The 109197-nt window shown below is 45.7% G+C and overlaps 1 protein-coding gene across 4 annotated transcripts; it reads right to left on the bottom strand.

The window, feature by feature from the left end:
* Positions 1–14092: 14092 nt before the first annotated feature.
* On the bottom strand, positions 14093–88787 carry CAMSAP1 (calmodulin regulated spectrin associated protein 1). Of its 4 annotated transcripts, XR_010022101.1 has the most exons (19): positions 88588–88787; positions 67117–67379; positions 65800–65961; positions 54370–54450; positions 53231–53263; positions 50405–50546; positions 43315–43454; positions 43127–43223; positions 32967–33144; positions 30313–30404; positions 29722–29806; positions 26633–29063; positions 25550–25686; positions 24870–25078; positions 24373–24475; positions 22600–22715; positions 21788–21906; positions 21541–21672; positions 17079–17169 (listed from the first exon to the last, which is right to left on the bottom strand). XR_010022101.1 is itself a non-coding variant. In XM_063081544.1 (18 exons), exons 1-18 carry the CDS (start codon positions 88700–88702, stop codon positions 16867–16869), a joined length of 4806 nt encoding a protein of 1601 aa, XP_062937614.1. In that variant the 5' UTR covers positions 88703–88787; the 3' UTR covers positions 14093–16866. The 4 variants fall into 4 exon arrangements, 3 of the variants coding, with proteins under 3 accessions (XP_062937614.1, XP_062937616.1, XP_062937615.1); XM_063081544.1 differs by lacking the exon at positions 21541–21672 and having other exon boundaries at positions 14093–17169; XM_063081546.1 differs by lacking the exon at positions 21541–21672 and having other exon boundaries at positions 14093–17169; positions 33000–33144.
* Between the last annotated feature and the right edge of the window lie 20410 nt (positions 88788–109197).

Raw genomic sequence — 109197 nt, 5'->3', positions numbered from 1 at the left:
TTTCCTGGCAGCCATGCCCAGCTCCCTGAGGGAAGAAGGGCTGCACAGCCACCTGCAGGAAGCGGGAGGGTAGAGGAAACCCTGCCCAGTTGCGGGGATCAGAGGGACGGGAGAGCCACCTTTGGCTCCATCTGGGTGGGACCACAGCCCTGTGAGCCCCACACTGAGAAGAGGTGGCATCTCTGGGAGGCATGTTGGGAGAAATCACCTGACTTATGTTTGGGATTGACTTGGGACATGGGCGGCATTCCCGGACTCCTTTAGGATAGCTCCAGTGCTGAGATGCTGGGGGGCTGTCTAGCATTTGAGCCTCACTGAGGGTGAGAGGAATCCTGCAGGGAGGTCCAGGGAATCACTACCCAGGAAGGGCCGGGTGGGCACCTTTGGGTCCCTGAACAGCAGAGTTCTGCTCTGTCCTGCACATCTGCAGCATTTTCATGAACTCTGGCAGTGAAGAGGGAGGGACAGGCACCTCCTCCTGCAGGCCGGAGGCAACCACATCAGGTCCAGCTCTGGACACTGAAGGAGGCAGCGAGCATCCTATAGACCTTCACTAACCACCGCAGATGCGGAGCCCCAGAATGCTATGGGTGCATCTGGCGCCCAGTGGCTCATGAATCATCCCAAGGGCAAGGCTCGGGACTAGGAGTCTGGAACCAAGCAGGTCTATGTACCATGAGATGTCAGTCGCCAACCCAAGAACAACTGCCTGCAGCACCAGACCCTTCTGTGCTCCACCTCTGCCTTCATCTCCAGGCTTAGGGGTGCCTGGGGGTGCCTCTCTGGTTGTCCTGGCTCCATTTACCAACACCACTGGCTTGCACAGATGTGGCACCGAGGTGGGCCCCTGCTCCCCTGTCCTCTTATCCTGCTGCCCCAAAAGGCTCCCAGCAGATGCTCTCAACAAGTGCTAAGTGAAGGAGGATCTGAGCAGGGGTTGCAGAACTGAATGCCAGAAGTTATCACTGCCCAGAATGAGCTAAAGAATTTTTAAATGCTTTGCAGAATTTTTGAAGCACATAAAATTAGTGAGAAACCTTTTATTTTCCTTATTCCTAATTGTTCTAACAGAAATTATTTGCTCAGAATAACAATTTCTACAGTGTTTGGGTGACTGACAGCGATGCTGTTGGTGTAGGCAGGAGGAGCTGGGAGTCTTTGGTTGGGAGCCACCTACATAACCCAGCATTATCTGCAAGTGGGCTTTGTTATAAGTGTATACTGCAAACTCTAGGGCAATCACTAAAATAATATAAAGAAGTAAAATAGCTATGCTGAGAGAGGGAAGGATGTGGAATCATAAAATGCAGAATTAAGTCCAGGGAAGACAGAAAAAGGGGAAGATATGAATAGAAAAGTCACAGGTATGATAGATGTTAATCCAAGTAAACCAATAATCACATTAAATGTAAATGGTCTAAATACAGCTATTAAAAGACAGAGACTAACAGTGGATTAAAAAAAACAAGACCCAAAACTATCAAGAGTTAATGACTGCACACAGCCCCCAGCCCCAGCAGCAGTAAGTAGCTCCATCCTGCTCCATCCCCACCCCATCACGCCCAATGTGTGTCAGGCTGAAGGGTTTTTAGCATATCCCAAATGGCATGTGATTTTATATCAAGCCCCCCAGTTGGCCTCTACCAGAAAAAACAAGGAACACACCATCCCACACCACCCCCAGACATTCATTGACTTTTAACCCCAGCCATGGTTCAGGTCTCAGTGACCGCAAAGGAAACTTTTTCCTTTCAAGGTTCAAATTCAAGTCAGATTCTCAGAAGCTGCACACATTGCAGTGGGTGGTTACATCTTAAAAGAAGAGTCTTATCGTTTTCTTTTTAAATTGGTGATGTCCTGGGGGAAGGAAGCTGCCACAGGCCTGGGCAGGGGTCTGACAGGTGCAGTTGGGACAGCACACTGAGGTCCAAAGCTGCAGGCCTGAATTGCTCCAAGTCCAGGACCTGGCCCCCGCCCACCCTGTAGGGAGCTTGCCATACAGGGTCTGGGACATGGGGGGGGCTTGGCTGAGCCTCCAAAGCAGGGGCTGGGGGGAGCACCTCCCCATATGTTCCCAGGTCTCCTGTGTGGGCAGCCTGAATTCAGAGCCAAAGGCCCTGGGGGGCTGGCCAGAACCACTTTCATCCCTGGTGACATCAGCAGGAACCTTGGGTACCCCAGGCTTTGGGGTTGCAGGGGTAGTCTCAAGAGACTCAAGGACACTCCACCTGCAGATGGGGGCTGGACATCTATCCCGCAGCCTGTCTTCCTGACCTGCAGCTCCATCTCTCACACATGAGCCTATGATGTGTCTGGTGTCCTTACCTTGCCCTAGTTGTAAAGCCCTGAGCTGGGAATGGCAATATCTGTCAGCCCCAGCCCTGGCCCAGAGCCCAGGGGTCCTTGGGGGAGAGTAGCCATCCATGCCCATGGGGCACTTTGTGGGCACCTCTGGGTACCCCCAAGTGGCAGCTTGCAAGTGGGCCTCTGGGGTCTCCTGGTCACTGCCACCTTGACATCTGATCATAAAACAAGGCAGTCGTCCTTGGCATGGCAAGGGTGTCCCCTCCCTAGTGGACACAGGGACCCTATCAAAGGACTACAGGGCAGGCGTGCACTTCTTCAGTGAGGAAACTAAGGCACCTGCCCACCATCAGAGTTCAGACCAGAAAGGCCCCAGCCCCATCTTCCAAGGGGTTCTCCAGCTTCGCACAAGATTAGAGTAAGAGGAAGGGGCACCCTTCCCCCACCCCCAGGCCGGGACCCTCCGCAGGATGCGCCTTGGAGCTCTCTGAGTGGTGAGGCTGGGCAAAGGGCCCCGGGAAGGCATTGCACAGGACATGGCCAGGCAGCGTTCCTCCAGGTGGGCACCCACTTGAAGGTGCCGGCAGCAGGTGGGCAATTCAGCTGCCTGGGAGCATGTGTCCCTCATTCAGTAGAGAAACTGAGGTACAGCCCCCCAGAGCCATGCCTCTGCCCTGCAGCCACTGAGACAGCTGTGTCCGAGGCCTGGGCTCCGAAGGCCACCACCTTGTGCAGGCAGAGGATGGAGAGCAGGTGGGCTGGGAAGGCGCGGGGTCCTCGAGATCATGGAGGCGTTGCCACCACTGGGCAAGAGATTCCCTGCCGTCGAGGAAACCGGGCAGGACCGAGGAGCTGCGTGCCAGCCCAGTCCCTCCACCTGCCTGAGCCTGGCTGTTCTTACTCACCGCAGGCTGGGCGCTGCCAAGGACAGACAGCAGAGGGGCCACGGGACATGGAGCAGAGTCATGCTGAGCCCCCGATTCATGCACTCTGTTCACTGCCCCGCAATTTGCAGCCCACCCCAGAAGACAGCATCTCTGAGGGGCCAAAACCCAGGGGACCTGATAGCAGCTTGACCTCCCAGGCACCGCCCAAACCTCAGCCCCGCCCCCAGAGTTCTGCACCCACCCTGGGATTGGAGCACCCGCCCAGCCCTTCCCTGGACCCAGAGGACTCACCCTCACCCTTGGCTCATCCCCCACACCGAGTCCCTCCCCTCGGTGCCTCCTCCCCACCTGGATTCCCTGTCTCTGTCTTTCTCTCAGTTCTCGCCCCTCCACATGCTCTATTCACCACCACCCCACTCCCCTGGCCCCATCCTGCCATTATCCTAGGTGACCTGACATCCATTAGATTTGCCCTTGGTAGCTCCTTGACCCCTGACATTCCCCCTCTGCTCCACCGCCTCCTGCCGGGCTGGCCTCTGCAGTTCTTCTCCTGCCACCTCCTACACTCCCTGCCCTGTGGCTGTGCACTTGTGCCTGCCTGGTTGGACATCCCCTGCTTGCCAAGGGCCAGGCATGTCCAGGAGCGAGTCCAGATGGCCCTGCAGTGTTCCCCAATCCTGCTGCTTCCCCTCCTCCCCAACTGTCCTTCCCCACCTGCCCATGACTGCTGCCCAGCCCCAGTCCCCCACATTCCCTAGACCCTGCCCTTCCGTCTCCTCTGCTGGGCTGAGCTTCTCCCACCTTCCACCTGTGCCCCCCTCCCCAAAGTGTCCCCATCAGGCTGATTCCCAGCCGCTGTGCCCATGGGACACTGCTGGTTCTCACTTCACTCCCCACCACTGGCCACCCCCACCCTCAAGAGTCCACACCAGCCTCGCTGGTTCTCCCCCATAAAACCCCCCAATGTCGAAGTTTCCAGGGTGCTGTCCCCCATCAACCCTCCAGAAGCCCACCCCTGCCCAGGTCTGGGCACCCACCTGCCCGCTCCATGTGGCTGCCATGTGGGCTCCTCGGATGCCGCACGTCCAGGCTGATCTGTCCCCACCCCCAGCCTGGGGCACCCGGACTCCTCTGCCTCTCACAGCAGCACTGGCAGGGGCACTCTGTGCTCCACCCCACCCGGCCTCCTCCCTGGGTCTGCCCGGCTCAGTCGTTCTGTGTCCAGAGCTGACCCTGTCTCGCCTCCTCTGATCCCTGCCACGGCTCACAATGCCACTGCCTCCCCACGCCTCCCACAGCTTTTCTGGTCCCCTCCAAGCACTGCATTCTCCCCTTGCCACTGTCCCATCCCCCTACCCCCACTCTGGTGGCCACAATGCCAAGGAGGCTGAAGAGCTCAAGGGGCTGCTCCTGCCTGACCCTGGGCAGCCCCAGAACAGCAGCACCCTCCAGAAACTTCCTCTAGCGCCTTGCCACACAGAGCCCCCGTTCTACCTGCTTGCCTGGCCAACTCCCCCACCTCGTGGCTCAGAGGCCCCTGCTTGGCCTTTCTAGGCCTCACCAGGGTAGGGAAGGGTCTTCCTGCCCTAACTTCATTATAAATTAGATGTTGTAACTTACAATCACATATATCAAAGTAAAAACCATAAACACTCAAATCCCTCACTTGGTGATTTTATGACATGGCCACTGCCCATGCTCCTGGGTCCTTTCTGTTGCATCTGCAGGGTGGCATGTGAGGGAACTGTCCCTAATGCTGTGCTCCTGCCACACTGAAACTGCCTGTGGAGGGGTGTTTACAAACGGCACCACACCTGACAGGTAGCACTTCAGCCCCGCATGTCATATTGCCCCGGGGTGTAAAACCCAGGGCAGCTGCCTCCTGGAGTCGCTCAGCTACAGTGCAAGTGGGGGAGACAAAGATGAAACTCCATCCTCCTCAGGCAGCTTTCCCAAGTACTGGGGGACTGGCTTGCAGTGAATCCAGGCTCCTTCTGTGCCTCGCTGTCTCTCTGTAAGGGGTGAACCTGCTTCAGGTAACTTGTACGTGGAGCGTTCTGTCTCCCCAGACTCAGACTAGCTGGTAAGCGGTCCATCTCGAACCAGCTTTGCAACCCCGTTCTACAGATGAGCACACTGAGGTGCAAACAGATCCAAGTTACACACTTAGACATGATCAGGAGAAACTCAAACCTACCAAGTTACGTGGACTTAGCGAGTGACAGACAAAAGTCCTTTATGAGATGAGGGAAATGGACTGGATCTTTGTGAATCCTTCTATCTCTAGAAGCCTGTGATAAAATGGTATTTCTTAAGGTGAGTGTTAGATCATGGTTATTCATTTTATTACTTTGTTTCATATCTAATACATGCTACTCTATTCCTTGGGCAGTTTCAAATACTTTATAATACAAAAATGGGAAGAAATCACGCAAGGTCAGTCTGCCTTTGGAAACGTCGACTCTCCAAGTAGAAGAAATTTGACACACGCACCACATCTGTTATGGGATGAACTGCGTCCCCCCAAAACTCATATGTAGAAGCCCTGACCCCCAGGACCTCAGAGTGTGACTGTCTTTGAAGATAGGACCTTCACAGAATTAATTAAGGGAAAATGAGGTCCTAATCCCATCTGACTGGTGTCCTTTATAAGAAATAGAGATCAGAACACAGACACACAGCAGGAAGACAGCGTGAGGACTCAGGGAGAAGACGCCGCCTGCAAGCCAAGGAGAGGGGCCTCAGAAGGAACCAGCCCTGACAACACCTTGATCTCGGGCTTCCAGCCTCCGGACTATGAGAAAATCAAGCCACCAATGTGTGTTGCTTTGTTATAGCAACCCTAGAAAATTAGCAAACTAATACAGAATCCCTAGTGAATTCTATCATAAATCCAGGAACAAATAATTCTGAACTGGCACAAATTCTTCTAGAGAAGAGAAAAAGGTGGCATACTTTCCAAATTATTTTGTGTTGCTGTCATAATTTTGATCCAAAGCCTGAAAAGAACTGTATTCAAGAAAAATATTATAAGGCACGACATCTCATGACAAATACTAGTAAAACATCAGGAGACTAAATCCAACATATATAAAAAGGACCATCCATCGTGACCAAGTTGGGTTTGTCCCAGGAATACAGGTTAGTCTAACATCAGAAAATCAACGAGTTCACTACATTAATAGAATAAAGAAGAAAAAAACAGATATGATCATTTCAAAGATACATTAAAAAATTTGTTAAAATTCAACATAACTTTTAGCATACCGAGAAAAGAAGGGAATCTCCTTAATCTGATAAAAACACAAAGCAAACATCCTCCTTCACAGTAAAATGCCACCAGCGCTCCCGGGACTGGGAACGAGAGAAGGAAGCCCCAGCACCGCTGCTGCTGGGCAGTCTGGGCTCGACCGGACACCTCGCCAATGGACCGACAGAAATAAACAAAAGGCTTAATGATCACAAACAAGGGACAAAATCATCTCTTCACAGAATGTTAACATAAAGTCTAAATGATGAATCTACAGGCAAACTGCTAGAATTAGAGTTCAGCAAGATTGCTGCATACACATTTGGCAAAAATCATTTGCATCTTTCTATATGCCAGCTGCAAACAATCAGAATATGAAATTAAAGAGAACGTATTATTCACAGTAACATAAAAAACACAAACTACCTGGCAATAAATCTCACAGTAGAGTGTTAGACCTCTACTGAGACAACTACAAAATGTTTTGTGAACTTTGAGAGTTCAGTAACTGGAGTTACACCATGTTTGTGGATCAAAGACCCAATATTATGAAGATGTCAAATCTCTCTAAATTCAACTATAGATTCAGCGCAATCCCAAACAAAGTCTCAACTGCTGGAGGGCAGGTAGTTGGGTAGAACCTGATACGCCAGGGACCAAAAACGTCCAAGACATTCGTGATGGAAGCAGCTGGTCTACCAGTTGTCAAATCTTACTGTCAAGCTATAGGACTTAAGACTGTGTCCTGGTGTTGCACAGACAGACAAGGTGACTGACTAGTAGTTTCCCATTGCTGCTGTGACGAATTGCCACAAACTTAGTGGCTTCAAACACTATACATTTTTTATAGTTCTGTAGATCAGATGTCCAACACAGATGTCACTGGGCTGAGATGGAGGTGTTGGCAGGGCTCACACCTTTCTGGAGACTCTTTCCTGCCTCCTTCAGCTTCTAGGGGTGCCTGCATCCCTTGGCTCGGGGCTCGTCCTTCCGTCTTCAAAGCTGGCAGCCATGTCTCTCTGAGCCTTTCCTGTGTCTTTCTCTGACTCTCTCCTGTATCCCTCTTATACTTTTAAGGACATTGTGATTACATCAGGCTCAGGTGGATAATCTGGGCTAACCTATGTCACCTGATTAGCCACCTTAATTCCATCTTCAAACTTAATTCCCCTTTGCCACATAACCAAACATCTGGAGATTAGGACACAGTCATCTCAGGGGGACGGGGAGAGCATTACTCTGCCCTCCTGAGGCCAATAAACTAGAATTGAAGTACAGAGACACAGTCACAGCAGAGATGGCACTGCTGAACAGCAGGGAAAGAACAGTATATCCAAAAAATGGCTCTGGGATCACTGAATCGCCATAGAGAAAAAACTCGGTGTGAACTTGTACCTAACACACCAGCCACAAAAGCTAACTCCAGGTGCATGACAGACCAACACACGAAAGCAAAACGAGAAAGGCTTAGAAGTTAATTTCAAAAATACCTTCGTGACCTTGCGGTAGAGAAGGTTTCTTAAACTCTAATAATAAGAACATTGATAATTTGGCCATATAAATCTTAAAAACTTCTGTTTATCACAAGACTACATAAAGAGAGTAAAAAGCTACAGAATGGGACAAGATGTTTATATTTTCTGTATCTTACTTTTCAAAAATTTATCTTCTGTATATTAATTAGAAAAGACAGACACCTCAGGGCCGGCCCATGGCTCACTCGGGAGAGTGTGGTGCTGAGAACAACAAGGCCACAGGTTCGGATCCTATATAGGGATGGCCGGTTGGCTCACTGGGTGAGCGTGGTGCTGACAACACCAAGCCAACGGTTGAGATCCCCTTACCGGTCACAAAAAGGACAAAAAAAAAAAAAAAAAAAAAAAAAAGACAACAGCAAAAAAACAGACAAAACACTGCACACACATTTACAGAAGACCAACAGAGAGAAGGAAATATGCTCAACTCCATTTTTAATCGGCAGCATGCCAATCAAAAAGCACAAAGAGATGTGTGTTGTATTTCAAACACCAAAAATGACAGTTTTAAAAAGCCACAACTTGGCTTATCCGCTGCTCACATAATGAAAAAAATCACGTCTAGATTATTTAAAGAATTTCTATGAGTCAATAAGACAAAGATCCACCCAGTTAAAGCAACCCAATTAGAAACGGGCCAGGAAATGAACTGGAATCTCACAGAAAAAGAAGCATGTCGGGTCCACAAACATTAAAAAAGATACACTCTGGTTTCTCTTCAGATCGTATAAATCTTTCGCCTTTTGCTAAAAAAGACTGCAACCTCCATGGCAGCCAGGAAACACAGGGAAACCACGGACAGTGCATGTCACACCCGCCAGGCCCACAGAAGTTCCAAGCCTGTATCCCTGAGAACCCCACTCAAGCCCCCTGTGCACCAGCACATGGCCAGCAGCCCAAGACCGGGCCCTGTGCTGGAGACAGACTCGCACAGTGGGGCAGGAATGTGGCGTGCTGCCAGCCAAACCCTACTGCCACCTGCTCTGAGACTCGAGAGCTCACAGGCTTGCTTTCCTGCATCCCACCGCAGGGAGGACCCAGCCCAGGACGGCGGTGCCTCACTCCTCTCTGCTGTCTTCTCCAGCAGCCCCGTGTGCTTGCCTTGATCTGAAACATGCCCCACCCCGCCCCCCGCATTTTAACATCTTGAGAATCAGAACATCTTGAGATGAATGGCATGGCATTCATTGGCAGCATTTCTCTTTCTTAATTTTCCTTTCTTGGTGGCACAAAAGATGGTGTGTGAAAAAATTACGGACACCTTAGGCTCAGTGAAATACGATGTTACCGTCTGATGCCGGTATCCTTATATCTCTGCACAAGCCAACCATGGGCACCATGAGGGCAGGGTTTGTGCTTGTGAACCGCAGCCAGGCGCTCGGCCACATGCCCGGTGGGATGCTCGCTCCCGCTTCATCTCCTCTGTGTGGGGCACGTAAACGCTCGGGAGAGCCTGGAGATGTGAACTGCTGTCCTTACGGCAGGGTAGCCTTCCATCCTCACACCTACACTTCTAATCTGTTTGCACATCTGATACTTTCAATGAATACTATTTTTTAAATAAACAAAATAAATAAGTGAAGCTTAACTGTCTGCAAGGCAGGGGCCATTCATTCAATTGATCCAGTTCCAGTACAGGGCAAGGAAAATAACTCCAGAGTGGAAAGCACCACCGAGTTTCCTGAAGGGCACTGCAGTGAGATGAGAGCCCACCTACCCTTGGGGGAGACCCTCCTTGTCCCCTCCTTCCCATTTCACAGCGAGGCCTGTCCTTTGTGCCCTAGCCCCATGAGGCAGATACACTACCTCTACGGGGCTTCTACACAAGACCTACATTACCAGTTTTCATCGGAAAGCATAAAAGTCAGGACTGCGGCTTCTCAGTAAATGAAGGGAAAACTGTTTGCTTATGAATTCTCAAAGAGCAGATTTATCTTTAAAAAAAACACCGAAACCTCAAGCACCCGCTGTCCAGATTTTTGCACACGTAAGTGTACAGACATTAGCAGATGAGGATCAGTCCACTAAACGTCTCTAAAGGACTCCACAGGGGCAGGGGTTTTCCTGGCGTTGTCTCTAAAGGAGAGTGCCGCAGGAGATGAAGACGTGGGGAGGTGGCCCTCGGCCTAACAGAGAAGGGCCTACTGTCACTGACTGGTGAAGTCCATGCACACTGACAACACAGGCTCCATTCATGACAGACCTCCTGGGGATGTCAGAGGTCCAGACCCATGAATGTTTTTAGAGGAGGTACCAGTGGTGTGACTGCTGTCTACAGAAAATGCCACCCCCGTGTATTATCTGATGCTCCCTGTGTCCTTGGCCATCCACCCCCACAGCGTCATCTCTCCCCACCCCAAGTCTTCACCTGCACATTCTACTTGGTGTAAGGTTCAGCAGAATCAACCCCTACTATTCACTGAACACTGCTCACATGCCTGGTGCAGGGACCGGCCCTCGTGGGCCTCCTCCCAAGTAGGTCAGCGCGAGGCTGACCAGGGCAGGCCTCAATCATGTGCCCAGCCCAGAGCTGCACTCTCAACCAGACAAGGCCCAGGAGCTCCCCACAACCTGCACACCACTGAGGCCTCCACAAGGCCCCAGTCACCCCCTGTGTGCTCAGAACACGGACATCTCCCGGGTGGCCCTTCCACTCCTTGAAGGTGGGGTCTGAGGCCTTGGGCTTAGCAGGATAGACCCTGCAGACGGGCCCTGTCCACCACTCAGGGGCCTTGAATGCTTACAGCTTAGTTTAAAAAACCCATCTGTTACCAAAATAATTATACATAAACTGTGGTTCTCTTCCCCGTCCCCAACAGATGGTACCCACAGTTCTTACATGACAAGGACTGACCGTGACTACTCTAAGCCTACTCCTCCCCCGAGAGATACACTCCACCTTCCTTGGGAATATACCTGGCACTTTTTTTTAAAAAAAGATGACCGGTAAGGGGATCTTAACCGTTGACTTGATGTTGTCAACACCACACTCTCCCAAGTGAACTAACCGGCCATCCCTATATAGAGATCTGAACCTAGGGCCTTGGTGTTATCAGCACCACACTCTCCCGAGTGAGCTACGGGCCGGCCCTATACCTGGCACTTTTACAGCAAAAAAAGATTCCGGTTAAAGAGAGCCTCCTCCAAGGGCGTGAGCACGCGGAACAGCCCTCCCCGCCCCAGCGCTGACACAGGACAGGTGGCTCTGCTCAGGCCCTGCCCCGACCTTCACCAGTCTCCAGTCAAGGTCATGAAGCACCACTGCTCTGCGACCCCACCACGGCACTCGGTGTGGTCGTTCTCCTCCACTTCACCTCCCCCAAGCACCAGCCAACGCTAGGTAGGTGGAGTCGGGTTCTGACATACACAGCTTTGTCACAAACGTTTTAAATCTGAGTGCAAGAGCAAGGGCTTGGTGTCCTCGACCTTGACCCAACAGAAAATTTAACCAACCTTTACTGAGCATGCACCTGGCACTCAGTAACAACGGTCTGAGGGCTACAAACAAATGACAAAGGGAAATGTGCCCCCACTGTCCTCCCCAGAAGAGAATTTGTGTCTGTCCCTGCATCCCCCTTCCCTGGCTGTTCATCACTCTGGCTCTAGTGCTTCCCACTCTGCCCTTCGAACCCCAGGCTTAACATTCGCACATAAGTGATCAACAGCAGCCAGCATCCTCCTCACCGAAACAAACACTTAATGCCAACCCACAACGTCCACCCTCAGCCAGGACTTGTCCACACAGCCAGTCGGTCATGGTTAATGTCTCCCAGTAATTACAAAGTCTGCGTCCTACCAAGTTATGTCTTCCAGGGATAAGGACACTTCTACCCATGAAACACGGGCTGCTTGTGAGCTGAGTAGGAATCTGATCTGTAGAAATGTATGTGAGACAATGCAATTCCAAAACGGCGGTGCCCAGCACCTCCTCCAACACTGCAGACGGTCCCACACACGTTGCCTTCCCCCACCTCGGAGGCCACAATGGCTGTGCGGCTAATCCACTTGCACCAGCAGTCAGATGTCCACTGAAACTGCAGAAAATATTTATTAATAAATGTAATTGAGAAGCCAAACACAGTCACAAGTCACGTAATGATGGGGATCCATCCTGAGAAGCATGTTGTTAGGTGTCACTGCGTGAGCATCAGAATGTGCTTACACAGACCCAGGCTGCGTGGCATCGCCATTATTATCTCGTGGGACCGTGTCGTGTATGCAGCCCGTCACCAACCAGAACACATCATGATGGGGAGCTTTGGTGACGAACACTGGGAATCACTAATTTAAAAATCAGGACAAGTATTTGTGAACATTTATCAAGCTATAGACTTAGGATTTGTGTCCTTTTCTGTAGGTAGGTTCTACTTCAATTTAAAACAGAATAAGGATTATATTGTGAGGAAAACAAAAGCCACCTGGAATAAAAAGACAAAAAATAAATGTTTCTTGAAAAGATGGAGATTAGAGAGCTTTGTCAGTTCAACTAGAAATGACTGCCTGAGAAGACGCAGCACTTTCACTCCACATCCCGAGGCGTCCCCAGCCCGTGCTGCGCCACTGCACTCTCCAGATGGGCACGGGGCACGGAGGCAGCCATAGCAGCTGTGCCTGGCAAGCAAAGGTGAAGCACCTTCTCCTTCTCTGAGCCCACGTTCAATGGCTGGTACTTCTAGCAGGATGCCAACTGCAGAGGATTCTCTACTTGTCAATTTAACCACTCGTATTAAAGATAATTTCAAACTATAAATGTAACTTACTCTTCATGATGGCAGGAAGCAACGAGAAAGAAGTTTCTGTATCATTCTTTCCAGAACAACAGAGAAATGACACATCATTTCCAGACCACGAGGAGGCAAACTCAATATTGCATGGAAGTTTCTCAACCTGGTCCTGTGGTGGCAGTGTCAATCCTGACAACACTGCTGCCTGTACCCACAGCGTGGCACTTGTGTAGCCCCAAACAGCATGTCCTGGGCAGGCCACACTAGGGCAGTACCTCTGGGCCTGCGCAGGCCGCTGTGTGCAGACCAGCCAGCACGCTGTAATCAGCTGCCAGGCAGGCTGCACCTGAGCCCGGCTCTCAGAGCCAAAGCATTTCAGAGTCTCCAGCTCAAGACTAACATTTACCAGATAAAAAGAGAGAGCGCCAGAGAAGTGACTCCCAGGCCGAGTCTGTTAGTTGCTGATCTTCAAAATAATACTAGCCTGGGCTTCATTTTTATAGGAGACATGGTTTTTACACTGTTGCTGCTTTTTGCACCAGAGGCAACCCAAATTTTTCATTGCAAAGAAATGTTTGACCCTGAAACAAATCATTCACAAATTACATGCCTGGGCTTGACTACGTGGAATTCAGGCCGCTAATTTTTATGACATTTCTCTACCCTGTTATTCATGCCCACTATATGCAGCTTTGGCAAATGTCCCCCTTGCTACTTAGGCAGCAATTGAGAACATTTCACTAGCTCTTTCCAAAGGAGTGAGAGTGGGACGAGATGTCTGCAAAGAGCTTTGACGATGGTCGACCCCTTCCAGACAGCGGAAAGATGAGGGCATTGATTTCCACAGCTGAGACTTACTTTCCCAGTTCATGGTCCTGAGAGAGGAAGAAGAGGAAGACCGAGAAGGGAACGTGTCATCCATGCAGTAACATACTCCAGGGAGCCTGAGTTTCTCATCAGGGTAGGCGCTGCCCTCTGAAATCTCCAAGGCCCACAGCTCGGGCCTCCACGTGTGCTAAATCACAGCTACCAGAGACGGCGAATGACAGAATATGCAACAGGGCTCCACTGGCAACACCAGTCCCCCGGACTGCCCTGGAAAATACACTTCCACCAGAAAAGGTCTCTGGACCCACTCAATTCCTCTAAGAAATGGCATGGTTTGAAAGTCAGAGAGACACAATCCTGACTGTGTCTCCGTCCCCCCTGATGCCGACAGACTTGGCCATGACAATGAGGAGGAAATAAAGCTACTGTCCTTTCCCAAACACTGACAGAATGACCGTGAAATGAAAACGTGAAGTGAAACTGTTTTCAAGATGCCCATTCTCACCTTTCACAGGTCAAACCCCACTTCGCAAAATAAATCAGAATTGTAAAAGGTTATCCAAGTTGATTAATTCTTAACAAAATTTTATTTCAATAAATACTGTTTCCTCCAAATAACAACTACAGTTTCAGGGAATAAATGTACAATCTAGAAGAATCTTTAGAATTATTCCACTTTTCAGTTTTGCCTGAGTGAAGAATATAGTTTGGGGCTGAAAAATCTGATTAGAGACTGTGCTGCAGTAGCATGCTTAGAAAGTCAAGTCAAAAGGACACATTGACAACAGTCCACCTTCGACGTGCACGCACACACACGCCTGCACACTCGTGTGGGGATAAGAGACTGCACACACATGTGTGGGGATATCTGCATGTATATTTGTAGAATAATGGGACTCACTTGAGTTTCACTTATCTTAAATATCCGCTCTTCTGGGCTCTCAGAATTCTGCCATCACCAAGGATTTACACATAATTGCGTCATATATTGAATCATTTGGTTGACATTTGCTTTACAAAGTTATATCCCAAACGGGCAGCTTGTCTTAAATAACACTGTCAGCCTGAGAGACCATGAAAGATGTACAGCCTCTCCTCCACAAGAAACCTGCAACACAACACATCCTATTGCAGCTGCTGTGGAAAATACACACCATTTATAGCAGAGCAACAACTGAACATTACAAACTAAAAAGTAATAATGATTCTACCACTGTCCAAGCCAGAAAGGACTAAAGTCGCCGACACAGAAACAAATTCTGTGTCTGCAACTTTTCATAATAAATAAGAGGTTGCTAGGCCAATGTCAAGCAGCAGGGAGTGCTTCTGTCCGTCAGCAAGCAAACGTGGCCTAGGGATGCAGGACACCAGCAACGTCAGCTGTACGTCAGTGCTAACCACAGACCAGACATGAAAAATCTTGCACATGAAAAAACAATTTTCAGGATGTTCCAAATATTGACTAAATACATCCAGAAAATCCAGAATTTACTCAGAAGTTCAGCAGAAATGCAATTTTCCAGCTCTGTGCCAAAAATACCTCTAACCATTAAAAATAATTAAATTCCACTTACTTCCATAGGACTATGTTAAATAAAAACATGAATCTAACTCCTTCAAAGCAAGCGGTCAAGTGACAATGAGTAAGATAAGCCATGACAACCTCACACACGTGATTAATATAAAGCAGTTTGTTACTTTATTACATTTTAGTGCTTTCTTAAAATGAATATGGTAACATAGTATCTAACACACAGAAGGAAAGCACACGTGTGCAAGCGTGGAAACCACGTTCACTTGGGACGGCTACACTCAGCACTTGAGAAGCCCCACGGCCTGGATCACTTACTCACAGTACAGAGCAGCTGCCTCTAGCACAATATATACAAAATCCCAACAGACTACACCTGTCTTCAAAGGACTGAGGAAACCGAGATCAGACCTACAACTCTTCTAGTGCTTCTGTACTGTCCCCTCCTTCTGCCCGTACACACGTTGACCCTTTCTATCTAAAACTATGTAACAGTTACACTCGTCTAACTTTTTCTCTCTATTGATCTTGACTTTCTCTGCAGTTCAAGATAGATTCAAGTAACACTCCCAAGAAAACATGTGCAAAACTAACATAAGTGGCGTGAGGATCTTCCAGCAGCTGGCCAGCCCCACAGGGGTCTCAGCAGCCGTGTCCTGTGCTACAACTGGGCCAGAACACACCTGCTCCCCGGGAATGTCTGCTCTGTAGAAGGTCAACCACCATTGGGACCGACAAGGAAAAAACCAAAGCCATTCCACTTGGAATTCTAGATAATTGTAAATAACCACTTAATTGTTTTTAAATAGGCAACAAAACAAAATTATCAATCCAAATTGAGAACCACTCTCCTCTTAGAGCATGCTGCTCTTCCAGAAGCAAGGATCAAGACAGGACAAGTCATGATATAATAAAACCACTAAAGGAACTGTCAGCTTAAGTGCATCATCTTTAGGAGAAACATGCTCAGAGTGAAAAATATTCTACTTTACCAAAATCTGTCTTTATTAAAGTGAACAAATCATTAAAGCACTATCCAAACCTTGATTAACGATGGCTGTAGTGGCTCAGCTTGCCTACTTTAAATGAGGCAATGCCAGCTGACAGAACCATTCGCCATCCGCATGATTGCGTGTCAGAAGTAATCCCCATATGTGTAAACGTTATTTTAGCAGAAGACAGACTTTGCAGATTTCAGTGCTTTTAGTGAACTGATATTTTCAGTAAACTTTTTCTGAGCAGCAAGGAACAAGAATTTTTTTCAAAAACCTTAGAATTGGATATAAATGTTGGCAGTAGACACAATCAATAAATATCATACAATTTCTCAAATGAAAAAGATTTCCCATTATAAGTCCCTTTACTCAAGACATTCGAGTGTCCCGACTGAGATCGCGTCTCAGCCTGTAATCACAGGAACTTATAGTGGCCAGCACACAGGTGCCAGGTAACGTGCAAAGGGGGCAAGTGAGAGGCAAAAGGGCCAAATCGATGGCGCTGGATTTATGCTGAAGGAGACCTTCGAGCAAGGAGATCTGCAGCCCAGGGATCTCGCTCCACGACATCCCTCGTCCAAGAGCCTCGGTGGCAAGCAGTGACCACAGCAGCCTCGAGCCTCTGAAAACACATCTTCCGCTCTCGCTCCGCCTGGCATCCTGTGTGTATTGGGAGATAAGGGAGGGGTTTCCTTTTGTTGTCTAGAAGTCTCTTTGAAAAAGGTCTGTGATTTACACACTTCGTACCCAAATGGATGGAAGTAATAAATAAGGATCCTGTGGCACACCTTTCAGACTCGGCCGCGGAGGCATCATTTACGAGTCTGGGTCTTCTTTGGCACTGAGGGCCGCTTGGGCTGCCACAGGTGGTTGTGAATCGTGAGTGCATCCACACTGACAGACATGGTTTTGGCTGGGATCAAGTTAAACTGTTTTCGGTCTGAGCTATATTTGTACAGTTTATCAATCATTTTCTTGGTGATGCTCTTTGGCCCCGTGCCAGTGAGTTTGTAGATTTCTTCGGTGTCAGGATAGTAGCAGTAAAGCGCCCTGAACTGGCAGCCAGCGTCACGAAACAGTATGATGTAGTGATTGGCGTCACACTTCTCCAGCTCCTGCGTCGAGGGAGGAAAAGAGACAAGAAACCCTTCAGAGCTGCTCCAACCACCTCAGGCTCCCACAGCAGCTCAGCAGGCCCTCCACCAGAAGGGGCTGGAAGCTAGGCAGCCAGCCGCTCCTGAGAGCTTGCTCACATGTCAACTACAGCCATCCTATTCATAAAAATCACGATTTACCCATTTAATGGAGCATCGTATGCCACTGAAATTTTACTTAAGAAATCCAGGCAAGCAAGGGAAAGATGCTTTTAAGATTAAATGAAGAATCACATGAAAAGACACTCAACATCATTAGCTTCCAGATACATGCAAATCAAGACCACAGTGAGAGACACCTCACACCCACAGGCTGCTGGGACACAAAGATCGACAATGATGGGGGTGGGGGGGACAGACACGCACTGCTGGTGGGACGCAAAGTGGTACAGCGACATGGCAGCAGCCGGGCAGCTCTTCAGACCACCACACAGCAGGAGCACATGGCCCAGCACTTCCTCTGTGCGCACACACTCGAGAGATGAAAACACACATCCACACGAACCGTCATACACAGAAGTTCACAGCAGCACTACCCATAACAATGAAAAAGCAGAAACAACTCAAACGTCTATACACTGGTAACTGGATAAATGGAACCCAGCCTGTCCACATGGTGGAATATGGGCAACAAGGAGGAATGAAGCTCTGAAACACATGACAACACTGATAAACATCAAAAATATGACGCTGAGTAAAAGAGCCACACCCAAAAGCCACATGTCGTGTGATACCATTTACACAAAATGTCCAAAACAGGCAAATCCAGCGACAGAAAATAGAGCTGGGGGGAGGGGAGCAGTGTGGGGCTTCTTTTTGGGGGATGAAAATGTTCTGGAATTAGACAGTTGTGACAGCTGTACTCTTCTACGAATACACTAAAGTCCATGGAACTATATACTTTTAAAAGGGTGAATTTTATGGTATGTGAACTATATCTTAATAAAGTTACCAAAAAGGGGGGGGGGGTTCTGAAGCAGATATGACAGATTTGTTACTTGTTAGTGTCTGTTCTAGTGTTTAAAGTGTGAAACATTTTTAAATGTTTTACTAATTTCAAAAAAATAGATCTTCCTTATGCTTGAAAATATGAGCACATTTATCTAGCTTAACCTTCCACCCCAGCAGTTCTCAAAGTGTGGTCCAGGGATTCCTGAAGCCTAGTAAGACTCAGATGCTGTCTGCCTTCCCGCTCTCATCTCTCATGAGCACGCAGTGGAGCTTCCCAGAGGCCACAGACGCATGGCATCCCACAGACTGCGTGCAGGAGCACCCAAGACTCCAGCTCTCTTCTACAAAGCCAGGAAGGAAAAAGATTCGTAAAAATGTAGAACAGTGCCACTCTACTATGTATTTTTGTTTTAGGAAAGTTATTTTTCATAAATATATATTGTTTTTGTCAGCATACAACAGGTTTATTTTAAGTAAATTTTTTTTTAAAAAAAGATCAAGTGGAAAAAGCAGAATCCAAAACCACATATACAATCTGAGTTCAACGACATGAACACTGCTTAAATATGAACAGAATCCCATGCCAGTAAGGAAGACACTATTAATTTGGAGGGACAGGAGTACCATGGGGAGAAGACTTTGTCTTACTTTATGACTGTGTTGCCTGTGCAATAAGGAAGGGAACGTGGTCCCTGTGGCAAGTGGTACAACGCAGAAGCTGGCATCACAGGAGGGCCTGTGAGGCGTTCCAGTCACAGCTGACTGACAGGAGGGTCCCCTGTGCCTGAACTGCTGGTCTTCACTCTGGCCCTGCCTTCCTTTCACAAGTCTAGAGCTCTAGTACGTGCTACACAGAGAAGGTGCCTTGTGACTAGCCCCCAGTAAAAGCTCTGGGTGCTGAGTCTCTAATGGGCTTCCCTGGCAGAAACACGGTCCACGGGCTGCTGCCCTTCTGCTGCTGGGGCAAGCATGTGCTCCACGTGACACTCAGGAGAGGCGGAGCACGCAGAGGCTCCAGACCCACCTGCGTTGTCTTCTCCCTTAGTGCTGGGCTGCATGTCCCCACCACACAGCCCTGAGCGCGACTACACACTGAGGCCCAGAGTCCTTCTAGCACCTCCTGAATGTGGTGGCGTGATCCTAGGGACCGCTGAGACCCACGTGGCAAACGAGTTTGTCTGTACGGAAATCTACACAGGAAGAACTAACATGAGCACAGGCTGCTTTTGCACCCAGCCAAATGAAAAACGTGACTTTGGGGGTAAACATTCTCAGTCTAGACGATCTGCACTGTCAAGAAAAGGATGCATCTGTTCTGAAGTGGGTCACAAATTCCACATGCCATCTTAATTTTTACAACTAAAGATAACTAATAAGGACCAGAGGTTGGTCTTAACTATTAAGAAGCAGAACTCTGGACAGAAGATAGGCTGTTGCATAATTTTCATTCATTCCTTTGGAAGCCCTTGAGCCATGTGGCTGGCCACCAAAGGCCCCTCACAAATGAGGCAAGGCTCTGCGTCCTCTTCCCTCGAAGTCCACTCCTGCCAGGCTAAAGAACTGTGAACTGCAGATTCCCATTTCCAAACGCCTCCCTGGCTCCATGGCAGGCATGCTCAGCTGGGCCGCAGGCATCTCCCTCCTTTCAGCCACTCAAGCCCAAATCCGGGGTCAACTTTATGTCCAGTCTTACCACCCACTATAAAACTAGCAACCCCAGAGGCTTTGCCTTCCACATGCATCCAGCAGCCGGTCACTCCCTTCCCTGCTGCTCTGGCCCTGGCTCCCATCCTCACACACTCCCAGTGGCCTCCCTCACTCTCCTGCAGTCTGTTCTGACCCCATTTGTAAGTCGGGGCAGTTCCTGGCCCTCCCCTGCCTGCACCTACATCTGCCATTCCACCCAGAGTAAAGCTGAAGTCCTGCTGCGGTCCACAGAAGCCCTGTGTGACCTGTCCCATGACCTCTGACCCTGCTCCCCCCAGTAGCCCCCCCAGGTGTTCTTCCAGCAACGGGCTCACTCCCACCAGTGGGCCTTGGCACATCTTAATCCCGCCTGCCTGGGACATTCCTCCCCCAAATCTGCACACTCCTTCCCTCCCCTCCTCAAGTCTCTGTCAAATGTCCCCTCCTCATTAAGACCAGCAGTGACCTGACTACTGAGCACTGCAGTGGCTCCGTGGGGCCTCCAAGCCCAGAACTCCTGATGCTGCTCTCCTTTAACTTTTCCAAAGTACCTATCCCTTCCCTTTCCAACGTATGGCTCTCGGGCCTCTGCATGGCCTGTACCACAGCGATGAAGACCACAGAGCTGTGAGCACTCACCGTCTGGCCCTTTCCAGGTGTCGTTTGCAACTCCTCTACTGGATGATGACCCCCTTAACGCAGCTGTTCCTGTTGGGGCCCAGACTTTGGGTTTCTTCACCAATTTATCCCAAGGGCCTGGAACAGCACCCAGTACAGGGCAGGCATGCCAGAAATACTCATTAAATGAATGAGGGATCCCCACACTCCTTTACCTCCAGACTGAAAGCCTCTAGCTGATAAGGGCATATGAAGTCACGACCTTCACCCTCAATTTCCAACTGCCTTCCAGACCTTTCCTCCTGGTGAGGCCACCATCATCTCACCTTTAAAATGACGGAAGCTGGCTCTCATTCCACAGCAGACGTGGCAGTGCCACCCTCAGGGAGATAACAGTCCACAAAACAAAGGCAACTAGCATTTTACCCCAAGATAAATTTCCCATGTCTCCAGTGATCCAGACTCAAACCAGGAGTGGCTCCGAGCCCTGTCACCCTCTCTCAGCTCCTCCTCCCTGCGACAATCCCGTGGCCTTCCATGGCTGTCCTCACGAGCGTAATACAACTCCCTCCACTCTGCCTCCATCACATGCCTCAACTACCAAGCCAGCTCCACTATCTTTCTCACTTTAAAAAGAATATTTAATCCAAGTTTCCCACTCCCTGCCCAGCCCTGAAAGACCTGGGGCCCCTGCCCCTCCTGTAACTGCCCCCCACTCAGCCTCACCCCACTAGACAGGAGAGTCTCCCACCAGCCGCCAGACCCTGCCTCAAGGTCCCAACTCTGTCCCACGTGGGACGTCCACTCGAGTTCCTGTTCACCTGAGTCCTACCTTACTGTCAAAATTCTGCTCTTCCTGAAGGCCAACCCAGCTCCTACAGCCCCGGGAATTCTGTGTACCATAACCTAGGATACGACCATGTATCCCTGCAATCACTGAGAGAAAGGTCTAGCTGCTATTCAACAGTAGAGTAATTCAAAATACAGGTTGAGTATCCCTTATCCGAAACTCTTGGCACCAAAAGTATTTTGAATCCCAGATTGTTCTGGACTTTGGAAAATCTGCATTATACTTACTGGTTGAGCATCCCTAATATGAAAACCCCAAATCCAAAATGCTCCGATGACCATTTCCTTGGAGTGTCATATTGGTACTCAGAAAATTCTGGATTTTGGAGCATGTTGCAGTTTGGATTAGGAATGTTCAATCTGTAATAGAGATAACTCTCTTCTGTAAATAATTACAGGTGTTTAATTGAGAACCCTCAGTTTATAAATACTTTGTATTTTACATAAAGACTTGCTGGAGAAATTTGATACTTGCCTCCAATATTGAATTCTTGTGAGGTTCATTCACTTTCCCAGCCAGGCAGCAATGGGAGATAGCATTATGAATAATTGGTTTGTTCGACTTGCTGCTTGGCTCCTTGAAGAGTTTGGGACCTAAGAAAATCAGGCCAACATTTGCAAAGTTAGTATTCTAAGGCATGAACATACACCCACCACAAAACCAAGAATTTCTCAGAACCAAGCAATACACGGGCTGAATCACAGATATTTATGATTTTTTTGAAAATGGAAAATAAGAATCACTTCAAATCTATTTGAAAAAATTCTGAGTTATAAATTTTTTAAAAAACTAAATAAAAGACTAAAGTAATTAATAACTTATCCCTTTTCTAGTTTTAGTTTCTTCACTATCAAAAAGTCAAGGCAGACAGCAGGGGACAAGTCAGGAGGGGAGTCAGGCTTGGGAGCTTCTACAGCCAAACAGTACACCCATTTCAAACACCAAACAATGAAAAACAGCTCTCTTTCACTGAATAAAAACATTTTATTAGAAAAACACCTTTCAGGGGCCGACCCTGTGGCTCACTCGGGAGAGTGTGGCGCTGGGAGCGCCGAGGCCTCGGGTTCGGATCCTATATAGCGATAGCCAGTGCACTCACTGGCTGAGTGCGGTGCGGACAACACCAAGCCAAAGGTTCCGGTTCCCTTGCCGGTCACAAAAAAAAAAAAAAGAAAGAAAGAAAAACACCTTTCAGACCACACTAAAGAGCAGATATTTTACAGTGCGCCACACACAGGTATGAGGCTATATGCACAGTGACCTCTGAGGAGGGCGCTGGCCATCACCTGTGTACTCGGCCACCGAGGCCAGGGAAGAAGCTGCCGATGCAGTTTCCCAGTCCCGGTCTGTGCTCCTGCTTGGGTTGCGGCTCAGTATGGGCAAGGCTTCCATCGATTCAACTCTGCAGACAGAAAAGCCAGAGGACAAGGAAGTTACAGCCACGGGCCACACCTCCTCTCACCAGCACTAGCCAGTGGCTGCCACCTCTGGGTTGTCCTGGCGTGGCCCACTGCAAGCCAGGGCAAGCCTAGCAGCAGCGCTGGAGCCTCCGGTGACCATGGAGGAGCTCCCATCAGCATGTGCTCCCTCCCAATACACACTCTGGGCAAAATACAAAAGCAAATACTTCGGGCACTACAGAGTGACAAAAGCTGCCCCTTCCCCAAGAAGGTCTGCTTTCATGCAGCTTGTGTCCGATGGCACTGCCCCAGCCTCAGTGCTGCTGGCTCAGGAGGCCAGAGGACATGTTCAGACACCTGAACTGCTGCTGAAGGAAGGGCCACGGTGACCTGAGTCTGAAACCTGCACCTCGGTGCCTCTCCAATCCCTGGTGGGCCTGAGCTGCACCCTGCATGGAAACCTCCACTGGGCAGAGCAGAAGCACATGCCAGAAGGTTGGACACAGCTGCTCAGAGACATCAGCAGCTGCTGTTGACAGGGAGGCAAACAGGCTTGGAGTTTGGATCCAGCCAGGGTAAATGACCACCGGAACAAAAACCCAAACAGAATCCCCAGTCCCTTAGAAGTATGATCCACACAGCCGAGAAGAGAATGAAAAGCAACAAGACACTTAGAGAGGCAGGAAAATACGACCCACAGTCACCAGAGCCATGGCAATGCACACACACACATACATAAATAGAGGGCCATACAGGTGGAGGGAGAGCCCTCGCTGCCGCAGGCAGCCACCAACTCCAGCAGAGGAAGCAGGAACAAGGAGACCAGCAGAGGTCACTGAAGCCCTCGAGCAAAAGTTAAGTGATGTCCTGATGGGTCCCAGTACCTCCTCAAAAATTACTTTTTAATCGCAAAGGAAAAATTTTAACAACCACTAGAAAAACATAGCAAATGCCACCTTAAAAGATCCACGTAGACATGACCAGTTTTGGCAACTGCTTAGGTAGAAAACACCTCACTTCTGTGCTGCTCTAGGCAAACACGCACCTAATCATGGGGAAGCCCAAACTGGCAGGCAGCCTACAAAATAACTACAAAACAACTTATCACACATGTCAAGGGCAGAAAAGACAAAGAAAGGCTAAGCAACAGCTCCGGGCTGAGGGAGACCAAAGAGACGCAGCATTTCAATGTGATGTGTGGTGCCAACCGGGATCCTGGACTGAGGAACAAACACTCAGTTGTCAGGGATGCTATTGGGACAACTGGTGGCCCCTGAGCGTGGACTGCAGGTCACATCAAGTGCTGGTTTGATAACCGTGGTCCTTGTTCTGGGAAATATACATGCAAGCATTTATGGATACAGGGCTGGACGTCTTCACCTGACTCAGATGAGTAAAGACCGCACATGCATGCACAGGACAGGAGGGTACAGGGGGAGAGAGGGTGACGGAGCAAATGTCATGAAATTACCCAACTGGTAAACTCAGTGAGGGCACTTAGGCGTTCCTTGAGAAATTACTGCAACTGTTCTGTAAATGTGATAGCATATCAAAATTAAGGTCACAAAAGCATCTAACAGTTTTGAAAGCTGGAAGTTCCATTCTCCCCTTCTGAATATGACCCGGCCCACAACTGGCAGTCATCTCAGGCCCCCTTACCGCTGAGAAGGTGTGCCTCCCGAGTGAACGCTCTCGGGCTCTGTCGTTGCTGCCGAGGCCAAGGACAGGCTGGAGCCAGACTGAGTCTGGCTCAAGTTATCAGCTGCCAGAGACAAGAAACAGACGGTCCGTGAAAACTTCCAGCAGACACATATTTGTTCCCTAAACACATGGATGTCCTGCCCTAGGATGCAGGAGAGAGGAGCAGGCAGCAGCCCAGCCTCCTGGCCATCAGACATCTGCAGCTGCGTCACCCCCTCACCCCCGGCCCAGGGAAGCCTCCCTGCATCCGGAAGCATCCCAGCAGACCGAGCCTGAGCACTGGTCTCAACTTTCTCATCTCTCAGACAGAGACAATCATCCCCACCCTTCCCACCTCGCACAGCTCTTGAGAACACCCAACAGGGACGGAGAACAGGAGCCCGCCCTACAAAGCAACAAAGCCTTTGCACGCGTGAGGGACGACACGGGAGGAGCCACGTGGCGAGGCTGCTTACGGGTGGAGGAGCACTTGGTTGCTGAGTCGCCACACGACTCTTCTCGGTGGACTGACTTTGGCCGTGGCTTCTTGGGCTTGGATTTGGGCTTGCCGAGGCCTTGCTCTTCTAACATCTGCTGCTGCTTCCTTCTCAAGTACTCCTGCTTGATGAGCTCTCGCCGCGCCTTCTCCTCCTCTTTCCGTACCCGATCTTCTTCAGCTTTGCGCCTAAGAGAAAAACACATCCAAAATAATCCTGAGTTAAAAGGGACCCTTCTGTAGAATAAATCTACCAGACGCCACCTCCAACAGCCAACACACAACTCGCCCAGCACTCGACCCGGCACTTTCCTTGGATTCCCCCTGATGGTCACTGGGACTGAGGGTGGGCCAGTTTCTACAGGAGAGGAGCAGGCCCTGGAGTCGATCCACCCGTGTTAATAAAACTCAGCCTTGCTGAGGAGCGCTGTGACCACAGGCAACCCACTTCCCAAACTGCGCAGCAGCGCCTGAGTGCTGCAACAGGACGCAGCACATACAGCCCACGGGGCTCGTATGAACATGAGACCATCATGCAAAGTGCTTAAACCAAGTGATGGGGACACAAGACCCCTCGATGCGCACTCCTGTGGACCGCGCATGATGGGGAGGACACTGGATATGAGGGCTGACTGGGGGCCACACGGGAGAACGGGCTACCGGGTTTCGTCCCGCTTGAGCTCAACTTCGGCTTCCAGCTGCTGCTTCCGCATGCGCGCCTCCTCAGCCTTGCGCTGCTGCTTCAGGAGGAAGGCCGCCCGCTTCTTGGCGAGTTCATCTTCTGCTTTCTGTTCATCCTGCAACACAGACACCCCATGCGCCATCACGGGAAACACCCTGCACAAGCCAATACAGGACTTGTTTCACCGAGCAGCAGAGTTTAATATTCGCTTAGAAAATTTTCATGCACAGACCAAAGATATTTTTAGTCTTTTTTAAACTGATGAACAGACATTACTTTGTAGACTCTAAAATACAAATGCAAAAAAAACATGCCATTCAAAAGGCATTCATTGTCGGCCAAACTTCCAACTGTCTCACACAGAATTCAGTTTGCCTTAAAAACCACACATTTATTTCCAAAATATGAGCTGATACTAAAGTTGATTATTAATTTGTTTACATTTTAAAAGTACAAACACCAAATAAAGCAAGCATCTGTTGATAAGATAAATGTGGTGGTTCTGTGTCACACCGTCCACTTTCATAACAGCCAGGAAGAAAAGCAGATGCTATTAAAATGAAAGAAGTCCTCACAGTTCATGTTTCTCTTCATTTCTAAGAAGATTGTAAGAATAGCAAGATAGAGAGGAGCAAAAATGTTTGTTCGAGTTTCTGTACCTGTCCAGGCTCTGTGCCAGTGTCGGCAACCTCAGCACACGGGCCACAGCTGTCTGCCACCGCCAGTGTTTGTAGGGCCTTTAAGCTATCAACATTTTTTACATTTTTAAATGGTTGAAAAACCATCAAAAGAAAAATATTTTGGGATATATGAAAATGACATGAAATTCAAATTACAGAGACCACAAAAAAGTGCTTCACCAGCACACAGCCATGCTCATTCCCGTGCATACGTACTGTGGCGGCTGTGCCTGGCAGAGCTGAGTCCTGGTGAGAGACTCCCATGGCCTCCACAGCCACGCCCATTTCCTCCCTGCTCTGACCTTCAGCCCTTTGTAATGCCCTCACAATGGAGATGGAGGGAGAGACCCCACCTCAAACAAGTGCTGCCAATTCCTTTACCTTGAAGAAGAAGCCAACCCCAGGCTTCTGGTCCCCTTCACTGGTAAGATCCGTCGAGCCATCGAGGCTCGCCATCTCTCCATCCTCTTCGGAGGCCTTCAGGTCTGCAAGGTCCACTTCAATGAGGCTGGCCTTGCTCCGGAGTGGTTCTTCCACATGGACATTCTCTTTTCCTGGGGTATCCGCGGAGCTCAGCCCTGCCTCTCTCCCACTGGTATCCAGAGCTTCTTGGAAGCTCATTTGTTCTGATATGATGTTTGCATCTTTGGAAGAAGACAGAACGAACGTCCGCTGGTTGCTTTCATCATGGAGCCTGTAACTGTCGAAGAGACACCTTTCATGAGGGTCACTGCCAGGGTCTGCAGCATTCTCCACGCCTGGGCTGGAGGGCGTCCGAGCGTGGTTACTCGGGGGGAAGGACCTCAAATGCGGGAGAGTCTCTATACTGGGTGTTGGGGTTTTACTTCGAGAAGAGCCCTGCTGCCTGTCTTTTGGGACCTTCAGCTCAGCTGGTCTTCCCGAGCGAGAATTCCGACCCTGACCAAGACGAGGGGGTTTGCGGTGACCAGACACTCCAGTTGGAGAGAGCGGCTCGACAAAGTGGATTGATGCCTTCACTTTTTGGTCCTGTGAGCTATTTTTAGAACATGGAGTTGGTACTGTAGGAGATTTCATAAGAAGTTGTTCTTGCTGCTGAGAGATCTTTAAGATAGCCTGCTGCAGTGTGCTAATGGTTTCATTAAGTTTCTCAATGGAAAGGTCACATTCATTCATATCTACAACCTCACCAATGTTATCTTCCAGGAGAACAGCAGAAATCACCTTATTTTTCTCCATATCATGTACAGCAGCAGGGTCTTTTGGTTTATGCTGCTGAACAAAAGCCAGGCCTTCTCTGTCCACACCTTGAGATTCACTGAGTAGACCTTCCTGCTCTCCCCTCATGAGCAGCTCCTCAGCTTTAGAAGCCCCATCCTCAAAGCCCTCTCCGTCGTGTTGAGAACACCCCCGTGCGAAGTGCTCTGGTTTAAGTGGCTGAGCGACAGTGCCAGCCTTGCCCTTCTTCACCACATGCAGAAACGCAGCCTTGCCCAGCGTCAGGCGCTGCCGTGCCGACAGTGCCTCCATCTTCTTTTTCTGGGCCTCGATGGCCCTGCGCTTCTCCTCCAGCTGCATGTGCAGCTGCACCAGCTCAGATGCCAGCAGGCTGGCGGGGTCTCTGCCGGGCCTGCCCGGGCTCTGCTCTCTCTTTTGTCTCCATGTCGTCAGAGGCGCTGGGCCGCTCTCTGACGCATCTGGCGTGGTCTTCTGGGAGCTGCTGGTGCTGGACTTGGTCTCGCAGCTGTTGAGTCTCTGGAGCTTCCTTTCCGCGAAGCTGGTCATCTTCACACTTCCGCTCGCCATGGAGACGCTGCTGATCTGAGAGGCTGTGCTCAGACACGGGCTGGAGCGGCCACTGGCATCATCCTTGTCCTCGTGCTCCTTCACCTTCATGTCCTCCTGCAGTTTGGCTGATTCTTCCTCACCAATGCATGCAGTGATGACCACTGGACGGTCCTCGCCAAGAAAGTCATGCCCAGCCTCCTCTACGTCCACAATGTCAGAGTCAGAATCCTGCCTCAAGACAGTCCATGGCTCTGAATCGTGGCAGTTGGGGCTTTTTGAGCAACTAACATATAACCCTCCCTCTGAGTCTTCGTCGGCCCTGCCCACATGAAGGAAGAAGCCATCAGCAGACTGCCCCTGAGATAGGGGATCTAATCCACCAATGGCCAGAGGCCCACCATGAGCTTCTCCTACAGCTTCTGCTGCCTGCAGCCCTGCCTGCAAGGGGTCGACGCCTGTAGGAAATTCTGAGCAAGGAATTGGGGTGAAAGTCCTATTCAAGTCGCGACCACTGTGACTGCTGGTCACTTTCTTTCGTACCAAGGGTGGGTGGCCCTCGCTGGACCTCTTGGATGTGATGCTCTTAGGTCTCCCTTCTCCGAGTTCATCTTCCTTAGTAATAATCTGCTTCTCTTTTGCTGGCTTAAGCACTGCCGGCATCAAGGGCTCCAAGAAAAAACTGTCAGGCTTGCTTTCTAAGATGTCCACCTGCCTCTGTGGAGACCTGGCACCTGCCATCAGGCATAAGGCCCGAGGCGAGGCCCTTGGGACGTCCGGGTCCCCACGGTGGGGAGCCATCTCTGTTCTAATTATGGCCACAAGTTCTTCCTCCTCGTCCTCAATACTGACATTGTTCAGAAGGCTCTTCCCATTGGTCTTTATGACTGCAGGGTGTGGCTGGTTCTGTGGGGTTAGGTTCACGATGTTGGATGCCAAGCTGTCCTTGCTGATGGAGCGGGCCAAGCTGACAGTGTCACCGGAGCTGGGATCCATGTCGCAACTCACAGCATGATGGAGCACAAAGGGCGTTGGCTGGGACACAGGCCTGAAACACAGGGAAAGAAACCCACTGGATATACCACACTCAACACAGACTGAGTGACCAGAATACCAATGAAAAGAGAACATGAAGCTCACATTCGGAGACTTAAACAAACCCTCACCCAGAGGAAAAGAAAATCTGAGGTAATTTTAACTTAGTGATTCTCAAACATTTTGGTCCCAGGATCCCTTTACACCCTCAAAAATTACTGAGGACCCCAAAGAGCTTTTATTCATTATATTTATCAATATTAATCTCTCCTTATCATACTAGAAGTTAAAGCTCACACATTTTTAAAACATTGATTTAAAATCACAGTAATAAGTCCACCACATGAAAATGACTATATTTCCTAAAACACAAAAGCATATACTGTAAAGAGCGGCACCACTTTACACATTTGTAACCTCTGATATCTGGCTGGACCCTCATATCTGATTCTACCTGTTGCAATACCAAATGTCACACAGCCTCTGGAAAATTCCACGGTATGCTCACAAGAGAATGAGGGTGGGAAAAGGCATTTAACATTTTAGCGTTGTTATGAAAATAATTTTGACCTCATTAACTCCCTAAAAGGGTCTCGGTGCTCCTGAGGCATCCCTGGACCACTTCTTGAGAATGCTGCTAGAAGCATCTTTGACACATAGGGAGTGATCACCTGGTTTTCTTTTCTGGCCACGCTACGGCTGCACCTCGTGGCTGACCATCGACACGGGTTAAAGAATGAGATCGATGTCGCTGATCTGCAGCAGAGGAAGTAATAAATGTGCTCAGTGTTAAGTAACCAACTTTACACCATTTGAAATTCTTTCAGCACAATAATCATTTCTCCAGAAAATTAACCATAATTCCATATACCAAAGCTGCTCAAGGAGAGCAGACAATCAACAGTATTTGATTGGTTCTCAGTAATTCCAAGGATAAGTAATGTGTGACTCAACAGTAATCAGTCCAAACATGAAGTAAGGTAACTTGAGTACAAGTGAACTTCAATATACATACATCCTTGCTCAGGTACAATGAAGCAATTTTGTGTATACTACACATAATTTGACTTCGGTGATATTTTCACCACAAGACTATAAATTCTAAAGTAAATCAATGCACATTGAAATTTATTCCACTACAGTCTTCTTAACTGACATCATTACATCAGAATAGATTACTGAATTCTCAGAAGCATTATCTTACTAAACCACAGGGAGCGGAAATTAGAGAAAGGGACGATGAGAGGAAAATGACGTCTCACCAGGCGTGTCCTCTCCCGGTGCCATTTTTTGCTGTTTCTGTCTCAGGGGTAACAGAGGATGGGACGGGCTAAAAGCAGAAGTTCCTTTCCCACTAGATGGACAAAAAATTCAAGAGAAAACAGTTTATCACACTTGAAGTTGAAAAGCAAATGCAAAAGAAACTACAAAGACCATCATAAATCCACACCAATGTGTGAGAAACTCACAGATTCGTTGAGAAAAATTAATTACTATAAAAATGAACCAAAACAGTACAAGAACATCATATATTTGGTATAAATATCCAAAAACTGCATTAGAGGACATAGCGACTCCTGTTTCTGGTCTGTAATACAACCAGTTTAAAATTTTAACAGCAAAATTCCGGTAAGCAATTAGGATTATCTGTTGAGATAAGCAAAAGGAGAAACAGGAAAAGTGATCATTTGAAAACACGATTTTCAAAAATGCATACTACTGGTTCACAAAAAACCAGAGAACTTCAAACACAAAGGAGACCATAATGGTAATCGCAAAGATAATCCCCACTGTATTAAACCACAACTCTGACATGGTGATGAGAACTTGAACATGAACCCACCATAGAGAAGCAGGAACGCTCCCACACAGCTGGTGAGAGTGTAAAAACGTAAATTGTTAGAGACCGATATGGCAACGTCTGTGAAAAGCTCTGAGTTATTCATGTCTTTTCTCTTTCTTGGATCAGGGCTTAAGAAACAGAATGACCAGAGGCACAAAGAGCGCACAGGTGTGAAGACACTTGGTCCTGGTGAAGAGTGTGCAGAGAAGGTGCTGCTCGCACGCACAAAGCTGGGTGCTGTTTTAACACGTTGATACACATGGAACAAGTACCGGGCAGCACCTGCCACCCTGCTGGCACCAGTGCTCCACCCCCACCCCAGAAAACATTGCAATGGCAGTGATTCTGGCTGTTTCATTTTGGGGAGAATTTGGCAAAGGGACAACTCACAAAGGTGAGGGTCGGGTGGAGGGAACTGCAGGGGACAGCTCAACACCCTGGGTTGTAGCTACCATGCCTGGGCCTAAAGAGGCAGACACAGGGAGAGGTCACCCAGAGCCCAAAGAGAAAGATACCACAGAGACAGAATGAAAGAAAGCCAATGAATGAAAGCACCATGGGGAGAGACAGTCAAGGATGCAGGAGCCCAGAGAAGCCAGGCAGGAGGGTGGGGGCATAACAGTGCATGGCTCTGTATACGGGCAAAAGCCATAAACCTCCAGCCTACACGCTGGCAGAACAGTGATTTGCAGCAGAAGAATTTTCAACAAATGGGAGAATCTTCACCACATATTGTCAGGTGAAAAAAGCAGGAACAGAATGTACACAACACCAATTTTGTTTAAAACTCAACTTCCTGTGTACACATACACATTGCGTATTTTGGATCTGACGATGGAGAAGCAAAGAGGAGAAAGGAGGCTGAGTGTCCACACTGGGCACCCACACGTGCAGCACTGGCCTCAAGTGTCTCGCCCTGCTCAGTGGCTACCTGTGCCCACAGGCCTCAGAGGCACAGCTTTCCCCTCTGCTTTGAGCGCTGGGTCTTAAAGCTCCTGCATACAGAATGTGTCCAAACCCCTCCCTCAGCTCCCCCCACCCTCAGGCCTGTGCCCCCTCCAAAAGGCCAGCGCCTCAGCAATGAGCACTGCCTGCACTGCTTCTCACGCCCAAGACCCAGAGCCTCAGCGACTCCTCCCTCCCCTCTTATCGCTGGCCAAACAACCTGAAACACAGAGTTTGGTTTATGCCACACTGTCTCACTGAACCACTCACTTACGTGGATTATTTTCAATTACTTTTGAATACTGTTTGAATCTTAAATCCCAATTCAATCTCCACATTTTAAAAATGGCTTTTCATTTTAAAAATATCTTCTGCCCATGCAGGTCCTTGGGGACACTGACTTGCTCTAGGCTGGAACAAGCCACCGGCCCTTTGGCTCCTACGCACGAAGGTCACACTGACTCCAAGTGAAGATCCCTTCATCCTCTCCCCAAATTTTGGGAGCGGTCAACCCACCCTGGATATGGTTATCCAAATTAGGTCTTAATGATAAAAATTCATTTTCAAAAAAACACTTTTTAAACAACTCGATTTTTATACCAGCCATTAAATAGGTCTATTTACTTTTTCAGGAGAACCAAGTTAACTGTTCACTGAAGTTAACGAAGCAAATTGATACTCTTTATGATCAATCACAAAGAGTGAAGAACTCACATTACTTGAAATGCAGAACACTTCCTTGTTTATATTCCATCAGACTATGATACGAAGCAGATTTAAACTACTCAATTTTTCTAATCTTTAGATCATTTTTAAAACAGTAAAATATATTACAGAAAAGAGAACAGAGAAATATCTTTTCCATAAACAGTGTTAGAATCGGATGCATAACCTTTACGGAATTTCAAGCTAGCGGACATAAGAGGCTAGCATCATTCCTGGCCTCTGGGGAGGGGACTAAGTGGGCAGAGGGGCAGGGTGGGAGGACAATCCCACCTTTTATAAGCTACTCTTTTGTACTTTTTGCATTATCTATTAAAAAAAGATAACTTCAATTAATATTTCAAACTAACACAAAAAGGGAAACAAAATGGTGAATTAATTCTGAAAGGAGAAAGACAGACTTACAGATATTCAGATTCTTCGGGGTGTAGGTAGTACCTGTGACAGCCTTCAGCCGGCAGCTGGGCGGGGGGCTGCAGGTCGGCTGGGCTCACTACAGCAGGGCTGCCCATGAAACTGCGTTTGGTTGCATTGGAGATAGGTACAGGAGGCCGACTGCTTTTTTGGTGTAACACTGTTTTAGCTGCAGAAATAGCAATTTTACAGAAATACTCATATTACAGTTGCAATACTAACAAGCATAGAGAAAAAACCCTGCAGCTTTTATAGGCACTCAAATAACTTTTACTTGAAACCAAACTTCTCAGGGAAAAAAATGGTTTCAGGTTTAACAAATGTACTCTGTAATAACAAGCACTACAAATATTATACCGAAATAAATACCAAAGTTAGAGGATTCGACACAGATCAGAACAAGAAGAACTGACAAAGAACATAGCCAGCTGCTGGGTCCTATCTTGTAACCAGCATCCAGCATCTGCCCTGCAACTCCTCCACCAGAGCTGCTTCAAACCCATGCTCCACCTACCATCCCACTTGGTGTTGGATATGATGCCATGCTGCCCCGTCCTCCTCAAGGAAGACCTGCTGCTGCAGCTGCAAAGGCCACCTGGCTCGGCTCAGCTCATGACGAGCCAAGGCAGGTCAGAGAGGCCCCTCTTGGGGACCAGTGTGTGAGCGGTTGCTTTGGCAGGTCCCTTCAGCCCCAGCCCCTGTGGGGCCAGTTGAGGTGCTCGGCCTAGCTTGCAGCTCCACTCCCACCAGCCCACACCTGCTTGTCCACCTCCCTCCCAGAGGCTCAGCCCTTAACAGTGACTGTTCCCAAGGCTGCTTCCCAGAGAACTCACCTGCAGCAGGTGGTGTCAGGAGCAGCTCAAGGTGAGAGACAGGCTTTGGAGCTGGGTACCCTCCCTGCCCAGATGGCAATGAGGACCCACCAGTGGGGACCCATGGGAGGGAACACACTAGCTGACATGGGGACAATGGGGTGAATGCTGCACCAAGCTCCACCAAAGCTCCATGAAAAAGATAAGGAAGGTTGTGAGACTGCAACAGGAAACCAAAAGCTAGGAATGAAAGCTGACGGTACAAAGCTACACTCTACTGCAGCCAGGAACCAGGCCCAGGACTGAATGGCTCCCTAGGAGGCCAAACCCCCAACCTATGAAGGCTGCTATACCAAGGTCAGGCCCTGGATGGGAAGGAATGAGACTATGACACACGGGATATGGACTTCTGGGCCTTCAAATTCTCAGATTCCCTGGAACTCTCTGAGCCTGCAGAAGAGGGCACTCCTCTCTGTTAAGAGCCACCTGCCCTGTGCTTTGGGACAATGCAGAGAACCCTCTCTCAAGATGACATATGCCCCCCCCCAAGACACTTATAATCAAATTGTCAAAAGTCAAACACAAAGAGAATTTTGAAAGCAGCAAGAGAAAAGTTACTCATCCCATACAAGGGAACCCCCATTGGACTATCAGTAGATTTCTCAACAGAAACCTGAGGGCCAGAAGAAGGGCCTGAAAGTGCTGAAAGAAAAAAAAAAGTCAACCAAGAATACTATACCCAGCAAAGCCATCCTTCAAAAATGAAGGGGAGATAGGACTTTCTCAGACAAACCAAAGCTGAGGGAATTCATCACCACTAGACCTGCCTTACAAAAAATGCTAGAGGGAATTCTTCAAGTTGAAACTTGAAACAGGAGGACACTAAACAGCAACACAAAGATGTAGAAAGTATGAAACCCATTGGTAAAAGCAAATATATATACAAAAACAGAATACTGTATTACTACAACAGTGGTGGGTAAATTGCTTTTAATCCAATTATAAAAGTTAGAAGACAAAAGCATGAAAAATAATTACTATAAGTGTACTTTGTTAATGATTACATAATATAAATAGTTGTAAATTGTGACATCAATAGTACATAATATGAAGGGGGGGAATGTAAAAGCTGATTGTTCTTGCATGCAAGTGAAGGTAAGTTGCTATCAGCTTAAAACAGACTGCTACAAGATATCTTATGTAAGCCCCAATAAACACAAAGAAAATACCTATATAGAAGTTCCATAAGAGAAAAAAGAGAAAGAAAACAAAGAATATCGATACAAAAAACAAGAAAACACAATTGAAGCCAACAAGAGAAAAAGAGGAACAAAATAACACAAAAAACAGGAAACAGTTAACAAAGTAGCAATAGCAAATAGTTCTCTATCAATAATTACTTCAAATTTAAATATAAATACCAATCAAAAGATATAGAGTGGCTGAATGTATTAAAAACCAAAACCCAACTAACACTGTCTATAAAGAAACTCACTGTAGACTGAAGGACACACGTAATGCTGAAAGTGAAGAGATGGAAAAACATATTTCATGTTGTTCAAATGGAAACCAAAAGAAAGCAAGAATGGCTATACTTACATCAGACAAAAAATAGACTTTAGGTCAAAAACTCTCTAGAGACAAAGAAGGTCATTATGTAATGATAAAAGGGCCAATTCAAATAGGAAGGTACGGGCCGAGCCCGTGGCGCACTCGGGAGAGTGCGGCGCTGGGAGCGCAGCGACGCTCCCACCGCGGGTTCGGATCCTATATAGGAATGGCCGGTACACTCACTGGCTGAGTGCCGGTCACGAAAAAGACAAAAAAAAAAAAAAAAAAAAAGCAAATAGGAAGGTACAACAATTGTAAAAATATATGCATCCAACATCAGACCTAATTATATAAAGCAATATTGACAGATCTGAAAGGAGAAATAGACAGTGGTGAAGTTTGGATGTGTTGTCCCCTCCAAAACTCATGTGGGAATTTGATCGCCAATGTGGCAGTGTTGGAAACTGATTGAGTCATGGGGGCAGATCCCTCATGAACAAATTAATGCTCTCCCTGGGGGAGGAGGGGTAGTGAGTTCTCGCTCTATTAGTTCCTGTGAGACTTGATTGTTTAAAGGACCCTGGCACCTTCTCTCTCTCTCTTGCTTCCTCTCACCATGTGATCTGCTTGTACCCGCTGGCTCCCTGCCACTCTCCAGCATGAGTAGAAGCAGCCTGAGGCCCATGCCAGATGCAGCTGTCCCAGAATCATAATCCAAATAAACCTCTCTTCTTTATAAATCACCCAGTCTCGGGTATTCTGTCATAGCAACACAAAATGGACTAAAACAACATTCTTCTTATGTACACATAGACCATTCTCCAAGAGAGGTTATGTGTTAGGCCATAAAACAGGTCTAAAATTTAAGAAGATTAAAATCATACCAAGTTGGAGGAAAATGAAGGAGAACACCTGTTAAAGATGGAGGCACTCTTGCTCTCCAGGATTCAGACTGTCAGCAGAAATGCAAAAAGAGACTAGGTCAGCAAAAATTCGCAAAGCTTAACCACAAACCACAGACTTCCTCTTGAGTTACGTAGGAGACGGGAAGGTATGGGAGGGGTTTACAGCTGGCTAAAACATATATAAGACATGCCTTTACCCAGTAAAGTTGCTTAGTGTGTGCGCTAAGCCCCAGAACTTTGTGTCTGGTCTCTGGTTGACCACCTCCCCAGGCGGCAGCTCCTAGCTCAAGGTACGCTCCTTGAGCAACTCACCTTGCTGCACTCTCTTGGCAGGGCTTTGTGCGGCACTGCTCCCTGAGGGACTCCTGGCAGAGACTAAGTGTCCTGCCTCCTGAGACCCCCAGGACCAAGAGAAAAGTGCACCAAGTATGTTTTCTGACCACAATGGAACAAAACTAGAGAACAGTAATAGCAAGAAAACAGAAAAATTCACAAATATGTGGAAACTAAAGAACACACTCTCAAATAACCACAGAGTCAAAACGGAAATCAAAAGGGAATTTTTTAAAAATCTCAAGACGAACAAAAATGAAAACGCAACATATCAACACTTCTGGGATACAGCAAAAGCAGTAATTACTGAGAGGGAGGTCTACAGTGATAAGCACCTACATTAACAAAGAAGAGAGACTTCAAATCAACAAACTAACTTTACACCTCAAAGAACAAAAAAAGAAAGAACAAACTAAGGTCAAAGTTAGCAAAGGAAGGAAATAATAAAAATAAGAGCAGAAATAGATTAAATAGGGAATAGAAAAACAATAGAAAAAAATCAACGAAACTAAGCTAGTTTTTTGAAGAGATAAAATTAACAAAACTTTAGCTAGACTTAACCAAGGACAAAAGAGAGAAGACTTAAATAAGTAAAATTAGAGGTGTACATTTCAGATGCCTCAGAAATAAAAGTGATCATAAGGAACTACTATTATGAACACTTATATGCCAACAAATTGGATAACTCAGAAGAAATGGGTAAACTCCTGGAAACATGCAACTATGCAACCTACCAAGACTGAATGAAGAAGAAATAGAAAGCCTACACAGACCAATAACAAATAAGGAGACTGAAGTAGTAATCAAAATTTTCCCAATAAAGAAAAGCTTTGGAACAGCTAGCTTCATGGGTAAATTCTAACAAACATTTGAAGAATTAATAACAATCCTTCTTAAACTCTTCCAAAAAATAAAAGAGGGGATGCTTCGAAACTTACTTTATGAAGGCAGCATCACACTGATACCAAAGCAAGAAAAAGACACAAAAAATAAAACCATCCAATATTTCTGATGAACATAGATGCAAAAATCCTCGATAAAATACTAGCAAACCAAATTCAACAGTACATCAAAAAGATTCTGCACAATGATCATGTGAGACTCATCCCTGGTTCAACACATGCAAATCACTGTGGAATACGACATCAATAGAATAAAAGATAAAAACCACATGATCTTCTCAAAAGTATGCAGAAAAAGTACTCGATAAAGTTCTACATCCACACATGATTTTAAAAACTCTACATAAAATAGGTACAGAAGGAACTTACCTCAAAACAATAAAGGCCATTTATAAAAAGACCACTGCTAACATCATAATCACTGGTAAAAAACTGTAAGCTTTTCCTCTAAGATCTGGTACAAGGCAAAGATGCCCATTCTCACCACTTTTACTCAACATAGTACTGGAAGTTCTGGTCAATTAGGACAATTAGGTAAGAAAAAGAAAAAAAAAAGGCATCCAAATTGGAAAGGAAGAAGTAAAATTATCGCTACAGATGTATGGTCCTATACATAGTAAACCCAAAGACTCCATTTAAAAAATATATTAGAATTAATAAATTCAAAAAGGTTGCAGAATACAAAATCAATATATAAAAATAAGCAGCATTTCTATACATTAACAGTCAACTAAATGAAAAAGAAATCAAGAAAACCATCCCATTTATGATTGCACCAAAAAGAACAAAATATTTAAGAATGAATTTAACCAAGGGTGTGAACTATCTATACATTGAAAAAGATAGAACATTTATGAAAGAAATTAAAGAGGACACAAGAAAATGGAAACACATCCCATGTTCACAGAGTGGAAGGATTAATATTGTTAAAATGATCATACTATCCAAAGCAATCTACAAAGTCACTGTAAATCTCTATCAAAATTCTAATGTCATTTCTCACACAAATAGAAAAAAAAACAATCCTAAAATTTGTATGGAAACACAAAAGACCCCAAATAGCCAAAGCAATCTTGAGAGAAAGAAGAACAAAGCTGAAGGCATCACACTTCCCGATTTGAAATTATACTACAAAGCTATAGTAATTAAAACAGCATGGTACTGACATTAAAATAAGACACACAGACCAATGGATCAGAATAGGGAGCCCAGGAAAAACCTCACACATATATAGTCAACTAATCTTTGACAAAGGCGCCAAGAACACACTGGGGAAAGGACAGTCTCTTCAGCAGTGCTGAGAAAACCGGATATCCGCATGCGGAAGAATGAAACCGAACCTGTATCTCACATTATATACAAAAATCAACTCAAAATGGATTGAAGACTAAAACGTAAGACCTGGAACCATAAAACTCTTTGGAGAAAACATAAGGAACAAGCTCCTTGACATTGGTCTTGGCAATGATTTTTTGATTACCACACCAAAAGCTCAGGTAACAGAAGCAAAAATAAGCAGGTGAGACTACATCAAACCAAAAAGCTGCTGCACAGCAAAGGAATGATCAACAAAATGAAAAGGCAGCCCATGGATTGGGAGAGAACACTTGTGAACCATGTATGTATGAGAAACTCATGCAACTCAATAGCAAAAGAGCAAACAACCTGACTGAAAAATGAGCAATGGTCTTAAACAGACATTCTTCCAAAGAAGACATACGGACGGTCAATAGGCACATGAAAAGTTGCTCAACATCACTAATTATCAGGGAAATGCACATCAAAACCACAATGAGATACCACTTCACACCTGCCAGGATAGCTATTATAAAAGAGATAAGAGATAACAAGTGTTGGCAAGGATGTGAAGAAAAGGGAACCATTACACACTGTTGGTGGGGATATAAATTAATATAGCTGTGATGGAAAAGAGCACAGAGGTTTCTCAAAAAGTTAAAAATAGAATTACCATATAACCCTTCTATAACTCTTCTAATACAAACCCAAAGGAAATGAAATCAGTATCTCCAAGAGATACCTGCACTCCCATGTTCACTGCAGCATTATTCACAATAGCCAAGATATGGAAGCAACCTAAGTGTCCACTGATGGACAGCTGGATAAAGAAATTGTGATATACACATCATGGAATATAACCCAGCCTTAGAAAAGAAAAAGAAAAAGAAAACTGTATCATTCTCAACAACATAGATGAACCTGGAAGACATTATGCTAAGTGAAATAAGCCAGATACAGAAAGAAAAATACTGCTTGATCACACTTTATATGTGGAATCTAAGAAAGTAGAACTCATAGAAGCAGAGAGCAGAATGGAAGCTGCCAGGGGCTGGAGGGTGGGGGAAAAGGAGATGTTGGTCAAAGGGTACAAAGGGTCAGTTACAAGATGAGTAAGTTCTTGGGATCTGAGAAACGGCATGGGGACTATAGTTAACAACATATCATAGACATGAAATTTGCTGAGTGTACCTTGAATACTCTGAACACACACACACACACACACACACACACACACACACAAACACAAAGGTACCCACAGGAACAGACAATGTTAATTAGCTCCACTGTGTTATCAGTTCACTATGGAAATTAAAACATCACATGGGACACCTTAAATATAAACAATTTTAATTTAAAAGAATTTTTAAAGGCTATGATGTGCCCCTGCAGGACCTGAAGCCCCCCCACCTCCATGCCAGCTGCCACATGGCAACCAGCAGCCCACTCGGCTGCTCTCTACAGCTGCACAGGGGATCCCTGATGACCAGAGATGAAAAAGGAAAAAGCCCAAGCTTGGTTAACAGATGGATTGATCCAGAATGCAGACAGACTCTGCTCTCAGCCACTCCCACACAAGGACAATGAGCACACACGGGGCCAGAGGCAGGGACGGTGACAAAAGGCACAACTCCCACCTGCCAATGCTGCTGCAAGGACCAATGCTGAGCCCCTAACATGGCACCAGTCCTTGAGGAGACCAACAAACTCCCTGCTGGCAAGCTGATTACATTGGGCAACTTCCAGCCTGGAAGGCCAGTGATTCACCTGGACAAGAGCAGACATTCTGTGTGTGAGTGTTTGCCTTTCCCGGTCGCAGGGCTTCAGCTGGACCAGTATCCAATGGCTAACAGTATGATCCAGGGCACAGGCTCCCACATAAACCATAGCAGACCAGAGACACACCTCCGAGCAAGGGAGGTGCAAAGCAGGCCCAGGACCATGAGGCCTGCTGACCGCGTCACATCCACAGGCAACCATAAGCTACAGCTGCTCCCTGGCACTCCCAACTCCTCATTCCCAAGGACCAGCAGGACAGAAGAGGGGCCGCCATTAAGACACCTCAGGCTTTGGCAGATTTGCAGGTGCCATTCCCTCCCCAAGTCCTGCAGCCTCCCAGTCTCCCTGTCCACTTTGCCTGAAAAGAGAACGCTTGCCCTTGGGAGGTCAACCCTCCTCGCAGACCCACTACCTCCTGGCCATCCGCCTCCACGGCACACAACACCGCTTCACAGCTACGTTAACCAAACTGCGTTTCACATTTGCACATACAGCCAGCCCACCGCAGCACCTCACACCCAGTGGCTGCTGCGTGAATCCACGTAACAGAGCGAGTCAGAGGACCCGCAAGAACCGCAGATGGACGTCTGTAGCATGACCTCCAAGAGCCCCACAGAAGGAGAGCATACCAGCCAGGACTTGTGATGGGCCTATTGGAAGAGACCTTTTCCACTGGGCACAACAGGCCGAACCACCTCTTAAGCAATGGGAGGTCTCACAGGTTCTAGAGCTAGGGAGAATCATGACAAAGGTAGAAAGGAGAGGCCAGAGTAGACAGAGCTGTGAGGAGGCCACGGCATTAATGAAGGCATACAACAATGAAAGCATATTCTATCACAAAAGCAGGAAGACTGCAAATGAGTGTAAAAACAGTAGTTAGCAATAGCCCCGACTAGAGCTAACCTGAACTAAAATGAAGGAAATGGGGTTGATAGTGACTACAGTATTTCTGGCTAGAAGATGGAATAGGTGTCCATGGAAGACGAGCTAGGACGGAAAGTTAAGTCTGGGGATGAAAAATCAGTTCAAGGCCATCTGTGAGGAGCTGAGGTGATCTGTCTGAGAAAATTTAAATGCAAGGTAAACTGACAGTCTTCTGAATTTTTTGTCTATCTCCTTACTGTAAAACACAATATATACATAGAAATCACAAAAAACATATGTAGACCTTAACACCGTAGAGTTCGGCGTGCTTTTCAGCTTTATATGAATAAACTCATCCTGTACATGTTATTTTGGATCTTCACTACTACGAGATTGTTCCCTGTAGCTGTAGCTCACACACTTCCAGTGTTGTATAGCATGCCACCGTAAGACACCACAATCTACCCTCCTGGCTGTAGGTGCACATTCGGGAGCTTCCTTTCAGCTACTTGCTACAAGCACAGATGCTCTGCACATTTCTTCCCTGTCCCCTGAGGCACAAGTGCCAACGCTCCCCGGGGCACACACAATAGGTTCGGGTGTGCTAGGCCACAGGGCAGGCAAACCACAACACGGGGTAACACCAAACACTTCCCACCAAGGTCACTCCAGTGTATACTCTCGCCAGCAGTGATGAGAGTCCCACTGCCCATCACCTTCCCTAACACCTGAGACTGACCAGTTGCTTTGCTAAGCTGGTGGGCGTATATATGTGTATCACTTATTCTAATTTGCCCCTGAATACTAAGGCTGAGCATCTTTTCCTAAGTTTACTGGGCTTCTGGAGTCCCACTTTCATAAAGTAACCTATTCAGTTTTTTGCTCATTTTTCTATTGATTTTTCTTTTCTAACTGATATGAATAACCTCTTTATATATTCTGGATACTAGTTATTTATCTGTTGTATATGCTGCAAGTATCTTTCATGGGGGGGGAGAAAGTCTTAATTTTATTTTATTTATTTTGTGGGGAGTGGCAGCAAGCAGGTACAGGGATTCGAACCCTTGACCATGGTGTCATCAGCACTGCACTCTCCCAGTCTTAATTTTAATGCAGCTGAATTATCAATCTCTTCCTTTGTGGCTAATATTTTTGTATTCTTTATAAGAATATCATTTCCTAACCCATGGTCATAAAGACATTCTCCTACATTATCTTCTTAAAGCCTCCCTGATTGTCAATGCTGGCAGATTATTTTACTCTGTGGTAAACAGATTTTTTTCTCCCTTACTTTAAGATTTTTTCTCCCTTACTTTAAGGGGAAAAAGTAATAAATTTGGAACATGAGAATAGCCACCATGGAATAGAGTTATACTTCCCAACCAGCATCACCTGGAAGCTTTTCTCCAAATTACTCAGGCCTGTCCCTTGGATTCTGAGTCTGCAGGGGAAGGCGGGCCCAGGGCCGCACAGTCTGAAAGATCTCTTCCAGTAACTCTGATGTGGACCGCGATGGAAAGTATCAATACGACAAACGAATGTAATGACACAGGTCTCTGCTTTTCCAAAAGAAACTATTTAACTATAAAAACCACTGTTATACCAAAAATGAGGAACCAATTGGTTATTCAGAAAGGACACTTTCTGGATACTGTACTTGGAATCTCTCAAAGAAATCACTATCAATGCATGTAAAGTTTGTCACTTACCATCTTTCAGCTCCTGAACATCCCTTGGCTGAACAAAATCTGGTTTGACATTTTCAAACCACCAAAAGAGCTCAGCAATAAAAACCATAACATTCGGCTGAAAGAAAAAACAAAAACAAAAAACAAGGACAATAACTAGCTTATTAATACACAGTTTTAGAAGGGTGTGTTTAATAATCCATTATTACCTTTAACACTAAGGGAGCATACAGCATATCTTCCAAGGTGAGATAAAAACACTTATTAAGATATTCGTTGGAGAATTCTCTCAGAAGCCGAATATTATACAGACTGTCGGCCATTGATGTTACCTCCTTCAAGCATATATCTAATAGATAAAAAGAAAAATTATAATTTATTATAATGGTATTCTGCCTCATAAGAGGGAGAAAGAGTGTAATTCTGAACTATAAAAACATTTTATATGAAGGTAGTGGTAATATTTAAGGTAAAAGCATTAAGAGATTTAAAGATTACAGTATTAAAAGTAACATTAAATACAGAAGGAAAACACTCAGGAAAAAGCTGGAGAAATCTCCAGGATCTGAATTTAATGGCTAACATTTAAAAAGCATAACAGAAATTACCTGAAATTTGGAAGACTTTTAGTTTATAAAACAGCCTTGCTGCATGCAGCTAGTAAATGTTTGACCAAGTTTCTTTTACCAACTGGAAACTTTCTGAATGAGGTTATTTCCATGTTTACAAAGTGGAGGCGAGGGAAGAGCATAAAATGTTAAATGTCAGACTTATCCAAGTCCACTCAGTGGTAATACAAGAATGTCACCAATCACAAAACTCAGGTGACTATACAGAGCACACAAGCAGCTGGCTGTTGGCTATGAGCATCTGGGGTAAGACAGTCTTCCACCTGATGTTGTTTAGCAGGACATTAGACCCTCAATCAGTAAATGCCAGTGCAGGCAACAAGTCACTGTGGCCACTGAAAATGCCACCTCCTGGTATGGGGCGGGGGATGGCCTTCAGACTAGAGCTGCTAGGACAGCAGGACACAGCTCAAGACTGCATTAAAAGTAGCTGATTGAGTTAACTTTGTTTTGCCTATAAATACTTACATATTAAAACAAAGGAATTTGAAAAATAAGTTATTTTTAAGTACATTTTATTCCTAAGCGGAAAAAAACATTTTGAAGTGTTTAGAAGTCTATACAAAGTAGATTGACAGCATCCAGATTCATTAATGAATTCTGTCCTACACAGTCCCCTAAGCAGTATTAAATTCTCAAGAGAAATCTGTTAAAAGCTGAGTAACTGTGCACATTTATATCGCCAAGAAATGTTTCCTTTCTTAAAAATTCTGATTATGGGGGCCGGCCCGTGGCTCACTCGGGAGAGTGCGGTGCTGATAGCACCAAGGCCCCGGGTTCGGATCCCATATACGGATGGCCGGTTCGCTCACTGGCTGAGTGTGGTGCTGCCAACACCAAGTCAAGGGTTAAGATCCCCTTACCGGTCATCTTTAAAAAAAAAAAAAAAAAAAAAAAAAAAAAAAAAATTCTGATTATGGAATATTACAAATACAAAGATCAGATCCCCATACACCTTCTTCCCAGATGGAACAAACATTAACATACCTCATCTGTGTCAGACACTGTTTTAGAAATAACACACCAAAGATACTGTTGCAGCCCACCTCCCTCTCCAGAGACGCTGCTCCTCAAGCCGCCCCAATTCCCTCTTGTTCCTGCTGGAGTATTTTGTCGCATATGGTCTGTACCTGTGAGCCATGTATCAACAAACAACAGTGTTGTCCTGGCTTTGTTTTATTTACATTAATGATATCAAACTGTGCCTATCATTTTTGCAGCCTGTTTTTCCCAAAACTCAATATTATGTTTCCAAATAGATCTATGTTGATATAGGCAGATTTCAGCCATTCATTTTAATGGCTATGTTAGTATTCCATAATTTTTGCCTACAGTGGAAAATGCTGCAATAGCCAAGCTTGCGTGTGCTCTTTGCATGTGCACAGACAGGCATTTCCACGGTACACTCCAGGGAGGGGACTAGCTGGACCACAAGCTACACACACCTCCTTGGGATCCTCGCCAATGCCCTCCTCCCAGCTGTGGCCCCAGCAGCATCCGCGAGCTTGTTCCCCGGACCTCCACCTCACCATTACACCTTTCAATTTCAGGCCATTTGAGGGGCCGTAAATACCTCCTTCTGAAACAGCACGTCCCTGATTACTGGTAGGTTTACCCTTCTTGTTTACCGGCCCTGGCCATAAAGACTTCCTCTTCTGTGTTGCTCTGGGTTGTTCATCTTTTCCTCACTGATTTGTGGGGATTCTCTACGTACTATGGTCACAAAGGGTTGTGTGACAATCCTCTGTCAGTTTATACTTGTTGCAAGTATTTTTTCACAGATATAGTTTATCACTTAATTTGGTTTGTGACATCCTTTTGTCACAGAGGTCTTTTACATTCTATTATGGGTAAATGTAACAATCTTTTCTATTATTTGTGTTTTGTAATTTAAATAACCCATCCCAATACCAACATGATAAAAATATTTTCCTATACAAGAGTACTTCAAAAAGTTCATGGAAAAATAGAACTGAAAGAGAGCATATTTAAAAATATAATACACTAGTATATTATAAAGATAGCCTTATATTTTCTTCTCAAAGTTCCTAAATTTTGCTTTTTAGGTTTACGTCTTCGATCCAAGGAAGGGTGCTCCTGTCTCATGTGGGGCAGGGGTGTCACCATACTTTCCCCACATAGATGGCCGTCTTTCAGTGCGTTCCTGCCCGGCCAGCCCTTCCTCTCCCTACAAGCTGTAAGGCCACCACAAAGGCAACAGCCCCTCCAGTTCTTTTGCTTGGTTCTATGCATGTTTCCTCTGGTCCATGTGACTATCCCTGAACCAAAACCACACTATTGTAGTTAATGTAAAATTAAACAAAACTCAATATTTGTAGAGCAAGTACCCTACCTTCTTACTCTTTGAAATTAAATTGGTTAAAATCTGGGACAATTTAAGCAACAAAATAAAGTAACCCACTGAATAAAACAAAAATCCATGGGGCCATACTAATATAAATCAATATATGAATAAATAAATAAGTGAGAAGAGAAAGCTCTTCCCTGCAGTAGAATGCTAACTAACAAGTGGAAAGGGATCATGAGGTTAGAAACCAACAGGATGATCACACTAGCAGTGAAGGATTGATGAGAAATGGGGTACTTCCATTGTCCAAAGCCTCTCCCCATAAACTACTGATTATAAAGCGAAAAATAGTAATCTTAAAGTGGAGAGAGCCAGCACACCCCACATGAGCCAAGTGAGCAAAGCTGGTGTCGTGGACATAGGCATGTAACAACATCATGTGCCCAAGGGGACACGCCAAGGAGGACACAGCACAGGCAAACATCAGCCAGACACTGCCAGGGTACACTCAACCAACTCAATGACCTTACCCCTGGAAAACATCAAGGTCAAGAAAGACCAAGGCTGGGAAACCACTACAGGTGAAAGGAAATGCCAAGGAGACGTGACAATTAAATACGATGAGACACAGGAGTGGAAGGACGTCACTGGGTCTGAACAGGGACTGTGGGTCGGTCAGTGTGTCCGTATAACTGTCCTGATTTTCCTTGTGTTAAAAGACTGCCTCTGCTCGCCAATTACTCTCAAAAGGTTCAGAGAGAGAGACAGAGAGAGAGAGAGAGAGAGAGAGAGAGAGAGAGAGAGAGAGAACATAAATGTGACAAAACGTAACGACTGGAAGACCTGGGTTGAAAAGTGTACAGGAATTCCTTGAACACTCTGCTGTAGATTTTAATTTATATCAAAATGAAATGTCACAAAACACGGACTTTGCCCTTTTGTCCTAACTCATCCACATGAATTTCTGCCTGGCCTTGTCCATTTCTGTGAAAACAAAAGCAGAGAGGTCTTCAGATAGTTCATGGGAAGATGCGTACTACTTTTAATTCGGTTTTTCCATGAACTCTTTGATGTACCCTTGTATTTACTGCACTGGCAATAAATTTACAGAACAATCTGGATAAATCATACTTTTTCTTAAAATTTTACTTTATCATATACAATGCGTTTGATTTTTGTGGCCGATTTACCAGATCTTCCCTCCCCCTCCCTCCCATCAACTTCGTATCTGTTTGCTTGTCTTAACAACTTCAAGGAATTGTGATTGTTGTGTCTTCTTCCCTCCCCCTCCCATTTGTGTGTTTGTTTATTTTTAGCTCCCACAAATAAGTGAAAACATGTGGTTCTTTCTGCCTGACTTATTTAAAATTTATAATTTTATGAAACTGACTTGGCATACAGGCACAATAAAAAAGTTTATAATTTTTTCTGAGATCTTTATTTATTTATTTATTTTAACCGGTAAGGGGATCGCAACCCTCAGCATGGTGTCATCCGCACCACGCTCAGCCGGTGAGCGCACTGGCCATCCCTACATAGGATCCGAAGCTACCAGCGCCACACTCTCCTGAGTGAGCCACAGGGCCAGCCCTGAGATCTTTATTTTCAAAATTTTTTTTACATTTTTTTCTTACATCTTTTTTGTTGAATTTATTCCCTAAGTGCTTTATAGCTCTCACTGTATTACAAACAGGACCTTCATACCAAGTGGGCACTGAGCACTGGGCAGGCGAGCAGAGAATGCACTGGCAGGACACAAAGGTGCCACTGCTGCCCCTGGGCCTTCACTCAGAACCGCGTCTGAAGCAGTCTGGGATCAATAAGGGCTAACAGGTTAAACCGAGTCACTAGTAAGCCAAGAACTGCCATCACATGTGGGCAGTGACTTTTCACAAATGATCTTCTGCACCTACTGAGATGATCACACAGAACACTGTTTAATTGCTAAATTCTTATTTTCTAATAGTTTACATAGGATTTCCAATATTTATTAACAAGGAAAGCCAGCCTATAATTTTCCTCCTGGTGTCAGGAAATAATCCCCTTTTACAATCCCTCTGCAGGCAGTCCATCTTTTCCTGTTCTCTGAGACAGTTTATGTAACATAGAAGTTGTTAACTCCTTGAATGTTTGATAAAACACCCCAGTAAAAAGTCGGTCCATATGGATGTATTTTTTGACTACTAAGCCTATTTATTTTGCAATTATAGGTCTAGGTTTCCCAGCTCTTCAATTTTCTTCAACAGAAAATTGTCGATTTCATCTAACATTTCAAATGTATATTGGCACACAAATATTCGCAGTATTCTCATTCATTTTAGTGTCTACTAGATCTGCATTTATATTCTCTTATTTACTATATTCTTTATTTTTGCTCTCTTTTCTTGATCAATCTTTCCAGAGTATTGTCTATTTTATTAATCCTTTAAAAGAACAAGCTTTTGGTTTTACATATTGTCTACAACTTTTTAATTTTTTCTATTTTATTAATTTTTGCTATAGAATTTACCTAAAATTTCTTAATTTTTATTTTGACATAAAGGCTTTAAAAAGCCAAACTGCATTTTAAAAAGCTTAAGAAAAACAGCTCTCTGCCCTGCCCTCCCCCCGCCCTTTTCCACTCTACCTGTGGCCTAACATTCACCTTGGAAAGACAACACTCTGTCCTGTCCTCAGCCGTCACTGAGAGACAGACCATTGACCTGCTGTCACAGCAGATGATGATGACAGCCAGGTGGCCCTCCACGTCCCTTCCCCAGCCTCTCTCCCCTGTAGTCACATAGCAGGATATATGGTTAAATCCAGTGACTCTCTGTTTTACTGTAACTATGTAACTATTTCCACAGCTGAGCTATACAGTATCTCTGCTGACACTCCTTATACAACTCGTTTTTCCTGGACTTAATACATGCCTCACTTCCTGTACTTTGTTGCCTCTGAGCTGGGCTGACCCACCAGCTTCCTCCTGGCCTGGGCCTCTGTCCCTAGTACACTCCCAAGACTGTCCACAGAAAGGCTGGCACTGGTGCATTTCTGAGACACGGCGTTTCTACACTACCCTCCCACCTCCTCTTGATGATTGTGCTCCCTGGGTAGAAGGTCACTTTCCCTGGCATTGGAGTCACCTCCCAGCTGTATTGCTTCCAAGACTGCAGCCGTGGAATCCGGGCTGCCTGTCCTGTGTTTGACCAGTCTTGTCTCGCCACAGCTCTCCAGGAGTGCCTCTTCCCCAGTCTGGAGTCTGCTGCAGCGTGCTCTGCTGGGGCCCTTCTCCACCAACCATGCTGGCTACCCTGTGGCTCGTTAACAGTTGGCCACTTCTTTCCTTGGGACATTTTTCTATATTTTCTCATGGCTAAGTTCCTCTCTCCAGTTTTCTCTGCTTTCTTTCTTCCTAGACTGGTCCTCAGATTTTTCCACCTCTTCTCCCTTATTTGTCATCACTTTTTTATTTGACTTTCTGGGAAATCTCTGTCATCTAGCACTTGGGTGAATTCTTACATTTCGGCACCCAAATGTTCCCTTCCCAAGAGCTCTTTTGAGTCTAATTATTTTGCGTGTCCTTATGAGACACTGTCTTCCAGACATTCTCTTCCCGCATCCTGCTCTTGGTCCCCAGCTCCACCACCCACTCTCATCTCTAATATCTTCTCCTCCTCCCCTGCACCACCTCTGCTGATTTGGGTTCTCATTTAGGTTGGTGGCTTTCCTCCAATGTCAGGGGATCTTTGGCTGCCCACTGGGTCTAGGAAGTGACCGGGCAGGGAACCAGCTGTGTACAGAGGACGGCCAAGCACCACTGGCTGTGGGTGTCTCCCCTGAGCCAGTCTCTGCAGAGCAGACCCCTCCCCATTCAGCACCTGAGCAGCCTGGTACGGTAAGCCAAGCATGGGTCAGAGGCTAACTACAGAGGGCAGACCAGGAGGAGAACTGGTCTCGCCTTCCAGCATAAAGAATTTTACACAGAAGCTCTGACTTCAGGGTATCACCCCTCCCTGCCTGCCTCTGTGCCTCTGGTCTGAGACTAGAGCCTATCTGGTCCCCCCATCTCTTGAGGGTGTGTGGGGAGGACACTGTCCCAGGCAAAGGGAACCTGGGCTCTCACTGCTCTTCAGGCTGACTTTTAAAGAATACCCAACACTCCTCCCCCTCCCCCGACCAAGGCATCCATTACCCCATCCTTTCCAAGTACAATTTCTTCATCAGATAAAATGAAGGTTAAGTATATGCATATCATCCTCAATTTTTCATCTGTATGCTAATACCACATCTGATATTTAAGGATTCGGTGTTACTCTGTTTTGGATGTTTTTAGTAATTGGATCAATGTACTCTGCTCAAGGGAAAGTGGTCTGCACTCACCATCCAGCTTCATCTGCTCGGGGCAGTAATAGTGGATCACAGCTAAGAGAGCAGCGCCGTCACTGCCGTCTCTCATCAAATCCTCCAACAGCGGGAAGTATGGTGACTGCCTAGCAGAAAGGTGCTCTCGTCGGTAGCGGACCTACGGTTGATGAAAGGAAAATGGTCTCTGTACATGCTGCCTCCTCACCCCCATATATGTTACAGGCGCACCATCAGATCAAAAGTTAACACAATGCCTCCCTGGACAGCATGGAGAACAAGTACAGTCATCTGGGAAAGTTCAAACATCTGGATCACGTGCTTTGCCTGGAACATATATGTCAAGATCTGGGGAACAGGGCTTCATGGCCAAGCAGCTGCACTGCGTTGCTAGAGCCACCAGGACCAGTCTAACTCTAAACTGGCGCTGGAGGCGGAGGCAGCCACAGAGGAGGCACACACGGGAAAGGAGGCAGAACGCACATCTACACTACCAAAACCCAACACACGATAAACTAATGAGAAACAAGTTAAATGGTGAACGTCCTAATGCATGGCCTAAGTTACTGTTACTTCTCTAAGTGTTACCAGCATTATCTCAGCCATTAATAAAAATACAAAACAGCATTAATACATATTTTGATAAATTTCAGAAACCAGATTAGACAAAATTGCTCATAATACAACAACCAGCCACTCTAATAACTGCAATGAAGCATCAGGAAACCAAATCCATGCAAAGTACTCCATAAAACAAATACTTGTTCATGGCTTCCATACTTCTGCATTTAGAGGAAACAGAGTGCATGGCATCCGGAGCCGACCAAACCCTCGGATCGGCTCCCATGGCCAAGTGCCGGTTCACAAGAGCACAGATACACAGGCTGCCTGCAGCTCCAGCAGCCTACAGTGCAACTTCCATAATACAGCTTTAAGATATGGCATTTCCCACCAGCCACATTTTCTCCAGAGGAGGAAAAAACACAATATAAACTAGAGAAAAAAAAACCAGCACAGAAAACAAAACACAACACAGATTTCTGAGAGTTATGCAGATAATTCAACTCAAAGAAAAATAGTCTCTCAGCAATATAAAATTTCAAGTTATCTCAGTTAAGTATATAGTGGAAAATAATATTGATGCTTAATAGAAAACATCTGTAACACATTATTTTAAATTTAACAACAAAGCAATTGCATGTCAATGAACTGTGTTTCAACACACACTTTAACTTGTTTCTCGGAGCCCACTGCACACTCTACACACACACCCTGCCTCATACTGTACCATACGTGCACAGTCCACGGGCTCCAGCATGCAGTGCAGCACGGCATGCGCCAGGCCAGGCTTCCACGCGGACACAGGAGACGCACAGCGAGCGAGCACAGCCATGCAGTGAAGCAAATGGTTTCCCAATTAAAGACGGATGGAGTGGGCTTAAAATCAGGTAAAACACTCCCTGCGCTACAAGGATCCAGGAAGCTTGTGTGTGACTGCCTTGCAAATCAGTGTTTTCAAACCCCTAGGCTGTAAAGTCTTAAGATAAAACCTCTGAACCTGCCCATCTTTACCAGACCTTTCCATACTTATCCTCATCAACCTATTTACTGAACACCATCATAGAACAGTTAAGTAGTTATAAACTGTCTAATAAAAGAAACTTTAAGGGACTCTGTTCTTGGCCACATTTTTCTGTTTTTATGAAACTCTCATCTGAAACCTTACTTGCTGTAGGACAGCTGAATTTTCTGAGCCCTTGACTAAACCATGTAAATGTATTAATATTTAGCTCTTTAGCCTTCAGGATTCAGAAGTTAAAAGATATGTAAACATTCATAAATGCTTTTCTCTTCTGTCTTATTAATATATTTCAAAGAGAAAGTAAAATGATCAATCAGCTCTGAGGCAGAATGCATCACTGCTCAAGGGGACCCCATTTACCAGTGACATCCTTTGGTATCTCCTGTATGACAGAATTCAAAGGATAATCTGGTCCAGGTGATGAAAGTAAAGGACGCAGGCAAGTAAAGGAATGCATATAAAACCATCTGCAAAAAGATTGTGTTCTGAAAGTTCGTGTGAAAAGGCCCCATTTGAGTGCCATGCGCTTTCTCCATAGGGACAGGGTAACAAATAGGTTCCGTTTCCAGAAAGGGCCACAAGGTGGAGTATAACTAGAATTGTAGAAACAAATTACTGTTTTTTAACTTTGTTATGATATTAAAATTCATTCTTAACTACAGAAATCCTGTGTCTGTGCTAACCTAACACAGACCCTTGTCTGGGAGCAAGGGAATGCCCCGTCCCCATTCTGCACAGACCAATGCAGCAGCAGTGGCTGCAGCACCCAGGACAAGGACAGAGGAATCAGACCCTAGCAAGAGTTCACTGAGTCCTCAGCACCCTCCCACCAGGTGCCTCATGTTTATAACCAGTATTCAGTTACTAAGAGATGTCATGGTAAATACCACTGCTAGGTGAGGTAACATCAGATGTAAAAAATAACTGGGGTAATCAGATAACTTCTCATTCCTTCTAGTATGTATTAGAAAAGAGAATGCATCTTGTCTTTTATGTTTATGTTGGTCACTTAAAGTAGTAACTAAGAAAATGGGCAAAATGTAACTTCAAATTCCAAAGTGCCATATTACAAAGAATATTCAACCCAGACTCAGGTCATCACTCATACTACACAAAGTGTAATAACAATCCCAAGGTGGACATTTAAACAAACAAACAAACAAACAAAAAGACAGTTTTGGGTGTGAGCAATTTTTAATGGAAGCAAGTAGTTGCGACAAGATGGCTCTGAAGATGGCAGCTGGTGGCTTGGGGTCACTTACAGGCACTAACTTCCAATACCACTTGGAAGGAGACTGCTCAGGACGCAAGAGAAGGAAGGAGGAGAGGAGCATCAGCAGAGGAGGTCCACAGGAGGACGTCCCGCACACCTCCCCACGGCGCTTATGCAGCAGAGGTGGGACAGCCCCGTAAGCAAAGTCTTTCAGGTGTACATGACCGTGGGCATGTTTATCATCAGATGATTAAAATGAAAGATTATAAGTCACCTCCACAACACTATCCCTTGCAGTAGCAAAGAATACTTTGGAAACTTGGTACAGGCTGGGTACCAAAAAGCAATAAGTCAACTCTAACTCAGGAAGAGGCCAGTGCTTACTTAGTCTGTGCCCATAAGCTTAAAAGTGTCCCTCTGAGGAACAGAGAGGAACATGATGCACAAGATCCAGATAAGGGAGGCACATACAGGAGCCTGACTTGCCACCCACCCGGCTAACCAAAGAGTGAGCAGTGTGTGGTGCCCACGGAGGGAGGGAGGAAGCAAGGGTAAGAAGGCATGAAGCTTCTCCAACAGGGAGACCGAACAGACGGTCTGGCTGCAGCATATGTGCATTTAACTGAGTGGATTCAGTCACCCACATGCTTGGCAAAAGAGAAAATAATGCTGGGAAGAGACTAGTGACCAGAATGTGTACACAGCCGTCTGCACCACTTCATTAGACACACAGCATGTACCCATCTGAACCACAGGCAAAGGGGTTCACAGACACACCTCCAGCTATGCTGCACCTCACAGCCAATTTAAGGGACTGTCAAGGGCGCCTTTAGCAACAGGCAATTTACTCCTCGTTTGCTGAGTTTTAGACACTAACTCCAGGGAAGCCCTATGTCCCTGACTCTTTAGCTTCCCAATTTCTCCCAACACACCCTTCATCCTCCTACAGTTCAACACAAAAACGACCCCTTTCCAGGGAGGGATGAGGGACAGGCTCCTGGGGTCGCCTCTCATTGAAGCAGTGAGAGCCCACCAGGTGAATCCAAGAGGCTGGCTTCTTTTTTGGTAAATGAAAATAAAGAATAAGCAAGTAGTAGTTACTGATAAAAATCTTTAAAACTGGGACCAACATTAAGTTAGGGTAACATTAACTTAGTACATTCCAGAGAAAATAAATTTACCCATTACCTTTTGATGAGCTGGACTTTCCAGTAACTGCTGCTTTAATTTAACTTCTTTCTCTGTTATCTCTCTCATTTTAAGATTCACCTGAAGTAGAAGAAAAATGCATTAAAAAGGCGATTGCTTTCCCACACTCATATCCATATTGCTACTTTACCACCCAGAAACCCCCACTTGACCTGCTGTAACTGACTCCTCTACGTAGTATTCTTTAGGCCTATTATACAGACACAGAAATATATGGATTCCACATGATCCACACTTTGCATGGATGAAAAAGTCAGCCTGCTACTACCAGGAAATAACCATGCCTCCCGAATGCCAGTGAGAAGTCTGGCCCTCACAGCACAGTAGAATCACTAAGGGACGGCAGTGGCCACTCACTAAACAACACTCGTGCAAAAAGCATAAGTTCAATAGCCTCGGCAGGCACCACTTACAAAACGGCCTGGTGGCAACGCCGCACCACAGAGCCCAACTTGTGATAGGCCACACGTCTGATCACACAAACACAACAGTCATACAATTTCATTATAAAAGTTCAACTGGACGCCTCGTAAAAAATTAACACAGCTTCTTAGAAATTTAAGTATTAACTCAAGAGTACCAAAATGACAGTTACAAAATAATAATGTGGAGGAAAACCTGGTCAGTGCTTAAAGGGATGCAGTGCAAGCTGTAACCAGATGAAAAGGCACAGAACAGACTGTTGTATCATTAAATAAGAATACAGACAAGTGAACTCATCATGCAAATCAAGAAGGTAGAAAAATTATTTTTAAAACTAAGAAAAAGACAAAGGAATTACCAATATAGATAAAATGTAAAAAGCAATGAATTAGGAAACAGAAGAAAGGACAAGTAAACCCACAATCACATTTTGCAAGCATGACTAAAACAGCCCTTTGGAAAATCTAACCAAGAAAAGAAAGAAAATACCAATCAATATGCAACATGAAGCAAATAATCATATTTTTGGAGGTAAGTAAAAACCATTTAGGGCCGGCCCATGGCTCACTTGGGAGAGTGCGGTGCTGATAACACCAAGGCCATGGGTTTGAATCCCTATATAGGGATGGCCGGTTTGCTCACTTAGGAGAGCGTGGTGCTGACAACACCAAGTCAAGGGTTAAGATCCCCTTACCGGTCGTCATCTTTAAAAAATAAATAAATAAATAAAACCATTTAAAAAGTACCATGTAACAATAAATCCTTCTTCTTAAAATGTAAATTAATTTTAAATATTTAATGAAATGGGCTTTTTAAAGAAAAATATAAATTACCAAAAAATCAAGGAGGAGACTAAACACGGCATATTAAACATTTTCCTGTATCTCTGATGTCAAAACCACACAGAAAGCGAAATTTAAAAGCAGGAAGTCCACAGGACAAAGAAGGAAACAGGAGAATATAGCAAACAAGGGAAAGATGCAAAGCCCACTGGGGGGCTGCTGGTGCAGAGCCAGGGGAACCCAAGCATGGGAAGAAAAGACAGGGCGGGAGTGGATAAAACTCCCCCCAAGACGCCTCCCATCCTCGGAATGGAGAGTGGGGCTATAAATGGGAGGACAAGTTGAAAGTAGGTACTGAATTTTAAAAAACAAAGTTGGGGTGAGAACTGTCAGCCCAGTCCCATCCCATCCATCCCATGAAGCACCCCCAACAGCAGAACAAAACAGACCGTATCTTTATCTCAGGAAAACTATCAACCAAGAATTCTATATCCAGCCACAATATCTCTAAAGAGTGAATGCAAAATAAAAACTTTTTCAGAAAAGCAAAAGCTGAGTGAATTCATTACCAGCAGGACTGCCTGAAAAAATACTAAAAGTTGTTTAGGCTGAAGGAAAACGATACAAATGGAAACATGGATGTTCGCAATCAATTCTTAAAGCATGGCCTGTGGACTCCAGGGAATCTCTAAGATGCTTCCAGGGACTGACTACCCAAGGTCAAAACTATCGCCATAAAAAAGACTAAGATGTCCTGTACCTCCTCACCATGCTGAAGTCTGCATTAACAGTGCACAGCCACGGTGGTAAAACCAATCAAGACACTGGCACCAAAGAGTCGTCACTGGATTCTTCACCACCAACCACCCACAATAAAAAAAAAAAAAGAAAGAAAGCCAACTTCACTTACAAAAGTCCTTGATGAAGCAGTAAAAGCTGTAACAGTTTTTAAAGCTGAGTGACCAAACAGTGAGTAGGCACAGCACCTCTGCCACACATGGAAAGACCACCACGACCCCAGGACAGTTTGTGTGCAGCCGAGCTGTAAGCTAAACAGCTAACAAGCCACAGCTACTTGCACTTGCATGCCTGTACAATACTATCTCAAAACCAATGAGGTGTTAACAAAAACTAAATGAAGTGTATATCACTTAAGGAAAGCAACGGACAATATTCATTTCCAGTGATAAAATGTGAATTTAAGATAAAAATTAAAATTAAAATTTTAGAAAACGTTTCTGCCACCAAAAGCTAAATAGTTTTCTATTATGTAAAGGCTTTTCTGATGAGATTGGTAGTGATATTAATGAATGTGATTTTTAATATTTATCATGAAATGTGACAACATTTGCAAAATCTACATAACTCAGTGAAACAATTTTCCAAACAACAAATGCAAGATGTTACAAAATCATGGGTGGGTAATAGATCCAGGAAGAACGCAAAAAAAAAACAAACAGATTTTAATATAACAGTGTATAAAAAGTTCATTGATCTAGTCTAGCATCCAGAATATATAAAAGAACTCACTCAACAATAAAAAGACAAATAACCCAATTTAGAAAAGGGCAAAGAATCTGAATTAATATTTCTCCGAAGCATATATATAAATGGCCATAAGCACATAAAAAGAGGCTCCATGTCACTGTGGAATTGCAAACCAAAAAAGAAAATAACGAGGAAACCAAACTGTTGTTAAAATAAGAAATTGTTATTAAAACAGTTATTAAAATAACAATTAGCAAGGATGGGGAAAACTGAAATGTTCAGATGTGGCTGGTTAGAACATAAAATGGTACAGTTGCTGTGGAAAACAGTTTGGCCACTCCTCAGAAAGTCAAACATAAAGTGACCACACAACCCAGCAATTTCACCCCTAGGTATACGTACCCACGAAAAATGAAAACATATGTCCACAAAAAAAAAAAAGAAAAAGAAAAAAGAAAAAACAGCAGCATCATTCTCAATAGCCAAAAAGTAAAAACAACACAAATGCCCACCAGCTGATGAACAGATAAATAAACTGTGATGCTATGACACAGTGGAACAGTATCCAGCCATAAGAAGGAGTGAAAATGTTACACCACAAATGAACATGTTATACCATGAATGAAGCATGGTACACCATGAATGAAACTTAAAAACATCATGCTAGTGGAAGAAACCAGACACAAGAGACCATATACCGTATGAGTCTATCTACAAGAAATGTCTACACTGGGCAAATCCATAGAGACAGGAAGTAGACTGGCTAACCGTCAGGGGACAAGGGGAGGAGGAAACAGGGAGTGACTGCTGATGGTACGGAGTTCTTTTTTTTGAAGTGATAAAAACGTTCTGGAATTAGATAGTGGTAATAGCTGTACAGCCTTGTGAATATATTAAAAACCAGTGAATTATACATTTTAAAAATAGTGAATTTCATGACATATGAATTATATCTCAATTTTTAAAACAAGTTAATTGATGATGGTTTCAAATTCCATATTGCAATTAATCTTTGAGAAACTACACTTGCCAAGTTCTAGTGTACTATCAAAAACAGATGTGCACACTTATCTCAAAAGAGTATGAAAATACTCTCCCCTCTCCAACTACAGATCTATGTGAAGCCACATTTTCTTCATACACTTCAATAAAAACAACATATTGTAACAGATTAAATGCAAAAGCAGATAGGAGAATCCAGCTGTCTTCTAGTAAGCTGGATATTAAAGAAACTTACAAAATTGTAAAATACTGCCACCTTCTAATTCCTTTGTTTTGGAAAATAGTTATTTTTCACTAAAAAACATAAAATATTAATATCAAATAAGCTTACTGCTATTTTTAAATAAATTAACAAGTATTTTAAATTTTTCTTATTTTAAATTTCTAATATGGCAAATTTTGATAGATTAAAGTTTTATTTAAAAGTTCTTTGAGGTCCACAGTAATTTTTAAGAGTTTAAAGGGGTCCTGAGATCAAAAAGTTTGAAATTTTTGATCTGTTACAAAAGAATGAAGACCAACAAAAATAAAAAATATGTGGATAAATATTAGTGACTTTTATTCTAAATTTTAGCTACTTTAAAGGATAATTGGCCATTGAAAGCAAAAACAGAGTGTCTGGACTGCTGTGAAATGAATGACAGCAACACAGCAGGGGAGACATGCCTTCTGTGATTTGTGAAATGGCACAGCTTCACCTGTAAGCAGCCCATGGTAACCTAGAGATGCAGACTGTATGTAACCCTAAAGCAACCCCCTAAGAAATACTGGTGATAAAATAGAGTACTAAAAACTACTCAATCTAAAATAAGCCAGAGAAATGGAAAGACAAAGAAAAGATGAGATAAACAGATATCAGACAAGACGGTAAAACCTAGCCATATGAATACTCATATTAAACGTGATTGGTCTAAACATTGCAACAATAAGGCAGAGATTGTCAGTGGAATAAAAAGCAAGACCAATTCTACAATGTCTACAAGAAACTCATTTTAAATGGAAAGACAGCAAGAGGTTAAAAGTAAAAGAAAAGAAAAAGACACACCACGCAAACACTATTCATAAGAAAGCTGGAGTAGCTGTATCAATACTAAATAAAGTGGACTTCTGGCACAAGTATTATCACTGGGATAAAGAGAGACATTTCGTGATTACAAAAGGGTAAATATTACTTTACTATCAAGATATGAAAATCCTAAAAGTGTGTGAACATAATAACAAACTTTAAAAAGCAACAACTGACAGAACAGAAAGGTGAAACAGACAAAATGACAGCTAGCAATTTCAACCCTCCTGTCAGTGACTGACTGATATAACCAGAAGACAGAAAATCAGGAAGACCACAAGAGACACGATAACCACTAACAACCAATTTGAACTGCCTCTTATAAAACACTCCACCCAAAAATAGTAGAACACATATTCTTTTCAAGTGCACATGTGCAACATTCTGTAAGACCAGTCACATGGTGGACCATAAAATAAGTCTCAATAAACTCAGAGGGACTGAGACCACTTAGCATATTCTCTGACAACAGAATTGAATCAGAAATCAAAACACAAAAAGATATCTAGAGCCCCCCCTCCAAATATTTGAAAATCAAATAATTCAATGATAAAACAAACAAGAATCCACAAGTGATAATGAACAAATTTTTTAAAGAATGATAAAAAACATAACATATAAAAACTCATAAGGCACAGCTAGAGCACTGCTCAGAGAGAAATCAACACTTTAAAATGTTTGTATTGGAAATAAAGTAAGGTTTAAATGAGCTAACCTTCCACCTTAACAAACTAGAAAAGGAAAGCAAATTGAATCCAAAACAAATAAAAAGAAAACAATAATGAAGGTAAAGGAAAAAATTAAATATTAAACAATAAAACACATCAACAAAAACTAAAAGCAGATTTTTTAGATGATTAATGAAGATGATAAACCAAGATTGAGGGAAAGAAAAAAAAGAAATTACCCATATCAGGAAACAAAGAGGAGATATTACTACAGATCACAGGTAAAGGATAATAAACTTTATGCCAATAAATTCAGCAACTCACATAAAATTGACGAATCCCTAGAGAGTCACACCAAAACTGACACAAAATTAAAAAGAAACTCTAAGTAACTTACATGTATATTAAAGAAATTAAATTCATAATTAAAACTCCCCACTGAGAAAACTCCAGGCTTCACCAGTGAATTCCATCAAAGATTTAAAGAAGAAATAATACCAATCATACACAACTATTTCACAAAATAGAGGAAAGAATACTTCCAAACTCATTTTTTGAGGCCAGCATTACTGTGATACCAATAGAAGAAAAATACATTATAAGAAAAAAACTACAGACCAACATCTGTCAAGAATATTGATGCAAAAACCATCAACAATACATTAGCAAATTGAATCCATCAATATATAAAAAGAATAATAATCACAACCAGTTGGCATTTGTCCTGGGGATGAAAGGCTGGTTCAACACTCTAAAGTCAATTAATGTAATTCATTGTATTAATAAATTAAAAAAGAAAAGCCATATAATCATCTCAATAAATACAGAAAAAGCATTTCACAAAATACGTATTCATAAAAAAAATACCTTAAGCAAACTAAGAATAAAAGGAAACTCCTAATAAAAGGCATCTCCAAAAAAAAAAAATACAGCCATCATTTTAATGGTAATGGAGTGCTTATACCCAACGATTAGGTATAAGGAAAAATGTCTACTTTCACAACTTTTATGCAGTATTCTACAGGGGGCCCTAACCAGTACAAAAGGCAAAAAAATTTTTAATTTAAAAAAAAAGCATGCAGATTAGAAAGAAGTACGACTATCTTTATTCACAGACAACACTACCTTCTATATGGAAAATGTTAAGGGATTTTTAAAAATATCACTAGAACTAATAAGTTTAGCAAAGTCACAAAACATAAGGTCAATATACAAATTATTAATTGCATTTCTATAGACTGGTAACAAGCAACCAGAAAATGAAATTAGAAAAATACCATTTATATCAGAACCAAAAACACGAAAAGTCTAGGAATAATTTAACGAACTATACACAAGACCTTACCCTGAAAAACTATAAAACACCACTGAGAGAAACTGTAAGTCTCTCATATAATGAAGAGATATCACATGTCTATGGACTGGAAGACTCAACATCAATAACACATCAATTCTCTCCAAATTGATATAAATTCAATGCATTCCCAATAAAAACAACAGCAAGCGTTTTCTGTAGAAACTGAAGAGCTGATTCTAAATTTCACATGGATGTGCAGAGAACCTAGAATAGCTAAAACAATTCTTTTTCAGTAAAAAGGATATGATTAGAAGAATTACATTATCCAATTTCAGGTATTACTGTAAACTAGTCATCAAGATCGCATGGCCGTTGACATAAAACTAGACACACTAAGATCAGTGGACAGCAAAATCCAGAAACAGACTCACATATATGTGGCTCAGTTGATTTTCAACAAAGGTGGCAAAGTCAATAAGGAAAGGAAAATCTGTTCCACAACTGGTTTCAGAGCTGCTATCTATACGAACAAAAAATGAACCCCAACCCTTCCCTCACGTCATTCACAAAAATGAACTCAAAGTGGATCATGGAGGTAAATGTAAGAGCTAAAACTGTAAAACCTCTAGAGGAAAACACAGGAGAAAATCTTCACAACCTTGGAGTAGGTAAAGATTTTCTAGATAAGACACATAAAGACAAATCATGAAAGGAAACACTGATAAACTGGACTACAAAAAACTTAGAAGCCTTTGCTTTTTAACAGACACTATTAAGAAAATGAAAAGGTGGCCAGACAGGGAAAAAATGGTCACCAAACATGTCTCTGACAAGGCACTTGATTCCCAAATATATGTATTTCTAAAAGTTCCTGCAACACAATAATAAGACAACCCAATTAAAAATGTTTGAACAAGCATTTCAAAAAGGAATATACACAAGCATCTTTACTCACTGGGGAAACGCAAATTAAAACTACAAAGAGATACTACACATCTGCTCAAATGGTAAAAGACCATAACAGGTACTGACGAAAGTGTGGAGCAACTAGAGTTCTCCTGTCTCACTAGTGAGAGTTTGAAATGAACAGTGCAATCACTTTCAAAAATATTCTGGCAATTTCTTCTACAGATTTAACTTAAATATACTTTTTTATTTAAGTTATATATACACTTATATGATGACACAGCAGTTCTTCTCTTAAAATTTACCCAAAGAAATGAAAATATATCTGTATAAAAAGGCTTGCACACAAATGTTCCTAGCAGCTTTATTCAAAATAGGCAAAAACTGGAAACAACTCAAGTGTCCAACAACAGGTGAATGGATAAACAAATGATTGTATATTCACACAATGGAATTCTATTTAGCATAAACAGAACCAAACTATTGATATATGTAATGCCACAGATCAATCTCAGAAACATTTTGTGCAGTCAAAGAAGCCAGACGCAGAAAAGCACATACCACATGATTGCATTTTTATCAAGAGCTGGAAGAGACAAAACTAACCTACAGCAAAGAAAGCAGAGGGATTAACTGCAAAGGAGTACAAAGGAACTTATCATAGGGTGCTGGAAACTTTACCTTGATTGTGGTCATTGTTACACAGACAGAGTCACTTATCAAAACTCAAGGAATCTGATGCATTCATCACATGTAAGTTATACCTCAGTGAAGCACGGGCTTGCACAGAAACACTGAATACTAATATAAATACCGGGTAAGAAAAAAGAAGGTCATGTAAACTCCAGGAGAAACAAAGTATGGTATAGGAAAAGGAATGCAAGCTTTGAAAACAAGTACCCAGTCATAGTAACAAAGTCTGACCATGGATGTGCTCAAAGTTGTCCATGCCACCCCAGGAGAGCAATGGGGATAGAGCAGGAGGCCACACGTGTGACCACAGCAGAGCGGTAGGGATGGAGCGGGAGACCACACGTGTGACCACAGGAGAGCAGTGGGGATGGAGCGGGAAGCCACACATGTGACTACAGGAGAGCAATGGGGATGGAGCAGGAGGCCACACATGTGACCACAGGAGAGTGGTGGGGATGGAGCAGGAGGCCACACGTGTGACCAAAGAGAGGGATGGGGACGGAGCAGGAGGCCACACATGTGGCCAGAGGAGAGCGGTGGGGATGGAGCGGGAGGCCACACGTGTGACCACAGGTGTGTGGTGGGGATGGAGCAGGAGGCCACACGTGTGACCAAAGAGAGGGATGGGGACGGAGCAGGAGGCCACACGTGTGGCCACAGGAGAGTGGTGGGGATGGAGTGGGAGGCCACCCGTGTGACCACAGGTGTGTGGTGGGGATGGAGCGGGAGGCCACACGTGTGACCACAGGAGAGTGGTAGGGACGGAGCGGGAGGCCACACGTGTGACCAAAGAATGGGATGGAGACGGAGCGGGAGGCCACACGTATGACCAAAGAAAGTGGTGGGGATGGAGCGGGAGGCCACACGTGTGGCCAAAGAATGGGATGGGGACGGAGCGGGAGGTCACACGTGTGACCACAGGAGAGTGATGGGGATGGAGCAGGAGGCCACATGAGCTGTACTCATCATCTGTGAGAATCCTAAGTCAGTAGATAACGTCTCCTGGTGACAGGTCAGGAGCCAGGAGATAGAAACTAGAATAAACATATAAGGAAAGTAATGCCTGCCTGCTGAGTATCTGGAGATCATCTTCTATGTACCCACGAAGTCCACCAGCAAACAGAGGGAAGAGCCACCTGGGAAATCATTTATAAATATATGGCAAATATATGAGAAACCTGATCAAGTAGAAGAAAAAAGGAACACATCCTCTTCCCAAAGAAATAGGGGCAAAGACAATGAACAAGCAATTCACTATAAAATAGCCAAACATATATCTATTTTTTTTTGGACCGGTAAGGGGATCGCAACCCTTGGCACAGTGTGGTCCACACCCAACATCCCTATACAGGATCCGAACCCGCGGCCTCAGCACTACCAGCGCCGCACTCTCCCGAGTGAGCCACAGGGCCGGCCCCATATATCTATTTTTTAAACTTCAACTTTACCAGTGAATGAAAAAATAAAAGACTATTTTTCAGCTTTCAAATTGGCAAGTATTTTAAAATAATGCTCTATACGTGGGAAGACATGGAAAAGACACCTACACAGACTAACAATATGAACAAAATGGTACAATCTGTATGGCCGGATCTGGCAATAAAGAAAAAAAACAAGCAGACGTCTTTAGAAACACTTCTATGGCAACCATTCCCCTAGCAGGACAGCAGCCTCAGGGAAATCATCAGAGGGAGGGGACAACCCAGCCTCCAGCAACACCGAGATCAGAGAGGGCTGACTCTGTGAATCTGACCCCATGGGAAGGCGCTCGCTGTATCTTCCTGGGAACAAACCTCAGCTTATACCAGGATATATGATACGCTCCCAATTGTGTTTTTAAGTCTATATGTTACATCCAAATAAATAAAAACTCGAAGAATTATTATCAAAATATTACCCACTGTTAAGAATGGTAAAATCATGGGTAATTTTTATTTAGTTGTTTGCTCAGCTACAGTCTCTAAATTTTCTATAATAACGATGTCATTTATTTTATAAGGGGTAAAAAAATCAACAAAAGCTGTTAAAGAAAAGTTAAAATTTGAATTTTTGACTACAGGAAGCTCCTGGTAGGGTTACAGGAATGTCACCCCAAGATTCAGTCTCCCATGGAAACGAGCCAGTCCTGAACACCAGTTTTTAACCAATTTTTTGCAGGCACTTCCCACATACACAAAACCAGGGGACAAGTGAGGCATGGTGCCCCCCACCAGGAGGCACCCTTATGGGCAGGGGGGAGTGGGGCAGAGATGGCACTGGCAAATGTCCACATCCAAACACGGGCCTGGAGGCTCCACAGTGAGTCCTAGAAAAGCCAGCAGCTTTCTGCCCTCTCTCTCATGGGACCACAAGATTTAAGGGGTCTGCCCCTCCACCAGATTCCTCAAACCCACACTCAGGTAGAAAACCAATTAAAGAGTGGGGCAACTGTCTAAGAAGAAGTCACAGCGTGAGCCTTCCCCCTTCCTGACATAAAGAGTCACTTGTCACAATGACGGAGGCAGCCTTCAAGGGGAGCCAGCAAACAGAGTCACTGGCCCAGCTTTGCACATGCAAACTGCAGTGTCGAGTCATTAGAAATATCTCAGGTCTCCCATCCAAGCACACTAGCACGCTGTGCACAGAGCTGCACAGTCTATTTCCTCTGCTCAATGCCCTATTTGAACACTTTTGCAAATAAGGAGGCTTAATAACCAAGGTAATCCTATAATTACATACTACTGAAAATAAACATTCTTTATACATTATATAAAAAATTACACTGTAAATTTCTAAATGTAAAAGGGGAAAATAGTATTTAGCAAGATATTATTATATTCTTAATAAAAATGCTTTCTAAAATTGAGAACTCCTTTATTACATATAGTGGATAAGATAAAAATAAAAAGAACTTATTAATTAAGCCATAAGTGTGTACTGCATTTTCAAACATGAACAGTCACACTCCGCTCTCGATGTTCAGGAGAAATGCCTGTTTGCTTTGTTTCACTACAGTAGACACACTCGTAGACACAGAATACTATGCAGTCCCACATGAAGGGACTTGGGCTGGGTCTTGGACTTGCCTTTCTCAGGGACACTCACCTTGTTGATCCAGAACACCATGGCATCCTCGAGGTCGTAGGGAAGCTCTTTCGAGGCACTGAACGTAGAGAAGCGCTTGACACTGGCCACCACCTTCTCAATGCTGATCATCTCCACAGTGTAGGCCATCATCAGGGCGTCTACCATCGCCATGTGGGCACTCTAGGTGAGAGGCAGCAGCTAGAAACCCCCAAAGTACACCTCTCCTGCCAGGTTCCAACCCAGAGAACCTGCTCACACTCAAGACTCTAACCTAATTTTTTTCCTTATCCTCTCCATATGAGATACTATATCTGAGAGCTGTCTTTCTATTTCCAGCCTGACATTTTTGGCCACCAAGCCTCAGGAAGACCAGTAACCAGAGGTCCCTTTTCAGGTGAGGCCACCCCATGACCCGCAGTGCAGCGCTTGATATTCCTTGATATTTCACTTCCCAATAGCCCTATGAGGTTCCCCAGGTAGGTGGTGGTATTCCTACTTTATGGTCTGGAAAAAGCTACAGAGGGGAGACCTGCCCTAGGCGATCTGCCCATCAATGTTCTCTGGTGACTGGTCCAGAGCACCACATGCTAACATTATACCATGCCTTCATGCCACTTCTTCCAGAATGCAAGTAACATTCTCTTCCCCCATAGAATGAGGGGGCTGGCCAGTTAGCTCTCTTGGTTAGAGCGTGGTGGTGATAACACCAAGGTCACAGGTTCAGATCCCCATCCCGCCAAAAAAAAAAAAAAACCCCACCACAGAACGCAAGGTGCCAGTGAGCAACCTGAGCAAAAGGAAAATAGGAGGCACCAAAAGTGCTGAACCTGGGATGGTCAGGAATTCAAATGAGAAGTGTGGCTTCAGAAAAGATGTGGCAGGCGATGCTCAGGAGAGAAAGAGACATACTTTATCGTGGCACAAAAATACTTTTAAAATGCACGTGAAACAATCTAAAAGAAGGCTCAACAATATATTTCAAACCATCTGTAAAAGGTTTGCCTCAAAATGTTTTATTAGCATACCTCACCTCAATCTCGGCTTTCATAGAACATGCACAATGAGAAGAAGAGCTAAAAGTAAGCTGCTCTTTTCCCCATTTTCCCAAAACAATTATGAGCTTAAAAAGACAATTTATCAAGGAACACCACAAACACAAACCCCTGCCATCTTGCTGCATGCCCACATTCACACCACCTGTCGCCTAAAGTTTCAAGGCAGATTCTGCCTCCTCGTGCAGCTAAGCTGCCAGGGACAGTCAGTGTGCAGCCACAGGCACCACATGAGCCCTGCTTCAGAGGCTCACCTGCAGGGCGGCCACCACAGACCACTTACCATCTTGATGGGTGCACGGCCAAGGTCAGAGTCTGTCACAGGGGTGTCATCACCCTCCATCACGTAGATCCCTTTCCGGGACAGGGTCTGGATGACTGACTGATGTCCCTGTAAGGTGGCCACCTGGTCCCCTTTCAGGATGAGGCTGCAGACACGGCAGTACAGCTCACTGGACAGGAGAAGCCTGATGACGGGTGGTTTAATGTGCTCCTGCTCATACTGGTCAATGTAGAAAGGGTCTCTGAGATCCTCAGGGATGTTATCTAAGACAAGGAAGAGATTACCATGTGAGCAAAGTCTCCCGAGCACTACCTGCAGGACAACGATGCACACAACAAAGGTGCAATCAATAAAATGGGCGACTAACAACAATAAAAGGTCCTAAGCTATTCAATAATTTCATCGCCTTCTGCACTGACATAGGCAAACTGGCATCAGAGACCACCTGGGGAGTGTGGGCTACATACCTCCTTCTATGACTTCCACACCACAACCTCCAAGAACAATCTCCTAACTTACAACAGCAAGAAACAGGTGGTAATCCCTGAGAGTGTTAGCAGGCCAGAGGAAAACCAAATGCAATCAGGCCAGAACCACACAGTGCCTGGTGACACCAGCAAGGACGGTGTGCAGGCACAGCTGACGTCAGCCCTGGGGAGGGAGCCTAGCAAGTACTCTTCCTGACATCAAAATCAAAGGTACAGAGGCTAAACAGCCATGGTTTCTACAGAAGAGATAGCCAGGACTGGTGTGCTGTAGTCATGACGACAGAGCAGCAACAAGCCTTTGTCCATGTTTGGACCAGGCAGCATAAACTCTTACCATGAACCATGCTATCTAATCATCACTACAAGACTGTCACATCACAACTAATGTCCCCATATTATACAAAAAAATTAAGTAACATGCCCAAGGGCACAGGAGGCAGAAACCAACTCTAAGACTGCACAATCTGATCCACAGAGCATACTGTATACTTTAACTCCTACGCACACAGCCTCCCACACAAACACCAGCAGGGAGCAGAACACACATCTGTGACAGTCAGATGTGTTGCGACTGGTTCTGTCCATTTTCCTAGCTGGGTACAAAAGTCTACAGAACAGCACCTCCTGGCTGTGCTTCTCTCTCTTGTTTGACAAGAGGTGAGCAGCTGTCCCACAGGATGGGGAAAGGCTCTGAAAGGGAAGCTCGTTCCTTTCCCTGAGGACCCCCAGACCTTTGGCAGGTGCCCTGAGACTGCAGGGGATAAGCAGATTCCAGTACCCCCACAGCCACTCTTTTTTCTATTGAATCAAAATTGATTATACATGTTTTGGGGGTTCAATATTGAGATACTTTATAAGTCGTAATTATTCTTTATGCCCCTTGTCCAAAATCTCCCTTGGTCCAGTCTCCTCCATGCCTTGGGTCCTGGGGTGGGCCCCAAGGTGCTGGTGTGGTGTGCCTGGTTGGGTGGGGGGGTGTCCGGTCCCGAGGTCCATGCCTTGGGTCCCTGCGTGGGCCCGAGGCACCCCACAGCCACTTTCTAGAACTATCCTCACCTCCAGAAGAGTTCAGAAAGGGCTACAGTCTCAAAAATGGCTGGTGGAGAAAGCCCACTGACAGCTGGTAGTGAAGCATGCAGTACCGCTGGAAGTGATTCCAAGGACGCACAAATCCTCTGCCCTGTGCCCCAGCCCAGGCATCCCCAGGCTCTGCAGAGGGAGGAGCCAACTATGAGGAAGAACGACTTTCCCTCTCTTCCTCTGCTCCTGCCTCCACTTACTTCCTCCACGGGTGCTGTTTCCTGAGCCCTGGTCATCTAATTATATGGACCCTGGCACAACCTGAACACTTGCACTCAGGGCTTCACTTCCGAACAGCGGCCACTACCATTCACGCAGCATTTGGGGCACATCTAGCTTGGTCACTACAGCAACACTGCCATGGGCAGGGCAGGTGCCAGCTCCAGATGGCTGGAGGGACTCGGCCCTGGCCTAGTGGGCACAACCAGACTCAAATCCCACACTCGAAGACTACGCCAGGTAGCCTCATATTCTGAAGTCACCTGGAGTTTTGAAACAAAACAGATCGTGCCAACATGAGAAGGAATGGGCCCAAGGTAAAGCACAGTGGGAAGACTGCTGCTTTCCTTGTAGGCAGTCAAGGAAAGAGGAAAGCCATCCTGAGAGGTGACTGTCTGGAAGGTGGCCTGCAAAGAGGGAGCATGGGAGGGAGGGGACTGCCTAGTGCACACTGGAGTGAGCATCCTGGGAACAAGGGCAAGGTGGCCATGGACTGACAGCAGACCATAGGCTTGGTTCTTCACGGATGGATGCAGGGAAAGACACTTGAGCCTAAGAGCCCTATCATCTTATGACATTTTCAGAAGGCGGGTGACGGTCATTTTCAGCTTCCATCTTAGTCTACTGCCCAGTAGCAGCCGCCAGTCGGGGCTCCCACAAGAGCCACCCTTCCCTTACCTGCCCTCAGGATGCCTCACATCCCCGCTGCTCTCCACCCATCTCACTGTCTGCCCCACTTCAGTCTCCGGGCTACCTCTCATTTCTCCAAATACTGGAAGGGGCATGTCCTGCCTCACTCCCCACGTAACCTCATTCATTCTCGTGGCTTGAAAGATCATGGACATACGGTGATCCCCAAATGTACAATTCTGGTCCCAGCCACCTCCCTGAACTGCCTACCTGACATCTCCACATAGATATGTTGGGGTACAAGCCACCCTCCCGTCCTGCTTGGACAACTGTGATGGGCTCCTCTCTAGGAGGGTAGAAACTAGCACAACTCCGGAGAGAAGACCCCTCAAGATCCCTCAGGATGAAAGCTCTGTACGGAGGGGGAGGTGGGACACAGGCACAAGAGGAGGACTGGCCTTAGATGGAAACAAGGTAACCCCTGGAAGGACGGCAGAGTCCATGGCCACAGGTGCCCCCTGATTGCAGAAAACCACCAAGGCTGGGAAAGCAACCATGGCTCCAAACTAAATTTCTCTTTTATAGCCTGTATTAGTCCATTTTTGTTGCTTATAACAAAATACCTGAAACTGGGTGATTTACAAAGAAAATGAAATTTATTGCTTACAGATTCTGAGGCTGGGAAGCCCAGAGTCCATCTGATGGTGGTGACAGTGACCCAGGGGTCTCACATTGCAAGATGGTGGAAGCAGAGAGAGCACAGAGAGCAGAGACATGACAGACTCTCCTCTTCTTTTAAAGCCCTCAGAACCACACCCCCTGACCACCATTTTTAATCCATTCACTACTGCACGGTCCTACAGTCCAATCACTTCTTCAAAGCTCCACCTTTCAATTACCATAACAGGATTTCCCACCCTCTTAACAATCATAATGAAGTCTAAATTTCTAATATATAAAACTTGAGGGACACAATTCAAGCTTCAAGGAGTTTTGGGGGGACATAATTCAATCCATTACACAGCCTATCAAGTAGAAATATCTTCCACGGGGTGGCCCACTTTTAAAATAATCAATATAAAACAATTCATATAATCAGTTTGTGAATGACATACAAATATAAGAATATGAATCGTATGACTAACATGGATTTCAGATGTAAGGTAAAGAGATTCAAGGGAAAGTAATGCATTTACTGAGGCTAAAAGCTTCCACCTTGAACAAACTCTCCTAAGTCAGGTCATTCCCAGCCACAGCCCCGCTCTGAGTGACATGAAGCTCCTCACCATCTTGCCGCGGCAGCAACTGCTCTCAGAGGCTGAGCTTAGTCGGCAGATGATGTCAGTGAGGTCGACCTCTGTGGGACTGTATGTGCACAGTTCTGCAATTGCTAATGTTTTATCAAAATCAACAACTACCTTTAAAAAACAGCTTTGTAAACACCTTGAATCTATTTCTAGTGACTTATTTTTCATTTCTTCTACAAACCAATAGGACAGTTTGCCAGCATTATTCATTCATTCAACAATTATTGAACACCTATGTGAGCCAGGAAACGTATGAGAATGCTGGGGAGTCAGGAGGAGGGAAAGCCACTGCTCCTGCTCCCAGGCTGAGTCTCTGAGATGACTAAAGAGTTGACAGGTAAATGCCACCAATGTGGAGGGGTGGCCTGGGATGAGGGTAGGGTGCTCAGTATGCAGGAGACACTGACACAGCTCTGCGTGGGTGGGACATGGGAAGCAGCCAAAGCAGCTTACCAGGGCCAGAAGCAGCCAGGTGGGGGGGAACAGACTAAGAAGACATGTGAAAATGAACCTTGTCAGAGAATTTTAGGAAACAAAAGCAGTTCAGAATTGCATAGGAGAGGCAAACTGGACATTTCATTCATTCATGAATGACTGCATGTGGAGGGTCTGAGGATGGTGGGGGTCTGTCAGGGGAGTGTGGCAGGCTCAGGTGCTCTGAGGGTATATAATGAGGGGTGCTATCTGCTGGCATTCCTGTAACAAAGTGGAGGACACGCCTGGAATCCAGGTAGACAGCACTGGAAAGGGGCGGCACTGCCCAGGAGGTGCCGACATCAGGCCTGAGACTAAGGATGGATGGGGTGTGACAAAGACAGATATCAAGCTTATGACTCTGCCAGCTGAGGGCAGGATGGTCCCTTTTACTAATACAGGACACCAGGAGCGGGGAGCAGGTGAGCTCCGTTCTAAACATGATGTCTCTGAAGTGCCCGTGGGACCAGTGGAAGCCCTCCTGCAGGCAGGCAAGTAGAGACTGGAAGCATGAGAGAAAGGGAGCGGCTGAGACAGTGTTTGGAATCCATGGCATACAATCATCGATGCCCACAGGGGTGGACGACTCGCCCAGTAAGAAATGGTCAAGTCAAACCTAAGCAACACCAAGTGCATGGGGCAGACACAGGAAGAGAAGACCACGAAACTGAGAAGTGACCAGAGAAGAGGACATCAACAGCATGGTGCTCAGAGCCAGAGGATGAGGACACCTCAAAGAGGGAGTGACCGCAGCGTCAGCGTGGCTGAGAAGAGAAGGGTCCCCCAGGCTCAGCAGCAGGAGGCAGACAGGGCCTTGGATGAGCTCTCTGAGGGCCGGAGAGGCACTGCAGATGCACAATGAACAAGGAGTCACTCTTTGGTCAAGGGAAAGTGGGGTAAAAAAAGATGTGTTTGCTTTAAGGACTGGAGAAACATGAATAGGCTTGACTGTTGATGAAAGAAAACCCAATCAATGGGAGGGGCTGAAAAACGGCAGCAGGGGGGGGGGGGTTGCTGCTCCTGATGAACAGGGGGTTGCTGCTCCTGATGAACAGGGCTCCAAGGAGGTGGGAGGGTAGGGCCTGGGCCCCGGAGAGGCAACGTGTTTTGCTGCGCAGGGTATAGGTGTAGTGACACGTGGGCAGGTGGCTAGAGGCAGACACCTGCAGGTTGTTTTATTCTGCACGGCAGGAGGCAGTGGTGTCTGCTGGGCAGGAAGGCCCTGGCCTGGAAGAAGTGGGGGCTGCAGAGGGCTCCAAGGGAGACTGAGCAAGGACTGCAGGTGGGGCAGGGCCCACCAAGACCAGCGACAGCAGTGGCAACAGCCCCGGGCAAGGCAACACAGTCCTTACTCTTCTCCAAAAGTCAGCAGCCATGGCTGGATATATGGATGTAGGCGTAGGAGTCTGCCAGGATCTCACGGAAAGGCAAACTAAGGGAGCAGAGAATTCTGACCAGTCTTTAGTTAAAGCTGCGTCCACACTACATGCAGGGAAATGAAGGGCAGCAGCGAGGGGTGAAGAAAGGGTCAGAGATTGGGTCTCCTGAAGGCAGGGCCAAACAAGCAGCCTTAAGCCTGCTCACTTCTCATGTGGCCTCTCCGAATCTAGACCCCATCTGTATATTCGGGACAATAAACATGCCCACCTGGGCTGTGTGAGGATGAAGTCAGTCCATCCATATGAAGCACTGAGAGCTGAGCCGAGCTCGGTGCACCGCACATGAGTTTACCTGTTATTCTCATCACTGATGCCATTGCAATGAAGTTGAAAAGGCAAGTCAAGGAAGCAGGGACACTACCACTGCACCCCAGTGAGGCTCAGGAGGAAGTACCCACACTGGCCTCAGCTGTTCTGTGGCAGCACACAGCAGAGACTCCCTGGCAGGTGCCCACAGCTGAGGCCACCACCTACCCAAAACCCTGATACTTTGACGTGCTCCACCTCAACCCCAGGAAGATGGACGGTGCTGCTGCAGTGCACGGGCCAGGCCCTGAGACACGCAGGACAGCAACTCTCTGCCCTGCTGCCCATCTGAGCCACCTGGGAGCTGTCGACACAAGGCCGCCCACGCCCCAAACCAGACCAGCTCACTCAGAAGTCCCTGTGGGTGGCCTGGGAATCAGCATCTTTCACTGAGAGTTACCTCTCCAGAGGCGTCCAAGGTGGCTGTGACAGTGTCTACCCGGAAGATGCTTGTACTCTTGAGGTGTGAGATAAGGCACCCACAGCAATAACTCCCACAAGGAAAAAATGACCAGAGGTCTTCTAACTCCAGACCACCACTACCCACACCCCCAACTCCATCCTGGAGATGCCAGACACCAGGAAAAGAGAAGCTGACACTTGGCACCTGCAGGGCCCAGCCCATTCGGCCTCCACTCTCCCAGCTGTCCTCTCCCCACTGTGCAGAAGGCTCATCACGGACTCGGCTTCCTGCCAGTAGGCCAGGAAGGGAGACCCCTAGGTCCCTTGAGAGAGTGGGGAGAGAATCCTGGAGAAGAGGGGGCTGGAGAAAGGGATCCTTTAAGTCTGTAATGTCCTGGACACCCTGAGCAGCCCGTGTGTGAAACCAGCTGCAACAGGCAAGCAACAACTGACAACCGTGAGAACTGCAGAGTGGACCACTGCCCGGGGCCACACTGGTGTCCTGCACACAGACCAGACCAGGAGAGGCTAGGAAGGCCTTGAAAACTGACCCAACACTGTCTGCAGCCCACAGAAGGCAGGCCAGGACTTGCAGTCTCAGCCTAACTGGGTTGAACTACTTGCTAAAATAAACAAAAAGCTTACATCCTCTAGATTTCTAACAGGACCCAGAATTTCAAAATATAATATTCAAAATGTCCAATATACAACCCAAAACTACTCAATAAAACAGAAAGAAACAAACAGGAAAGCCTACAACTCTCAAGAGAAAAGGCAATCAATAGATACAGACCCATAAACCCTAACGTTGGGATAAGACTTTCAAGCAGTTATTGTAACTATGCTCCAAGAACGTAAGGGCAAGTACTTGAAAAAACTAAAAAAATTAACGCTAAACTCTGAGAAAACTCTGAGGAAAGAGAAGTCCCAGCATGGAGGGAAACCAAAACGTGCAGCAGACGGTGGCCAGGCGCTACAGAGGGAGGCTGGCAGAAGCCGCACGGCCCTCCTGCCCGTGGCCCTCACTGCCCCAGCCCCACTCCAGCACTGCCTGGCACTGACAAGACGCGGGCTGTCACCATGACCTGGGCTGGGGGCAGAGAGCACTGTGCACAGGCCTACAACCTCCACATCCCAGTTCCAGGCTACGTGGTCACAACACAGGCCACAGCTCTTCTGAAAGGACAGTGCCTGGTGGAGAGACAGGGAGGTTTCACAAGGGCAAGATTACTAGGTGGGAAGGTGGCCCATGGCAACAGTTGGGTAGAAACTGAGGCAAGGCTTCCTATCAACACCTTGGAAATTCACCAAGAAGGCGCTCCTTCAGTCCCTCTCCTGAGGGAGGCATGGCCACACGCAGCTAACACCCTAGGTTTCCAATGCCACCTCACAGGAGAGTAACAAGGTGCCGGACGAGACAGCCAGAGTGACTGAGCCACGAGCTGAGTGGCCTCAGCCGACCAGAGCGAGAAGCAAGGGCCGTGGGCATGCACCAACCTCCAGCCACATACACCCTTCAGTGCAGACTCTTGTCAGCTACAGACCACCAGAAGGGGGCACATCATGGCTCACGCCTGCAGGAAGGCCATGCTGGTGACCAGGCCGAGATAGGAGAGAAGATGCAACCCAGAGAGCCCAATGTCGGGAGACACTCGCCTATCCTCCTGGGAGGATATGTCCATTCCAGAAGAGGCAGTGAAGAAGTCAGACCACATTTCTGGCACCCCACAAGTTTCTAAGGACAAAATTTGGACTCCAGGGCTTGTCAAATGGAACCTACCACAGATGCTTTGGGTTGAGATGCTCAAAGGCTGTACCCCAGCAGTAGGAGTGAACCTCAAGTTAGATGAGCCCTCAAAATGACTACAGCTCGGGCCGAGCCCGTGGCGCACTTGGTAGAGTGCTGCGCTGGGAGCGCGGCGACGCTCCCGCCACGGGTTCGGATCCTATATAGGACTGACCGGTGCACTCACTGGCTGAGTGCCGGTCACGAGAAAAAAAAAAAAAAAATGACTACAGCTCAGCTCTGAAGCACCTTGACCCATGAACTTGGGAGCAAGATGATCAGAACTGCTGCTGTCTCTAGCAGAATGCTAGAAGCAGACGCAAATTCTCCCTGGAGAAAGATAACATCTTGGCCTCAAATTGTTCCTAAAATCTCTCAAATACAATGTTCAGTGCAAAATGAAAAACATGCAGACAAGCAAATGACCCAATGTCATGAACACAAGCCAGCAGAAACCACCAGTAATAGCAGCAGATCCACAGACTTCCGGTGCTTGCCAGGATGAAGTATGTCCAAGGCAGCCTCTCTCTCCCACTGACTATGACTAAACACACTCTGGACAAGGTATAAAAAGCAACTGCCTAAGGATTCTAAAAACTAAGCAACAGTAGGCACCCTGGGAAGGAGATTCAATCTTGAAGAATCATCCAGTTTTGTTTTCTTTGTTCTCCCAGCTTGATCCTAGGACAGCCCCAGTCAGAGAACTGTGTGGCAGGCACAGAGAACCAAACTCTGACAGAAACTTTTCTGGACAGAAAGAAGGAAGAGAGGTTCCTTAGAGCCAGAATCATGGGGGGAATTCAAGAAAAGAGAGCTAAAAGGGGATCCCTAATTATGTATATGAACCTGCACAACCCAGGGCTCACTCCTGAACCACATGTGCATGAGACAGACCCAAAGCTGCCTAGCAAAGACTTGAGAACTGATCCAACATTGGAGCCACAGCCCACAAACGGCAAAACAAACTTGGGGTCTGATGAGGTTTATTGCAACCCAGCCGCAAAACATTACCCTAAGGATTTTAACAGGACCCAAAAAAGAGAGTTTCACATGTAATATTCAAAAGGTGCAGGACACAACCCATAATTATTCAACATATAAAGAATCAGGAAAATGTGACCAATTCTCAAGGTGAAAGACAACCAACAGAGAATAACCCCAAGATGCCCCAATGCTGCTGCTATCAAAGACTTTAAAGCAGCTACCGTGACAGGCTCCATGAGATAAAGGTAAACACTCTTGAAATAAATGGGAAAATAAAAGTTCTCAGCAGAAAAATAAAAGCTATAGAAAAGAACCAAAACTCCAGAACTGAAAAAGACAGCATCAGCACAAAACTCACTGGATGGGTGCAAGAGAAAAACAGAGACGACAGAGCAAAGAGGCAGTGAACATGGGAATAAAGCCACAGAAATGGTCTGGTCTGAAGAACAGAGGAAGAAGAAAGTGACAGAATCAAATGAAGAGCCTGGGAGCTATGCAGCAGCATAGGAAGTTCTAACACTTGTGTCTGGAGAGGAGAGGCTGGGACAGAGAAAGCATATGGATAGGTATGGCCAAAATCTCCCTAAATCTGGTGAAAGACACCAATTCACAGGCTCGGGAAACCTATCAAGCCCCAAAAAGAATAAACTCAAAGAAAGCCATGAGCAAACACTTCATAGGCAAACTGCTGAAAATCAAAGATGAAGAAACAGGCCCACAGGAACCCATAATTTCAGGTATCAGCCTTAGATTTTAAAGGATTATGTGCTTAAAGCAATGGAAGGGAAAAAGAAAGGATGAAGAACTTTGGCAGAAAAGTGGAAATTATTTTTAAAAAAAAAAGAAAAAACAGGAAAACGAACAAGAATTTGACAGATTAGAAAAAGAACAATATAGAAAGTCAAAAACAGAAAAATACTGAACTTAATTTTACACAATATACTATGCTGAACAGTAGACACAGACGAGAGAATGAATAAACTGGAAGATCAGTTGAAAGAAAATATCCTGAATGAAGAACAGTGCGACAAAGAATGGAAAATACAGCAGAGAATGTAAATAACGAACACTGTAAGTGTCACAGCAATGTAACTGGAGGCCCAGGAAGAAAGGAGAGGGAAAAATGGGACAGAAATAGTATTTAAACAGATAATGGACGAGAATTTTCTGATAAATTCATGCACTGCTTAGCGACAGGGATACATTCTGAGATACGCATCATCAGGCAATCTCATCCTTATGTGAACATCATCAGAGCTACTTACACAAACCTAGATGGCACAGCCTGCTACACACCCAGGCTATATGCTATAGCCTATTGGTCCTGGGCTACAAACCTGTACTGAGTACTGTAGGCAACTGTAACACAATTCTAAGTAGTTGTGCATCTCATCATAGGAAAGGCATAGTAAAAATGCAAAATAAAAGATAAAAAATGGCACACCTGTACAGGGCACTAACCATAAACGAAGCTTGCAGGACTGGAAGCTGCTCTGCGGGACAGTGAGTGAGTGGTGAGTGAAGGTGAAGAAGGTCTAGGACATTACCGTCCACTATTGCAGACTTTACAGACACTGCAGTTAGGCTACACTAAATCATGAAAAAAAAATTTTTTCCTTTTTTCAGTAATAAATTAACCTTAGCTTACTGTAAATTTCTTACTTCATAAGCTTTCTCATATTTTTAAACTTTTTGACTCTGTAATAATACATAGCTTAAAACACAAACAGCATATAGCTGTACAAAATATATGTTCTTTATATACTTATTCTATAGGTTTTTTTCTGTTTTTAAAATTTTTAATTTTTTTTTAATTTTTAAATTTTTTTTTAAAAACTAAGACACAAGCACACACATTAGCCTAAGCCTACACAGGTCAGAATCATCAATATCACCGTCTCCACCTCCACCTCTTGTCCCACTGGAAGGTCTTCAGGGCAGTAACATGCATGGGGCTGTCATCTCCTGTGATAACAGTGCCTTCTTCTATAATGCCTCCTGAAGGACCTGTGAGGCTCTTCTTGAGGAGGTGCCACTCTTCAGTAATACATCCATGGTGGTTTGCTCAGTTTCTTTTTTTATCATAGATTTGTAAGCAAATAATGCACTAGGAATAATCTCTCTACTAATGAAAACCTTTCAGTCCACGTTTTTAAACTCTGTAAGGAGCTTGCTGAGGTCTGCAAAAGCTTCTGGCTATGACTGCCAGGACAGTAGGTTCACTTACACCAGCATCATCAGAAACACATGAGTAATACATTCCACTATGACATTAGGACAGCTACCACCTCACTAAGTGATCGGAATTTTTCAGCTCCATTATAACCTTATGGGACCACCATCACATACCAGGTCTGTCATTGACCAAAACATCATTATGCAGCACCAAAAATGTACTTGTAAAATTTACGAAACCATAGCTTCAGGAAAACTACAAAATGCCAGCAGGATTTAAAGAAGAAACTTACACACCAAAGAACATCACAGTAACACTGATGAAACCTGAAGACAAAGACTTCTAAAGCAGACAGAAGGGATTTCTAGTCAGGACAAGATGGTACAGACTTGTCTTTCCCTCCTCCTCTCCATCAGGCACAACTTTAAAACCTGGAAGCAGTGCAAGAGACAAAGGAAGACTCTGAAAAGTGGAAGAGGAAAGCAAACCGGATTGGGGCCCCAGAACTAGAAGACCAACACAGCAACAGGGAGCCTCACAACCCCTCTCCCCAGCAGAAGGTGACCCAGGCCTGGTTTCCTGACTCCCAGTCTAGCAACAGGAGCTACCCAAGTAGAATCATTCCTGCCCCAGATCGAACAGAAGTCCTGTCTGAAACACCAGGCAGTCCCAGCAGAACTGAGCAGGGGATCAATAGGAAGCCCCACTAACAATAAGCAGCAGGGGACACTGGCAAGAGATCCTCTCCTTACTCAAAATAGTAAAACAACAATAACAGTAAACTGTTGTAAGTCACATAAGTATACTACCACCCACAGCAACCACTGAGAAACTATTCAAAGAGATATACCCAAAAACAATATAAATAAATCAAGATGAAATCCTAAAAAAATTGTCACATTACTAATAAGAAGGCAAGAAAAGAGAAACAGGAACAGGAAACAGAGGAAACAAACAGAAAACGAACAATGTCAGACTTAAGTCCTAACATATCAACATTACATTAAATGTAAATACTCTAGATAACACCAATTAAAAGACAGAGATTGGCAGAATGAATTTAAAAAAAGAAAAAAAACACCACTATACGACTATACGCTGTTTACAAGAACCTTACTTCAAATTCAACAACTCAGGTTAAAAAGAAAAAGGATAAAAAAAAGATATATCATGCAAACATTAAAAAAAAAAGGGCCAGAAAAATACTAATATTGGGTAAAGTACAAAGAAAATTACTAGAGACAAAAAAGGACATTATGTAATGATAAAAGGATCAATTCACCAAGAAGACTTTAAAATCCTAAACGTGTACACACCAAACTAAATAGCATCAATACACATGAAAAAATTTGACAGAGGTGAAAAAGAGAAATGAGGGTACTTCAAAAAGTTCATGAAAAGATTTGTATTATGTTTTAATTCTATTTTTCCACAAAATTTTTGAAGTACCCTGTGGACAAATTACAAGTATAATTAGGAACTTCAACACCCCCATCAGCAACTGACAGAACTACTAGACATAAAATCAACAAGGAGGTAAATGTGAATACAATCAACAGGATCTAATCAATATATACTCAACACTCCACCAAAGAACACCAGGATACTCATTTTTTTCAAATGCCCATGGAGCTTTCACCAAAATAACCATATCCTAGGCCATAAAACAAACTTTAACAAGTTTAAAAGAATAAAAATCAGAGTGTTATATCATCATAATGAAATCATACTAGAAATAATAGTAAAAAGACAAAATAGGAAAATCTCTATAAACACATGGAAATTACACTTCTAAATAATTCATGAGTGCTAGCTACGGTCTGAATGTTTGTGTCCCTCTGAAACTCACGCTGAAACTTAATCCCCATTGTGGTGGTATTAAGAGGTGGGACCTTCAGGAGGTAATTAAGTCATGAGGGCTCTACCCTCATAAATGGGATGAGTACCTTTATAAAGAGGCTTGAAGGAGCCTGTTTGTCCCCTTCTGCCATATGAGGACACATATAAGGCATCATCTATGAGGAAGAGGCCCTGACCAGACACCATAGCTGCTAGCACCTTGATCTTGGCCTTCCACCTCCAGAACTGTGAGGAATATTTCTATCATTTATAAATTACCTAGACTAAGAAATTTTATTACAGCAGCCCAAATGGACTAAGATAATGGATCAAAGAGGGAGCATCAAAGGAAATTTTTTAAAAATACACACAACTGAGTGAAAATGAAAATATGACATTTCAGCATACGTAAGATGCAGCTAAGGCAGCAATGAGTGGAAAATTTACAGCACTAAATGCTTACATCAGAAAAAAGGAAAGGCAAAAAATCAATAATCTTAAGTTCCTAGCTCAAGAAACCAGAAAAAGAAGAGTAAAATAAACCCAAAGCAAGCAGAAGGAAGGGAGGCAGGTGTGGCTACAAAAGGACAACAGAAGAGGTCCTTGCAGGGATGGAATGTTTTATTCCTGGATTATATAAATGTCAATATCCTCCTTGTAATTTTATACTACAGTTTTATTTTAAAAATCACCATTAGGAAAACTGGGTAAAGGGTACCCAGGACCTCTCTACACTATTTATTACAACTGCATGTTAATACATATACAATCATCTAGAAATAAAATTTTAATTATTTTAAGTTGGCCACAGATTTTCAAAGATACTTCATAGAAAAAAATATTCAAATAGCTAAAAAGCATTTTTTAAAAATGCTCGTCATCATTAGTCATTAGAGAAATGCATACTAAAACCACAGCGAGATACCACAACCCATCCACTTGAATGGCTAAAATTAAAAAGACTGACAATGTCAAGTGTTGACAAGGATGCAGAGCAACTGGAACTCTCATGCATTGCTGGTGGAAATAAATAATGCAGCCAACTATGGAAAACAACTGGGTACTTTCTTATAAAGTTAAACATACATTCATCTTGTGATCCAGTAATTCAATGCCCAACTATTAAAGATAAATAAAAGCATACAAATAAATGTTCATAGCAGCTTCATTCATAATAGCCAAAAACTGGAAACACCCAAATAATTATCAACAGGTGAATGGAGAATACATGAGCTAGCCATACAACAGAATACTATCACTAAGCAAAAAAGATCTACACAACATGGATGAATCTCAAAAATGTTATGCTGAGTGAGAGAAGCCAGATACAGAGTCCCTGCTGTGTAATTAAATGTATAGGAAACTCTAGAAAGATAAATTTAACCTGCAGTGACAGGAAGCAAGTTGGTGAACTCATTGGGAAGCACAAGGGAACCACTGGAGGTGATGAAAATGTTCTTTATCTCGATTGTGGTCACAGTCACAGCAGTGTATACATTTGTTTCAACCCATCAAACTATACTCTTCAAATGTGTGTGTAATTGTATGTAAATTATACCTCAATAAAGGCAGTTTTCTCAAATGTCCAAAATAAAAGTCTTCACTTTATACCCTGCAGTGGGCATTAACCAATGTACCTTCACAGAGACTTCTCTGAAAAGCCCAGATTTCATATAGCTCTTCCCTCCTCAGAAACCTTCAATGGCTCCCCAGTTCATACAGAGCAAAACCCCAATTTATCAATCACCTATTCAAAGCATTCAAAGGTCTGGCGCTCCACATTCTCTCCATTCTAATCTCACCTTCCAACTCTGGGGCTGCTAAATTTACATTCCACTCCAGAAGAAGACCATTCTTGCCCTTTTCACAAAGCACACTGCACTCCCCTCCAATCCCTCCCGTTGTCCTTGTGTCTCTATGTTTTCCTTACCTCTACCTGGTTATGGCCCACCTACAGCACAAACTCAGTTTTCACTTTCTTGGATGGAACTTTCCAGATTCCTTCAGAGGAGTTTCTCTCCCTCCCTTAACCGTTCTGCCAGTAGCATCTGCTATTCCCTAACTAAAGCTCTAACCTCCTTGGCCTTTCATCACAGGTCTCTGTATCTGTGGTCCTCGCTACATGAGGCCCGAGAAGCATAGTGAGGACCCCACAGTTCACAGCATAATGCTCAACTGAACTGAGTTTAATTTTGACTAGTTGAGTTTAAAGTGACTAGAAGACTAGGAGAGATTTAAGTAAACCAGAATAAGAAGAGGTCTAAGTAGGAGCTCAGGAAAGACGTCAGAAATAGAAACGCCAAGATCATCTTTCTATATGTGATAACAGAAGGCATGTTAAGGGTACCATGGTCCCCATGATCAGGATCAACATGGTAGTCAGAGCTGACCATAACTCCTCCTTGGCCATCTCCCACACCTGCCATCAATCAACCATCCTCATGGGTTCTGCTCTTAGAGTACGTGTTGGCTCAATCTGCTCTTCTTACTCCCACTGCAGACAAACAAGGCAAGTCCTTGGCACTTCAAGCCTAAACAACATCAGCTCCCAGATGTCCCACCTGCTAAAAACATCTTTCCAAGCTCACTCTCTCAGAACACCACCTCCCTACAGGAAACCCTTCCCAGGTACACATCATCAAAGAAATTCCCAGCCAGCCTGAACACCATAAACAATCTGGTACCAGACTATTTTCCAAACTAATCACCTATTATTTCAGTCAACAAATCCTCTGCATCAAAAGGTTAATCCACTCAGCATGCCTGAAAACACTTTTCTACACAGTACCACAACCAGACACTCTCTCCTCTACTCTTGGGGGCTGCCCAAACCTTATTCATCCTTCAAAACCTATCAAAGTCCCACAAAGCTTCCCCAACCCACAGTGACCACTCCCCCTCTGAAGTACCCAGGCACTGTGGTTACCATTTGCTCAGCTGGCAGCTCTGTACCAATGCCATACAATCATTTTTTAACCCTTGCATTATTTCATTTTCTTTTATGGATGTCAATATTTCATGGGGATTTTAAGCAACAAAGGAGATGGCATCATATAATTTCCCCCTTTGTGTTTCCTACAGTGCAAAACAAAATTTTTTCGTACATACTAACCATTGAATTATCATTGGTTGAATGACTGCAACACTGACTCGATCCTGACCACCCTCTAATGATATGAAAAATGACAGCAATCTGAGTTTTTCCATAGTTCAACTAGGAGTGAAAAAGAATTCTGGTATAATGTTGATATGACCACACACACACAAAAAAAAATCAACAGCAGGAAAAGCCTATAAACTATGAGGAGAATAAATGTAATAACAAAAAAATATTGAGGTCTTTGGAGAACATTTGCACAAAATTAACATCCTGAAGCACAATAGTGGCCTGCCCTTCTGAGGGTCCCTCAAATTTTAAAAATTAGGACAATTAGATCTTAAAGATGGATTTATATTCTTTGGTTAACATTTAATTTGTGGCATCAGGACAGGAAAGAGAACAAGTAAAAACTGATATATCTTTAAAAATATAAATGTATCCATTTACGGCCACCAGGACAGAATTATGCAACACATATTTCTATTCCACCTGTTTCACAGGTATCTCAAACACTTTTACCCATTCCACAAGTATTTGAGTACTCTGTACTGCACAGCATTGAATGAGCCAACCATAGTCCATGTATGGAGATGTATCCATAACCAGACTAAAGGCGGTCCTCAGAATACCTATGCAGAGGAAAGGTCAAGCTACCAAGACCAACCAGTGAGCCCCACAGTACCTAGTACCACTAACAGGTGCTCAATAAACATCTGAAGTTACTCTGTAACCTCCCATCTCAGAAATGTCAAAATCCCTTGCCAAGAACAACAAAAGACTATTTAAAAATACAATCTACATTCATAAACCAATAATCTGAACAAATCATCACCTAAAAATACTTGGCAATATGCTTATTAAACTGGAAAATGAATAAGGCATGCTGTTGTCAGGAACAGGCTCTTCCCTCTAAGATTCTGGCTGCTGCTGTCCTGCTAACTCAGGGAGGAAGCTGGGAAGCGAGTTTCATCACCAGTTCTGCAGCTGGAAAGAGATTCCAAGCATGGAATTCATTTTAACCAAATGTCACTACAACAAAACAATATGATGACCCCCTGGAGTTAATTATAAAGGCAGATTTGCTCAATATCAATTAAGCAAATGAGAGTCTAAACTATCCTTGCTACCTATATAACGAAATAGCTGGCAGCGGCTCTAGTATAGACATCCTTTAAATGGGGACTAAAACCCAGACTTCACCGGCAACAACATCCTCACACTGATTTCTTATTCCACAACATGGTTCCCAAACTAGTAGTTTAAATTTCCCTAGCAAGAGAGTGAGAGAACAGGAGGGAGGAGGGGACATGGCAATCCACACCAGCAGTGCAACTCTGGGCAGGCCCGTGGCCGCTCGCCAGCCCCCTGTCATCCGTAAAGTGAGAAGGTTGAACGTGGCCACCCGACTCCCACCCCAGTGCCCTAGGATTCAGGGCAGCGCAGCTCCACAGGCAAAGGAACAACTCAGTTTCTACCACCAGCAACGTCCTTGCAAATAGCTATGTGCCTTCTAGTACTTTCCTGGGTTTTTTTTTTTAACATTGTCCTTGAGAGATAACAAAAGCTATTACTCCCCACACAGTCCTGTGAAACCAAGGCCTAGATACATGTGAGTTTCCTAAGGGTGTGGAAAAAATGCACAGTCGACTACAATCAAAAGCCAGAACTGCCATAGCCTCAGTCTAGCACTCCGTAAAATTCTGTAAAATAAACAGTATTTCAAGTCACCCCTTTAAATTTTTTTACCAATTTATTACAACTTTCACCCCAAATCATTTATTATAAAACACCAAAAACAACTTTCATCTAAAAATCCTGCAGCTAAACAGATTCTGCTCCTTCTTACAGACACTTTTAAATGAACAATTTTCAACACGCCCAATATATTATCTCTAAAAAATAATTAAAATATTGTCAATGAAATAAAAGAGTTACCCAAAAAAGGAGGGGAGATCTAAAAATAAAAGCACAGGACAGCCCACAATTCTTGGCTGTGGTGCCAGAGATTTATAAAACTGGAGATGTTTCTGCATCCCCATATGCCACAAGGCCTGGCCAAGGGTGAGCTATCCCAGAGCCTACTCATTTATTACACATGGCAGACTGGTGGCCCCGGGGACATTGAGAATCCTGAGAGGCAAACGCAAAACAAGGAGACAGCCTCAGAGCACCCAGCACTAGAGTTTCAGCATGCTTTCAATTCCTATGCAAATAGAGAACTGTTTGGTTTCATTTAGCAACCTAATGAACAACTGTTTAACAAGCAAAATATTTAAGCCACTTTCACCATTATACCCTCCAAAAAACTGATTTACGATTAAAGAGTCCAGATTAAAAGAACAATGTCTAATTAACTGAAAACTAAACTGGAGAGGCACGTGGAGATATCCAAAAGAAGAAACAAAGAATATGCCCCTGGATTAGGAGATGAGTCTTAAGGGAAAAAAATCTACATGATACTGCTGAAACCCCCTCCCCACCTACTCTCCTAAAAGGCACAACTCCACCTTGGGTAGCAGCAAATCTCACACCCAGGCTGTGACCCCCATGATAGCGACACAAATAAAATCACTTCAGTTGAGCTGAGATGAGTCTTTCTGATCATCTGAATTGGGACCTCCCACATCTGTAAATTTAAAGAGATTCTCAATTTTAAAAAAATTATATCTGCTCCTCTTCTGAAGTGAGGTACAGAATGGAAAAGCATTCTCACTTAACAAAAATGATGGAAACCAGACCTGCTAAAATCAGTGTTTGATGTGTGCAGTGCTGGCTGACGCACTGTCACCAAGCAGCAAGGTGCACTCCAGTCTCAGATCCTGAGACAGTATCTAGTCTCCTTCAGTTCCTGCTCAGGTTTCTATTCTTTAAATGACGCCTTTTAATAATTCCAAAACTTTAAAGCCCACTCTGGTATCAGACTTTGAATTCCTTGTCTGATGAGTCAACAGTACTGAAGAGCAATCTGGTGGTACTGAAAATAAACCTAGACCGACCCAATACTAACACTGAGAGAGGTGCACATTTACTTCGATATAGTTGACAAATCTCATGCTGAATGCCAAGCTACATGCAACAAATTAAAAATGCATTCATCTTGCTAAAGAAATTGGAAAGCAAATAATGAAAGTGCTTTTTACAAGTATTTAAGTCTATATAATATTCATTACCAGAGCCCTTGGCCATCTCCATGTGTAAAGTCTTAAAAATGCACATAGTAGTGAAACCTTGTCCATGGGCCCCAGGAGCCGTGCCCAAGAATGTGCCGTGTTTAAGAGCAAAAAAGTGGAACCGAGCCAGAGCCCATGAACAGCAGAATGGCTAAACAGTGGACAAGCCTCAGTGAAATACTACACAGCAGGGAAAAAGAACACAGGGAAATTAGTATGAAGCTAGGAAGAACCTAAAAACATAACAATACAGCAAGTCTCAGAAGAAGACATCACCATGAAAGCTGCAAAAACATGTAAAACTAAACTATAGTGGTTTGGCGATGATATGTGGTGGAACACAAAGAAAAACAAAGACCAACACAGGTGGAAGTAGGTGGGGGACCACAGAGGCTAATGACGACTGACTGCTAGATACCCCAGTGTCCACCGGTGTTCTTCACACCAGATCTCAGATTTTATGTATACATTTCATCAATTCCATTTTTTAAAAAATCATGTGAAGTTAGGTGTGTGGCAGTCTTTTTCCATCACTTACTATATAGAAACCAAATAAAGTTCAATTGAGCCAGTAAACAGGAATCGTAAAACTAAAAATTGTGAAAAAAAGAAAAAAACTATTTCCTATTATTTTACACACTACAAAAACCAGTTTAAATAAAGCGATGTATTTAATCCCTAAAACTTACAAAACGTGTTTGTCCTTATGACTAACTCAAGTCTAGCTGGGGCACAGGCCCGTAGTCACACAAGGAACGCATGCTCAGCAAATTTTCAAAACCGGTCATCCAAACTCTTTTGTGTAAGGGTTCTCTCTCCCCTTTAATCCTACTCTAGAAACGGTACATTTTCCCACCAGAATAAAGGCAGTTTGTTTTTTTTTAGAATGCTTCAAATTTAAACTTCAAATTCAAAAAGAATTACACAAGCATTAACCCTTAATTGTGTGTGTGTGAAACAAAGCACCTGAAATTAACAAAGCCTTACAAATCAATCAATTATGAAAATCGCTTGCTCTGTGAAGTAGCGAGAGCATGAAATAGGACTGTTTAATCCACTAAGCACATTAAAGCTTAACAAACTAGACTGAGTAACAAGGTTACCTAGTTCTTCAAAATAGGAATTAATCAAAGGGGGATCATTCACCAAAAGGGATTAAGCACAATCCAGGTAATAAGCAATTTCTAGTTGAGAAATTCAACAGCCCCTGTTTTATAAGTATCAAAATTCACCGTGAGCGAACAGCGCGGCGTCGGATGCCTCGCAACGCGTCCGGCGCTACGGCCAGCCCTGCGCTGGCAAGAGACTGCGGCCGCCCCGGTACCCAGGGGTCGCTTCCTGCTCTTCAGAACCAGGCAGCCGCCCTCCCACCTGCCACTGAAAACGGACTCAGAGCATCCTTCAAATGCGAGCTCACAGTCGGACCTGCGCCGCCCCACCCACGCCGGGACGACCACTGCCGAGGTGACCGCACAACCAGCTCGGCGCTGGCCAGGTTGCCGCCGGGACCTCGGGATGGGCCGCGGCCCGGACCCTGCGCGGCCCCAGGACCCGGATCCAGACCCAGACCCAGATCCAGACCGCGGCCCCTGGATCCGGAACCCAGACCCCGGCCCCTGGGCCTGTACCTGGACCCGGCCCCAGATCCAGATCCCGGCCCCTGGATCCGGAACCCAGACCACGGCCCATGGACCTAAACCTGGACTCGGACCCAGATCCAGACACCGGCCCCTGAACCTAGACCCGGACGAAGACTCGGACTCAGACCCCGGCCCCCGGCCCCGAACCCTGACTCAGACTCCAGCCCCTGGACCCGAACACAGACCCGAACCCGAACACAGACCCAGACCCAAACCCAGGCCCCGGCCCCGGCCGCTGGACTCAAACCCAGATCCTGGTGCCTGGACTCAAACCCTGACCCCAGACTCTAGACCCGAATCCTGACTCGGACCCCGATCCCGGCCCCTGGACTCATACCCAGACCCCGGTCCCTGGACCCAAACTCCAGCCGCCAGACCCACACCCACAAGCAGACCGAGCCCCCGCCCCCGCCCGGGCCCGGCCGGTGTACCTCGGCCGTAGGCCTTGGCGCAGATCCACTGCAGGTTGGCGGCGATCTTGGCCCGCGCCGAGTCGTAGCGGTCCAGCGGCACGAGGTCGGCGGCGCCGTCCGGCGGAGCCTCCATCTTCCTCCGGCCGTCCGCGGCGGGCCGGCCGCCCGCGTCCACCGTCCTCGCACAAAGCGCCGCGGCGCCGCGGCCCGACCGCAACAAAGGCGCCGCCGCCCCTAGCCGCGCCGGCCCGGCGGGCCCGAACCCCGGCCCCGCAGCCGGCCCGCGGAGGGGCGGCCGAGAGAGGGCCCCGCGTCACCTCACGGCCGCCGCCGGCACGGCCGCCGCGGGGGCTGCTGCTGCATGCTGCGGGTGCCCAGCGCGGGCCGAGGAGGCGCCGAGCCCGCGGCCCGGCGAGGCGGCGGCGGAGGGCGCGGGCCGGGGGCGGGCGCGGGCCGGGGGCGGCGGCGGCGGCGCGTGCGCGGCCCCGGGGGGCGGCGGCGGCGGCAGCGGCTGAGGCGGCGGCCAACGGGCGGGGGCGCGCGAACGCCGCGGCTTCGCGCAGGCGCAGGGGGCGCGGCCCGCGATCCCGCCCTTCTCCGCAGGCGCAGTGGGCACCGCCCGAGGCCCCGCCCCTTTCCGCAGGCGCACTGGGTGGCCCCGCCCCTGGCCCCCTCCTCCCCCCGGCCGCAGGTGCAGAGGTGGTGGCCGCCGAGCGGAGCGCAACGGGGCGCGGGACGCGGGCGGAGCGGCCCCGGTGGAGCCCATGGTAGCCCTTTGTCTGGGACGCGCCGCCTCCTGCCTAGGGACTGGCGCGTCCCGGCCGGCTGGCGGGCCGACTCCGCGCCTGGGACCGCGAGGCCCCCGCGCCCTGCGGAGCCCGGCGCCCGGGGGGTCCGGACGGTGCAGCCATCCGCGCCCGCCGGCAGCTAGCGCGGGAAGGTGACAGCCCCGCGGGAGGAGCAGCCCCGGGATCCTTCCCTAGCGGCGCTTGGAGCCGGAGGGACTCCCCCCAGGCCTCCAGAAGCACGCTGTCCCTGCGAGCGCCCCAGGGGCACAGTCCAGGTCGAGGGGAGGTGGGGTTTCGGTCATCTGAGACGGATTGCAGCGCCCTCACCCCGGAGTGCGGCCCCTGCAGGTGCACGCCCCAGAAGGGGCTCTGGTCTCACCCTCATCAAGTCAGCCTCGAAGGACCTGCCCGGGGCTGGGAAAGGATTGTAGTGGCACGCTTGTCCGAGGACCTCACGGTCAAGATAGGTGGTTACCGCCGGTCCACCAGCTCGAGACTTCCCCACCACCCTAGGGGAAGCGAGAAGGGATACAGAGTTTGCTGGGCAGGGGGTCCTGGGTGCTGCCACCCCGTCTGTACCCAGCGGAGCCATCTGCGTGGGGAAGGAGGCCACGTGGGCAGTGACGGGCACTTGGAGCACCCGGTCGAGGGAGGCCCGAGCATGATGGCACCATGAGGAGAACGAGAGGTGGAAGGGGCGGGCAGGCAGGGAACACCAGAGGACGGGCATCTGAGCAGGGCAGGCAGGAAGTGAGGGTCAAGTGAGAAGAAGTCTGGGGGAGCAGTGTCCTGGGCAGGGGTCACGGAAGGTGGACCCGTGAGACGGGAGAGCCCAGTATGTAAGAAACACACCAGGGTCCAGAACCCAGGGCCAGGGGAGACGGGAAGGAAATGGCGGGAGGCAGAGGGGGTGGTGGCAGATCTGCACAGTGGGAATTTTAACCTCTTTTCTGAGTGAGGGGGAGCCATCGGAGGACTTTGAGCAGAGGGAGGAAGGATGTGACTGACCCTTTCAAAGAATCGGTCTGGTTCCTGGACGAAGAACAGATGGTAGCAAGGGCCAGTAAGGAGGCTGGAGACATCCACTGACGGATGTGGGGCGTGAGAAAGGGAGACCCCAAGGGCTTCTGTGTATTCGCCTTGTATCCTGCAACCTTGCTGAACTCTCTGTATTAGTTCTAACAGGTTTTTACAGGATTCCTTAGGACATTCCATATGCAAGATCATCTCATCCGTGAATAGAGGTAGTTTTCCCTCCTCCTTTCCAATCTGGATGCCATTTCTTCTTGGCTGATTGCCCTGGCAAGAACCTCTAGTACAATGTTGAGTAGAGGCAGCAGGAGCAGACATCCTTGGCTGGGTCCTGACCGGGAGGAGAAAGCATCCAGTCTGTCTTTCCCCACTGAGTGTGATGTTCACTGTGGGTTTTTCATAGATAACTTTTATCAGGTTGAGGAAGTTTCCCTCTATTCCTAGTTTGTTGAGTGTTTTTAATCATAAAATGGTGTTGGACTTTGAGAAATGCTTTTTCTGCATCTATTGAGATGATCATGTGGGGTTTTTTTCCTTGTTCTATTAAGTTGGTGTGTTACATTTATTTTTTTCATATTGAACCATCCTTGCATTCTTGGGATAAATTTCACTTGGTCATGGTGTATAATTCTTTTTATAAGTTTCTGGATTCAGTTTACTACTATATTGTTGAGGATTTTTGTGTCCATAGTCATAACAGATATTGGCCTGTGGCTCTCTTGTGATGTCTTTGTCTGGTTTGGGTGTCAGGCCTCATGAACTGAGCAGGAAGTGTTCCTTCCTCTTCCATTTGTTTTTTGTTTGGTTGGTTGGGTTTTTTTTTTTTGTTTGTTTGTTTTTTGGAAGAGTTTGTGAAGAGTTGGTGTTAATTCTCTAAATGTTTGGTAGGATTTAATGTTAAAGCCATCTGAGTCTGGACTTTATGGGTAGTTTTTTGATTACTAATTCAATCTCTCCTCCTGTTAGAGGTCTATTCAGATTGTATATTTCTTCTTGAGTGAGTTTCAGTAGTTTGTGTCTTTCCAGGAATTCGTCCGTTTTATCAAAGTCCGAGGTTTTTTGGCCAAAGCAATTCTAAAGACTGAGTTATCCTTAACCAAATTAGGAAAGGCCAGGGCAGGGCAGTGGGGCTCAGGGGAAGATTAGTAGTTTGGGGGTGACTTTGAACATGTTAAATTTGAGATGCCTACTAGGCCCCCAGATGGAAACGCTGGGTGGGCAGTTGGATAGCCACCTCACAGAGGTAGCCCAGGTGGGTGATATGAAGCTGGGCATTGTTGCTGCAGACAGCATTTACACCTGTGAAGCACAAGAGTCACTCAGGGAGCCATTGCTAAGGCAGAGGGGATGCCCAAGCATGGACTGGAAGTCACAAATGGGGAGGAGCCAGCCTGAAAGGTGAGAGGGTGTCAAGACCCTCACAGACCCTTTAAACCTGTTGTGCAGGCTGGGTCACAGACCCCCAATATGCAGGTCACGAGCTGGGTAATTGGAGAGAGATCCTGGGAGCCATTGGCAAGGTTGACATGCTCCATTTAGATGCGAGCTCAGCCCCCAGCCTCAGCAGCAGCCTGGTGGCCCACTGGGGAGGGGGGGCGTCCTGGGGGCACTGTGGATCAGAGCCGTTCCTCTTTTATACTTAAGTTAGCCAACCCAGGGATATCTGAGTGTGAGTCAGATAACCAAGGAACATCTGGGTGCACGTGCACAATTACATCAGACAATAGCCAAGAAATAACTGGGCACACGTGCGCAGTTAACGTGTTTACAGTAAACAGGCTAGGTAATGCTCAGCAAGACTCCGAACAGCTGAGGGAGCCTGAGCATTTGTCCGTTTTCCTTACAGAGGGTCTGGAGAGGGAGCTTCCAGTTTGTGATCTGCTGAGGATGGAGGGAGATGGTACAGGAGCTGGCGCATGGATTTAGTGATGGAGTATCCCTTGCAAGCAGGTTTTGTGGGATGCGGGGACAGAGGAGGACAAGAGTTCTGTTGATGAGTATTTGCATTCCTTCCAGGAGTTTTGCTGTAAAGGAAAGCAGAAAAATGGAGCTATAGCCGAGGGGAAGCATGGGGTGCAGAGAGGTGTTTTGTTTTTAATGATGCGGTAAAGGGAAAGTCTGGTGGTGCCAAAGAGGGAAGGGAGTCGCTGGAGCCTAGCAGGGAGACCCTTTGTTGGGAAAATATAGGAAAATGGTCAGGGCCCCACAGATGTTCAGAGTCTCACCAAGCATTTGATGTATATAGGCACGTGCACTCAGGTGTTCCTTAGTTATTGTCTAGTGTAATTACGCATGTGCACCCAGGTGTCCTGGGTTATGACTTAAAGAATGAGTGGCTCTGGCCCATGGTGCCTCCCCGCCGCCGGGATGCCCCTGGGGGGTGAGGTGGGGGGCCATGGTGAGGCCGCTACTGTTGCTGAAGGCAGCGGAGGTGGCTGCTGCTAGTGCCCCTGGGACCCTCCGTAAGGCCACCAGCGGACCTGTAAGCTGCTGCTGTTGAGGAAGCTGAGGACTGAGCTCGTGTCATCTGCCAACAACACCCGGAATCTTTCCCAATTACCTAGCATGGATCTGCTTGTGAGGGGTCTGGGGACCTAGTCTGTGTAATGGGTTTGAAGGGTCTGTGCCCTAGCTCTGACAATGTAAATGGAAACTTAGTATAACTAAAATAACAAACATTTTGGCTTTAGTTATGATTTCCCTTACTTTATACCCTTTCTCCTCCCATAGTGGCTAGAGAGGGGGGAGTGGGGGGCAGGGACAAGGAGGGGTGGGAGCCTGGCCAGTTCTCCACCAATGGCCCCATGACTGGCTTAAGGGCTGGTGGAGGTATTGCAGGGATGCAGAGGGCCAGGGATGGTTGCCCAGGCTGCAAAAATGGAACAAGACGCCAGGCAGCATCCCTGGCGACATCCCATAAATGGACAAGAACATGGGAGAAACGACGTAGACAGAGTCACTGGCTTTGGCCAGGGCAAAGCAGTCGAGGGTGTGTGCACAGGTTAATGGGGACGCTGGACCACAGGGCGGGGGTGGGGATCAGAGGCCGCACAGGCTTAGAGAACAAACTGCAAAGACAGGAAGAGGTCTCTCAGTAGTAAAAGCGTCATTATCTGGGCTGTTGGGATTCTTTTCCCTCCTTGCTGATTTAAACCTAGTTCTGACTCAGGAAGATTAATATTTCTCCAGGTACTGGTTTTGGTTTGTTTTTATTTTTAGAGATAATTCCTTTAAGAAAGCATTAGCTCAGGCCTCTTTGGGAGGCAATGACTTCAACCCAGAGTTCTAGGCAGGCTCTCCCCTGATTGCCCAAAAGTGAACTTAGTGTTAAAATACGTGATAGGTTTCAGTCAGCTGCAGCAGATGGGCAGTTCGTCAAAGGGTCCTTTAAGGAGCTGCTTCCGCTCTAGCCATCACTTGGGGCTCTGGAGGGAGAGGAAGGAGGGGCTGGGGGAAGACCTGTGTGCTTTGCTTTTCTAAGTGCTCAGTCCGACAGAATCAAGGCCATTGACCAAGCAGCAGGGTGGTATCCCCCGTGCCCCCTCTAACCCACCAGCTCAGAGCGTGAGGGAGCAGTCACTGAGCTGAATCCCTCAAACGTCCACCAAGGAGAGGGTTACAGACACTCTCTGGCACTGGGTGAACCTGACCCAAGTTTGAACCTCCCAAATTCTGGCTCCAGGCTCTTTCCTCCACGATGTCAGGTTATAGCAATAGCTACACCAATTGTCTGGTTGGGGTTATTGTCGGACTCCTGCTAACAAAGCCAATTGTAAAGCTAGGCAACTCATAACTAAAGCCAAAATGTTTCATTATTTTAGTTACACTAAGTTTTCCATTTGTATTGTTGGAACTAGGGATTAGGACCCACAGACCCTTCAAACCCATTGTATAGGCTGGGTCCCCAGACCCCCCACACGCAGGTCCATGGTAGATAATTGGGAAAAGACTTCAGGAGCCGTTGGCAGACGACATGAGCTCAGTCCTCAGCTTCTTCAGCAGCTTACAGATCCAGCAGCAGCAGTGGTGGCAGCCTCCCCTGGCCCCTGCAGGGGCATCCTGGGGGTGGGGGGCCCCATGGATCAGAGCCACTCGTCCTTTACACTTAAGTCCATAACCCAGGACACCTGGGTGCACATGCACAATTATATTGGACAAAAACCAAGGAACACCTGGGCGCATGTGAATATTTACATCAAATGCTCGGCAAGATTCTGAACATCTGAGGGGCTCTGACCATTTTCCTTCACTTTCCTTACATACCTCCTCAGAAGGCTTGTTAATGAGACCCAAATGTTTTTCCAACCCCTTCAGAAACAAAAAGCACCCTCTGCAGGGGTCATACTGCTTTCCAGGACTTTGCTGGTTTTTTCTTATTTATACAAATTCTCTGAGTGCCCACTTGACCCACAGCCCTTGTGCACGCTTAGAGGAATTTGAGCCCGAGGGGACAGAGGAGATTATGAAACAGAACCGCAGCGCAATGCCACAACAGCATAAATGCGATTGTCCAAAACCGCAGGTGTAGGCAGTAATCGGTTATGCTGAGTTTCTGAAAACTCAATCCACAGAAGAGGCAGTGTTAGCCCTCTCATTAACTTGGTGGCTGTCTTTTGTTTATGGAGATAAAAAGTGACATCTTTGTATATTTAGTTTTGCTTCCATAAAAACCAAAATATATTTTGGTTTTCCTATCATGTAAACACACAAGTCTCACTGAAATTAAGCACTTCATGAAATGGGAAGTATCGCTAATAACCTCTTATGTACCTCACATTCATCACAACCATGCCATCTGTCCTACCATGGTCACACAGAGCTGTGCCCAAAGGCGTGGCGTGGCCAGCCGTGCCCAGATAAGACCAGATGTTGGAGCCGTTTGCCCCAGCTGAAAATGCCCTCACACTATGAGGGAGGCCAGCTGGGATGGTCATTCCTAGCAAGCACAGCAAAGGGGTCTTTACTGATGACTTTTTTGGGTGGGCTGATAGTGTTGGGGCAATGTGCAGTGTGTTTTACCCAAAGAATCCTTATCTAAAGGACACAAAGGGGTTGAACAATGTCTGGGTTTGCTTTAGGGTGGTGGGGATGGGTAGGACAACAGGACTGGCCTGAGCTGACAGCTGGCAAGTGGGGACCTGGATGGGGGCTGTGGGGCTCATGACACCCCTCTCCACTTTTGTATATGTTTGAGTTATTCTTCAATAAAAAGATTTAGAAGAGGGAAAAAAGACCTTGGCTTTCATTAGCTACATAGTAGGAAAGGTACAGGGAGACAGAAGAACTGCTGTGTTGACCTGCAGCAGTGGTACTGACAGCAACTTCTGAGGTCCTGTTGGGAAAATATAAGAAAAATGATCAGGGCCCCTCCGATGTTCAGAATCTTGCTGAACATTTGATGTAAACAGGCACGTGTGCTCAGGTGTTCCTTGGTTATCGTCTAGTGTAATTGCGCGTGTGCACCCAGGTGTCCTGGGTTATGGACTTAAGGATGAGTAGCTCTGACCCACAACACCTCCCATCCCCGAGATGACCCCTTGTGGGGGGGCATGGGAAGGCCATTGCTGCTAGTGCCCCTGGGACCCTCTGCAAGGCCACTACCACTGCTGGGCCTGTGGGCTGCCGGACCCGTAAACTGCTGCTGCTGCTGAGGAAGCTGAGGACTTAGCTCATGTCACCTGTCAACAGCTCCTGGCATCTTTCCCAATTACCTAGCATGGACCTGCGTGTGAGCGGTCTGGGGACCTAGTCTATACAGGGGGTTTGGAGGGTCTGAGCCCTAGCTCTGACAGTATAAATGTAAACTTAGTATAACTAAAATAATATCTAAAATAATGAAACATTTTGGCTTTAGTTGTTTATGATTTGCCTTACTTTACAATTGGCACAGTCATGGCAGGATTATGGGCAGGTGAAAGAGCCCAGTAATTTGCATAGTCATGGCAGGATTATGAGCAGGTAAAAGAGCCTAGCAATTCGAGTAGTCATTGTGGGGTGACAAGCAGGTAAATAAGCAGGAAACCCCTTGGGAAGGGGAGGAAATGTGGCTACCTTTGGGAATGTGGTGCCTGGTGGACGCTTTCCTGTTGAATGGGGTCTGGCTGTTGCTCGCTGCACTGTGAGCCAACATGGACCAGAAACCCCACAAAGCACAGTTTTGAGACTTGCAGCAGAAAGCAGACAGATTGGAAGTGCAGATGCATGCCCTGGAGGCTGAACTACAGCGACAGGTCATCCTTGCTTCCAACACTGAAGACGTATGACAAACCCGGTGGTGAGCTGGGGAGGACTGTGCCTCTCCTGGAATGACCTGCTCATCAAAGTGAAGCACGAGCAGCCTGTGGGACCGGGCTGACCGGTGGGCAACCAACAGGTGATCCAGTTCACTGCCTATGTTCCATATACTCAGGTTGAATAGGTTGGCTTAGGGGAACAAAGCAGAAACAGGGAGAGCCCCTGGTTACTGCAGTTATGGGACCTAGGGGTGGATGCTATAACGTGCTCTGGGAGACAGTGTAGTAAACGCATGTCGCGTTTGTCCAAAGGCAAATGGCTCGGAGGGTGCCACTTAAACCCGAGTAGGCTCGAAGGGTGCCACTTAAACCCAATGGCTGGCCAGGTGCCGTAAAACCCGAGAAAAGAGTGCCACATGCAGATGGGCAGATGACCCGAGGATGGGTGGCCCTGCAGAATTTCAAGTCTCCGTTACTACATGCCTATCTCTGAGGCAGCAGCTGCAGAATGGCTGTGAATGTGCCCAGGGGCACAGCAGCTACTCCTTGATGGTCTGGGAGAATGCAGTTGTTTGAACTATGGGCAAACGCTGCAAAAAACTGCCTGAGATAGAGTAAATAGAAAAGCCTGGGAACTCAGACAGAGACCTGCTGCAGGGGTGCAGCCACTGCAGAGGTCATCTATGGAGCAATGTGGAGCAGAAAAAGTGGGGTCGGAGCCCCCACAGAGAACCACCACTGAGGAAATGTCTAGTGGAGCCAGGATGGAGGGACTGCCGCCAGGAGCCTAGAACCGTGGGGCTACTGGCAATGTACAACGACGGCCTGGAAAAGCCGTAGGCACCAGGGCAGCTCAATGGGCTGCACCTGGCAGAGCTGTAGGAGCAAGGTTGCCCAATGCTTTGGGGATCCAGGTGCCCCAGTGTGCTTAATGTTTGTCCTGTTTGCATTACGGATATGAAGACTGTTTTTCTTTGTCTATTCCTAACCTTTTGGAACAGGAATGTGTACTTAATGTCTGTGCCACCGTATTTTGGAAGTAGATAAATTAGTTTTTGATTTTTGCAGGTACACAGCTGAAAGGAGTTTTGCCTTTAGTCTCAGATGAGACTTTGGACTTTTGAGTTGGTGCTAGAACGAGCTAAAGACTTTTGGGACTGGGATGGAATAGGATATGTGAATGCAAGGTCAGTTATCCTCACTAAGGGAACATCGTGGAAGATTCTGAACTTGTAGATTTTACAGTGAGGGACCCTGAAGGGGTGGATTGTTGGGAAAATATAGGAAAATGGTCAGGGCCCCTCAGCTGTTCGGAATCTTGCTGAGCATTTGATGTAAACAGGCACGTGTGCTCAGGTGTTCCTTGGTTATCGTCTAGTGTAATTGAGCATGTGCACCCAGGTGTCCTGGGTTATGGACTTAAGTATGAGTGGCTCTGATCCAGGGCGCTCCCCACCCCCAGGATGCCCCCGGGGGTGGGCATGGGGAGGCCATTGCTGCTGCTGCTAGTGCCCCTGGGACCCTCTGCAAGGCCACTGCCGGACCTGTGGGCTGTCGGACCTGTAAACTGCTGCCACTGAGGAAGCTGAGGAGTGAGCTCATGTCATCTGCCAACAGCTCTTGGAATCTTTCCCAATTACCTAGCATGGACCTGCATGTGAGGGGTCTGGGGACCCAGTCTGTACAGTGGGTTTGGAGGGTCTGAGCCCTAGCTCTGACAATATAAATGGAAACTGAGTATGACTAAAATAATAACTAAAATAACAAAACATTTTGGCTTTAGTTATGATTTGCCTTACTTTGCAATTGGCATCGTTGGCAGGATTACTTTACAGGAGCACAGACAGTGAGGGAGATGGGCCTACCAGGAGAACACTGGGACACAGCAAGGACAGCCAATCCGCCCCCCAATCAGTGCAGGACCACTCAGAGGAGACTGGTTGGGAACGCAGAATTGCATGGGGTGCAGTTCGATGAAAAAACTCAGGTCCATGGGGCCGAGACCGTGGCGCACTTGGTAGAGTGCTGCGCTGGGAGCGCGGCGACGCTCCCGCCGCGGGTTCGGATCCTATATAGGAATGACCAGTGCACTCACTGGCTGAGTGCCGGTCACGAAAAAATGACAAAAAAAAAAAAAAAAAAAAAAAAAAACTCAGGTCCAGATCAGAGTTTCTAGGCAACACAGGTGCATTGAGTATCTGGAGAGCCGGAAGTATCTATAAGGTCAACCATTAAACCCTGAGCTGCACAAAAAGCCTTCCCTAGGGAAACAGCAGCAAAGCAGCAGTTTAGCTCAACCACACAGCTCAAGTACTGGTTCCCGCAGGAATTTCCCCCATTTTAAAAGTAAGCAAAGGACAAAAACTTAGTTCTGGCCCAGGCACACCATGAATGCCTTGGGGTCCATCAGGGGACATGAGGCATGGAGCCAGGAGCAGGACCCCTGCCCGCAACCACTCACACCACCAGCACCTCGGGGCCCCACCCAGGAACCTGAGGATTGGAGCCAAGGACCGGACCCCACTCCCACATACAGGCACACCAGCAATGCCTAGGGGCCTGTCCAGGGACCTGAGGCTAGCAGCCAGGGACCAGACCCCCTTCCCACAACCAGGCAAACCACGCAAGCACATCGGGGCCCACCCAGGGACCCAAGGCATGGAGAAGGACCAGAAACCCCTCCTACAACCAGGCACACAGCACCAGCACTCCAGGGTCCACTCAGGGACCCGAGGCATGGAGAATGGGACCGGACCCCCCCCTCCCACAACCAGGCACACCATGCCAGCGCCTCAGGGCCCAGCAGGGGACCTGGGGCATGGATAAGGGGACCAGACCCACCCTCCCACAACAAGGCATGCCAGGACAGCACATCAGGGGCCTGAGGCATGGAGAAGGGGACTAAACCTCCATCCCACAACCAGGCACCCCGCACCAGCATCTCGGGCCTGCCCTGGGACCTGCCTGGGGACCCGGGGCATGGAGAAGAGGACCAGACCTGCCTCCCACAACCAGGCACACCATGCCAGTGCCTCAGGGCCTGCCCAAGGACCCAGGGCATGGAGAAGGGGACCAGACCCCCCTCCCACAACCAGGCACACTGTGCCAGCGCCTCGGGACCCACTCAGGGACCTGGGGCATGGAACCGGGGATCAGACACTCTCTACAACCAGGCACACTGCCAGCACCACAGAGCACGCCAAAAACATCTCCATGTGGGGTGGCCCACCACAGCCACCACAATAACCATGGCTGCCTTGAAGGCGGCTAGATGCCACAACCACCACGCAGATGGTCCACCAGCCACTGGAGTGAGTTGACACAAGGCGAGTCACCAGCAGAGATACAGAAAGGAGGAGGATGTCTGTCTCCACAGAGTCCATTTCATAGTCACAGAAGAAACATCTGCTCTATGATAGTATTGAAGGACCTGATCACACCTCTCAGCATTAGACAGATCATTTGGGCAGCAAATCAACAGAATAACCATTATTCTTTCAGAGGGAGAGAAGAAATCTAGGGTGATTAGAGGGGGGAGGGGAAGAGGATGGGGGAGGGGGCAGGATTGGACAAGGGGCATAAAGAATAATTATGATTTGTAACAATATATATGCTAGTAATATTGATTTGATCAACACATTTCAATGTTGAAACCCAAAAGTGTGCATAATCAATTTTGATTCAATAAAAATAAAATAATAACTAAAAGAGGGAAATTCTGACACATGCTATGGTGTGGTTGAACTTGAGGATGTGATGTTAAGTGAAATAAGCCAGACTCAAAAGGGCAAATAAAGACGGATTCTTTATGATTGCACATCCGTGAGGCCCCTAGAGAGGCCAATCTCATAGAGACAGAAAGTAGAATGTGGATGTCTGGGGCTGAGGGAAGGACTGGGGAGCTGGTGTTTCATGGGCACAGAGGTTCAGTTGGGGAAGATGAAAAGTTCTGGAGACGGAAAGTGGTGACGGCTGCACGACAGTGGGAAAGCACATAATGCTACTGAACTGTGCACTTAAAAAAGGCTAAAATGTTAAAGTTTATATTATGTGTATTTTACCACAATTTTTTAAATGCTGAACTTAAAATTCGAGAAAGAACTAAGTTCTTTTGGTTTTGAGTTGCACAAGTAGGTTTGAAAATTTGATTCTTTAATAAACTGATATTCATTTAAATCTCAGGTTCACTCATGCGAACCTCTGACTAGCCTTTTCTGCACTCAAAAGCCCATCTTGAGATCACCCAGAATTTCAGGTAACTCCACCTGGAAGGGATATCATGTGGCATAGACATGCTACTACCAGGGGGCAACACAAGGCCACAGAGCCCAGAGTTTGTGCAGTCCTGGAGTGAACGCAGCCTCTGACTCCAGCATGGCCCAGTGACTTCGATGGCTTGTTTGCTTCCTCTTGCTGTGATTTACTAGATCCTGTCAGCACAGGACATTGTGTGGACCGTGTCATGAGAAGAGCCTTCTTTTGTGATATCTGAGTTGCCATTACTATGCCATTACCACAGAAGTAACCTCCACACATGGTTGATTGCTCTTAAGTGTGTGTGGACTTCTCAAATGTAGAAGGAATATTTCATTATAAAAGAAAAAAATTTTTTTTGCTAAGGCAAAACAGGATAACCTCTTTGTCTTCTTTTTTTTAACGTTGATACTAGGTCAAAATATGTAGTGGGATGTAGCGACTAGTATGAAGGCATTGAAGAATATTCTACAAGCATAATTATAGTGACTACTCAGGCATGACTCCAATAACTCCAGGCTCGTCACAGAAAGGGCCCAGAGGCCCAACCTGAAGATCCCATGGTGAAACGACCCTCCGAGTGTTCAGACAGAAAAGCCTTGACTGATTGTCAATCGATTGATTGAACAAAGCCTCATAGGTCATCTACAGATGGCAACCACTCAGTTAACCCTTGAAGGTCACAGGGGTGGCCGTGGGGTAAAGACACATGGCTCATCCTTCCAGGGAAGAGGCGCGTGGACACATTCCTTCAGTGGCTCCCACCTGCCCATGGAGAGCCAAGAGAAGTGCTCCTGCCATTAACCCCACCGGCCCTCTGTTTGTTCTAGGCACATCCTGTGGGCCCCAAGCAACAGGATATGTCCCCTGAGCTCCTTGCTAGTGAAATGATATGATGGGCAGAACAAGGACCCCAAAGGTGTCCCTGTCCTAATTCCCAAAACTGTGTGTGACCTTGCATGGTAAAAAAGAGACTTCACAGATGTGATTAAGCGAAGGATCTTGAGATGAGGAGATTACCCAGGATTATCCATGTAGGCCCCATGGAATCACAAGGGTCCTTATAAGAAGGAGGCAGTTTAGAGCAGACTGTTACACCAAGGTCAAGAGTTTGGATCCCCATGCCGGCCAGCCACCAAAGAAACAAAAACGAAAAAAAAAAAGAGGAAGGCTGGAGGGTCATAGGTAGATAGAAGATGTGAGGACAGAAGCAGATCAGAGAGGAGAGAAGCTGCTGCTTTGCTGCTTTGAAAATAGCGGAGGAGAGACTTCCAGTCAACATGGCGGAATAGATGGTCCCCAGCGTCACTGTCTCCCACAAATCAACCGATCTACAACTATAAAAACATAACATCAAGTGCGTACAGAACAGGGAGACGTCCAGCGGGGGAGGCAGAAGCTCCGCGGAGACCACATGCCCTGTGGGGCCACCGTCGTGTGACCCAGCAGATAGGCTTCACCGCTGTCACCCGGCTCCATTCCCATCCTGGCCCAGTGTGCACGGAGCAGGGTGACATCCGGCAGGGGAGGCGGGAGCTCCATAGAGACCACACACCCTGTGGGGGGGCCACCACTGTGCGATCCAGCAGGTAGGCTTCACCACCACCATCCGGCTCCATTCCCAGCCCAGCCCAGGGCGCATGGAGCAGGGAGACATCCAACGGGAGGCAGAAGCTCCATAGAGACCACACGTCCTGTGGGGATGCCGTCGTGCAATATAGCAGGTAGGCTTCACTGCCACCCGGCTCCATCCCAAGCCTGGCCCAGCATGCACGGAGCAGGGAGACGTCCAGCAGGAGAAGGGGAAGCTCCACAGAGACCACACGCTCTGTGGTGCCTCCGCGCATCCCAGCAGCCCGGCCCAGGCGTGCAGAACAGGGAGACGTCCAGCAGGGGAGGTGGAAGCTCGGCAGAGAGCACACACCCTGCGGTACCACCCCATGATCCAGCAGCCTGGCCGAGTCCAAGCTGACCAGAGAGGTGGCTCCCTGGAGAGGCCCAAGACCCAAGGCAACCACACACGCAAGGCACTAGTGGCCCACTGAGCAGTCACTGAGATAGACATACCAAACTGGCAACCACAGCAACATCTTAGTCAGACAATAGTGTCAAACCTGTGGACTGTGAAACCCCCTGCCACAATGAATAAACATCAAAGAAAAGATAACAGAAATACAAAAAATCAAGAAAGTACACCACCAAAGGGTAATAACTCTCAAGCTCTGGATCCTATAGAACAAGAAGCCCTCAAAATGTCTGAAAAGGAATTTCGAGTGATAATTCTAAGGAAACTGAATGAGATACAAGAAAACTCAGCTAGACAACATGATGAAACATGGAAAAGTATACAGGATCTGAAAGAAGAAATGTACAAGGAAATCAATGCCCTGAAAAAAAATGTAGCTGAGCTTGCCGAACTGAAGAATTCATTCAGCAAAATAAAAAACACAACGGAGAGTTTAACCAGCAGGTTTGCAGAAGTTGAAGAGAGAACCTCTGAACTTGAAGATGGGCTGTTTGAAACAACACAAGCAGACAAAAAAAAGAAAGAAGAATCAAAGGCATTGAAGAAAATCTGAGAGATATCAGACAACCTTAAGCACTCAAATATCCGAGTCATGGGTATTCCAGAAGGGGAGGAAAATGGAGATTCCATTGAAAACATATTCAACAAAATAGTGGCAGAAAACTTCCCAGGTGTAGGAAAAAATCACAGATCTTCAGATCCAGGAAGCTCAAAGATTCCCAAACATATTCAACCTGAAAATGTCTTCTCCAAGACATGTTATAGTCAAATTGGCAAAACTCAAAGACAAAGAGAGAATCTTAAAAGCTGCAAGAGAGAAGCGTCAAATCACCTATAAGGGAGCCCAAATCAGACTGACATCAGACTTTTCATCACAAACTCTAAAAGCCAGAAAGGAATGGGATGATATATTCAAAATACTAAAAGACAGAGATTGTTGGCCAAGAATACTCTACCTAGCAAGGATATCCTTCCAAAATGAAGGGCAAATAGTATATTTCTCAGACAAACAAAAACTGCGGGAGTTCACAACCACACGACCACCCTTACAAGAAATTCTCAAGGGAGTACTGGGTTTGGTTCCTGAAAAATAACTACCACTGCCATAAAAATCCAAGAAAAATCAAAACCCACTAGTATAATAAAAATGGCATTCATGAAGAGAAAACAAACAAACAAAAAGGCTATCTACACCCCAAGGAACCAACAAATACAGAAAACAAACAGTAAATTAGAAAGCAAGGAACAAAAGACACCTAAGACAACCAAACAATAATCAATAAAATGCTAGGAATAAATCAACACTTCTCAATAACAACTCTTAATGTAAAAGGCTTAAATTCCCCAATAAAAAGACACAGACTGGCTGACTGGAATAAAAAGGAGGACCCAACTATATGCTGCCTTCAAGAGACCCACCTCACCCATAAAGATTCACACAGACTAAGATTGAAAGGATGGAAAAAGATTTACCATGCAAACAGAAAAGGAAAACGAGCTGGAATAGCTATTCTTATATCTGATAAAATAGACTTTAAACTAAAAACCATAAAAAGAGACAATGAGGGACACTACGTAATGATAAAAGGATTGATCCATCAAGAAGACATAACAATCATAAACATATACACACCCAATGTTGGAGCAGCCAAATTTATAAAACAAACTCTGTTAGACCTAAAGAAGGAAATAGACACTAATACCATAATAGCAGGGGACCTGAACACCCCACTGTCAATATTGGACAGATCATCTAGGCAAAGAATCAGCAGAGAAACACAAGATCTAAACAATACTCTAGACCAATTGGACTTGGCAGATATCTACAGAACATTCCATCCAACAACCTCAGAATATTCATTCTTCTCATCAGCACATGGATCATTCTCCAGGATATATCACATATTAGGTCACAAATCAAGTCTCAACAAATTCAAAAAAATTGGAATTATCTCATGTACTTTCTCAGACCACAATGGATTAAAATTAGAAATCAATAACAAACGAAATTCTGGAAACTATACAAACACATGGAAATTAAACAGCATTCTACCTAATGACATATGGGTCCAAGAAGAAATCAAGCAAGAAATCAAAAAATTTATTGAACCTAATGAAAATAATGATACATCATACCAAAACCTGTGGGATACTGCAAAAGCAGTATTAAGGGGGAAATTTATCACGTTAAATGCTCACTTCAGAAGAATGGAAAGATGGCAAGTGAACAACCTAAAACTTCACCTTAAAGAACTAGAAAAACAAGAACAATCCAAACCTAAAGTTAGCAGACGGAAAGAAATCATTAAGATCAGAGCAGAACTTAATGAAATTGAAACCCAAAAAACAATACAAAAGATCAATGAATCAAAAAGTTGGTTTTTTGAAAAGATAAATTGACAAATCATTAGCATGGCTAACAAAAAAAAAGAGAAGTTTCAAATAACAAAAATCAGAAATGAAAAAGATGATATTACTACTGATTCATCTGAAACACAAGGAATCATTCAAGACTATTATAAACAACTATACGCCAACAAATTTGAAAATCTGGAGGAAACAGGTAAATTTCTGGACACACACATTGTTGGGAGGGAGTGGGGAGAGGAAGGAGGGAGGGAGGCTTCGGTAATGGGCCACAATAATCAACCACATTGTATATCGACAAAATAAAATAAAATAAAAAACAAATGCAGCTAACTAACAAATAAATGGCACCAATAATATTGTAAAAAAAAAAAAAAGAAAAAGAAAGAAAAGAAAATAGAGGAGGAGACTGTGAGCCAAGAAATCAGCCGCCTCTAGAAGCCGGAAAATGCACAGAAACGGATTTCCCCAGAGCCTCCAGGAGTAGCATGGCCCTGCTGACACCTTGATGTTAGCCCAGTGAGATTGATGGACTTCTGACCCCTAGAACTGTAAGAGAATAAGTCTGTGTTGTTTTAAGCCACTACTTTGAGGTAATTTGTTATGGCAGCCAAAGGAAACTAATACACATGATAACTGATTTGCACAGATCTTTCCCCAAATACATTCAGGAGTGTGTGGCCATCCCAACATCCTTGTGTAACATCAGGTCCCATGGCAGGGACGTGTCTGTGTCCCCCAGGAGCTAAGGGCCATCCTTCTGCATGGAGGTGCTGCCCTCTGTGCCCACCTGCTCCAGCCTCCCCATTGTCCTAGTCCAGAAAGACGCATGCGACACGATATTCATATGCATGACATAGTCCCATGGGGGTGTCCAGGATCATTACAATCCGTAGTACACCAGGAAGGCTGTACCGGTGACCTGGGATGGGAAAATGACATCATCTTCACTGGGCTCTAACCAAAATTCAACATTTCCCCAAATTACAAATCGAGGCAACCAACCGTGAGTATCACCGGCAGTGCCTGGGACTCTGCCTCCTCGTGAAGTCACAAATGTTTCATATCATATCTCAGTTGCTACAGATGTCACAGAAGACCATTCTGTTCATCATGGGTTCAAAATTACAATAAATATTAGACCAGCTGATAGATCACAGTGTTTAATGAATTCATAAAAAGGACATGTACTACCGTACTACAATCTTAAAAATATTTTGAGAAAAGTGTTTCAAGATAATGGATTTCATTTTTAATCTTATTTACATAAAAAGCATTATCTGGACGTGATGTCTTCACTGGTGAATTCTCCCAAACAGCTAAAGAACTAACCCCAATCCTTCTCAAACTTGTCCTAAACCTGAAGAGGAGGGAACACTTCCTGACTCATTCTATGAGACCAGCATTACCCTGATACCAAAGCCAGACACAGACACCACAAGAAAATAATATTATAGACTAATATCCCTTATAAACATTGATGCAAAAATCCTCAACAATGCCTGAGCAAACTGAATACAGCAGCATATTAAAAAGATCATGCACCATGATCAAGTGGGATTTATGCATGGATTGCAAAGATGGTTCAACACAGGAAAATCAATCAACATAGTACACCACATTAACAAGTGAAGGGAAAAAACACATGATCATCTCAACCAATGCAAAGCATTTGACAAAATTCAACATCCTTTTATGATAAAAAAAAAAAAACTCATCAAACTAGGAACAGAAGAAAACTACCTCAGCATAATAAAGGCTATATATGAAAAAAGCCACAGCAAACATCTTACTCAATAGTGAAAGACTGAAAGCTTTAGGAACAAGGTAAGGATGCCTGCTTTCACCACTTCTATTAAATTCTACCCAAAGCAATTAGACAGGAAAAATAAAAGGCATCCAAATTGGAAAGAAAGTAAAATTGTCTCTGTTCACAGATTTGATCTTATATGTAGAAAATCCTAAAGATTCCACAAAATCTGGTAGAACTAAATAATGAATTCAGCAAAGTAGCAGGATGCAAAGTCAACACACAAAAGTCAGTTATATTTCTATACACTAACAATGAGCAATCTGGAAAGGAAATTAAGAAAACGGTTTCATTTGTAATAGCATCAAAAAAAATAAAATAATGTAGGAATTAACCGAGGTGAAAGACTTGTGCACTGAAAACTGCAAAGCATTGCTGAAAGAAATTAAAGCAGATACAAATAAACGGAACGACGTTTTGTGTTCATGGATTGGAAGACTCGATGTTGCCGTCAGTACTACCCAAAGCAATCTACAGGTTCAGTGCAATCTCTACCAAAATCCCAATGACATATTTTGCAGAAGTAGAAAAACCCATCTTAAAATTCACATGGAATCTCAAGGGACCCTGCATAGCCAAAACAATCTAAAAATGAATAACAAATTTGGAGGACTCCCACTTCCTGATGTCAAAACTTACTACAAAGCTACAGTGTGGTACTGGCCTAAAGACAGACATACAGACCAATGGAACAGAATAGAGAGCCCAGAAATATACCCTTCCATATATGGTCAGACAGATTTTGACAAGGGTGACAAGACCACTCAGTGAGGAAAGGAGTCTTTTCAACAAAGAGTTTTGGGAAAACTGGATATCCACATGCAAAAGAATGCAGTTGGACCCCTACTTTATAGCATATACAAAAACTCACTCAAAATGGATGAAAGACCTAAATATAAGACCTAAATTATATATATTTTTTTCTTTTTTTTTTTTTGGCGGCTGGCCAGTACGGGGATCTGAACATGTGACCTTGGTGTTATAAGGCTGCATTCTAACCTAAAATTATAAAATTCTTAGAAGAAAATTTAGGGAAAATCTCCACAACATTGGATTTGGCAGTGACTTTTTGGATATGACACCAAAGGCACAGGCAACAAAAGAAAAAATAGGCAAATTGGACTTCATGAAAACTAAAAGTTTGTGCATTAAAAGACACTATCAACAGAGTACAAAGGCAACCCAGTAAATGGGAGAAAATATTTGCAAATCCTATATCTGACAAGGGGTTAATATCCAGGAAATACGTAAAGAACTCCCAGAACTCAACAACAAAAAACCAAACGATTTGAGCAAACTACTTGAATAGACATTCCTTTAAAAGAGATATACAAATAGTCAATAAGTACATGAAAAGATGCTCGACATCACTAGTCGTCAGGGACATGCAGATCGTAACCACAGTGAGACACCAGCTCACGCCGTTAGGAAGGCTGCTGTCAAAAACAGAGTAAGAAGAGCTGGACAGGACACGGGGAGAGCACTGCAGGCTGCTGCGGAGACGTAAGATGACACTATCGTGGAAAACACATACGATTATGGAAAACACAGTATGGTGGTTCCTCAAAAACTTAAAAATAGAATTACTATTTTTATCCAGCATTCCACTTCTGAGCATATACCCAAAAGAATCAAAGCAGGGTCTCAAAGACATGCTTGTACACCCATGTTCATAGCAGCAGTATTCACAATGTCCAAAAGGGAAAAGCAAGCCAAGTGTGCATTGACAGGTGAGTGGATACACAAAACGTGGATGGTAAAATGTTTGTAAAGTGTCCTTTAGCACGGTAAGAAAAATTGGGGTGGGAAGGAAGCGTTGTATGAGAGGGACTCTGTGGGCTTCAGTAGTGTACCCACAGGGTACATGGCACAGGAAAGCTTAGGTACCCCCTAGCTGGGCTCGTGCGTCACCTGCATCCAGCCAGGGGACAGGGAGCTGGGAAGAGGCACTCCCAGTGTCAGAAGCCCCAGGGGTATCAAGCAAAACCTTGCACACCCATGTTCACAGCAGCATGATTCACAATAGCCAAAAGGTCTCCACCCCAACAGCCCAAGTGTCCACCGATGGATGGACAGACAGACAGTGTGGTCTATGCATACAGTGGAACATTACTTAGA

The sequence above is a fragment of the Cynocephalus volans genome, chromosome 17, assembly GCF_027409185.1.
Source record: "Cynocephalus volans isolate mCynVol1 chromosome 17, mCynVol1.pri, whole genome shotgun sequence".
Classification (NCBI taxonomy): Eukaryota; Metazoa; Chordata; class Mammalia; order Dermoptera; family Cynocephalidae; genus Cynocephalus; species Cynocephalus volans.
Note: the sequence above shows the minus strand (reverse complement) of the source record. Positions and strands in the feature narration are given on the sequence as shown.

What these genes read in the sequence shown, in the direction of transcription:
- CAMSAP1 (XM_063081544.1), bottom strand. Translation starts at nt 88,702, where the DNA reads ATGGAGGCTCCGCCGGACGGCGCCGCCGACCTCGTGCCGCTGGACCGC. An exon ending in TGGTGTTCTGGATCAACAAG is followed by an intron (nt 54,451 to 65,799) that starts GTGAGTGTCCCT and finishes CTTCTACTTCAG; the next exon opens with GTGAATCTTAAAATGAGAGA. An exon ending in GGAGGCACACCTTCTCAGCG is followed by an intron (nt 22,716 to 24,372) that starts GTAAGGGGGCCT and finishes TTCTGTCTGCAG; the next exon opens with AGTTGAATCGATGGAAGCCT.